General features: G+C 39.8%; 2 protein-coding genes and 1 pseudogene across 5 annotated transcripts; 1 reads left to right on the forward strand and 2 right to left on the reverse strand.

Moving 5' to 3' along the window:
• Window positions 1–707: 707 nt before the first annotated feature.
• LOC148869669 (CBL-interacting serine/threonine-protein kinase 25 pseudogene) lies at window positions 708–3,136 on the forward strand (annotated as a pseudogene). The gene has a single exon (XR_016106809.1). The product of XR_016106809.1 is annotated as a CBL-interacting serine/threonine-protein kinase 25 pseudogene (transcript).
• A 20,381-nt stretch (window positions 3,137–23,517) lies between these two features.
• Window positions 23,518–31,869, reverse strand: LOC148869670 (Glycine cleavage T-protein family). Its single transcript, XM_088968202.1, has 5 exons — window positions 30,916–31,869; window positions 25,069–25,322; window positions 24,885–24,983; window positions 24,392–24,550; window positions 23,518–24,285 (listed from the first exon to the last, which is right to left on the reverse strand). The coding sequence occupies exons 1-5, from the start codon at window positions 31,392–31,394 to the stop codon at window positions 24,041–24,043; spliced, it is 1,236 nt and encodes a 411-aa protein (XP_088824328.1). The 5' UTR covers window positions 31,395–31,869; the 3' UTR covers window positions 23,518–24,040.
• A 5,134-nt stretch (window positions 31,870–37,003) lies between these two features.
• On the reverse strand, window positions 37,004–120,142 carry CPL4 (C-terminal domain phosphatase-like 4). 3 transcript variants are annotated; one of them, XM_088968200.1, is made up of 10 exons: window positions 120,128–120,142; window positions 119,837–120,001; window positions 118,238–118,446; window positions 97,875–97,960; window positions 78,909–79,024; window positions 78,578–78,758; window positions 41,624–41,913; window positions 38,095–38,286; window positions 37,926–37,964; window positions 37,004–37,603 (listed from the first exon to the last, which is right to left on the reverse strand). In XM_088968200.1, exons 3-10 carry the CDS (start codon window positions 118,375–118,377, stop codon window positions 37,298–37,300), a joined length of 1,350 nt encoding a protein of 449 aa, XP_088824326.1. In that variant the 5' UTR covers window positions 118,378–118,446; window positions 119,837–120,001; window positions 120,128–120,142; the 3' UTR covers window positions 37,004–37,297. The 3 variants fall into 3 exon arrangements, with proteins under 3 accessions (XP_088824326.1, XP_088824325.1, XP_088824327.1); XM_088968199.1 differs by lacking the exon at window positions 120,128–120,142 and having other exon boundaries at window positions 119,837–120,088; XM_088968201.1 differs by lacking the exon at window positions 120,128–120,142 and having other exon boundaries at window positions 38,095–38,277; window positions 119,837–120,085.
• Between the last annotated feature and the right edge of the window lie 24,037 nt (window positions 120,143–144,179).

Genomic DNA, 144,179 nt, shown 5'->3' on the forward strand with positions numbered 1-144,179 from the left:
TTACCTGGGTTGGGGGATGGCCTATCCGTGGAATTAGGATTCAAAAGTTTTGTCGTAAAAAATTAAAAAAAGTTTTGTTTCAATTACTGGCTTCCCGTGGGATAAAATTGTGAGACCAAATGCATTTTACAGTTAAATTTTAGGGTTTAAGGTTAGATTTAAGGATTTAGGGTTCAGGTTTAAGATTTAAGTTAGCATAAAATACAAGATTTTTTTCTGAAATTTCTGACAATTATAAAAACTTTCCCTAGAGTTTTATTTTAATAAATGCCACCTTTTAATTTTTGAGAAATTCAACAAAAGCCTTTCTTCCGTCATTGTCCTAGATGGAAAATGTTGAACTGATGTACCAGTTTTTTTTTTTTTAAATATCCATTTTACCCATTTATAAATTATTTTATATACAAAATTTTTTAAATAACTCAGTTTTAATTTAATAAAAACCTCTTTTAACATTCATTTCAGTAATTTTACATACAAAATTACTGAAATATGTATTTTTGTTCAATTAAAATTGGATTATTTCAGTAATTTTGATGTAAAATAATCTATAAAAGGGTAGAATAGGTATTGAAAAAACTGATACATCAGTCTAATATTTTTGTCTAGGATGACGATGAAAAAAAGGTTTTTGTTGAATTTTTGAAAAATTCAGAGAAAGTATTTATTAAAATAAAATTATAGAGAAGGTTTTTATGATTGTTAGAAACTTCAGGTTTTTGTATTGAGATGGTCGGGTTATGGTAGGAGCGAAGCAAAGCCCTGTCACCAAAACCAAACGATCAAATGGGCTGGGCCCTCTTCTTCCTTAAAAATTTACACTCGAAGTGGGTCCATCAACTGAAAAAAGCAGACTGATGGTTATAACGACCGTTATAACTACAAGCCAAAACCCCAAACCCATGGTTAGCTGCCCCCACACGCCATACTCCACCCATTCATTACATTATTTACATTACACCTCTCCAAATCCAATCATCTTACTCCACCAACTCGACCTCACCTGAGCTCTCCTCTCAATCAGTCCGATTTGAATAATTGTTGGGAACCCACCACTAAACATTCCAATCAATCGGACTTTGACCCATTTTTCAAACTGATTGTAAAAAAGATACCCAGGTGTCTATCTCTCATTGGTTTACTTTCTCTTATTAGTTCCCTGAAATCCCTCATTTCTCTCCATTCTATGTGCTCGCCGGTCGCCGCTTCATCGTCATCGATATCACAGTCAGAAAACCTGGTGCTCTCTCTCTTCACTTCTTCAGTCTCCTCTCTCTCTCCCCAACTGCCGGTCCCGGACAGTCTCTAATGGCTACAGGACAATCCATGCCTCCCCCAGCTCCTTATTCCATTCCATTTATTTTTCCTCCCCCAGTTGCTTGTTAACCGCTCCGTCCTGTCCTCCACTCCTCCCTTCCACTTCCGCCTCCACCACCACCGCAGGAAATCATTTTCCGGCCACCACTTAATGGCTATATGTATATCATCGATCCTTTCCTGGATTCCATGTCGACCCGCTTAAACCCTTGAAAAACCCATCTCCATCTACCTCTTTGATAATCGATTCGAACCAGATCGACCCTTCTGATCAAATGGAGAAGAGTAATGGAACGAGGAGTCTTCTGTTCGGCAAGTATGAGATGGGGAGGTTGTTGGGGCAAGGCACCTTTGCCAAGGTCTACTACGGGAAGCATCTCCATACCGGGGAGAACGTCGCCATCAAGGTGATCAATAAGGACCAGGTCAAGAAGGAAGGACTCATGGAGCAGATCAAGCGGGAGATCTCCGTCATGCGCCTCGTTCTCCACCCCAATGTCGTCGAGCTCAAAGAAGTCATGGCCACCAAGACCAAGATCTTCTTCGCCATGGAGTACGTTAGAGGCGGTGAGCTCTTCGGAAAGGTCTACAAGGGGAAACTCCAGGAGGACGACGCCCGCAAGTATTTCCAGCAGTTGATCAGCGCAGTTGATTTCTGCCACAGTAGGGGCGTCTCTCACCGTGATCTGAAGCCTGAGAATCTCCTTCTCGATGAGAACGAGAACCTCAAGATATCCGATTTCGGTCTGTCTGCTCTTCCGGAGCAACTGCGCAAGGACGGGCTCCTTCACACGCAGTGTGGGACTCCGGCCTATGTGGCTCCCGAGGTTCTGAGGAAAAAAGGCTACGACGGTTCAAAGGCCGATCTCTGGTCTTGTGGGGTAATTCTGTATGTTCTTCTGGCTGGTTTCCTCCCTTTCCAGGACGAGAATATAATGAAAATGTACCGGAAAGTTTTCCGGGCGGAATATGAGTTCCCGCCCTGGTTTTCCCACGAGGCCAAGCAGTTGATCTCGAGTCTCCTGGTTGCCGACCCCGATAAGCGGATTACGGTTTCGGAGATAATGCAAATGCCCTGGTTCAGAAAAGGCTTCACTCGACCAATCGCGTTCTCCATAGAGGAACCATTGCCGGAGAAGACAGAGGAAGATGACCCTGTCATGAAGTCGAAATCGTCTCCGCCTTTCTTTAACGCTTTCGAGTTTATTTCCTCGATGTCATCTGGGTTCGACCTCTCGAGTCTGTTCGAGAGCAAGAGGAAAGCTAGGTCGATATTCACGTCGAAATGCTCAGCCTCGGCAATCATGGCGAGGCTCGAGCTGGTGGCGAAGGGGCTGAGTTTCGGGTTCGTGAAGGTGAAGGATTTCAAGGCGAAGATGCAGGGAAGCGTCGAAGGGCGTAAAGGGAAACTGTCGGTGACAGCGGAGGTGTTCGAGGTGGCGCCGCAGGTTGCCATCGTCGAGTTCTCAAAGTCGGCCGGAGATACGCTAGAATACGCCAAATTCTGTGAAGAGGACGTTAGGCCAGCGTTAAAAGACATCGTTTGGTCCTGGCAAGGTGACGGTAACGGTAACGGTAACGGCAACACCAACGCTAACAATCAACCACCCTAGCTCTCCCTATTACGGATTGTTTTGTTCCACTTCCATCTTTCATTCAAAGAGGTAGGGAGAGAGAGAGAGATTGTAAGTAATTTGTGTTTTATGATTCATAAACGGTTCGGGTACGGATTCGAGTGAAGGGTATTGAGTGCATTTTGTACATAAGAGAAGAAACTTTGGGATTTGGAATGAAATGGGTTGATTTCATTTGCTCTTTACTTGGGATTTTTGGAATGTGAGGTGTGGGTGTGGTTTCCTTATCTAAACTGGTGTGGTGGTGGTTTGAGTTTCTGGTGGGCCTAACTTATGGGCTGAGGTTTCACCACTTGGAGCTCAAAGCAGGTTCAATGAACCTAGGGCTCATTTGGAGTGTTTAAGTAGATGTGGCATTTAGAATACAATTGAAGGGTTTGGATTGAGAAATTTGATTGATTTCTACTTGGAATAGATTGGATAAGGGGGTGGAGGTTTATGGTTGAGCTAAAAGGATCATTTAACGGAATTTTTAGACCACTAAGTCTGCAATGTGTTGAATTGTATCATCCAAAGAAAACGACATTTGGGTTTTATGGAGATTTTGATGAAAAACTTTGGGCCTAAAATGTGTTAAAGTGAGGTGAAAGTATATTTTGTGCATTTGTTTTGTTGTGGGAGTTGGAAGTTTATGCATTTATTATTGAGGGTTGAATGGTAGAAAGGTAGGGCAATGATAATAGTATATCTGTGGAGGTTACAATGGTTTTTCTGTAAAGTGGACTGTTTTGGTTTGATAAAATGTTCCCTTCACATGGCTAGAAAGGGATGGGCCAGCCAGACCCAGACAAAATACAGAAAAAAAAGCAAAGGCAGCACTCAGAGTGACACAATTGTCTGCATTGTATAGGGATTTCTTTGGGTTATGCAAATGGGTAAAAAGATGAGTAAACTCATAAACATGGATTAAGAGAGAATTAAGTAAAAAGGGCCTTTACTCAATGAAGGTCTTAGCTCTCTAGGGCTTCATTCTTGGTCATGTGTGAACAAAGTGAGAATTTTAAGTGAGATCCATATATAATTTCCTAGTTTTTTTTTTATTTTTTTATTTGAGCAGTGTTATATTAATAGGCCTTATTATTTTATTATTTGTCTAACAAAACAACTAACATGTCTCTAGTTATATTAATAGGCCTTATTATTTTATTATTTGTCTAACAAAACAACTAACATGTCTCTAATATCGTCCCTTTCTGCCTTAAAGTGGCCTTTCCATCATCGTTTGAAGGTGAAAATGGCCATTTTCAAAATTTTGGGGGTCTAAAGTGGCTTTGTTGAAAAGTTCAATGGTTGTCAGAGTAAAAAATCCAATTATGTAATTGAGAAGTGTGTTTTGATTTATATGATTTAAATATACGAGAGAAAATGGAATATGATAGGAATTAGTGGGAGATAATATGAATTAATTAGGTAACTTAATTTATGAAAACTATACCTAAATAGGAGCAAAAGATCCACTACATTAGCTCCATATGTTGACACCATCAGTTAGTATCAACAATGGAATAGACTTTTGGGAGTTTAAATCAGTTCCCCCACGTCTTACATCACATCTCCGCCATGTATTGGGAACATCTCCCCATGATGATATAATCATTTCTGGTATTATCATCGAGAGATATTCCCAGTACATGGGGGATGTGCTGTGGGGGGCTGAGTCGATCTCGACTTTTGGCCATTACAAATGTATAGTATGCTTGTAACCTAAATTATTTTCACTTCTTTCCTTTTTTCTTTTGTGAAGATAGAAAACAGGGAGATGGGCTACCACTGTTGCATAGCTCCATAATGTTATAAAAAAAAAAAAAAACTGCATAAGTCTCAACTTGTTTGGAATGCAAACAAGATTAATTTGGTTTGCTTTTGATTTAAATTTGACTTTGTCTTATTAATTATTATTAGTAAGTATTAAAATAGGAAGTAAAGTGACGTCGTCCCAACCTTGTATGAAAAAGTTCCAATGAAAAAAAAAATGCTGATATTGGAAGCAAGATGATGTAGTCTTGGACCCACTTCATATGAAAGAGAATTGAGGTAGGAGGCAAGTGATGAAAATTTTGCATCAATATTTTAGATGCAGAATTCGCACTATTAATAAATGCAAATATCTAAATCTATATAATATATAAAATTCTGAATGTGGCGCAGAAGTTTTTTTGGACTAAAATTATCCTCTATTTCTTTGTTTGAGTAAGGGTATAAAAGTCACTTTATTATATGTTTATAGCTTCAATGTCAACTTTAATGTCTATTAAAATGCCCATTATGTATATTTAATTCATCTCTAATTGCAATGGTTGAAAATGTAACTTCAATTATTACTTTCCACCTCATTTAATCTCATCTAATTAAGTCTTATACTTAAGAAATTGAATCCCATTTTCTCTTATTAAATCCTATATTTTTAAGTTATTTTTCACTAATTAAGGCTACTAATTAAATCTATGTCAATATTTTTAATAGTATAAATCCATATATTTAAAATTGACCAAAAATAAAATCATTCTTTATCTAAGTTGTGGTTAAGCAATTCAACCATCCGAGTCAAATTGATCAATCAACGAAATCATAGTTAGATAATAAATTTTAAAATAGAAATAAATATAGAAAATTACAAATAGTGTAGAAAAATTAGTCACATTTATGTAACCAAATTAGTTTTATTGATAATGAAATTGAAATACATAATTTAGAATTGGCAAAAAAGGAAATATAAAAATTAATAATAAATAGTTCAACTTTTGGGTTAAATGTATTAAACTTTAATGTCATAAATAAATAAAAAAAATTAATAAAATATAAAAATACAAAAATAAAAAATACATATATTTTGCAAAAAAAAGGCATTCAACACATGTATAATATCATATACTTGTCATATTAAACAAAAAGTAAGTGTAAAATATCATAATTAGTTTTACACACAAAAAATATGGAAAAATAGTAAAAAGTTGAACACATCTATGATTCTATATTTACACTACTATTAAAAATTTGAATAAAATTGTAGATTTTTCTTTTGACTAAAATACTCATTTTTGAATTTAGCCCCTATTTAATTGTGAGGTTTAATTTGTAAATTGAACTAATACTTTTCACCATATTCAATTCACTCTATTTAAATCTTACTTTTTTTTTTATAAATGAACAAAAAAAAAAAGATACACAAAAAAAATTATAAAATGAAGAATCTAGCTAAGTAGTAGGGGTGCAAATGGGTCGAATCATGATCCAATCTGATCCTTTTTGGTGAATTATGGTATCCCTAGCCCAGATCTTTGGATTGGATCGGGTCAGATAATAGGATCCAATAAAAAAACTAGAATATATATGTGTTATATATTTATTTATATTGCATTTTTGTAAATTTGTTATATTATTTATTGTTTTATAAAAATTTTTATATGATGATGAAAATAGTTGAAAAGATACATGTATTTTTTGTTTTTCTTTATTTAAATTGTTATATTTTATATTTCTTTTAATATTTTATTATTTTTTGAATTAAATTGGAACATATTAGATCCAAATATTTGACTTCCTCATCGGATTCATATTCCATGTTTATGAGATGCAATAGGATCTACTGTTAATAATATTGGATCAGATTTGGATATACCCTAATTTGGATTTGATCCAATCCGTTTGCATCCCTACCAAATAGATAGACTTGTCAATGATACCTGAAACTTTACAACTCAATCCGGTTATTACATATTTGGATGATGTGATTATGTAATCAGATTTAGATTTTGCAATTACATCCGATTAATGATAAAAAAATATAAAATATATAAAAACAAAAAAAATTCATAAAAGTTTATAGAAATTTTTGGATATATTATTATTATTATCATTATCATCATCTAGAGTTGCCACGTGCATGCTTACTAGTTATTATTAAAAGTGTGAAACTTTTGTTTGATTAAAATACTCTAATTTTTGAATTCGATCTCTATCTAATTGTAAGGACATAAATGCAATTTAAACAACCACTTTTCTCCTCATTCAAATCCTTCTCATTAAGTCTTATACTTATGGTACGTATTAACTTCCATTAGCATTCATTGAATCATTTTCTTCATTGGAATCCCACTATTTTTGGATTTTTTTTGGCACTGACCACTATTTTTGAATTTGGTCATTCTCTAATTGTGAGGGCATGAAATGTAATTTAAACTACTGTGGTTTTTCTCATTCAATTCCCTTTCATTAAGTCATATTTTTATAGTATTAACTCCCATTCTTTCATTGAATCCTATATTAATTAACCATACTAAATAAAAATAAGTGTGACAAATTAATTGTTTTTGTTTTCCTATTTTGTGGTGAATCAACAATTTAACCTTTTGGGTCAAATGTGCTAACCTTTGATGTCATAGTTAAATAATAATAAAAATTATAAAAGATAAAAAACATAAAAGTATATAAAATATAAATATATATGTATATATATATATATATAGAGAGAGAGAGAGAGAGAGAAAAAACATTTGGAAACATTTTTAACATCATATATTCATCATATTAAATAAAAATAAGTGTGACAAATAAAAATTAATTTTTATAAACATAGAAATAAAAAAATGTAAAAAAAATTAAAAATATATTATTAAGTATCATGATAAATTTATTAAGAAATTGTTATGTGTAAAGCACATGTACACTTAGTAATAAGGAAAAAGGTACAAGTTCTGTATTAGGTGTGGTACTGCAAATCTTAATTACAAATAAATTTTTTAGTTATAAAATCACCCTTATATAAAAAGATGAAGAGGAAAATAACTTAGGATGGGATATAGTTCTCATAACAATAACATAAATAGTTCAACAATAAATATCCAACCACCACAACTCCAATAAAAAGTATATCAGTACTATATAGCACAAAATTTCTGAACTGAATTTTTTTTTTTTTTTTGCATTACAAATTTAAATTGCTTATAATGATTCGAAATACCTATACAATTTTGATTTGCCTTCACTGGATTAATAATTACTTTGTCATTTTATATAGTTTTTAAAATGATGCATAAACCATAACCATTTGATGAAATGAATTTAGGGTTTAAATGGTTTCATGGGCACGTTTTCTATTTTCTTCTTTTACTGCAGAGTTAAAGACTATAATAAAATTTGGGTGATCTCTGAGTTTTGCTTTATGGTTTCAAGACTATACCCTTGTAGAGACCTCAGTTGTCCCCCACCCATTACTAAAAACTCTCTGGACTCGTCATAACTGAGGTGGAGAGAATTATTGAAACTTTTACACAATATTGTAGAATGTTTTATGGACAAATCAACAAGATAATCTTGGGATTTTATGTGGTTTTGTGCAAAGTTCTTTGCACATCATAAAACGACCCAATAAAGGTTACCAAGTATGCACAGTTCAGATTAGGACCTCTTTGTCTTTACCCTCAATGAGAAGGTATTTTCAACTTAATACTACTATGAAGTTCCAAAGTTCCCATGTTTTTGGTGACAAATGAGAAGAAAATGAAAACAAACTAACCATCTTAGCATGTATTTTTGACACTTCTTGAGGACGACACCTGCTAAAGATTGTCGGCAACGTCAAAGCGATGCAAACACGTCATAGATTTTTTTTTGGTAATTTTTTTGCCCTATTTATCACCTTTTTTTGTAATAAATTGTTCATCTGCTTGTAAATGAAGACCATACCCATGAACAAGGGGCCATTGATTGGTGTAGTGGTAAAATCTCAGGTTAGCAAGCAATAAGAATGCAGGTTTGAGCGAGGGACCAGTCTCCCTTTATGCAAGAAAGTGCCAAAGGTTAGGACAGAATCCGGTCTAGCATGAATAGAGAAGGGGTAATTATCATGGTTGTGTATTTGCTTCTTCTTAATTGGATTGGATATATCATATATACAGTTGAATTTTCTTTTTCTTGGATTAGAGAGATGGAAAAGGACTACCAAACTATTCATAGCAAGTGACTCAATGTACCATGAATGGAAAAAAAGAAAGAAAGAAAGAAAGAAATTCTTTAAAACAAGTTGTTTTTTTTAAAGGAAAAACAGAAATCCATGTTTTAGAAATCATCAAAACGATGTTTTCTAAAACAATACCAAAAGTTCAAGTACAGATATTGCATGATTTATGAAAGATAATGAGATATATTGTGTGATTTAAAATAAAAGAATGCTGTTCAAACCAAAAGTTCAATAATATGTTTTTGGTTTCAGCTTTAGAAAATCATATGGTTTTAATGTGCTTTTGGAACTCGCAACAATAAAAACAATTCACATCGAAGAATTAATTATCTGAAAATGTAGGGACGTGAATTGTTTTTCTTGTTGCTAGTTCCAAAAACAAAGCAAATTTAATTAGCTGGGTTGAAAACAAATTGGTTCTTAAAACAAAAAACACAGAAAACAAATGTATGCCTTTTGTTTCCAATAATAAAACAAAAAACATGTTCTTGAATTTCTGGTTTAAAGTACGTTCCGTCAATCTTATAATTTCCACACTTTGAAATAAATCCAACTGATTTTCGGCTTTCAAAAAAGGAGTTGAAGAACATGTTATTGTTTTCTGCCAATGTAGCGGTTTCAAAAACAAATGAAAACAAAAAACACTCAAGATTTCATGTTATAGAACACCACCCTATAAGTTTGATCTCTGGTGCAAACCAAATACTTGATTTGAAGAATTTCCACTGTCTCAGAAGAAAGGAAAATTTTTTTCTCTCCACATGATGTGTTAGTTCACAAAGACTGTGTAGCAGTATCAATGTTGGATGAATTGCCGAGTAAACTAACTTTTCATGCAGGGAGAGCCCTGTTTATAGCCCAGCTTGTCAAATGTAGACAACCTAGTGAACTAACTCAAATGGGGGACGGGATCATCTGCAAGCAAAAACGCTGCACACACTCAGGGAGCAGGGACATCTAGCTGTACATTGGGAACATCTCCTCATGAATTTAACATATTATTCCCACTGTGCAGATGGATGCCGTGTAAACACATTTTTCGCTTGCAGGAGATCTGAGCTCCTCAACCAGTATCCACCCAAATTAAACTCCTATATATTGTTACAATATTAGAGAATTAATCAACCAATTAATCAAGTGATATAGAAGAGATAGAGACAGACAAAAAGGACAAAGGTTGAAGTAGTGAGAAATGATGTAAGGGCTCATAATATAGCAAATGATAATTAATGACAGTGAAAAAGCTTTGATGATAATACATGTAGTCCATCACCCCCTTGATGTGGGATCATCTCATTGGTTGTTATGAAAAAACACTGGCATGGATGATGCATGAGCCAAAGAATCAATTGGAATGAAGATCCCTCTTGTAAGGGAAAGTAAAGACATAATCTAAAGCATCCAATGAGCATCACTGTTGTGGAACTGAACTATGAGTTGCTTAGCTCAGAGAAAGAATTCACAAACTCCTTGACTGGGTATAGCATGTGTTGGCAAGCACCAGAAGAGATGATCTGGTTCTGCAACTAACTAAAAATGGAAATATCATCCAAGATAAATGGATGCTAATTTCATTGTGGAAAATCTGGTTACATACAGAGTCATTCTAACCTCATAGCCAGTGTATATAATAAAACAGTCTAGCACCAAGAAGTTGACATAAGTGTTTGTTGGAGATTTATTCTCCTTTTGGGTTGTTTAGCCTTTGTCACTGCTAATAATTCAGTTGGCATATTCTGTGAACTGAGTTTTCCCTACAAATTTTTATGAACCTAATTATCATTCATCATTTGAACATTGAACCAGCATTATTGGACATGAGGGGCCTGTTTCTTCATGAACATAAAAAGAGACCAAGTTTAACCCATAGATGACTGAAACGTGGGCTGTCATTGTTTGGTTTGAGGTTTTACTTGTACTAATTAAAGCCGAATTTCTGATTGGGTTTGGATCAGGAAGCCTGTCAACTTGACTTGAGCTGAATCCACAGTGAGTACCAACCATGGGGCCTGCTGCCAGCTTGAGCCAGGGGCCTTGAGGAGACATGAGAAGATCCAGCAGTCTCTCGGTTGCTAGTTAATGATTGCCCATGTCAAAATTTGGAGAATTAAAACAAATTTTCATCAAATTTTGAGCTGTATTAGGCTTTGGATTTACATTGGTTCTAACAAGGATAAGAGAGCACATAGAATCTACTCTTACAGCAGCCAAACAGGACTTTATTGATTGTCCCCAGTACTGCAAAAACCCCAAACTAAATCTTTTCTGATATCTCCATCTAGCGGCCGATTTGCTGAAAGGACATTCCAAGAACAAATTGCATAATCTGGCATCAATATGAACCCATCAAGCTAGCTTGCAAGAGAACATGCATGTACAAGGCATAAGGGTTAAATTGCATCATTACTCTAGAACCACAATACTTGAGTCTATCGTTCAGAGGATCTAGCTCTAGGCTGGAAAATTAAGGGCTGTTTGGACAAGTTCAAAAACATAGCCAGTGTCTTTAAAGTCAGATTAGCCTTGTCTTTAAGACACCATGAAAAAGATTCCCTCATTTTCTGGCTATGATTTTTCACGTATGCTTTGAATCTCATTCCAAAATTATTAAGTTGGTTAACCAAACTACCAAACTGTGCATTTTTATATCCTCCAATCGTCTGGACCATCAACTAGACTTGAAAGGAAGATTTTATTTTATTTTATTTTATTGGTATTCCGTTTTTCCTCTTTCTGAAGCAAACGATAGAAGAACCAATAATGCATGCATGAAGGGAAAACTAGTCCAGATCAAGGCCCTCCATAGCCAGCTATCAGGACTGTCAATCCACCTTACATACAATCAAAATGTAATGTTAGGCCGTGTTTGGATAAACTTTTATAAAATATTTTGGGAAATTGTCTAAAATTCACTGAGTTTTCAATATTTCTCTTAAACTCATCACAACTTTTCAAACTGTCTAAAATTCACCATGTCAGTATTTTTTTTTTCTAAAACTCACCTTCCGTTAGTGCGCCGTTAATGCTTCTTAACAGATGTGTCCCTGTCAGCATAAGTAACAATTTTTATGACCAAATTACCCTTGAATGGTGAGTTAGAGGAAAAATAGTCCAGATCACCCCTCCATAGCCAACTAGCAGGATTGTCAACCCACCCTACGTACAATCAAAATGTAATGCTAGGCTGTGTTTGGATAAACTTTTATAAAATATTTTGGGAAATTGTCTAAAACCCACTATGAGTTTTCAATATTTCTCTTAAACTCACCACAACTTTTCAAAATGTCTAAAATTCACCATGTCAGTAATTTTTTTCCCAAAACTCACCTTCCATCAGTACACCGTTAATGCTTCTTAACAGAGGTGTCCATGTCAGCATAAATAACAATTTTCATGACCAAATTACCCTTGAATGGTGAGTTAAGAGGAATAATAGTCTTTTTCAGTTTTCAATTTTCTTGTTTTTTTTTTGCTTTTTTAGTGTTTTGTTATAATTTCCAATGTTTTTTATAACTTCTGTTTTTTACATTTTTTTACTTTCTATAATCTATAAATTTTCCTGTATTTTTTGTTTTTTATTTGCAATTTATGTGTTTTTCTATAATTTTTGGTGTTTTTTCTAAAATTTTTATTTTCTGATTTTGTTTTTCATTTTCTATAGTTTCTATAATTTGAAAATAATTTTTTATTTTGTTTGCAATTTTTATAATTTTTTATATTTTTTGTAATTTCTATGTTTTAATGTATTTTATATTTAAAAATATTTTTTCAACTTTTTTCCTTTTTTCATGTCTAAATATTAAAATGGTAATATATTAACACCCGTTAATTTATTTTGTATATATTTTATTTTTTCTATGAAGGTTAAAATGGTAATATATTAACACCCATTATTCTATTTAACGTCAAGTTAGTGATATGATGAGATTTAGACATTTTGAAAAGTTGTGGTGAGTTTAAGAGAAATGCTGAAAACTCATGGTGAGTTTTAGACAATTTCCCAAATATTTTTGTATTGAAAGTACAAAAGTACGGAAAACGATATAGTGTTTGTTTTTGTGTCACCACCCTTTAATAAAACTCTTAACCCTATTCACTTTTGCTAGAGTCGGACTGTCTGTCACTGGTCTCAAACTATGAAACTATCAGAAATAGGCACTAAAAGTAAAAAATGGGTACTTTTTGCCAAACAAAAAATATTTGGAAAATTGTCTAAAAATCACCATGAGTTTTCAACATTTCTCTTAAACTCACCACAACTTTTCAAAATGTCTAAAACTCACCATGTCACTAACTTGATGTTAAATAGACTAACGAGTGTTAATATATTACCGTTTTAACCTTCATAGAAAAAAATATATACAAAATAAATTAACGGGTGTTAATATATTACCATTTTAATATTTAGACATGAAAAAAGGAAAAAAGGTTCAAAAAATATTTTCAAATATAAAATACATAAAAACATAGAAATTGCAAAAAATATAATAAATTATAAAAATTTCAAACAAAACAAAAAATTATTTTCATATTATAGAAACTATAGAAAATGAAAAACAAAATTAGAAAATAAAAATTGTAAAAAACACCAAAAATTATAGAAAAACACATAAATTGCAAATAAATAACAAAAAATACAGGAAAATTTATAGATTATAGAAAATAGAAAAATGTAAAGAAACAAAAATTATAAAAACATTGAAAATTATAACAAAACACTAAAAAAGCAAAAACAAAAAAAGAAAATTGAAAACTGAAAAAGACTTTTTCCTCTAATTCACCATTCAAGGGTAATTTGGTCATGAAATTTGTTATTTATGTTGACATGGACACCTCTGTTAAGAAGCATTAACGGTGCACTAACGGAAGATGAATTTTGGGAAAAAAAAACTTACTGACATGATGAATTTTAGACATTTTGAAAAGTTGTGATGAATTTAACAGAAATGTTAAAAACTCATTGTGAATTTTAGACAATTTCCCAAAATATTATCAAACGGCCTAGCGTAAAAGGTGGGATATTTGAAACTGACGCCATTGTTCAATGGGGTTGATGCATGTCAAACCTAGCAACATTTACACAAGGATCAACTTAGAAATAATATTTGGTCTACGGGCCAGCGGTTGATACAGGGAATGAGGGGAACCCATTAAATGAATTTCAAGATTGGATAGGTAGATTGTCCATAGCTGAACGGGCTTACTTGATCTAACCAAGAAATAATCAAAGAACCCATTTTATCACAATTCATAATGATCAGTTTGCTTTAGAGATCAATTTCTTCTGATCCAAAACCCATATTAATTCACACAGGTTCACCCTTATCCGTAGTACGAGTACACTGTTTGGGTCTCTATCTGACATCAAGCTAGGAAGCCCATCGAAGAAATTGGGTATCTAGTCTTCTTGATGTTAGACAATTTTGTATGCCCTTATCTTCAATCCGATTTGATGTACTTTTGTTATTTAGTGTAAATAAATAAAGTGCATGTTTGATTCATGTTGTTTGGTATAATTTTGTGTAAGACCCTAAAACTGAACACTTATAGACTCGTGTTAGTTTTAAATGTTCACAGCCGATTGGATAAGTCTGAGGAGATTTATCCTACCAAGGCTTATGTTGGTATGCCACCAAGTGTTGGGATGGTCTGTCTCGACTACCAGGGTAAGACCCAAGGCACATGTAGTATGGGATTACTCGAATCCTTGAACCGGACCAGATTTTTAATATTGCCCTGGACCTTGGAGACAGATGGGCAAAACTGAAAAGTTACACCTGACCCGTAGACTCAATTATGACACTTCACTAGGTGTCGGGTCGGGTTGTCTCTGATATGCCAATCAGTGAGATCCTTAGTGGGGATCAAAACCTAGGTATGTTGGGATAGTCTGAGAATTCATCTACGTGGGTGATCATAGTGACAAGATCAACCCCTTTGTCAGACAAAGGTAATGATCGGGAATGCACTCTCTCTGATGGAAACCAAACTGCCGGCAGTTGATTTCAATCGTTGGAATTTTCTTTTGCAAAATTTATATATGAAATATATATATATATATATATATATATATATATATATATATATATATATATATATATATATATATTTCAAAATGTTTGCAAATGGTTTTAATTTCCGGGATCCATGTGATTGGAGAGTGTGGCACTGTTCCTTGCAGCCGAGGGAGAGGTCCTCTCTTGTCGGGCAGTGCTTGATCATTAAGGGCTGAGAGGTTAAGTGTAAGACCATTTAGGATAGTACCTAATGGGCTAATCTTGCACTTGCCCACAGTCCCTAGTTTTTATAAGTGAAGGGATAGGAAATCCATCATATGGACACCCAAAAATGGGGAATAAAAAGGAGCGAATTTTAAAAATTTTTCTCTCCCTTCAACTGGGAATCAAATTCCCTATTTAGAAAATCATATTTTCAATGATCATTCTTGAACCATGAACTGAACCAGATCTGAACCAAAAAGAATAGGGAGAGATAATACCTGATACAGAGAAATAGTATCTCTCAATGGAGGTGTTCACGCCTAAGGTAGGATCCAAAATTTGCTCCCACTGAAGATGGCGCAGTGTAGGGTGGAGCAGAATCAGTAGTGTTCTTCCCAAGAACTTGATCCTTCCAAAGAATCACCTGGACGGCTTGTGAATACAACTCCTACCAATCTTTTCTCCAAAAGATTGGAATCAAGATCCAATATTGATTTCTCCTATGCAATGGAGATCGAACTGCTATAGGCAGTGGCTGCAGGAAGGAGGCGGCTAGAGAGTATTTGTAGGGTGCAGAATTCTCTCTTCTGTGATTTTAGCTCTGAAGACAAGACTGTTGCTGGTGATTGTGTTGGATGTCTAAAGGCTACCGCCCCCTCTTCCTTTTATAGACTTAAAGGGATCAGCTCCTAATCCCATTAGGAGTTGCTAACCCAAATCACATCTGGATTAGAAGTCCCTTTAAGATATGGGATAATCCTTATCTTATCTGCAGATTAGATCAGTCAGCTCCTAATCTAATTAGGAAGTTTCCAAATCTAAATCTCATTTAGATCTTGGACTCTCTGAGTGGATAGGGTGTGGGCCCAATCCTATCAGTTGATCTTATCTCAGAATTTTCCCCTTAAAGACTAATCAAATTAGCCCAGTTCGAAATGGACTTAAGGCCCATTTAGGGTTATGTATTCATTAGGCCTTCCAAACTGCTGCCCAGTTGGACTTCCTTGTATGGCGTGGGACCCAAACATTGATCTACACATCAACCACATGGGTTCAGCCCAGCCTTTGTTACAAGGCCTGGCCGAATATACTGTTATGGACAGTGCACCCCCTGAAACCCATTAGATGGGCTCTATGGGCCCAACACTTGCCCTAAGTGGTCCCTGGGCCAAGCCACCTTGTAACACCCAGGGACTGTGGGCAGATGCAAGATTAACCCATCAGGTATTATCCTCAATGGTCTTACATTTAACCTCTCAGCCCATAATGATCATACATTGCCCGACAAGAGAGGACCTCTCCCTCGGCTGCAAGGAACAATGTTGCACTCTCTCAAGTATGGATCCCGGGAATTAAAACCTTTTACAAATCATTTCGAAACCATAATGTATATACTTTTATATCTCATACAAAATATATTTTGCAAAACAAATCTCAACGATTGAAATCGGCTGTCGGCAGTCTTGGTTTCCATCAGTGAGAGTGCATCCCCGATCATTACCTTTGTCTGACAAAGGGGCTGATCCTGTCACTATGATCACCCACTCAGATGAATTCTCAGACTGTCCCAACATACCCAGGTTTTGACCCCCGCTAAGGATCTCACTGATTGGCACATCAAAGACAGCCCAATCCGACACCTAGTACAGTATCATAATCGAGTCTAGGGGTCGGGTGTAACTTTCCAGTTTTTCCCATCAATCTCCATGGTCCAAGGTAATACTGGAAATCTGGTCCAGTTCAAAGATTCAATTAATCCCACACTGTATGTGCCTAGGGTCTCACCCCGGTAGTTGAGACAAGCCACCCCAACCAACTTGGTGGCACCATAGTGTCAGCCTTGTCAGGATAGGTCTCTCCAGACCGACCCACTGGCTGTAAACATTCTAAACTAACACAAATCTCATTAAGTGTCCAGTTTAAGGGTATTACACAGAAACATACCAAGGGAACATGAATCAAATATGCACTTTTATTCATTTACAATAAATTCATAAAGTACATCATTTTGATTGAAGCTAAGGGCATACAAAACTGTCTAACAGCTCCCACTTGCACTTAGGTCCAATCAGGTACTAGCCGGAGTCCCATGCTTTCCACGTGTTTCTCAAACACTTTCTGTGATAGTGGCTTTGTCAATGGGTCTGCTACATTTTCCGCTGATGCTACCTTCTGAATCAGGACGTCCCCTCTACCAACAATCTCCCTCAATACATGGTACTTCCTCTCGATGTGCTTCGACTTCGAGTGGGCTCATGGCTCCTTAGCCTGAGCAATAGCTCCATTGTTGTCACACAACAATGGGATGGGTGATGTGCTGGACAGAACTACTCCCAACTCGTGAACGAACTTCTTCATCCACACGGCTTCTTTGGCTGCCTCACTTGCGGCAATGTACTCGGCCTCGGTCGTGGAGTCTGCAGTGGACCCCTGTTTGCTGCTTTTCCAACAAACAACACACGATTCTATCGTGAAAACATATACAGATGTAGACTTTCTATCATCTGGATCCAACTGGAAATCGGCTCTGTATACCCTTGGATCTGTAGTGAGCTACCATCGAATACTAGACAAAACTCTTTTGTCCTTCGAAGGTACTTAAGTATGTTTTTCACAGCAGTCCAGTGCTCCTGCCCTGGGTTGGCCTGAAATCTGCTTACTACACTCACTGCTTGAGCAATGTCAGGGCGAGTGCACAGCATGGTATACATGATGCTCCCTATGGCAGAGGCATAGGGAACGCCTTTCATGCCATCAATCTCCAGCCGCCGCCATTTCTTCTTACAAGATTTGATCTTTGCAGAAGAAAGAAAACAAGAAATCAAGAAATCAAGAAATCAATTCTTGACATCAGTCTTGCAGAAAAGACTATAAAAGATTTGGTGCTCAGAGTTTCCAGAGGGTTCTTGAGAATGATCCTGTGTGTAGGACGCACTCTGCTGGTTCCGTTCCACCTACAGCTGTGTCATCTTCAGCAGGAGCGGATCTTGGTGTCCTCTTTGGGCGTGAACACCAACTTTGGGAGATATTGCTTCTTCGGATCAGGTAAAATACTCCATTTTCCTTTTGGTTCAGATCTGATTCGATTATGGTTCAAGTAGGATTCTTGAATATTGTATTCTAAATTTAGGGAATACAATTCCCAGTTGGGAGAAGATAAGAAAATTTTTGAAATTCGCCCACCCATTCCGCAATATTTTTGAGATCCATAATATGGATCGTACCATTCTTTCACTTGATTCACTTTTGCATTATTGGGATTACATTTGTTGCTTACGTCAATTATTTGTAATTACTTCACACAACTCAAGCGCATATAGCGTCCACTTCACTCCATTTTTTTGTTGTTTGATCTTAGATTTCAATTTAGGGGCAGAGAGAGAGAAGACTAATTTCTTGTACTCCTTGACCAGTTCAACTACTTGTGCACGTGGTGCAGGGGCTGAGTAAAAAGTAATTAAGTCAGAGCTGTTTTGGATCATTTGTTCAAACACAATTAAGCAGATTTTGGTATCAAGTGTCAATTATGTACCAAACAGAACTTAAATATCTGTTCTTTTTCTTCTTTTTTTTTTCTTAAATTCAAACTTACCAACTTTCTAAGTAGAAGAAATTTTGAATTAATTGTGCTGGTGCTCTGAATTCTCTTTGGACTTTGGACTGTAGTCTATAGACAAATTTAACATTGACTGATACTCAAACCTTTCTAACCAGTGATTTATTCATTCTCTGTACCATGGTTGGATTTAAGTATGTCTTGATTCTGGCAACATATGATGAGAAGTAGAGCTACTCCTGCAATACTCCATATTTTCCCAACTGGAAACTGTTTTCCCAACTGGAAACTGTTCTGAAGTCAAGTCTATTATGCTTTCATTCCAAATCTCTACTTTTATGGTGCATCTGTTGAATTGAATGTGATAGTAAGTATATCTTGATAAACATGAAACTACATTTTATGAAACGAAACATAAACGAATAGGCAGATTTTAACATGAGTGATTCAAATCTGGATTTAAATGCAATTCAAGAAAAGTCTCATTTTCGAGTTCCAACAAAAACGTCAAGCCAACAAGCGAAGACAAATATAGTTGCCCAATCACTGGAGTATCTTATCCTCAATGATTGTATTTGTATACAAGGACAAAGATTCCTCTCTATCTGGAGATTTGCACCTCAAGAGAGAGGAAACCATGGTGTCTTAGAGACTTCTTAGATTCAAACAAAACACAAAACCAAAATACTCATGCGGTAGGGGTGCGAGTTTAGTAGCCTAATTTTAAGAATTTCAACTATAATATGCTCGGTTCATAGAAATTAAACAAATTCCCAACCCAACTCGATCCAAATTGCATCTCTATCACCAACCAGGTCACCAGCTCGGTAGTCCTGTTTGGTCAATTTGACAGAAGTGCTTAAAGTGGATGTCCATTGACGAATAGCAAAACCTTTGTAGTGTTTTTTTTTAGTGTTATGTGCCTTGAATTAATCTCAACTGCACAGACAACAAGGTTCAAGGTATTGATACGTATCGACCCGTATTGACCGATATGTATTGTGCTGATGGTTTCTCAATACGTCCCTCCAAGGACTGTATCGGATCAGACACTATTCAAAAGGTAATCGGACCTTAAACCAATCCCTCTGAACCGATTTTAAAAATAAATAAATAAAACCTGAAAAAAAGTACTGATACAAACGTATCAGCCTGTGTGGATACTTTAAACCCTGACAGACAGAGCAAGTTGAATATTATGGAGGGGAGGAGGGAGGAGAACAAATACAAAGAACCAAATCGTGGATAAGATTTCAAAGGAAAACCCATAAAATTATTGAAGTGTTATCACTCATCACTTATTTGTCATAACCATAGACGATAGTGGTTGGATGCAGCTGATCCAGTAATAAAGGGACACATCCAAACCAAGTACAGTCAATTATTGGAATCTTATGGGATGTTAATATCTGCACTTTTGAAGTTCATTGTTTTGCCGAAGAGGTACCTCTGGTCCAGGATAAAAGTTTTATCATTCCAATTGGCTTGCAGGAGAATAAGCCCAGAAAATTGGGTCAACCCAAGCCCGAAGTGAAAGTGAAACATGTGATCATGTTGGGTTAGGGTTAGGGTCGGAGGGTTCAACAACTCAGCCAGATTTGCACCCACCCCTTACTAGGCCCATGTGTCACAGGAGTAGTTCTACAGCGGAAGAAGCCCGTGCGGCATCTAGGTCAAGGCAGGCTAGGACAAGCCTTTGTGTGTTTAGAGGCTAGGAGTTGCCCGATGAGATGGCTCCACCAAGGTCAATAGCACTGGATCATGACCTCAAGTCGCATGGTCGGGGCACTCGGTTGGCTCTGACCGGTCCATGGGAAGCGCCACTTACATGCTAAAGGGGAATGGCCATAATGTGAGGCAACTGTGGGCCGAAGAGGTGACTTGGCACCGATGTGAAGGGTCTCCTGTATACCGATGATGATGGCCACCTGTGTGCCATGTTGATAGGCAACCGCTTGGGCCGAAACACACCCGTGCGCTAGGGGCAACGGGATAGCTCGATCAGCTTGGGCAAGGGGCTGGTGTGGTGAAGGGTCATGCTTGAGCCAAGCCCGCATGCCAAGCCTCCCTTCAGTGTCGGTCCGTGCACTGTCCCCATGAGCACATGTGCGCCCATGAGGAACCCTGGTAGCCATGCTAGCCATTAACCAGGGCCGCCCCGCAAGGGAAGTTGGTCTAGGAGTGGCAAGGTTAGGCACCCAAGGAGGTCGACCACCCCTCCTCAAAGAGTACGTTAAGCTTTTGGTGGTCTGCTTGAAGATAACATCAATTCTCCCAAAAATCTTATAGGTGAAAATGATGGTGATGTCCCTTAACGTAAGCCTGCCAAGCGTAGGCAAGGCTAAGCCTGTGTCAGACCATAACAGGCTCCCCCACTCAATCCATTGTCGTCCTCAACAATGGTCTTCTCGTGAATGGGCGTCTATGTCCCACACCATCCACTTCTCTGCCAATTCCATGTCTCGCCTGGCCAACCCGGGTCTTGCCTATGTTGGTGTTCATTTATGGGGACAGAACCATTTCACCATGCCGGTCTGCCTGGACTTCACCCTCTGTGTTGAGGTTACTCAAACCGTGCAATGGCTATGCCGTTGAACTGTGGAAGAATGACCCTCGAAGAAATTGTGTGTGGTGCTTCGCGGAGGTCCGCCCCATGTATCATCTTTACCTCAAGGCTTGACCATCTTCTTGGTAGCTTTTCAGTGGTGCTACCGAACACGCTGATAGGTCTACTCCTCATGTTGGCGATGTATGTTGGGTACCATTTCACCATGCTAGCCTACAGACTTCACATCGCCATGTGCGGGTTACTCAAACCTAGTCCATGGCTTATGCTCTCTTGGCCCTCGAAACTACACTTCACCTCGCCAATTTGGGCTACACCTTCGCTCCAAGGGGGCCCAATGTCCTGCTGCCTCAAGGAGACTTAACCGCAATGAACATGAGTGTGGCAACTTTTACCCATGATATTGTCAAACATGCACTCGCCTTGTGATGCGCTTTTGCTGCTGTAAGTGTTCTGCCTGTGAACTGAGCATGTCCTCTGATGCATTACCGGTGTAGGGTTGTCATGCTCCAACGACCAGTGTACCCACATTCCTATTAAGGCTCACACGTCTGCCCCCACATGAGTTCAACAACCAATGCGTCTGCCCCCACAAGGGAAGTTGTTTTTAGGGTCATTGGGATGGGGACATGAACAATGAATGGCCTCTTGCCAGGCCTGATGTGAATGCTTGCTTGAACCCGAGTGGAAGTGCCTAGGGGCCGCACCCCACGATGTGCTGCTTGTCGAGATGACCACTTCAACTGGCTCTGGGCTAATCTGCTTGATACCAATTGTGACAGCAATTGACTAGCTTGCTCTGATACCAATTGTCACGGGGGTAATTCTACAGCAGAAGAAACCCGTGCGACATTTAGGCTAAGGCAGGCCAAGACAAGCCTTTGTGTGCTTAGAGGCTACGAGTTGCCCGATGAGATGACTCCACCAAGGTTAGTAGCACTGGATCATGACCTCGAGTCACATGGCCGAGGCACTCGGCTGGCTCTGGCCGGTCCATGGGAGGCGCCACTTACGTGCTAAAGGGGGACGACCATAATGTGAGGTGACTGTGCGCCAAAGGGGTTACTTGGCACCGATGTGAAAGGGTCTCTTGTATGCCAATGATGATGGGCACCTGTGTGCCATGTTGATAGGCAACCGCTTGGGCCGAAACACACCCGTGCGTTAGGGGCAACCGGATAGCTCAATCAGCTTGGGCAAGGGGCTGGTGTGGTGAAGGGTCATGCTTGAGACAAGCCCGCATGCCAAGCCTCCCTTGAGTGTCAGTAGCGCAATGCTGGTCCGTGCACTATCCCCATGAGCATGTGTACGCCCATGAGAAACCCTGATAACTATGCTAGCCATTAACCAGGGCCACCCCGCAAAGAAAGTTGATTTAGAAGTGGCAAGATTAGGCATCCAAGGATATCGAGCACCCCTCCTCAAAGAGTACGTTAAGCTTTTGGTGGTCTACCTGAAAATAACATCAATTCTCCCAAAAATCTTATAAACGAAAATGACAGTGATGTCCCTTTACGAAAGCCTATCAAACATAAACAAGGCTAAACCTGTGTTAAACCATAACATATGGGCATGCGTGGCTATCGTGATGCTAGTTAGTTTCTATGAAAAAACATCATTAGCCAAGTTCAATTTGTAAACCAGATTCAACCCCCCTTTACGAGTGCTTATTTTTAATTTTAATTTTAGGCTATGACCACACCAAAATAAGCACTTACATGTGTATAGGATGGAAGCACGAATAAACACTTTTTCAGGAATTAAGGCCATTTTGAATAAGTTAAAAATTTTGGCTTTTTTTTTTTCAAGTGCTGTTTGGAAGGTCCAGAAGAAGGATATAGGAAAGGTCCCATGGGACCACAGGAGAACCTCCCCACTCTCCAGGAGAAAGTTGTCTAAAGGTCTGCCATGCCATGTAATTTTCAAAATACATATACTACCCTGTTTGGGCTTTTTCACCAAACACTTACAAGAGCTTATTAGGATAAGCACTTCCAGGCTCAGTGTCATACAACCATATCCAAATTACCATCGCCAACATACACCATGCAGTGACACTCTATGGAGTACCAGTACAACAATGCTACTCCATGTGGCTTTAGTCTTCACAGTTTTGGTTTCCTAATATTTCAAATATCAACTCAGAAAACTTCAGGAGTCACAGAAACTGCCTGCAATCCTTTTCTTTGTTTTCAAATAATCACTAGGATGAATTTTTTCTTTAAGTTTTGGTTTACAAACCAAGGAAGAAGATATCAAGGCCAGGCATAGAATTTCCGGGTTGTATTCGTTTACAATGTTTCCCAAGGGGAGTCCAAATCTTGCTGTTCACTAGCAAAAAGTGCATAGAACTATGCAACCATTACAACAATGATATTGATACTTACAAGGGACAAAGTTGATTGAGAAGAAGAAATATGTTAAACCCCAAATCAGGAACTCAACCCAACCAAAGGTTTTGCACCCTTTGAAGCTACCAACAAATTAATACCACAAACCTGAAGACCAACCAAACAAGCTTGCTCTGTTCCAGCAATCTGAGACTGTCATTCTTTTTTCCAACTGGTTCTTAACAAGGTTAATTGCAAAATGTTCTTCAGACTGTCGCTTCCAAAAGTAACTGATTGCTTCCACTCATTGAGGAACTAATTGCTTTTTATGTTGCACATGCCAGCCAGTGGGCTTCTCTATACCAGTATCCATTAAGACCACATGTGTAATAGAAATCAGGTTCAGTCCAACATGTGGATCCAATTACCATGCATGGTCTATTGGCAGCCTGTAACTCTAAGCAACTGCATGGTGTTCTTGATGCTCAGGAAACCATTCAGCAGGCCACCATTCTGGCCTAATGGCTTCAACCTTCACATCATCCTGCCCCTTGATTCTCAAGGCACCTGGAACTTTAAAGGCTTCCTCCAGCCTCAACAGGCCCATCCCACAACATCCAAGTGCTGTTGTCACTGCCCCAGCCTTCTTGTTGGATGCACTATCAATAACTTCTAACCCTGGAATGACCTTTTGCTCTACTTCTGAAAAACAAAATAAGGAAATGAAGTACACCATAGTATTGTCAGATAATATTAGTATATTACAGATCATGTAAGATAAATTGAATTTTCCTAAAACTCAAAATACCTTTGCCACTCTCATAAGCAAATTTTAGAGGAACTAAACGCTTGCGAATGATGCCACGGTGATGTGTACGGGCAACAGACTCTTGGCCCACATAACAACCCTTGTCAAAGCTGATTGCATTTAATCCAGCGAGATTGTATTCAAGTGGAATAGCATCGCCTGGAAAAAAAGCAATAGGAGCTTGAGAAGTGCTGATTTACAATAACTGACGTGGAAATAGCAACCAGGGTCCAAACCCAGACAGTTACCACTTGCTAATAGGAGAAATTGCAATGTTAAGAAAAGATAAGTATAGCTTTTGAATGTTGTTGGAGATGGTACAGCAAAAAGGACAGAGAGGGTGGAAGATATTAATGAGGTAAAAAGAAATATTTTCATTACCATATTGATGAAAGTTAACAAACTTGTGATTCCTTTTCAATATGTTATCACTTTTTGTAGAATGCACATTTGAAGAGAAAATGCAATTTAGTGGTATATAAAACCAATGCACCTTTCGGAATCTCAGTTGAGCCCTCTGCAACCCCTTTTTCCACTCTCCATAAAAGGTACTGTTGTTCATCACATTCCTTATCAGACTCGATCAGTGGTGCTGCAAAAAACAAAGTGAACCTATAAAGTCTACTCATTGGTTGTCATACATAAGAAATACGAGCACAAACAACATAGGAGCTTACGTATTGTATTTGATGGAAAGATCCCCCTAAAACCAAGACATTCTAATCTGGGATCCTTGAACCACTGCCACCCAAGATTGTCTCCCTTTGAAGCTGACACACCAGCATGATCAACATCACCACCCCAGCCAACACCTGCAGCATCTGGTTCTTCTGTAGATGAAGACCTATTGGAAATGTCTCCACCAAAACGCTGCCAACAAGAGAATTCTTTGGCCAGATTCTCAATCTCAACCTTAGATCTTAACCGGTATCTGTAGCATCAAAACACAGACAAGAAAAATGCACAATTCTCGGTTGCAATGGCAACAATAGGTCTGATACAGGTATTTAAAGAAACAGCATGCAGATTTATTCTTATGTTAATAAAACAACCCTCTAGGCTACCCTGATCCTTTAGAAAAATGCAAAAAGCACTGAATGCGAGTGTAAGTTGTAACTAACACATTTACACAAAACTTCCTGATGAGGGGTAATTTGGCTGACCAGTCACAGAGCGACATGTGGCACATCCAAACCGCCCAGAAGCATGTCAGCACCAAGTACCACATGTGTCCTGACCTGAGGAGACTGATGGGACAACAAGGCCGCACACGCTACCTTGGTAAAGAAGGCCGAAGGCCGACATACACTTCACGTCCTCTGACCCGGGCAACCAAAGAGCCGAGCAGCCAGCCAACCTCCGGGGTGCCAACCTGCATGGCAGATTAACCTTATCCTGAATAACGCGCCTATCAGTTCAGAGTCGGGCGGTAGCACAATCCCCATCTGGCACGGATGACCCCGTCCTCCGTATAACTCGGGGAGATCGGTTGACGACTACTGCCAATGTGGAAGGAACGTGCCCCAAAGATAATGGGCAGAAAGGGCCTGACGTCCCCAGATATCTCAGATGCGGAATCCGGACCCCAATGCCTATATAAAGGACTCAACTAGCTCACGTTCTCTTACTCTCTGCTCTCAACTAGCTCAGCTGACTTAAGCATCAGAGTGCTCACCCCAGGTCTAAACCCCCGAACACTCTAATCCTCTTCTACTTTTGCAGATCGGTACGCCAACCTCAGTATGCTTCGTCTGAGCTGTCCTCCAGCAGGGAAGCAAGTGAATTTGCACGTCATCACTTCCTATGATTGCAGTTGAGCATTACATACTGCTAGCTTTAACCGTGTTAGAGGGTTAAACTATTAGCTTATTAGTTGTCCAATGTTTGGTTATTAAAAAAATAATGTGTTGGAGCATATAATAATTTTCCAGCTCTAATGCCATAATTAACTCAGCTAAAACATAAAAGAAAAACCCTTGTCATCCACCTTGCAGACCAATTCAGAGATCAAGAAATGAGGGAACAAAGCCTAGAAACATTTAGCTGTGCAATCATATTATTGGGAAGATGGCTTAACAATTGATCCTGATGAATCCTATAGGATGCCTGTACATATCTTCGCTTTGGAAAATAAAGAATCGTATCTTCATTCTCTGTATTAGTGTTTATAACCCTTCCCTTTCTAGGGGCCTTATTTCCTCATAGCCCTGTAGCTATCACCTAAACTGATAGGAGGAAAAGACTCTCATATATTCTCAGTGACAAGGAAAGATAGTGACGATGAACTTAGTTGCACTTAGAGAGCTGAACGTCATTCCTTATGGGATTAAGGGTAGCTAAAGAGCACATTTTGCCCTTAAGAGATGTAGGTGATGTAGGAATTACTTTTGGGTCCACGGAGATTAGTAAATTTATCATGGGAGATGAGATCTAGCATAAAACGGCTTCAATCTCTTTCTTTCAGGTTCTGAAGGTGTACGTTTTTGTGGCCTACGGCTTGTCCATGGCCAGTATTCATAGAGAGGAATTATATGGTGGCTATTTATACATTTAAAAATGAACCAGTGAGATTTCATTCTGTTGAGCATCCATTTTGTACATCTTGCAGAATAGACAGATGCACCATTGCAACAATAAATTGTTCATCATCTAAGCTTTGTCCCAACTATAAGGGGTCAGCTAAACGAATCCTGTTTTGCCACTATGTTCTGTTAACTGCTATAGCCTTTTTTTATCAGTGTTAACTGCCATGGCCATTGTTAAATTCTGAGTGCTTAAATAATTTCTTACTAGTTCAACCAATGCCCTTTTTGGTCTGCCCCTAGAAAGGAAAGGAATGGGTATAAACACTAATACAGGTGTTGGGATTGTGCCTTATTTTACAACCGCTGGATTAATTTTAATCTAACGGTTGATGTGGTCCCTCTTTAGGTTAAAGAGGTTTTACATATAAAAGCTTTCTTTTGTATGTAGGGTTAAAGTTTTTGGGAGAAACAGTGTGAGAGAAAAATATAGAGTGCTCTTGGTGTGAGAGTGTTTTTTTTTTTTTTCTCTTGTTTTGTTCTTCAGGTTGAGAGAAAAAGGAGAATGGGTGTACAAGGGTTAAGGGTTGGTTTGGGCTGCAAGTCACAAGATACTTGTATTGTTTCTCAGTTTTCTTTGGTAGTGAAGAACAGATTTCGCCTCTCCCGTGGACGTAGGCAAAGGCCGAACCACGTAAATCTTTGTGTTCTTTGTGGCACTTGTTTTATTTGTCTTTACTGGGATTTCATCTTTTTGCTGCTATTAGATTTCTCATGGTTGTTATTTTATATACCTTGTGATTTTATATTGTGGGTGGTTGTTGTGAGGCCCCAACAAATTGGTATCAGAGCTCCCAGGTTAGTGTTTACAAGGTGCTTGTAGAATTGCTTGAGAAATAATGGCAGCAAAAGGTACAGGTTCTCAGTTCCAGATTGGGAGGTTTGATGGAAAAGGCAATTTTACCCTATGGCAAAGAAGGGTGAAGGACATCTTGGTTCAACAAGGCTTGGCTAAAGCGTTGAAGGGAAAGGATGGGAAGCCAGAAGACATGAAGGATGTTGATTGGGAGGACATCGAGTCAAGGTGTGTTAGTACGATTTGACCGCTCCTGGATGATAACGTTATGTTTAACATTATGTGGAGGAAGAGTCTGCACCGGAATTGTGGGATAAGTTAGAGAAACTTTATTTGGGAAAAAGCTATATCTGAAGCGGCAATTGTACCGGCTGAAGATGGAAGAAGGTAGGGATCTCCTGGAACACCTAAATGTGTTCAATAGTATCTTTGATCAACTAAGGAAGGTTGATGTCAAGGTAGAGGAAGAAAAAAATGCCCTCTTACTTCTTACCTCACTTCCTGATTCATATGAAAACTTGGTGGTAACTAGACCTGTTCATGGGCCAGGTAGCCCGACGACCCGACCCGGCCCAGCCCGCACCCCGGTCAGGCTTGTCATATAATTAGGCCCGCGGGCCTGACCTCGGGCTTAACACAGTAAGCCCGACTGTGTTTCAGGCTGGATTTGTCAAAAAAGCCCGACCCGAGCCCGGCCCGACTCAGTATTATATATTTTATAAAATATATAATATGTATTTTATATATTATATAAAATATATAAATAATATAATATTTATTAAAATATATATTTATAATTTAATATATATATTATTCTTTTCTTTATAATTTCAATCTCTCTCTCTCTCTATTCATCTGCTTCAACAGTAATAATAATAATAGTATAGGCTAAATTTCGGGCCCGGGCCCAGGCTCGGGCTTCAGGCTTTTTATGAGGGCTGGGCTCGGGCCCAAGTTGTAGGCCCGATGGTCGAGCTGGGCTCGGGCTCGAGCCTTAAAAAAATTTGTTAATACACAGCAAAAGCCCGGCCCGAGACTGGCCCGGCCTGGCCCATGAATAGGTCTAGTGGTAACATTGCTGTACGGGAAAGATACAGTAAAGATGATATCTTTCTATCAAATGAGGTTAGGAGGAAGCCCAAGTATGAGAGCGGGCAGGACTTTGCATTGGTTACGCTGGGAACAGACCGAAAAAGAAAATCGCTTGATAGGGGGTCTGAGAGCAACAGGTCTAGATCCAAGGCCAGGGAAAAGGGCAAGATACATTGTTATAGATGCAAAGAATTTGGTCACATGAAGAGAGATTGTCCTACACGAAAAAGGAGTGGGGATGAATCCGAAAGTGTGGCAATTGCATCCGATGATGATGGAGACGTTCTCATAGTCTTCGAGGTATGTGCAATTTTTCTCCAAATGAGTGGATTTTAGATTTTGGATGTTCTATGCATATTTGCTCCAGGAAGGAATATTTTGACACATTCCAAGAGAGGAAGAAAAGTGTTGTCTCCTTAGGTGATGGGTCTACGTGTGACATCACGGGTGTTGGGATAATAAAAATCAAAATGTTTGATGGAGTAGTTCGCACTTTGGGTGGTGTGGTGTATGTCCCAAATATGCGTAGGAATCTTATATCACTTAGCCGCTTGTACTCCAAGGGTTGCAAGGTTTTTGCTGCAGGTGGAGCCATGAAAATCACACATGACGGTATGGTCCTAATGAAGGGAGAAAAATGCAAGGGTCTGTATCATCTAGTTGAGAGTATAGTGGCTTCCAAGACCTCGATGGGATGTTGGAAACGGAATGCGCAAGGTAGTGTGTCCACACGGAGGGTCTCTTTTGTGGACAGAGTGGAAACAAACGCAAGTTTCCAAGGTATAGATGATGGTGAGAGGAAGGTTCCTGTTAGAAGAGAGGAAGGATCGAAGTCCCTCTCTGAAGTTAACTAGAATTGTTAGGTTGGGTACAGTTACACAGGTACATTGGCCATTTTGTTTGAATCAAGTGGAGTCAGGACCGAATGATTCAGGTTATGTGTAGCTGGTGGTGTTTACAAGGTTAATGGAGGTTCGTGGTATTTGCAAACAAGTGGAGGCACAAATAGTATATCTCTAAGGTGGTTGAAAAATAAGCCAAGGTGGAGATTGTTGGGATTGTCTTACTTTACAACTGCTGGATTAATTTTAATCTAACGGTTGGTGTGGTCCCTCTTTAGGTTAAAGAGGTTTTACATATAGAAGCTTTCTTTTGTATATAGGGTTAAAGTTTTTGGGAGAAAAGGTGTGAGAGAAAAATACAAAGTGCTCTTAGTGTGAGAGTGCTTTTTTTCCTCTTGTTTTGTTCTTCGGGTTGAGAGAAAAGGGAAAACAGGTGTACAAGGGTTAAGGGTTGATTTGGGTTGCAAGCCACAAGGTACTTGTATTATTTCTTAGTTTTCTTTCATAGTGAAGAACAGATTTTGTCTCTCCCGTGCATGCAGGCACTAAGGCCAAACCACGTAAATCTGTGTTCTTTGTGGCACTTGTTTTATTTGTGTTTGCGTAAATTTCATCTTTTTTTGCTGCTATTAGATTTCTCATGGTTGTTATTTAAATACCTTGTGATTTTATACTGTGGGTGATTATTGTGAGGCCCCAACAACACAGAATGATGATATGATTCCTTATTTTCCAAAGCTCAGCATATATACAGGCATCCATTCATCAAAAAAAAAAAAAAACATATGTACAGGCACCCTACAGGGTTCATCAGAAAAAAATCGTTATTTCCAATTAATAAGAGCAAACTATATGTCCCAAAAAAGTGATTGCGCCGCCAAACCTTTCTAGGCTTTGTTCTCTCACTTATTGATCTCTGAATTGGCCTGCAAGGTGGATGGCAAAGGGTTTTCTTTTATGGCCTTGTTAAGGTCTTGAACATCTTATCTGATCAGAAGAATAGTTTTTCCCCCTTCTTTTCTTTGGTTCCAATAAGAAATTAACAAATCTTAAACTATCAAACAAACACCTATTGTTTTAACACAGGCACTGCACAAATCGAAAAATACAAGATCAAATAAAGATCAGAACCCTTTGCAGACAAACTCATTTAAGCATAAAACCATAGAAATGTGGAAAAAATAAAACAGTATCATCAGAAGTAGTACTTACTTCTTGAAGCACTGCAGCAGCTCATCCAATACAGCAGCATCAACATCTGCGAACAGCTCGAATTCCTCATCAGAGTCTGAACAAGGAAGCGAGCCAGTTCTGTCGAGCTTATCACCGGACCGGGAGGGGCGATAAAGGAACAAGTCATAAAGGAATCTCCCCTGGGGAGTGAGCATTGCAGCATAGAGCCGGGAAGCAGACACAGTGGATAAATTGGGTGTAGTCAAAGCAGAAGTTTTCTCCCCCACCGGCTCAAGGAACCGCCGGACGTCGTTGGTCAAGAGGCCCTGCAGAAACTTAACAGTATCGGGGCCTCGAAATCTAATGACAGAGCGGCTCTTGAGAAGGGAAGCCATTGGACCGGCATCTTCAAGATGGGCTGCTTGATGATGAGAGAAAAGCTTCGAGGGGGAGGAATGAATGTTTCTGTAACCATTAATAGATCTGTAAATCTCTAGCGATGGCTTCAAACGATGCATTCTTCTTCGCTTCTGGTAAATTCGGTCGAACTTCGCGCCGTTCTTGCAAGATTCGCAGGTGTAATATGTTTTCGTAAGCTAAGCCTCATGGGTCGGGAGGACTGTAACGTGGGTCTTATGACGCGTTTATATTTGAGTGTTTCAGGATCAAACCACGTGGCTCCGGTGTTACTTTTCCGTCTAAAACGAGAGAAATGGCGAAGTTCCCCAAAAAAATAAATCAACTCTACCAAGTGCTCGATGAAATGCCCAAACCAAAGGCTCAATTTGATAAGATCATAACCTCGTATTTGCACTCTATATATTCGAATTTGCCTTCTTTCCAAGGAATATATGGAGTGCAAAATCTTGTATTTTGTATGTATTTATAATGTATATATTTACATTTATAACTCTTTTCAGATTGAGCCTAGAGAGTCAAATAATCCTTTTAAATATAATACATGACACACCCGGGGAAAGAACATAAGGCTCCATTTGAGAAGAATGTAATACAAATATATAAAGTGCATTCCGGTCCATGCAAATGTAAGGTTGTTTTAATTTTGATTAATAAATTTGCTTTCTTGTCAAATGATTTTTAAATGTAATAACTAAAAGGTGCAAACATAAATCTCAACTTTAGAATATATCTCTTTAACATTGTTTAACTTGGACGGCAAAAGTTTGCTTTCATTTTTTAATATAAACTTTGTTATCATTTACCTTCAATCAAGGTTCAAAGTGTCGATACATATTGTGTCGATGGTTTCCCGATATGACCCTTCAGGGATTATATCGGGTCAGACACTGGTTCAGAGGATAATTGGGCCTTAAACTGATCCTTCTGAACCGGTTTCAAAAAAAATAAATAAAACTTAAAAAAAGTACTGATACAAGTTAATATCAGCGTATCGACTTGTATTGATACTTTGAACCTTGCTTTCAATCTTTATCAAGACACAAATACATTATTACCAAACACTAGCAAAACTTAACCAAAATACATATATGCACTAAACCCGCATTTGCACTCTTCCCAATCAAAGCCTAAATAAATTATGTAAAATAACTATTTTGACAATAAAAAAATTACACAAAACCCTTAAAAATTGAATCGAGGAATATGAAATTCACTCTGTTCAATTCAGTTAGGATTTTAGTCCAATCAAGTAACTTATCAATTTTATACCCTTGCCTAACTTGGGATCATGCAATTTTTTTTTGTATTATACATTATTTAATTTAATTTTTGAATAATTAAGTTGTTATCATTAGATGTTATGGGGCCAAAGCTTGGCCCCAGCCCGGTCCATAATTCATTAAATCATCTTTCATTAAGCATGGAAAGCCTATAAGCCCAGTTGGAACCTGGGCTTGTAATCAAGGTTCAGGCCTTGGCCTAGGTTGAAGGGAGCTCGCATTCTGTGCACCCGCAAATGGCTGATTGATACATCGACCAGGCCAATGTTAGCGCGCGTTTGAGCATTAACGTGGTCTGGTCCGGTTCACGTGGAAATGAACTGGTTCATGTGAACACGAACCGGTCGAGTACCCAATCAAAAAGCTCCTTTTCCAGTTTCTTCGATTCTTCTTTCAATTCTTTCTTTTATTTCTCTCCGCTAAACCCTATCCATACAACAGAGTAACCCTTGTCCATCGGCGGCGACAGAGCTCTGGCGGTGAATCGATGGTGATAGAGCTCCGGCGGCGGCGATGTATCCTTCTTCTCTTCTTCTTTGACTCTCCATTATTCTTCTTCTCTTCTTCTTCTTCTTCAACTTCTCCGATGGTAGGTCCGGTCTGAAGGACGAACAGGTAGGATACGTCAACCATAAACATCTCACATCCCACATCCCACCATTGTTTCTGAATTTTGAATGAAAAAAACGACTGATGAAATAGGGGTTAGGGCTTGGGGAGATAGGCTTTGTTCTGATGACTGATAACTACCAATGTGAGGAGTAATGGTTCTCGAAAGAAGATGGGAAGAAGAGGAAGAAGAAGAAATAAGAGTTGTTGGGAAACTGGAGAGAACTTTTCTATATTTACCGTTGAAATTATTGCCACCGTTGGTGGACCATGTTTATGGACACCGGTGTATGTGAGTGGCTGATGGGATGATTTTCTGGGTTAGGACCGGGACTGGGAGAATCAGAGAAGTGGAGGAAGTGGGAGGGACTGAGGGAGTTCGAATGAAATCCTTTATGGGCGGTTCATTCGGAGGAGAGTCAACAATAGCTAGTTCAACCAACCAAATTATTAATAATGGAGAAAACTTCCGTTAATTCAGGGTTAACACGTGTTCACCTCTCATTCGTAGGTGCACTTGTCCAGTGCACCCATGGGTGCACAGAATGCGACCTCGGTTGAAGGCTTTATCATGGTGCTAAACCCAGCCTGTCCCATGATCACCCCTATTGAGAGGACTCCTCTCTTCTTCTTTCCTCTTTCTATTATAGATACAAAAGTATAGTTAGAAAATAGAAGCTTCAACCCAAGGTTTAAAACATCGATACAGATCGACATGCTAAGGAAAATGGGGCATATTGGTCTGTATTGATATGCACTTTATATTTTGTTTTTAGATTTTCTTTTCAAACTTGTTCAAGGGGTCAGTATAATGCATGTCTACCCCCTGAAATAGGTCAAACCCCATAACCATCCCTATAATAGCGTATCGTTGGTCATTGATATGATATGTATCAGTTGATGTAGAACGATACATTGTGAAATTTTGATCCATGCTTCAATCTAATTAGAACATGTGCAAAGGAGCTCTTGAAATAAAAGAAGTAATCTTATGATTTGGGGTGATCATTTTCAGCTTGGCCCGACCCAACCTGGATATTTTGGATTGGGTCTAGGTCTTTTGTTCAAGCCTAGATGGGGCTTAGCCTATATGTATATATAGCCTTCCCAAAACCCCACATTAGTAGAATATCATGCATTGGGCTGCCTTTTTGCCTTGTGATGTAACAATTTATACATAAAATGCATAGGTTGGAACCAAGCCTGGCCTAAACCCAAGCTATAGCCCTTATCACAAGTGCAAGACCCATGGTCACCTCTACTTATGATATTCCTAGGAGTGGCCATAATTCAAGCTTTTCACAAGTTATTCGATCTCGACTTGGTCTAAGCTGAGCTCTGAGTCGAGCTCGAGTCCAATACATAGGCTTATTTGCCAATTGAGTCAAACTCAAGCCCAATAAAGCTTGGCTCATGAGGCTTGCAAACCTAATTGAGCTTATACATATATACATACATACACACACACACACACACACACACACACACATATATATATATATAAACAATAAAATATAAAAATAAAAATATTATATATATAATATTTTTTATTGTTTATATATATAATAATAATAACACTTTTTTATAATTCTTAATTTTTATATATCAAATAAAAATAATTTTTTATAGTTTTTTTTTTTTAATTTTTATAAAATGTTTGGCTCACCGTCAAGCTCAAGCTAAGCTGAACTTGGACTTACAAGCTTTTGACTTGAGCCAAATTAGAGCTCTAGCCTCATAGTTTATTAGCGACCCATGCTCAAATAGCCAAATTTGGCTCAGCTCGAATCAACCCCTAGATGTTCCCAATTAAGCCATTATTATTTTTATCATATTAATTATTATTATCATTATTATTATTATTATATAAAATAAAATTTGATTGGTTTTATTACTTTTATTAATTCATTTTAATTATATCTCAAATCAAACAAAAAACTGCACAAATGGGGAAAAATACAAGAGGTATAAGTTTTAACATTATAGCAACTTGAATTAAATAACATTTAATTAATAAATAATGTTTGGAATCCAAAAGTTTGGAAATCCTCATACATTGATTCAACAAAACTAAATACCAACATTATAGGCAATCCACGGAGGTTTGGGTTTAAATCTGACTGGTGAGCATATCTGCAATGAAGCCATGTATATCAGTCGAAGGTAATCTGTTGTTTCGAGGCAGAGGAGTTTAATGAACGAAACTGGCTTCAGTTCTCACAAGACCATGTTCGTACCATGTTCATACTATATAAGTGCAAAGATATTCTTAGTGCATGGCTGTAAAAGACTGTACAAACGATGTGAGCATAGTCTTGTGAACACTAAAGCTTATCTCTTAATGAAGGTATTTTTACGGCTACTAAAGCTGGGTTTGTAGCAATGTAAATGCAGGATTGGTGCTATACTGCACTTTGGTCCGATTTTGTGGGCGTTCCACTTTTCTTCCATCGAAGTAAACTTGCTCACATGTCAGTATGTCACATCCTTTCTTCTCTCATATTTCTCCATCAGAGACAAGTGGCAACGGTCACTATGCATCTGCTGAACCTGTCGTTGGCGACCAAGGTAACATCAATATTCCAACGCAAAATCATTAAACATACAAGCTTCAATCTCAGATCTGAGCAAATGGTGTCCACCGATCTCAAATCTGAAAAAACCTCTTCACTGATGCCATCTCAGATCTGGCAAGAAAAAGAGCTTTTGTTTTAATCGCATCTGGTATAAACACCTAAGAGATCATTCAAATCTCTTATACAAGATTTGAAATTTCAGTCTGTATCGGCCAATATTGGAGGTTTCCCGATATACCCCTACAGGGGATGTTTCAAGGTTTAACCCAGTCCAGGGAGTAGACAGGCCTTAAATCGACCCCTCTGAACCAGATTTAAAAAAAAAAACTTAAAAAAGAAAAGGAGAAATGAGCTTCGATACAGGCCGGTACACCCCTACCAACATATCGTCCATACCAATATTTTCTGCTTTGCTTTTACATCCCCACCCCTCTCTCTCTCTCTCTCTCTCTCTCTCTCTCTCTCTCTCTCTCTCTCTCTTCTATTCTTCTTCCCTCTCTTTTCCCCTTTCCTCTCTCCAAATGCCGGCAAAAGTGCATTGACAGTTTTAGGTAGTCAATGCCAAATGAGAAGAGATGAAATCAAACATACAAAAAACGAACCCATTTGCATTTTGAGAACTAGTAGAATGTGAATTTACAGTGTAAATTTGAGGTTAAGGACGTGTAGTATCAATTCCATTTTGTTGTGCAATGGCTATGCTTTGGAATTTGGTAATTGGTAAAATTACTTTGGGTTCTGTTCATATTTTATATTGATATTTGGTGCCACTTAGGCACCATTTAATGCCACAAGCAAAAAGGTGAAAATGTCTCCATTGCAAGAAACCTCAAAATAACATTTTCCCCAGAATGTGGCTCTTACAGAACCTGAGTGACCCAGTATTGCTTGAAACAGCTTGAAAACGTTCAACCAAACAAAGAAACGGTGAGAGAAAACAAAACACTTATATGATGCTGACCTGATGGAAACACCTTGGAGAAACAACTCTGGTACCAAACACCTACTAAGTAGGGGAGTTACAATTCAGTGGTTGAAGGTGATGCAGCAAGCATAGTGAAAGCTTTGCAAGAGAATTTTGAAACTTCATGGAAGGTGCATTCTGTTATTGAAATTATAGATTTCTGCTCAGAATTCTTTTATTTTGGTAAATCATGCAACGAGGAATTGTTATAAAGTTGCTCGTGGTCTAGTCAAGACATGGTGCCTGCCTTCTAGTATCAGCGAAAGCTAGGAAACGAGTGCCCCAAACTGTATGGTTGATTTGTTAAATTCTAATTGTCACAAAGATGCATGTAACTATGCAACCCTTACAACAATGGCATTGATACTTACAAAGGACAAGGTTAGTTGAGAAAAAAGAGAACCGCAAAGTCTCCATTCAGGAACTCAACCCATCTAAAATTTTTGTACCCTTTGAAGCTACCACCAGATTAAAACCACTAACCTGAAAGACCAATAAAAGAGTTAAGGAAGGTAAGTATACAGGCTTGCTCTGTTCCACCAACCCGAGGCCAGAAATTTTCTTTTTTCAGGTCACTTGTTCTTCTTAACTGCAAAATTTTCTTCAGATTGTCGCTCCCAAAAATAATTGGTTGCTTCTATCCATTGAGGATGAACTAAATGCTTCTTATGTTGCACAGCCCAGCGGGCTTTCTCTGTACCAGTGTCAGTTGAGACCACATGGGTAACAGATGAGTCAAGTTCAGTTGAACATGTGGCTCCTAACTGCTCTGCTATCTTCCAAAGCTGATGATTCTCTGCATGGAATTTGGTAGGAAATACACGGCTGAAGACTATTTTACACCCCTTCAGAACATCTTGCCTTACTGTTTTCATCACCTACAGACACCAGCAACAGGGAAAATTTCTGGTTTAGGATATAAAATCATATGCTATCATATCATACACCTGGAATACCAAGGACAATCACAATTCATGTTTGGTCAAAATTCAAATTGTTTATCTCAGTTTAATTTTCATAGCATTGGGATGAACCATCTAACATTCTAAAATGATCTCATTGTTGCCAGATGTAGTTAGGTTAAAGCAAGTTAAAACCCAAGACCAGCTAGAAAACTTGACAAAATAATAAAGCACATTCAATTTGATTGGGGAGTTCAGAAAAAAAAATAGTTGATTAGGTCATTGCAGGAAAACTTACTTGTCTCACATCCCTTGATTCAAGATCTGCACCGAACACCTGCCACGCACAGCCCAATCAACAAATGAATATACATTAAACAAGCAAGTACATCAAATTGGACAAATAAATGGTCAGAGCAGAAAAGGCAAGAAAAGAAAAAGGAAAAAAGGTCCGACCAGAAACTAACCAACTCATTGAAGAACATCTCGTGGATGCGTTTCAGAACCTTAAGAACAGTTGCAAGTGCACCTTCAGACTCACATTCATCCCTCTTCAACTCAGAAAGGGATTTAGCACTGAAGCCAAACTGACGACAACTTGAAGAAAAGTAGTGGTATCTTTCCATCAGAATAAGGTTTTCTCTATGTTTCTGCCATACCTAAAATCATGAACCATAATGAAATACTAGTGGAAGTATTCAATTTATTAACAAAAGGATGTTATTCAAGAGTGAAAGCTTTGAACCATTAAGAGTGTTAAAGCAGTTAAATTTGGCAATACATTTTTTTGGGTAAAAGAATTTTTTTTTTTTAATTTGGTACAAGAGATTCTTTTACCCAAATTTTTTTGGGTAAAAGAAATTTGGCAATACAAAGGACATGTAAATATACTCTTCTTTTTTTTTCTGATCAATTAAAATATACTTTTCTTTCCCACATTACCTACTGCATTTTAGACAACCATCTGCAATATCATGAGAAACATTCCTCGTGTACTTTTTGTCACACACAGTAGTCAAGGCAGCTCCAAATCTGCTACAAACAAGGCATGCATAACCAGCTACATAACTCAATCACAAGTAAACATGTCACTGGCTGGTATATCCGGTAGCTGTACAGAAAACTGATGTGTTTACTGATAATTGGTTGCATAGCCTGTTGAGCACGCTTTGTTTGTAGAAGAACTAGAGTTGGTCAAGGTGACAGGTAAATATGCTTAAAAAATAGATATACTTTAAGTTTTCTTAGCTCATTTACGTAGCAGTCAAGGTGGAAAAGTAGGTTGGCACCTTGACTAGGTGAAGGCATAACCCAGGAAGCTGACTAGCACCAGTCTCAATGACTGTTTAAGATGGCATCAATATGTACATAGAAATTTTGTGTTTCCAAAGAAAGTATATGCATGCATTGCATATGCTTGAGGAACTCTCTGATCCACTGGATAGGGAACCCTCTGGGTTGATCATCTGTTAATCTTCTGGTCCATATCACCTCTATACCCCTCCTTGTATTAGTTTTTTTTTTTTTACCATAGTAATATTGACAATCAAAAGTACTTACAGAATTCAAAGCTAATTAATTAGCAAACATGAAGAAAATTAATCATCAAAGCTATTTGACAGTAAAATAATCCTCAAATCTTAAGACCCTTAATCTCACATGCATGTTTGTGAGAAACTACATAATATGCACACCTACAATACTTACATATAAAACAAAATATTCCATTAATAAATTATATAATAACATAAGGTATGGGCCAATTGGTAATGGTAATTCCTCACGGGTGGAAATGTTGGCCTTGAAGTTGATGGGGTTGCAGGGATTGAAAGATGTGGAGATGGAGGGAGATTGTCCAACAATTATATGCTGGACTTGGGAATTTAGAGCAGTGGTTACAGGTACACCAGATTGGCTCCACTTTGAACATCTCATTCAAGTAGGTTTCCAAAAGTGCTAATACACTGGCAGATTCTTTGGCAAGAGCAGAGGCAGGAGGGCATCCACTAATTGGCTTCACACAATTGACTTGTGAGTACTGCCTAGACAACACGGATCTGGAACTACCAAACAATCATCTTGACTACACATTTTCTTTATAAATAATAAATATAGAACAAAAAATAATATATGTGGAGAAAATGGTACTAGCCTCCATATTGGAGGTTTTCTTAGCCATGACCATATCCAATCCCTTTTCATCAAGATCTCAAAGTTTTTAATGATTTAACTAGCCTCAAATCTTGAATTGGCATTAATTTCTTTTCCTTTCTTTTGGAAAAAAAAAACAAAAAAGATGTAGTAATTTTTACCAATCCTATATATTTATAAAAGCACACCCCTAATTATAAGTAGTCAAAAAGCACTTGCTTTGGAAGACCAAGTATAAAAATCTGGTCCCGAGTCTTGACTCCCACCCCTTGGTCCCCTAATTGTAGGGTACAGTTGCATGTAAACCAGGGCAGACTGGTTGTTAAAATCGTATGATTTATGAAACGATTCACAATTTGAATCAATCCCAAGGACTTTGATTTGAATCTTATGTATGAATCCTTTTCTGCAAAAATCTTATGATTTTTTATTTGAATCCCACAATTTGATTCATAAATCTTATGGTTCATGCATAGGATATGTAGGTTAAAGAGTCATTGTATGTGGATTTATTTGACTTTCAAGTCAAGCTTGATTAAAGCATCTTAGGCTTCTATTGTATAAGTCATAAATTCTATTGTTTTAGGTATATATATGATAGATATGGATTGAAAATAGTGTAAAATCACTGTCCAATATATATATATACCTATATTTAATTTTTTGACTAGTTTGTAAAAAACAGAAATAATCTTCCAATATACGATAAGATTCATGATTTGTTCGACTTAACTTTCTTTATGATCTATGATATGATTACAATTTTCAAAACATTGAGAAACCAAAGACTTTGGCCCACCTCCAGCTACCAGCATTGGATCAAGAAAGCCTTACTCAAAGACACAAGATTACATGACCAGTCACAGTGTAAAGGATGTTTCCTATAACTGGAGTCAAGATTTAATTCCATAGCAGTAGATTGAACTCAATAGTATCACATCTGAAACACACTTTTTAAACTGATTTTACATCACTCATTAGACTCCACACTCTAATGACTTTGACCCAGAAAAATTCAAAATCAGCAAGGCTGAGCCAAGATTAAGGCCTAAGGGAAGACTATGGTCGACCAGATTTCAGCTGCCATTTTCAGCCTATAACCATAAGGACCTAACACCAAACAGGTTGAATCCACATAGCTTCCAAAATAATTTGGATCTAAGAAAAAGTAATTGCGCCTACAGGTATCCGCATGTTTTTTTCCTTTTTTAAGAAAGAGGTAAAGTATTGTATTAATCTTTACCATAAAGATCAGAATTACAAGTATAGAATGTACTCATGTACAACCAGCAACTATACAGCACCACCAAAAAAAACAAGGCTCTCCAACTAAAAACAGCAAAGAATCCAAAATTATAACTATTTAAAAAGGATACTATGATAAAAAACTGATGATGTGGGATTTTGCAAGGTTACTTGTTTGAATACAAACTTTCATGATTCGTCATAATGGCTTTCCTCTGTATAGGTTAAGCTTTCCCTTCAAACTATTTGCCATAACTTGGAATATATTTAAGCACAAACATAAACATAACATAAAAATAAAAAAGGCCATTACACAAAGTTGGCCCCAAATATCTAGGATCTTGGGAGGATGGACTGGATATGGACCAAACATAGAATAGATCTAGAAGTTCAAAGAATAAAAAAATGCATTGATAGCAGAAAAGAAATGGAACCTATCCTAATTTATTGACAAAAACAGTTACACATTCTCTACTAATCTGGAAAAAAACCAATTTAAATTCACAATCCATCCAAATGTATATGTCAAACAGATTAATAACCAAAGTATAATGTCATCAGAATTCAAAAATGGGTTAGCTAGATTGCAACACTACTTACAATCTCCGTATCATCAAGGATCACAACAGCACTTTCTGCCCCCAACACCACATCAAGGCCCTTCTGGTGCCTTTGAGTGCAATTATCTTGTGATATCACCCTAGAACTAAAGTACACTCCTCCAGGATCCAAGAGTTTTGCTATTTCCAAAGCATAGGAACGTTCCGCCATAGTGTATACGTACATCTCAAACATGCTACTTGCTTCTTTCAGAAAAGTGTGTACAAAGGGCCTCAACTTTGTCAACATGTGCATAGAATCTAATCTGAAAAGGCTTCCGTTTAAAACATCTGAATATTTCAAAAGGAAACAAAATTAATCCCATAGAAAAACAAGTAGATAAAACTACATTGCAATAAAAGGATGAAGATGTAATTGAGATGAAGACCAAATTATTCTCCAAATACACATCCTGTTTGGGATTTTATTTTGAATTTAGCCAACTTCCCCCTCCTCTATCTTGATTTGTTGTCTAACTTACCATTCTATTTCTAGAGATACTGGGCCAGATGGGCCATAGTTCTTTTCTTTTATTTACAGCACTGTTTATGACTTGTGTCTCCTTTAGTTGGCCTTAGTTATGGGTCTGTTTTACTTTTCTTATTATCTTTACTGAGCTAGCTGTCCTACTAGAGATATACTTGTAATTGTATTCAAACTAAGATCAGTTTCTAATAAAAGATGATTTGGGAGACTGCAGAGAGGTTCAATTGTCTCTCTTCTTTCTTCCCTTCCTTCCTTTTTCTTCTTCTCCTGAACTCTTTTTCTTCCATTTTCCTCTCCTTTTCTGTTTTATTTTCAGAATTTCTGCAGGTGTGATTTACAACTTGGTATCAGAGCAAGTTCCTACCTTCTTCATTCTTTCCTCTTAGGCCCATACACACTGTGTATGGAGAGTTGATTGGCTGATTGATCAACAGTTTATACAGCCCAGTTGGAGGATGTTTTTGGAGAAGAGTACAGTATTTGTTTGAGGCCCATGACAGGTTCTTGGAGAGTTTCCCAAAACCCTAGATAATTGGAAAGTTTTTGAATTAAGGGGTACAAAGACAGTTTGGAGCTGGTGCTTGAGGCTAGAATAGAAGTTTTTTGACTAATATTGAGATCGATCTAGGTTGGAAAGGTTTCTGGAGCTTCAGGTAGGAGCAGCTAGACTTTCTTTGTCTCCCGAGTTGCTGATAGGGGTGCTCATGGTTCGGTTGGGTCTATTTTTGAAACCAAACCGGTATTACCAGTTTTTGGGAAACCAGTAACCAAAGCCGAACCAAGCCGATTGGTTAACCATCGGTTCAGTTCGTCGGTTTTTCGGTTTTTTTATATTATAAAAAATATACAATTTATGTTTAAAAAATATAAATATACAATTTATATTATAAAAAATATAAATATACAATAAAAAACTAGAAATACACATAAAATATTATATTTTAAATAATAAATAATATATTATATATTATAAATATATATTTATATATAATGCATATTTATTAATTTATAATATATAGAAAATATAAAATATAAAAAATATATAGAAATATATGTATACCAGTCGGTTCCGTTAACCGCTAGTTTTCTATATTGGTTAACCAAAACCGAACCAACCAATTCAGTTAACCGGATTTTCGGCTCGGTTTCGGTTGGTTTTTGGTTCGGTTGGGTTTTTTTGGTTTTTCTTGCTCACCCCTAGTTGTCCTGTAGCAAAATCCTAGTTTTGGCTGATTGAAGAGTAGTGTTGGCCTTAGGGAAATGACTCTTGATTAGTAGAACCCTAATTTTATTTCTATTTGTTATATTGTCAAACATAACATTCTAGCAAAGGATGAAGTGACCTTATCTCAAGCTTATGCCTTGGTTAGTAGTGAGGACAATAGAAGACAGGTACAGGTTGGAGAAGTCCCAAATAATCACTTTGCCAATGCTGGAATGAAGCCAAGGGTTACCATTGGGGACAAAGATGTAGTGTATGATTATTGCAAGAAGCCTAAGCACACGAAAGACATCTATTGGAAGCTACATCCAAAGTTGTTTACCTCCTAGGTTCAAGAACAATAATAAAGGTAAGAAGAAGGGGAGTGGGAATGGTGACAATGCTAATACAACCACCTCTTCTAAGGCTAAGATAGGGTCCAATGATGAAAAATCAATGGAGGAATATATTGCAATCGCTAGATGAGAAGAGTATGAGAAGTATGGTCGGATCATTAGTCACTTAGAATATGCTACTACAGCTACTACTTCCTCAGGAAATTACTTGTACTAAAAAAACCTACCTCAAAAAATGGTAAACACTAACTAGCTCCTATCTGGCCAAACCAAGATTTCTCATACTGATAGCTCTCTTGCTCCCATCTCAAGCAAGGGAGACATCAAAGCTTCAAATATCCTCATCTTTAGTCCTTCATGTTCATAAGCTTAATACTAACTTGCTTTCAATTAGTAATTTGACAAAATCTTTGAATTGCAGTGCAACTTTCTTTCCTTCTTATTGTGTTTTTCACGACATGAAATCTCAGAAGGTGATTGGGAGTGGCCATGAGGTGAATGGCATATACTTGTTGGATATGTCTAAGAAAAGTCAAATATCACCTCAAAGAGAAAATTTTGGTTCAAATGTGTCTGAGTTAATTAACTGTGTTATGTTATGTCACTAGCATCTAGGTCATATTTCCTTTTCTTCATTGAGTCTTTTTGTTTCCAACCTTATTTAAGGAAACCAAGCTGTCAAGTCTACATTGTGAGTCATGTAAGTTGTCAAAGCATTGTAGAAATTCTTATCCGACAAGTAATAAAAGACCTACTATTCCTTTTCATATTGTTCACTCTGATGTGTATGGGCCATAGCATTTATGTTGCATGGGTAGTTACAAATATTTTATTCTGTTTATTGATGACTTTTCTCGCTATACCTAGCTTTATCTTATGTGTCTTGTGCTGAAGTGCCAAGACTTGTGAAACAATTTCATGAAATTATACTTACCCAATTTGATACACGTATCAAAATATTCCAATCTGAAAATGCTAAGGAATATTTCAAGAAAGAACTTACCTCATACTTAAGATTTGGGGTTGTGCATCAAAATTCTTGTGCCCATAATCCAAACAAAGAGGAAAAATCAACATGTTGTAGAAGTAGCTAGGAGTTCTTTTTTTGCCTCCCATGTTCCAATGGGGTGATGTCGTCATGACAACTACCTATCTTATTAATAGCATGCCTTCTCGAATCTTGGGGTTCAAGTCCCCTTTTGCTTTTTGTTTCTTAATGGTGATATTTTTCCTATTCTTTTGTGTGTCTTTGGTTGCACATGTTATGTCCATATTCCCAACTCTTAGAGACATGAATTTGAAACCAAGACTCAAAAGTGTATTTTCTTAGGGTATGCCTCCACATAGAAGGGTTATTGTTGTTTTAATCCTACTACTGAGACTTGTTTTCTTCCCATGAATGTCACCTTTGTTAAGTCACTTCCCTTTTATGGTCATTCTCCTAAAGGGGATCATTCTATTAAGTTGTTTGCTTCATCACTTCCTCCACCATCTCCTACTGGCTCTAGTTTTGAATCCTCTACAGATCCTATTCTTTTGGCAGAGTCTTCCTTGTCTCCTAGTTCTCCCATTCCTATTCCTCCTGCACCACCTGCTAGCATGGTTTAAAATGTCCCTAATTTCCCTAATATTTCCACAACATATTTCCATTTCCATGGGTAGTGACACGAAATTTTACTAGAATCAACATTTCCCCAATGAACACTACCGGAACTATGTGGATTACAAGAGGTAGTTTCCACAACATATTTCCATTTCCACTTTCATGGGTAGCGACATGAAATTTTACTAGAATCAACACATTCCCTAGTGAATACTATCAGTAGTATGTGGAGTACAAGAGAGTATTATAACATAAGTTGGTGACAATAATGTAGACATGTGAAGTAACAGGTTATTATCCACCTAACTTACCTGATGACAACTTCAAGCTAGCTCAATACTCATTTCAAACATGTAGTTAAATATTAGTTCTTGTTTGTGTAGTAGATTATTTGGTTGATCTATTACAACCATGTACATTTTCTATTAGTTCAAATTTTGCTTTAACTCATTCTATCATAAAGCTCTGACTGGTTTACAGGGCAACTTCAGAACATATTCTTTTGTCTATAACCTTAGTTTCTTAGCTTTGTTTAGTGATTTGAAACAAGATAATAATTTAAAAAGGTGTGCCTATGCTTCTTTTATCATTTCATAAAATATCCTTCTATATTTTGCATATTTTACAATGTTTCCACCATGTCTATAATTTTTACAATATTTCCATACGATTTTTCCGACATTTCCAACATGTTTCTTATACTTGGATGACCGACATCGACATTTTAAACCTTGCCTACTAGTCCTCCATTTTTTCACTACTCATCCTATTGTTCAAAGGCAGTACCAAAGACAAAGGATACAACATTTAACAAGTAGTTCACCCATCTAAAGTTGAGCTTTAGGCACTCCCGATTCCTAAATAGAGGACATGTTCTTTACCACCTGCTCCAATACCTTCCTTCCTAGACCTTGACCTACCTATTGCTGTGAGAAAGGGCAAGAGAATATGTACAACTCATTATATCCCAAAACACCTACTCTTTCTTACAATTTGATGTCACATTCATACTATTCTTTCCTAGCCTCTATTTCCTCTCAACCTATACCCAATTTAGTTATAGAAGTCTTGTCCAAGACAGAATGGAGGGAGGCTAATAGAATTGAAATAGAAGCAATTTGCAAAAATAATACTTGGGATATTGTAAACTTGCTTATCAGGAAGAAACTAGTGGGATGTAAGGGGGTGTTCACCTACTCTTTCTTATAGTTTGATGTCACATTCATACTATTCTTTCCTAGCCTCTATTTCCTCTCAACCTATACCCAATTTAGTTATAGAAGCCTTGTCCAAGACAGAATGGAGGGAGGCTATTAGAATTGGGATATTGTAAACTTGCTTATCAGGAAGAAACTAGTGGGATGTAAGGGGGTGTTCACCATCAAGTATCATGTTGATGGAATAATTGAGAGGTATAAGGCCTGATTGGTTGCCAAGGGTTATACAAAGTATATGGAGTTGATTATATGGAGACCTTCTCAATGTAACCTTAGTGAGAGTTTTATTATATCCTTGACAGTGAGTTATGACTAGCCTTTATATCAATTTGGTGTTAAAAATGACTTCTTATATAGGGACTTAACTAAAGAGGTTTATTTGTTACTTCCTTCGGGAATATATAGTAAGGAAATGCAGGGTAAGGTGTGTAAGTTGAAGAAATCCCTATATGGCTTCAAGCAATCCCCTCGAGCATGGCTTGACAAATTCCAAGTTGCACTTATTGAGTTTGGCTACACTTAGACACAATCTGACCATACCCTATTCAGTGGGTGGGGAGATCAGCAAATGCTTTGGCTAATGTGTTAGCCAAGCAAGGGGCAAATAGGGAAGAATTGTTTTGGGCTCAAATGTGATTCATGTACTATTTTCCTAGTTTCTTTGCATTATGTTAGGAGAGGCTACAGCTATGCCTCTCCAAGGGCTCTTGTATGAGATTGTAAACCTGGATCAGTTTCTATTTTAATAAAATTCAATTATCATCTAGAGGAAGTTCACGCACTCAAGAACTTCCTTAATTCAGAATTTGAAATTAAGGATTTAGGGGAGTTGAAATATTTATTGGGAATTGAAGCTTCTAGGTCTAAAGATGGAATCTTTTTCTCCAAGCAGAAGTGTGTGTTAGATCTTCTCACTAAGACTAGGAAACTTGGTGCCAAACCTACCTCTATGCCTATTGATTCAAACCATAAGCTTTCATCCAGTTATAGTGAGCTCTTGGAAAACAAGGGAGTGTTCCAAAAACTTCTGGGGAAGTTACTATATCTTTGTGTTATATGGCTAGATATTTCATATATTGTCAGTGTGATTAATAAGTTTATGCATGCACCTAGAGACACACACATGGCTACTATAAAAAGGGTTTTGTGTTACCTAAAAGGAACTCCAGAAAGGGCATTCTCTTCTATAAGCATAGACAAATGAAGCTAGAAGCTTATAAAGATGCTGCTTGAGCCAATAGTATTGATGATAGAAGATCTATATTTAGTTACTGCACTCTGGTAATAGGGAACATTATCTTTTGTAAGAAGCAATGTGTGGTAGTTAGATTTTCAGCTAAGGCAAAATATAGAGACATGGTTCATGGAGTTCCAGAGTTGTTATGGCTTTGGTCACATCTAGATGAGATGGGCATTGCATATGATAAGCCCTTGATGTTGTACTGTGATAATCAAGCTGCAATTAATATAGTTCACAAACCAGTCCAGCATGACAAAACAAAGCATATTGAGGTAGAAAGACACTTCTCATACAAGAGAAGATGGCATCTGGAGAAGTCTGCCTCCCTCTCATTGCCTCAGAGCAGCTGGCAGATGTTCTAACCAAAGGTGTACTTAAGCCAAAACTGCAACACTATGTAAACATGATGGGCATGATTGACATCCATGCTCAGCTTGAAGTTGAGGGGGAGGGGAAGTGTAGAGATACTAGGCCAGATGGGCCATAGTTCTTTTCTTTTATTTATAGCATTGTTTATGATTTGTATCTCCTTTCGTGGGCCTGAGTTATGGGCCTGTTTTACTTCTCTTATTATCTTTATTGAGCTAGCCACCTCCTTTAAGAGAGTAAGGGTATTCTTGTAATTGTATTCAAACTAAAATCAGTTTTTAATAAAGATCAGTTTCTTGTTCTTCTCCTGAACTCTCTTTCTTCCATTTTCCACTCCTTTTTCTGTTTTATTTTCAGAATTTCTGCAGGTGTGATTTATAACTCTGTTTAACATTAACTTAATAAACAAAAAAATTAAAAAAAAAAAAATATATATATATATATATATGTATATATATATATCAAATAAAGAGTCACTTCCATAAGACCCAAAAACAGATGCAACCTTGGCAACTAATGTTGTCCACTTGTTTATGGCATCTCCATACCAGCACATTGCTGATTGGAATAAAGAACTGAAGAACTCAACCATTTATCTTTTGCTTTATGCATTGTTTCTGTTTTATATGTTTTAAGTTTTAACCCAACCATTTTAAATCATGAATGTTTAGAACAAATAGAATCCATATAACAATGTGCAGATGATATTATTATCTTCTGCTATGAAAGGGTGAAGGAGTTAGAAATTTACACCTATTATTAAAATTCTTTGAAAGGATGTTGAACTTAAAGGTGAATATGGCAAAAGTTGCATTGTGGGGCAGAATTTGGGGGAGTAGATGTAAGGAAGATATACAGAAATGCTAGGATGTTCAGTGGTGGAATGGACCATCAAATGTTTAGGTCTTCCACTTGGAGTATGTCCTAAGGCATCTAAATTTTGGAATCTAGTCCTGGACATTTTTTTTAATATGAAACCCTGATTTTTGTAAAATCTGAAAAATCTTAATAAGATTATACAGGTCCAGTCCCTAAGAGTAGGGATTTCAACCCCCCCCCCACCAAATTATTAGCAGTTACAATTCAGCCCAGAAATATCCTCCCCTGTTTACCCCTTGTTTGGCTAAAGAGTCGGCCAAACCATTTGCTATTCTTCTAACCCATCTGATATGACCAGTAAATCAATCTCTCTTGAAAGACTTTCAATCTCCCTCATACTCTGCTTGTAAATCCATAGCCCCATGCTACCCATTTGTAACCATCCAATCACCATCTTCAAATCCCCCTCCAAGTCCTAGACAGATTTGTTAGGAAATTATATTGGAAGAAAAATAATATTTCCTTAGGTAGTCAAATTACATGGATCAAATCAACTTTTGCCAAACTCCCAATCTGCTCCTCTCTGTCTTTAGAAATCCAGCATTGGTAGCAAAGAGGATTGAAAAGATTATAAGGGATTTCCTGTGGGAACAGGACTCTAAAAAAGACCACCCAATCAATTGGGCAACTGTGTGTAAGAGCAGAAAAGGGTTGAAAGATGGGAAGGGTATGCGTGAGAAATTCCTCTGTGGTAGGAAAATGATCTTGGAGATTAGATTTCCTGGTATCCCCTTGATTGGGATGCAGTGTACATTTGAAAACAAATCCCTCATCACCTTGGAAAGGCATCTCTTCTATTCTACAAAAAAATTCTCCAATTCATTCACTTTGTTATCATCTCGGGTAACTGGGTCAAGTTTGGAAAGATCTATGGCGGGTAACATATCACTAAATGTTAAAAATCACTCTTTGTACACCCTGTCACAGGAGTATACCCATATTTCTCTATGTGCCTCTGTCTTCGTACATGGAATAGAGTGAGACTTAGGTCTTAGACAAGGGCTGAGGTCCTTGAGGAACCATCCTCTATGGGCATTGAAGAGCAAAAGCATTTGAATTTCAGAAACCTAGAAGTAAAAGGTGATTTAAGAGTTGTAACTGGTTGGCTAACCGAACATCAAGAGACCCCGTGGATAATATAAACATGTTGTCAGAGAAATTAAAAAATATATATTAGTTGATTGGGAAGCAAATGTACCATGGGTAACTCTGCCAAATGGTTTGGCAAAGCAAGGGGCTATAAGAGATTAAATGTTTTGGGGTCATGTGTTGTAAGGTGATAGATTCATTGTATCTGTGAGGGAGTTGGCCCACTTCCTGGGGTGCAAGATCGTAATATTTCTTATTACAGATTGGTCTCTCCAGGGACTCCAAAAAACTTCTTGATACAATCACCCTCTTCAGAAGTCAAGAATAAAAAAAGAAACAAACAAGTTTTTTTGTTGAAGAATCAAAAGAAAATGTATTAGAAAAAAAAATAAAGTACAGCAGGAGGTGATAAGATATCACCAGAAGCAAGATATACCCTTAGAAAACCACACCCTTCATATAAATGATCCCAAAAAACCCAAAAGATAAACCACACCTTGCAAGTTAAAGATTACCCAAACATCCGAAAAAAGATCACTGAACAGACAACAGACCCAATACAAAATCCCCAAAAGACTAGAGACACCCCCCAAATCTGTCTAAAAGCAAGAGCCTTTCCAACTGCGCACATCAGTCTTCATCTGTGAGCACATCCTCTTGATTTGAGAATTCCTCATCCCATTCCTTGCTCCTTTCCAGCTTTGCTTTGTTCTTCATTTTCTCTTCCACTTTTTTTTTTTCTTTCAAATTCTCCAAAAGCCTTCCAAGCAAATTCCTCGCCACCCCAGAATAGCAAGCCCAAGTTTTTCCCAATTTTGACCTCTTTATCCACTATTTTTTGCATATCTACCTTACCTGAAACTTCATCAACAACATCATTTCCCTGCCTTAGCCACATCAAACCAGCCTCAGGATTGACACCATTCACCTTCTTTTCCTGTTGTTCCTTAATCAAAAAGGGGGTGGGGGCTGTGACTGAACTTTTCACCAAGAACCTGAACTTGCACTTTTTTTTTTTTTTTTGGCACCTTGCTTAAAAAAACGCACACCTCGCCTTGCGCCTTGCACCTCAGGCACAAATTGACCCCTGCGCCTTGCACTTTTAAAACACTGGTTTAAACATGGGAACTAGTCTGTTTAGTTTATTATTTGTGTTCATCTCTAACTTTTAAAATGGTATTTTTCATTGGTAACAACACAATTTTATTGCTTTCATGAAAATTTTTTATTACAAACCTGTAAAAAAGGTTTTGATTATAACGCTTAAGTGCCTTGCACCCTATCTAAGTTGGCTGGCTAATCTACCCATTACACCGCTCTTTCACTTGGTATAATTCCCCAATACGTTTGATCTCTAAGTGGCCCAGACGTTGCCAAAGTATCAGATAGGTGGTCAGCTAACCTAGGAGTCTACCTGTATTGTACCCCAATCTCCTAAGACAATCTTGATTCGTTCCTTTTCATACGTCTATATTTCCATAAACCAACTTTGTTGTTCTTAGCTCAAGCCACTATAGCCTTTGAGTCTCCCTCAACTTGTAGATTGATGTTGAGCGGTTTAGCCATACTGCCATACTCAAACCATGCAACAATTCCCATAATTCTGCTCTATTATAGACCTTGCTGATGAGGAGGAATATCAGATTTTGCCTTACTCTTGCTGATGAGGAGGAAACCATTATCAACCATTTTTTTGCATAATATCTTTTTTCTATCAGCAAGAAGAAGAATTTTATTATTAATAATTGAGTGAACAGGTTACAGAATTACAGTAAAGCACAGAAGACAATCATTGCCCAACATAATATTACAATACAGCCCAAAAAGCTGCTGCCTGTAGACCCCCTGTTTGGCTAATGAGTCGGCCATCCCATTGGCAGTCTGCAGTCCTCCTAATCCATGTAAAAGATGCATTGAGCTCTCTTGCCAAGCTTTCAATCTCCCTTAGGGAGACATCTTTTGCATATTATTATCTACTGTAAATTGCTGAAAAGTGTCCAAAGATTTTACCCAATGCCGATCTTCAACAGTATATATTCTACAAGTGCGTCATTGTTTCTCCACTTGTTTATAGATATTCTTAAGTTCCTCCTAGATGCACCAAAGGATGGCTGCTCTGGCACATCTCCACATGATTGCCCTTCTTCTAGGAGGTGAGAAAAAAAGGTGTGAAAAGGCTCTGTAGGTTCAGAGGTGAGGAGTCCACCTCTAAGGCTGTAACAAAATAAAGAAAAGAAAAACACCCAAATACTAATAGCAAACTGGCAGGACATTAGTGGATAAAAAGTATTGTCATCACATAAGGGTGGCACACTGGCTGAAATCTTTGGACTTGTTCACAGACTTCACTTTGGATGATTTACTGAGAAACTAGAAAGAAATTGCAAGTTCAGCACCAATTAGGAGGGTTTCAGTTCATTTTGGACCCATCCCCCTAATGGCTTTATAAAACTAAACTTCGATGGTATTAGCATCAGGAATCTGGGGCAATCTGGTATTTGGGGAGTTTAATGAGGATGGGAATGTGTTAGCTATTTTCCCAGGCTCAATTGGAGAAGGTGACTCTCTTGGGGATGAAATCCTAGCGGCCTTGGAAGGAATTCAAAGAGCTAAAGAATTGAATATTAGTAAGTTGGTCATTGAAGGAGACTCGGAGGTGGTAGTAGGTTGGTTAAAGGAAGACAATAACAGAATGTGGAATTACAGATATGAAAAGAAGAAATTTAAATGGCTGACTAAGGACATTGAGGTAAAATGCAGTTGGGTGAAGAGAAGCGCTAACTCATTTGCTGATGGGTTAACCAAGCAAGGGGTGAATAGGGAATCCTTATTTCTGGGCTCACTTCTAATTGTATTTTTCTTTTTCCTTTTCTTTTGGTCCCCTTAGCCTCTCTTGGGGGAGTTAAGATAGTTTATCTCCCCCTTCTTGTACTTAAAGCTTTTGATTAATGAAAGTTATTTGTTATCAATAAAAAAAAGTATTATCATCACTTGCCTTGCAAAAGACGCAAACATGAGGGGATAACAGCCAAAAGGATCCTCTCTTTTGAAAAGTCTCATATGTGTTGGTTTTGTCATGAAAGATTCCCTAACGGAAAACTTTGACTTTAGAGGAGTGGGACCTTTCCAAATGAAACTGACAGGACAAGACAAAAGAGGGGAAGGGTTTAGTGTGAGCGCTTCATAGAAAGATGTTCAAGAAAAAGTCCCTTTGGGTTTAAGGTCCAAATCCACTGATTCCACTCATCAAAATCAGAAGCTTAAAGAAAGATACCTTTTAGAGATTCTAGTGAGGAGACTGCAGATAAAGCTTAATGTCCCCCAACTCTCTTTTTTTTCATAAATAGCTATTGTTGGAGTGGTCATACAAGATTGCAACTAGTCTTAGGTTTTGAACAGAAACTAAAAAGAGAAGAAAAAAAGAGGATAAGAGAGGAGAGAGAGAGCTCGAGAGAGATTTCTGAGAAAAGTGAGTGGTTGCATTAGAAACAGCTGCCCCACTCTTAAAATTATATACATAGTGTCATAATAGGACTGAATTGCTTACATGGCAAGATAAGATAAAGATGAAATACTAATCCTAATCATAACTAATAGACTAATCCTAACTAATAGATTAATCCTAATCATAACTAATTGCTGACATACAAACACAGTGGGGTCCACATTAGTGTTCTCTACACTCCCCCTCAAGTTGGGAATAGATGTTTGTCATTCCCAACTTGCATAGATCTGTCTCTAACTTCTTCCTTGAAATAGCGTTGGTGAGAAGGTCTGCAAGCTGCATGTCGGAGGTGATGTACAGAAGGCATACTTCTTGAGATGTAACCCTTTCTCTGATAAAATGTTTGTCCACTTCAATATGTTTAGTTCTGTCGTGCTGTACAGGATTATGGTCTATATTAATGGCAGCCTGATTATCACAGTACAGCATTAAGGGCTTCTCATAAACAATACCCAACTCCTCAAATAATGATCTCAGCCATAGAATCTCAGCCACACCATTTTCCATGGACCTATATTCATCTTTAGCACTAGAACGAGAAACAACATTTTGTTTCTTACTCCTCCAAGAGACAAGATTACCTCCTACAAAAGCACAATATCCAGAGGTAGATCTTCTATCATCAACACACCCACCCCAATCAACATCTATGTAAACTTCTATCTTCATGTGATCATTATTCTTGATAAAAATGCCTCTGCCTGGGCACCTCTTCAAATATGCCAATATCCTCTCAACTGCAAAGAGGTGAGTAGTTCTAGGAGAGTGCATATACTGGCATACAACACTGACTGCATAATTGATGTTGGGTTGTGTGAGACAAAGATAGAGAAATTTTCGAACTAACCATTGGAACATAGCTTTATCTTCAAGAGGCTCTCCACCCTCTGCACTGATCTTGTGGTTCTGTTCAATAGGTGTGTCAACAGGCTTAACACCCAACTTTCCAGTTTCTTCCAACAGGTCAAGAACATACTTTCTTTGAGAAACAAAAATCCCATGCTTGGACCTAACTACCTCAATGCCCAAGAAGTATCATAGTTCTCCCAGATCTTTCACCTCAAACTCTTGATGAAGGAGTTGCTTAAGGGATTCAATCTCACTATTATCACTCCTTGTTACTACAATATCATCCACATATACAGCAAGCAAGGTTAAGGAAGAATCCACTCTCTTAATAAACAAGGTGTGGTCTGACTGGGCCTGCACATATCCGAACCTTTCAAGGGCTTGTCTAAATCTATCAAACCAAGCTCTGGGGGACTGTTTTAGTCCATACAAGGCTTTGTTCAACCGACAAACCTTCTTTCCTGTCTCTATACCATAAAATCCAGCGGGCAACTGCATGTAAACTTCTTCCTACAAGTCTCCGTTGAGGAAGGCATTTTTAACATCCAAGGAGGAGGATGATAAGGGAGGAGGATGCAAGTCTCCATTGAGGAAGGCATTTCTTGCAAATCCACGATACCTGAGGGACAGAACAGAAGAAAGGGAGGAGGATGATAAGGGTTGGTTAAGGAGTAGTTCCGAAAGTGAAGATGAGGAGGAGAGTTCAGAAAAAAATTTCAAGCAAAGGGAGTTTGGAAGACAATGAACTCCAAGGAGATCAAAACAGGGAGACTCTAAATCTGATGGGTCTCTTTCCTAGAGATTGGAAGTGTGCACAAGTGGAGTCTGGGGCGGATCGGAAGGAAAAGTCAATGTTAGCCAACAACGCAGGTCAAACCGACGGGGGGCAATTCCAATGCCCACAAGGGAATAAGCCTTCACCAAGTCTTGGGGCCAGGCAAGAAACCGAGATGGTGGCAGATCGTGTTAACCCAAAACTCAACGGGGATACACCTCTGAGAGGTAAACAATCGGGTAAGAGAAGCAGCCTGTGTGTAAACCAAATGACGGGGAATGTTTCCCTCCAAAACGAGGAGACAGAAAACTCCAATTTCTCTTTACTGGGTTTGGCTTCCACCTGTCCTCCCTTGCATTCCCCTCTAAACTCTCAGTCAGTTTCAGGTAAATCTGTCAACTCTGTAAATTCATTTTTTTCTACTGATGAGGTTGTTGTGTCCCTTGTTCCAGATTCCCTCCCCGGTTCAGAGTCTGAAGCCCATAGTTAGAAGACCACAAGAAGTTTTCAGGGGATGTTGGAAGGGGAGATGAGGATGGAGGGAACTTGCAGGGATAAAAGAATTTGGGGAATCATTGACAGTATAATGGGAGCAATTGAAATCAATGAATTATGGAGGAAAGCTACAACTAGGACAGAATCGGATTATAGTGGGGAGGCTGAGGGCAGAGTTGAGGAGATGGCTAGGAGTGGAGAGCACAAAGATATTGAAAGAGGGGAGGCTAGTAAGGAGGACTCAATAGCAGAATTTGTTGGCAAGCTACGGTGTAAACTTAGGAGCCCAAATGACCTAAAATCCTTTCTACAAAAAAATGAGAGTAGATTAAAAGAAGAAAACTGAGTGAAGTTGAGAGGTTAAGGAGAGATATTGAGGGGGATAAGAAGTTTGGGGTGAGAGGGGAGAGAAGGAAAGGGATTATATAAATCTCGGGTGATTTAGGGTTAAAGCCTAAATTTGAAATTCGGATCCTAAGCTGGAATGTAAGGGGGATGGGTAGTGTGAGGAAAAGAGCAACTATCAAAGAGGCGATTAATAAGTTTGACCCGGATGTGGTGTTAATTCAAGGATCTAAGAGATCTGATTGTTAAACAGTGTATGCCCTTAGCTCCAATCAGAATGATGTACCCTATGACATTTAATGTAAATGAATAAAGTACATATTTGATTCATGTTATTATGGTGTGTTTCTGTGTAATACCCTTAAACTGGACACATATGAGACCTGTGTTAGTTTAGAGTCTTCATAGTCGTTGGATAGATCTGGGGAGATCTATCCTGCCAAGGCTGACACTGATGTGCCGCCAAGTTGGTTGGGGTAGCTTGTCTCAGCTGCCAGGGTGACACCTGAGGTACATGCAATGTGGGTTTTCTTGAAACCCTGAACCGGACCAGAATTCCAGTATTGCCCTGGACCTTGGAGATAGATGGGCAAAACTGGAATGTTACACCTGACCCCTAGACTCGATTATGATACTGCACTAGGTGTCGGATTGGGCTGTCTTTGATATGCCAATCAGTGAGATCCTTAGAGGGGGTCAAAACCTGGGTATGTTGGGACAGTCCGAGAATTCATCTAAGTGGGTGATCATAGTGACAGGATCAACCCCTTTGTCGGACAAAGTGAATGATCGGGGATGCACCTCTCTGATGGAAACCAAAATTGCCGGCAGTTGATTTCAACTGTTGAAATTTGTTTTGCAAAATATATATATATATATATATATATTATGGTTTCAAAATGTTTGCAAAAAGGTTTTAATTCCCAGGATCCATATGAGTAGAGAATGCAACACTATTCCTTGCAACCGAGGGAGAGGTCCTCTCTTGTCGGGCAGTGTTTGATCATTATGGGCTGAGAGGTTAAGTGTAAGACCATTGAGGGTAATACTTGATGGGCTAATCTTGCATCTGCCCACAGTCCTTGGGTTTTTATAAGGTGGCTTGACCCAGGGACCATTTAGTGTAAATGTTGGGCCCATTAAGAGCCCATGGTGATGGACTCAGGGGTTCATTGTCTCCTATAGTGAATTCGGCCAGGCCTTGTAACAGAGGCTGGGTTGAACCCATGTGGCTGATGTGTAGATCAATGCTTGGGTCCCACGCCATACAAGGATACTCAACTGGGCAGCAGTTTGGAGGATAAGTGAGCACATGGACTTAATGGGCCTAAAGCCAAATTCGAATTGGTTTAATATGATTAATTAAAGAGGGGCAGTTCTGGGATTTAGATCAGCAGATAGGATAAGGGATTGTCCCTATCCACTCAGAGGGTCCAGATCCAAATAGAGATTTGGATCAGGAAACTCCTAATCAGATTAGGAGGGCTGATCTTTATCTGTAGATAAAATAAGGGATTATCCTTATCTCTTAAAGAGAGTCTAGATCCAAATACAAGATTTGGATTAGGAAACTCCTAATGGGATTAGGAGAACCTCTCTTTAAGGCTATAAATAGAGGAGAAGGGTGAACCCCAGTTCATCCTTCAAGATTACTGATTCAAGAGAGAAGACAACTGTAGTTGGACTGACGCCATCTTCTGCTCTTGCCTTCTCCTATTGTTACTGCCATTGCCAGTCCGATCTCCACCTGTAGGAGCGATCGAGAAAGGTTCTTGATATCAGTTTTTGGAAGAAAAACTGATCTGAAGTCAGCCCTCCATTAGATTCTTGGTGAAGAATTAGGTTCTTGCTGAAGAACCACCCTACTAATTCTGCTCCACCCTACACTGTGTCATCTTCAGTGGGAGCAATCTTTGGTGAGCTCCTTGGGCGTGAACACCTTCATTGGGAGTTACTACTACTCTGTATCAGGTATTTCTCTCTCATACCTTTTGGTTTCAGATCTGGTCTGGTTTAGGGTTCAAGATTGATCCTTGAAAATGCATTTTTCTAAAATAGGGAATGTGATTCTCACATGGGAGAGAGAAATTTTTGAAATTTCGCCCAACCTACCTGCAGTGTTCGGCCATCCATATGATGGATCTCTCATCCCTTCACTGATTTCGACAATAGATGGGCAAGAGGTGTGTGGAGATCAAGGGGGATAAGTAGACCTATTCATGGGCCAAGTAGCCCGATGGCCCGGCCCGGCCCGACCCGCACCCCCGCCGGGCTTGGTCATATAATTAGGCCCGCGGGCCTGACCTCGGGCTTAACACAGTAAGCCCGACTGTGTTTCGGGCCGGGCTCGGGATTTGTCAAAAAAGCCCGGCCCGACCTAACTCAGTATTATATATTTTATAAAATATATAATATGTATTTTATATATTATATAAAATATATAAATAATATAATATTTATTAAAATATATATTTATAATTTAATATATATATATATATTATTCTTTTCTTTATAATTTCAATCTCTCTCTATTCAGCTGCTTCAACATTAATAATAATAATAGTATAGGCTAACTTTCAAGCCCGGGCCCAGGCTCGGGCTTCGGGCTTTTTATGAGGGTCGGGCTCGGAACCAAGTTGTGGGCCCGATGGTCGGGCCGGGCTCGGGCTCGGCCCTTAAAAAAATTTGTTAATACACAGTAAAAGCCCGGCCCGGCCCGACCCATGAACAGGTTTAGGGATAAGGTGGGCGACTACTCCATCATGAGAAGCTTCAGGTGGGATTGTAACTTTGTGAAAAGAGGATGTGGTTGTAGGGGTCGAGGAATTAATAGGAAATCACTCAGTATCTGTGAAATTCAGGTAGGTGGCAGATGGTTTTGATTGGGTCTTAACAAATGTATATGGCCCCAACGACTACAGAGAGAGAAAGAAACAGTGGGAAGAGTTGAGTGATATTAGGGGCCTCTAGGAAGGACCTGGTGCGTGGGAGGGGATTTTAATGTGGTGAGGTTCAAAGAGGAAACTAATAATCTGAGTCAAAGGGTGACTACAAGCATGAGGAATTTCAATTAGTTTGTGAACACCTTTGAGCTTAAAGAAATCCCTCTTCTAAATCACAATTCCACCCAGTCTAACCTACAATCTTGGTCATTTTGCTCCAAGCTAGATAGATTCCTGTTTTCAACATATTAGGAAGAGCATTGGAGGAATCTAACTTCTAGGGCACTCCCTAGACTTACCTCAGACCACTGACCCATGGTGATGTGTAAGGAGGAATTAAGTGGAGATGGACCTACCCCCTTTAGGTTTGAGAACATGTGGCTGGCTCATCCAGGATTCATTGAGAAAATCAAAGACTGGTGGGAGCAATGTAATCTATCAGTAGAGTGGGAGGGTATGAAATTCCACAAGAAGCTTCAATTTCTAAAATCCAAGGTAAAGGAGTGGAACCGGCTGGAGTTTGGAAGATTGGAGGAGAGAAAGCAGACTTAGCTAGAACAATTAGAGGACTTGGATTTAAAGGAAGTAAGGGGTTCCTTTGGAGAGGAAGAAAAAGACTTGAGGTGGAGTGTGAGGAGGAAGATGGAAGACCTTTTGCTCCAGAAGGAAATAAGTTGGAGACAGAAATCTAGGTGCAAATGGTTAAAAGAGGGAGACAGAAACACGAGGTTTTTCCATTCTTAGCAAATAGCAGAAGAAGGAAGAACTTCATTTCAAAATTGGAAGTCAAAGGTGAAGTAATTTCCCACCAAGCAGAAATAGAAGAGGCCTTTGTAAAAATCATTTTAAATCTATTTTTAGAAGGCTGGTAAATGGGAGGGTTTGGCTGGAAGGGCTGGATTGGCCTACTCTAAGTGTAGCGGATAAGGAGGGGTTAGAGAAGGTTTTTGATATTGAGGAGATTAAGGAGGCAGTGTTTATGATGGATAGGACAAAAGCTCCAGGCCCAGATGGATTCACAATGGCTTTTTATCAGGATTGTTGGGATATTGTGAAGTAGGATATTATGCGGGTCTTTGAGGAATTTCATAGGAGGGGAATAATCAATCGGGGCTTAAACTCCACTTTTATTGCTTTGATCCCGAATAAGAAAGAGGCTTCACACCCTAAGGATTTTAGACCTATCAATTTGGTAAATAGTTTGTATAAGATAATAGCAAAAGTGTTGTCTCTAAGAATAATGAAAGTTCTTCCTTCTATTATTGCACCCAATCAAGGAGCGTTTGTGAAGGGGAGGCAGATCACTGATCAAATCTTGATTGCAAATGAGAGTTTGGAAAGTTTCAAGAAGTCCAAGAAGAAGGGTGTGGTCTGCAAACTAGATTTAGAAAAGGCCTATAACCTATTTGATTGGTCTTTCCTGGTGGAGGTGATGAGGAGTTTTGGGTTTGGAAACAGATGATGTAAATGGATTTGGGGTTGTGTTAAGAGCTGCCACTATTCAATCTTGGTGAATGGAGCTGCAAGGGATTTCTTTCCTGCCTCGAGGGGAATAAGACAAGGAGACCCACTCTCCCCCTTCCTATTCACTCTGGTTGTAGATGTTTTGGGCAAACTGATTCATAGAGCTGATGCGAGGAACTTAGTAAAAGGGTGGAGAATAGGAAGGGAGCAAGTACCAATAACACACTTACAGTTCGCAGATGACACAATTCTTTTCTGTGAAGGTGGGGACATAAATTGGATAGGGAACCTGAAATTGGCCATACAATTATTTGAGCAGATGTCCAATCTAAAAGTGAACTTTGATAAGAGTTGTTTGGTGGGAGTGAATTTGGAGGAGAGAGAGGTAAGTGAACATGTGGGGTTATTAGGGTGTGCAATTTCGGATTGGCTATTGACTTATTTGGGTTTCCCCTTAGGAGATAATCCCATGAAAGACAACTTCTAGAACCCGATTCTAGAAAGACTTGAGAAAAGCTTGTCTCATGGAGGAAAAATTATCTTTCTCTAGGGGGGAGAATCACTTTAATTAGGTATACCCTAGCTAACCTTCCTGCTTACTTTCTGTCGGTGTTTAAGATTCTCGCAAAGGTCTCAAGTAGAGTGGAAAAGTTCACGAGGGATTTCTTGTGGGAACCAAGAAAGGAGAAGAAAGACCATAGGGTGAGTTGAGAGGTGGTAACTAGAAGCAAGCAGTTAGGAGGGCTTGGGATTGGGAATATCAAGAAAAGAAACATGGCATTGTTGGGGAAATGGTTATGGAGGTTTCCAATGGGAAGGGACAAACTATGGACGAAGATTGTGGCTAGTATACATGGGCTGGAAGACAATGACTGGGATCCAGGAATCTTGGCAAGGACTACAGCTGCTTCTTAGAAAGTCATTCATGATTTACTTCCGGTTTTCTCCCCTTGGATAAGGTATGATCTGAACTCTAGTAATCTCGTAAAATTTTGGGAGCAGCCTTGGGTTGGGGACTCATCTCTAATGGACCAATTTCCCTCCTTATATGCGTTGTCAGACCTGAAGAATGAACCCATTTCTTCTTTCTTAGTTCCTTCTGATTCTAATTCCGGTTTTGGATGGAATCTAGGGTTGAGGAGAACAATAAGGGATACGGATTTGGGCTGCTTGTCGTCTCTACTAGCCACCCTTGAAAATGTTTTCTTGGACCCTAGTAAGGATGACTCCAGAATTTGGACCCCATTATCCAATGGTCCTTCTCTCATGCGTCATTTTTTGAGAGCTTGATCCATCCTCCTGCTCCCTCTGGCCTTTCCTTCCCTGTTAATGAGATTTGGAGTAAACCATTCCTCCTCAGGGTTGGTAGTTTTTGCTGGGAAACTTTCCTGGAAGGAATAAACACAACCGACTTGCTTCAAAGAAAGAGACCTAATTCTTGCTTACTTCCCAATAGGTGTGCTCTTTGTAAAGCTAATGGGGAAACGGCTTACCACCTTATGGTTACTTGTCTGGTTACTAAGACTACTGGGGAATGGGCTTCATCCTTGTTTGGATGCACTTGGAATCACCCCGTGAGTTTGCAAAGCTTGTTCTCTCCCTCGTTCTCTAGATGGCTTAAGAAAAGAGGGAAGATCATGTGGAGAAGCATTAGAGCAGCTATGTGCTGGTCCGTATGGGAAGAGAGGAACTCTAGACTATTTCCAGACAAGGAAAGATCTATGGAGAATTTAACTGAATTGATACACTTAAGGATCAGCCATTGGCTGAAATCTTTGGAGCTTTTTTCAGAGTTCTCCATGGATGATCTTTTGAGAAAGTGGAAAGAAGTTGCTACCTTGGCTCAGTGCAAAAGGACCTCTAGACCTTCTTGGCCCCCCCCCCCCCTCCTTTAGGATTCATGAAACTGAATTTTGATGGTTGTAGTTTAAGGAATCCTGGGCCTTCTAGGATTGGGGGAGTTTTCAGAAATGAGGCTGGAATTATTTTTGCTATGTTCTCTGGCCCTATCGGTGAGGGTGACTCTCTTAGGGAAGAGATTTTAGCAGCTTTGGAAGGAATCAAAAGAGCAAGGGAATTAAACATTCGGTGCTTGATCATTGAAGGGGACTCGAATGTGGTAATTAGGTGGTTGAAGGAAGACAACAATGGTTTGTGGAGCTACAAAAATGAAAAGAAAAAATTTAAATGGCTGAGTAGGGATATTGAGGTGAAGTACAGTAGTTGGGTGAAGAGAAGTGCTAATTCCATGGCTGATGGGCCAAGGGGTGCTTAAGGATTCTTTGTTTTGGGCCACTTTTTAGCTTTACTTCTTGTTCTCTGTTGTGGGGGAGTTAAGATATTTTACCTCTCCTCTCTTGTACTCAAAGTTTCACAATTTTTATAATCTAATAAAACATTTTGTTATTGATCAAAAAATAAATAAAAAAAATGCATTTTTAACATCCATCTGATACAATGACCAAGAGTAACTGACTACAAGAGATAATAGGACTCTAATAGTGGTCATCTTTTCTACTGGTGCAAAAGTTTCCAAGTAGTCAATACCATATGTCTGAGTAAATCCCTTTGCAACTAACTACGTCTTATACCTTTCAACGGAACCATCAGCATTATGTTTCACAATGAACACCCATCTACATCCAACCGGTTTCTTCCCTTTAGGCTGATCAACTATCTCCCAAGTATTGTTTCTGATGAGGGCATCCATTTCTACTTTTATTGCATCTTTCCACTCAAGAACTGACAAGGCTTCCTATACTATTCTGGGAATAGGAATATTAGCAATGGATGCAAGAAAAGACTTGTAGGAGGGAGACAAATGATCATAGTGTTGGTTCGGCTGTCTTAATATGTTTAATTATCTCTATTGGGTCTTTAGTCTTCTGTTATTGGGCCTTAGTTATTGGGCCTAATCTTATTTAGTGTTTTTTATTTGTCTAGGTGTCCCATCACTAATCAGAGGCATTCTAGTCTATTTGTGTAACATTATGTAATACACTTATTAATAATAGAGTAGGGCCGACTGAGTGATCATTGCCACCATCTTCTTCTTCTTCTTCTTCTTCTTCTTCTTCTTCTTCTTCTTCTTCTTCGGCAGCTTCATTCCAGCAAACATGGTATTAGAGCTCTAATCTTGCGCCTGGTTACAGCCGCCGCTTCGTCTTCTACTCGTATCCAACTCTCTTTCTTCCTCTTTTCTATCTTGGTTGCTGCAAAGAAACCCTAGAGTTGGTCGTAGAACACAACAGGACCTACATCTAGGGTTTCCCTTGGTTGTAGGGCCCAAGGGGAGTAAGTCCCAGAAGCTGGTTATTTGGACGGGCAGAAGAAGGAACCTGAAGTGGGTAGTGTTGATTATGCAGTTTGGCATAAAGAGAATGTCCTGGCTACTTGCTTCAATGACTCCAAGGGTAGCTAGGACTGTTCAACATTTCTCCACTACTACCAAGATATGGGAAAAAGTGTCCAAAACTTATGGGCAGAGAAAAAATAATGCCAGAATTTATAGATTGAGTCAAGACATTGCTGCCTTGAGGCAAGGGGATATGACTGTTGCAACATATTTTGCTATCTTAGAAGGACTATGGGAAGAGCTAGATCATCACCTCATTCTTGATTGGGAGAATGCTAAAGACAAGGAAAGGCATGACAAACAAATTGACGAGGGCAGAGCATTTAAATTTTTCGCTGGCCTAGATCTAATATATGAGAGCATAAGGTCCCAAATTCTGGGAAGGATGAAATGCCAGACTTACATCATGTCTACTACCTCGTGAGGAATGAAGAGGTTAGAAGAAAAGAGATGCAAGTTGATACTCGAACTAAGCCAACTGAATAGTCTGTGGAACATTCGGCCCTAATTTCTACAAATCAAAAGGGGAATAAGTACTCGGACAAGAGACATCTGAAGTGCACCCACTATGGAGGAGAAAGGCATGTGAAAGAGACTTGTTGGGTTTTCTATTCTATCCACATTTGAAATCAGCTGCTCTGAAGAAAGATAAGAAGCATCAAAAGGGTCAAGCTACAAGTGGGAATCTAGTTGCAGTCACAGTGGTGATGGCTCAAAACACTCATCCACAGTTACATCCTCTTCCATGGGACAGATTGCTAATTCCCCCGGACACGGGTCCTTGGGTTTCACCGCCGATGAGGTAGAGGTTCTTAGCCGGGCACTAGCTCGTCTAAGGACCAATTCTCTTGCTTCCACCTCCCTTGCCAGATCAGGTACTGCCTCTGCTTTTAGTGCAACTAGTTCTATTGATCCTGCTTCTTGGATTATTGATTCCGGTGCAACTGACTACATGACACATGTCTTCTCTATTTTCTTCCTATCATTTACTGTCTGGCCAAGATAAGATGAGGGTTGTTGATGGTTCCCTCTCTACCATCTCTAGAAAAGGGGTGGTTGACCTAAGCAAGGATCTCTCACTCAAATCTGTTCTGCATGTTCCCAATCTTTCTTCAAATCTCTTATCTGTTTCAAAGCTTACCAAGAATTTTAATTGTAGCATAACTTTTTTTCCTACTCATTATGTCTTTCAGGACAGATTGACGAAGAGAACGATTGGGAGCGGTCATGAGTGTGGAGGCCTCTACTACCTTGATGCAGACATCAATTCGACCTTACAAACATCTGCTACTAGTAGTCAGTCCAATATGGAGTCAATAGCTAGGTTACATCTGTGGCATGCTAGGCTAGGTCATTTACCTTTTCCATCATTAGAAGTGTTGTTTTCGGAATTATTCAAAGGTGTTTCAAGTCAAAATTTAGTTTGTGAAGTCTGTTAGTTATCAAAACAATGTAGAATTGTTTATCCAATTTCTAGTAATGAAATTCAAGCTTCTTTTGATCAATTTTATTGATCACTACTCTCGATGCACATGGATCTACTTGTTAAAAAGACGAGATGAAGTGCCACGGGTAACCATGGCGTTTTACAAAATCATTGAAACACAATTTGGCAAGAAAATTAAACAATTCAGGTTTGATAATGCAGCTGAATACTTTGAAAGGTCCCTGAATCTGTTTATGGAGGATGTTGGAATGACCCATCAATCATCTTGTGCTAGTACCCCCCAACAGAATGGGGTTGCTGAGTGCAAGAATAGACACCTATTGAAGACTGCTCGAGCCTTACTATTTCAGCACAAAGTTCCTCATCTTCCAGACTTTTCTCTTCCACCGAGAGTCTTTGGTTGTGTATGATTTATACATGTAAAGGATCCAAAGAAGACCAAACTGGATCCTAGGGCTACGAAAGGAATCTTTTTGGAGTACTCTTCTACACAGAAGGGTTACAAGTGTTATGATCCAGTCACCAAGAAAAAATGTCACAAAGGATGTGGTTTTTTTTTAGTCTCAATCCTATTTTCATTCTTCCTAGAATACTCTTCAGGGGGAGACTAGCGGGATGGAAGAGGATTCTTCTGTTCCCTCCTTTGTGCCTCTTTCTGCCTCAGACCTTCCATCTTCTCCTCCTGATCCTCCTAGTTGTGGTATCCCAAGTGAATCTAGTGAGGCTCCCATTGCACCAGCTACTACTAGTGATGTTGCAGATGTTACTGAAGACTCCAGAAGGCAGCAGAAAGATATAAGAATCACCTACAACAGAAGGAAAAAGGGTCCTCCAATTCATGACAGCAACCAATTGGACTCAGATCAACCTGTCTCAGCAACCCTAGGTAATACTATCACACATCCCTCTGACTTGGATCTTCCTATTGCCATTCGTAAGCCCACCCGTTCTTGTACTATCCGACACCCCATTGCTGATTTTGTGTCTTACTCACATTTGTCTCCCCATTATTGTTCTTTTGTGTCTGCTCTCTCTTCTGTGCATGTTCCTACTAGATATTCAGAGGCAGTATCCAACCCAAGATGGAAAGAAGCTATGGACGAAGAAATGAAAGTCTTAATAAAAGCAAGGACTTGGGAATTAGTGGATCTACTGGAAGGGAAAAGCATTGTTGGATGCAAGTGGGTGTTCACTGTAAAGCATAGGGAGGACGGGTCCATTGAAAGGTACAAGGCCAGACTTGTAGCAAAAGGGTTAAATCAAAAGAAGGGATTGACTACAAATAAACCTTTGCGCCAGTAGAAAAACTCAACACAATCCGAGTTCTATTGTCATTAGCTGCAAATTTCTCATGGGAACTACATCAGTTGGATGTGAAGAATGCCTTCCTAAATGGCGACCTACATGAAGAGGTATTCATGGATCCTCCACTAGGTTATGGGTTTGGCAGGAAGCTGTGCAGGCTGAGAAAAGCACTATATGGTCTTAAGCAGTCTCCTCGAGCTTGGTTTGAGAAGCTTTGTGGGGCCATGAAGAAAGGTGGTTATACTCAAAGTGGGGCAGATCATACCTTGTTCATAAGGAAGAGAAATGGAAAACTTACAACACTTATTGTCTATGTGGATGATATGGTGATTACAGGGGATGATCAGGAAGAGATTAAAAGACTAAAGGAGTTCTTGGCTACTGAATTTGAGATCAAAGACCTGGGTCAACTGAGACACTTCCTTGGGATTGAAGTTGCTAGATCAAAAGAGGGCATCTACATATGTCAGAGGAAATATGTCATTGATCTTCTACAAGAGACAAGCATGATGGGGTGTAGGCCAACAGATACTCCAATAGAATAGAACCATGGCCTACAGAAATCAGTAGGAGATGACTACCTTGATAAAGAAAGATACCAAAAGCTGGTGGGGAAGTTGATCTATCTGCCCCTCACTCGCCTTGACATTGCTTATGCTGTACATGTTGTCAGTCAGTTCATGCACACTCCTAAAATCCCTCACATGAAAGCTGTGGAAAGGATTCTCAGATATTTGAAGTCTTGCCCGGGGAAAGGGATTCTGTTCAGAAAACACAATAAGATTGAAGTTGAAGCATATACTGATGCAGATTGGGCTGGCTCCGTTGGGGACAGGAAGTCCACTTCCGGGTACTGCACCTTTGTTGGAGAAAATCTAGTTACATGGAGGAGTAAGAAACAAAATGTGGTTGCTAGATCAAGTGTTGAGGCTGAATATCGAGCTATGGCTCGTGGTGTTGCTGAACTTTTGTGGCTTAAGATCCTTCTTGGTGAACTTGGAATAAAGATCGAGAGCCCTCTCAGGTTGTATTGTGACAATAAGGCTGCCATCAACATTGCAAATAACCCAGTGCAACATGATAGAACGAAACATATTGAGATAGACCGCCACTTTGTCAGAGAAAGAATAGTCTCAGGAGAACCATGCATTCCTTATACTCCCTCCGAGATGCAGATCACAGATGTTTTAACTAAAGGGCTAGCTATAGTAAAATTATTGGACTTACTTGGCAAGCTAAACATGATTGACATCCATGCTTAGCTTGAGGGGGAGTGTTGGTTCGGCTGTCTTAATATGTTTATTTATCTCTGTTGGGTCTTTAGTCTTCTGTTATTGGGCCTTAGTTATTGGGCCTAATCATATTTAGTGTTTTTTTTTCTAGGTGTCCCATCACTAATTAGGGGCATTCTAGTCTATTTGTGTAACATTATGTAATACACTTATTAATAATAGAGTAGGGCCGGCTGAGAGATTATTGCCGCCATTCTCAACCTTTCTTCTTCTTCTTCTTCTTCTTCTTCTTCTTCTTCTTCTTCTTCGGCAGCTTCATTCCAGCAAACACATAGGACAAGAACTGGGAAATGCAGTGAGTTGTGGATGTGGTGCAACGGCGTTTGCCTTTACAGACTGCTATGTAAAGGTCAAGGTCATCCAATGAAGGTGAAGGCTCAATGGTGGAAGGTATCTCATCTATAATATCTGGTGAAGAGAGTGTGGTACCTAGATCTAGACCTGTAGAAGGAACTGGGGCTGGCCTAGACTAGACTACTAATGACCAAAATCAACCTACCTCCACCGTCTGTGATAGACTCTTACATCCCTGCACCTCTGGCAACCCTCCCCATTACACCCCTCTTCACTTAATGGGGCAGGTAAAGGAACTTTTGATGAGTTAATTCCAACCTCATTACTCTCCCCCCGAGGAGAAACCCTTGGATAATAGGGTACATTCTCAAAGAAAGTGACATTCATAGAGATAAATCTCCTCCCAAAAGTGGGTTAATAGCAGCAATACCCCTTTTGAGTTTGTGCATAACCAAGGAAAATACATTTTGAGGCCTTAGGATCAAATTTAGAACAATGAGCGCCAAGAATCTGAACAAAGCAAATACAACCAAAGGTTTTAAGGGGAACGGTAAACAACTCTTTATCAGGACATAAAAGTGTAAATGGAGGTTTCATGTCAAGAACCCGTGAAGGAATCCGATTGATGAGATATACTGCTGTAAGAATAGCATTCCCCCCAGAAATGTATAGGCACATTGGAGGTAAACATAATACTTCTGGCCACCTCCAATATGTGTCTATTCTTTCTTTCAGCAACCCCATTCTACTATGGTGTATGAGGACAGGTACTCTGATGGATAATCCCATGGTCAAGCAAATAGGAGGCTAATGGGTTTGCAAAATATTCTTTCGCATTATCAGATCTAAAAATTTTGATTTTGACCCCAAATTGGGTTAAAATCATCTGATGAAAGATCCGGGTCAATGTTGGAACCTCATCTCGAGAACACATAAGGTAAACCCAAGAAAAACGAGTATAATCATCAACAAACAACAGGAAATATCTGTACCCCCCATGGTAGTGATATGATAAGGTCCCCAAACTGAGCCGAAAACAATTCTTCCCTATTTACCCCTTTCTTGGATAACACATCTGACAAAGTATTTGGTGATCTCCCCACCCACTGTACAGTGACCAACATATTCCTTGTCAACCAACTAAATTTCTTCATTTCATTCTTGTAACGCCACATACCCTCTTCAGGATTTTTCAACCAACCCACCACCACTTTGGAATCCCCCTCAATCGTTAGGTGTTGTACCCCCAGCTGGTTTGCAAATTGCATCCCTTGTACAGTAGCTAAAAGTTTTGCCTTGATGGAGTCCCCAATTCCCAAGGGACCTAAGTAGAGCAACAAAATCTCTCCCTTCTCATTTCTCAAAGCACCCCCCATTCCGGATAATCTTGGACTACCCAAGCTACTTCCATCAAAGTTCAACTTCAGTGAGCCTTCGGATGGAGGAGACCAGCTTGTAATTGATTTGTCCTTTAGGGATGAGCACCTCGCTACTACTGACCAATTTCTCCAAATGTCATTAAAGGAGAATTGATGAAAGATTTCCAAGGTCTTCAGCCAAGGTATTGCCCTATTTAACACAGTCTTTCAATTCCTGATTGCTCCTTTCCTTTTCTTGAAAAATTCTAGCATTCCTTTCTTCCCAAAGAGTCCAAATCAAGGCGGCGCGAGCACATCTCCACATAATTCTCCCTATTTTTGTAGGCCAATAAAAGGTAGAATGGTTGAAGGAGCATGTGAACTTCTACTGGTAGACTCCAACTGCTCCCAAACAACGAAAGTAGCCAAGCCCAAAGGTCTGTAGAAAAGGGACAAGATATTAATAGGTGGTAACAATCCTCATCGTGAGCTCTACAGAGGATACACCAATTAGGAGAAATACATAGGAAAGGTCTTCTCTTTTGTAGGTTATCTAGAGTGTTTACTTTCCCATGGAATACTTCCCAACAAAATGCCATAATTTTTTGGGGAACTGGCCTGCACCAAATTTCTTTTGACAGAAAGGGTTGGTGAGTAGAAAGTTAAGAGATGGACTTGAGGAAAGAAGGATAAGTGAAGGTTCCATTGGGTCTAGGAGTCCATACCCTCTTATCTAGCTTGGAGGGATCCAAACAAACCTAATTAAGACAACCAAGCAAGACAGAAAGAGATTCAATTTCATCATCCCTAAGTCCTCTATGAAACCCAAAATCCCAAGTAGGATCTAAGGGTGTTCCCAAAGGTGAGACAAATTTTGAGACCACCACTTTTTTGTACAAAGAAACAGAAAATAGCAAAGGGAACAGATCCTTTAAAGGTGTGTCTCCTACCCAAATATTGCTTCTGTTACTACTCAATGAATATGTTGTCCTATAGTGTTTTGCAAGCTCACAACTCTCACATTTCAAACTAGACATCTGGATAGATTCAAATAAACTAGGAAACAAACTCTTCAAAGCACAAAAAGATAAATGACACATCCTATTATGCCAAAGCATAACCTGATCAACAGACTGAGAAACAAAAGACCTCTTAGTTTCACTATCTTCCCAATGAGAACTCCCTCCAAGTAGATAGACTCCATATGTCTCATGGCCAGTCCCAATCACCTTCCTTGTCTCTAGATCTTGAAAAACACATCGATCAGGGTAAAAGGTTACTGAACAATTCTGGTTTTTGTAATGCTACTAACCGAAGATAAGGAAATGGCATTAGATAACTTGATGTCTCCCTTGCCAGAAATAGGAACAAGGGATCCATCAGCAATGGACACTTTGTCTCTGCCGAAAGATAAATGATAAGTAGTAAACAATGATGGCAAGCCAGTCATATGGTCAGATGCTCCTGAATCTATTATCCAATAATGTTTTGCATTACCTGTAGCTGAGGCATGGTGAGCTGAGGCCCGATTACCTAAATGAGCAAAAGTTGAGATAGGAGGTGCTGATGGTGTCTGAGGAGGTGGAGCTGAATTACCAACTTCATTTTCCAACTGAGTTAGAGCAGCTCAAATAGCAGCTAGGGTGTCTAGAGGAGTGCCTCTTGTGCTAGATGAGGTTGTACTATTAGTGTTAATAGCCATATTTGCATTCCCCTTTTTGTTTCTGAGTTTTGCTGGAACTAGATGCGGATGCAACTTCCAACAAGTGTCTTTAGTATGTTTAGTTTCTTGCAATGCTCACATACTAGGTCCTTCTTAGCTTCCTTCTTCATATCTCTTTCCTTATCACCCCTAGATTTGGGCTTAACTGCTACTAGGGCTGATTCGAAAGGCATTGTTGTAGCATAACTTTTCTCCTAGTCTCTTCACTGTGCACTAGGGAATAGGCCTAGGATAGAGTTACGCCATCTCTTGTCAACAACTACTGTCTCACAATATCATATTCAGAATTTAGACCAGCTAGGAACTCAAACACTCAATTTGTTTCAACCTACTTTCTGTAAGCCTATGCATCCTTCTGACTCTCCCATTCAATTGTTTCAAGGTGGTCAATTTCATGCCACAGGGATTTCAAGATTGAAAAATAAACAGAGACCTATTTCTCTCCTTGCTTGAGATTTTTAACCTCACATTTCAGCTCATAAGCCCTAGCAACATTAAGGGGCTAGGAGTAGGTTTCTTTCACAACAACCCATATTTCCTTAGTTGTTTTTGCCCATAAGTAGTTCCGGCTGATGTATGGCTGCATAGAGTTGCACGGCCGTGTCATCACCAAATAATTCTCCTGAATCCACTTAACATAAATGGGATCCTCCTTAGTTGATGCGTGGCTGCATAGAGTTGCACGGCCATGTCATCACCAAATAATTCTCCTGAATCCACTTAGCATAAATGGGATCCTCCTTAATTGGTTCCTTCATATCCCCAAACAAATAGTTCAGTTTTCCTCTACCCCCAATGGCCATCATGGCTGATTGGGCCCACTCTAAGTAGTTTGATCCATCAAACTTAACAGTTGTAATCTGGAAAGTGTTCTCAGTCATGTTACCTAAACCAGTCCCAAAAAACACCTTCCCCTTGGCTCTTAAACTCCATTCTTGGTTAGGGGTTAATCAAAAAAACACCTTCTAATTACTGTAACAATCGGCCTACTGGGTCTGAAACTAATAACAGTAGGTCTAGAATCAGAATTCAGATTTAGTAATTAAAAGCACTTTCCAATTCACTGTATCACTATATCAGTCAGCCTACTGATTTTGGAAATTAATAACAGTTGGCCTAGAAACAGAAACCAGATTCAGCAGTACTGGGTTTTTGAAACAGAGAGTGGAAACAAACTTAAATCACTGTATTAGTCAGCCTGCTGGTTCTAATAACAGTCAGCCTAGAGACAAAAATCAGATTCAGCAGTACTAGGTCTTTGAATACAGAGAACAGAACTCCAAAACAGAGAACAGAGAACAGAAATCTGATACCAGCCAAACTTAAATCAAAAAAGGCAAGTCTAATCTCTTATCCGGACACAGTAACAGTCTTGGATTTCAGGGTTTTCTCTTAAAATCCTAAATCAGAAAAAAGATAATTTTTTTTATAGCCGTACCTCTCAGATTAAGCTACCCTTGCTGCTGACCTCAAGAAGGAATAAAATTTTACCCAGAAATTTTTGAAAAAACTGATCTTGATCCAAAAGTCTTCCTGAAATTCTGATCGCCAGCTTCAGTCTTGCTCAAAAAACTGATCTTCATTCTGATCAACCCCAGAAAATTATGAAAACAAACTGATCTTGAGAAAATCCTCTTTGAAAACTTCAATCTTGATCAAAGAACCAAAAAAAATCTCATCGGCACCTCCAATCTTGATCAAAGACCTAACCTTGATCACTTAATTCTTCTCTGATTCTTCCTGATTACAAGGAGCACTCTCCAATCCTTGGACAGTTGCTGAAGATTTCTTGTAATGTCCAAGAATCAGCCACTCTTAAATTTAGATACATAGTGTCATAATTGTAAAAGGACTGAATTGTTTACACGGCAAGATAAGATAAAGCTGAAATACTAATCCTAATCATAACTAATTGCTGACATACGAACACAGTGGGGACCACATTAGTGTTCTCTACAGTTGGGTTATTGGGCTCTCTTATTTCTTTTGTTTCTTTAGTTAGTTAGTGGGCCCCAACCCATAATCTGTTTATTTTTTATTTCTTTTTAGAGATAGCCACCCTATTAAGGGCACTTTGGTCTTTTCCCCTTTTTCTTACTCCCACGTTGCTCCTTTTTTTATCTCTTAATCCCACCTTCCATTCCTTTCACCCCCTTTTTTCTGTTTGTTATTACCTACTTGGTGTCAGAGCCTTCTTAGGGCTTCTCGATTTGCTTTCCATGCAGTCTTGAGATTAGCCGACTGCATGGAACCTTAGAAAGGGCTGATCAATCTGCCTAGGCACACTAGGCATGCACCTTTTGAAAGGGCTGCACCTAGGACCTGGGCGAGGCACCAACCCTAAAATGCGCCTCACTGTGCGCCTAGGCGCGCCTGAGGTGTGCTTTTTAAACAATCTGGTGATGGAAGGAGACTCCAAAGTAGATAAGTAGTAGTGGGATGAAAGCATAGATCATTCAATGGTTTAGCTGATATGCTAGCAAGAAGTTGCAGAACACACCTGTAATAATTCAGAAAATAAAATAAAAATAGGAAGAGAAAGAAAGAAAGAAGAGTTTCAGCAGAAGCTTTAGGAAGAAGATGAGAGAATGAAGAGAAGAGAAGAGAAGAGAGAAGAGAGTAGTCTGATCTCTCTCCTTTGTCTCTCTCATTTGATTTATATATGCTGAAATAAAAATGTGTAAAGTTACAAGAGTGCCCTAAGTTGGGCGGCTGACTTAAGCATAAACAAAACGAAATAAAAACAGGCCCACTACAGCAAAAATGAAGTCATTTAAAACAAAGAAAACTAAGGCCCATTCAGCCCAATCTCTCTACACTCACCCTGCTGAGCATAGATGTCAATCATGCCCATCTTGCTTACATAATGTTGTAGCTTTGCTTTGGGAACTCCCTTAGTTAGAAAATCTACTAGTTGCTCTTATGAAGCAATGAAAGGAAGGCATACCTCCCCCAAACAACAGTCTCCATCAAGTCAATCTCCTACCAAAGATATTTCAGCATGGAGAAGTAAATGGCTAAGGGTTTCTCCCTCTATCTTAGGTTATTCACATCATTCATCAATTTGTAGGCCCGGGCAACATTCACTTTTTGGGAATAGTGCTGACTAATATGTGGCTGCATGGAGTTTACTAACCAGCCCACTATTGTGTAATTTTCCTACATCCACCTCTCATAGGTAGGATCATCCTCCGCAAGTTTCTTCTTGCTCCTGGTGCTCTAACCTCATTAACCTCTACTACACACATGTATCCTTATAAACTAAGACCAAGCCAAATAATTGGTTCCATCCAACTTTACAATGGTCACCACTCCTAACAAAGTCTCCACAAACCCTCCATGTCCAAACCCGAAAAATATGGGATATTTGGTTTCTCCACCAATTTGCTCCATTGACTGTATGGATGCAAACAAAAATCAAATTAGGGTGTTACTAATCTAGAATGCTAACCCAAAGAAAAAACTACTCTTCAACCACCCAAAACTAGGGTTTCACAAGACCCATCAAGATGGGAGAAGAAGAGAAAGTGCAGCCACTCCTACTAGAGGTTCCAGAACACTGTCTAGCCTAAACCAATCTTAAAGGAAATCAAAAACTTCCCTTTAATTCCCAAGTGCCAGCTTCAAAGTGTCCCTGGAACCCGTAACTAAGTTTCTCTAGTTATCTAGAGTTTTCAGGAAAAAATCTCCAAGAACCTGCCTTGGGCTTCAACTAGGGATGAAAATCCCCAAAAGCCTCTCCAAAAAACCCTCCCAACTGGGCTACATAAGCTGGCTAATTAATCAGCCAATCAGTTATTCATACACACTGTGTATGGGCCAAAAAGAGGAAGATGTTGAAGGTTAGAACTTGCTCTGATGCCAAGTTGCAGAACACGCCTGTAATAATTCAGAAAATAAAATAAAAATAGGAAGAGAAAGAAAGAAAGAAGAGTTTCAACAAAAACTTTAGGAAGATGAGAGAATGAATAGAAGAGAAGAGAGAAGAGAGTAGTTTGATCTCTCTCAATTGCTTTATATATGCTGCAATAAAAATATGTAAAGTTACAAGAGTGCCCTTAGTTGGCCAGGTGCCTTAAGCATAAACAAAAAGAAATAAAAACAGGCCCATAAAGAAGGCCCACTACAGCAGAACTAACAGCAGAAATAATGGATGGGTTAGCAGTGCTAGCCCATAACAAGGGGTGCTAGGCACATTTTTGTGCACTTGTTATTCTTTCATTCATTAAGCAATAAATTAAATAGTTACAAATCAAAAACAAAAAACCAAAAAAAAAACTAACTAGTCATTGGTTGAACTAGTAGATGCATAATCATCTCATTCAACTGCATCATAGATATTGACCCACTAGCAAGCTGAGGCATTTTCTGTATGGCTTTCACGTTTCAATGCTTTAATAACACTGTTTTTGATAACTCCCCAATTTCAGTTTCAACCATGACCTTAAAACTATGAGGTGTTAGTGATGAAAAACATTTTCATTTTATTGGAAATGGGTACTTCATTACTACAAATTAAGATACAATTGTCAAACCCTAAAATAGGTGTTGAGCCCAAGTAATCTGAATTACAAAACTGCCCAGAGCAAACTTTCCTTCACAGTCCCTTGTTTGGCTAAGGTACCAGCCAGACCATTAGCTGATCTTGTCTACTTGAAGCATGCACCAATCTCCCTTGTTATATCGAGAATTTCCTGTATGGGCTGTCTATACATCCATGCTTCCCAACTTGCCTGATTGTAGCCAATCCATCAACAATTTAGATTCCCCTTCTATCTCAACTTGGTGTAACACCAATTGTTTGGCATATCTTACACCTTGATGCAAAGCCATCACCTTGGCTCTCAAAGAGTCCCCCACCCTTATTGGCCCTGAAAACGGAGCGATAATTCTCCCATCTGCATCTCTGAATAGTCCCCCTATACCCGAAGGCCTCGGGTTACCTCGAGCTTTCATCAAAGTTCAACTTTATTCTTTATTATGCTGCTGGGGACCACAGTTCCTACACAATAGGGTTTTGTGGATGTTGTAGCTGCAACCACTCCCCAATTCCTAAATATGTCCTCAGCTGAGAAATCTTTAAACAAATCTAGAGTTTTCAACCAATGGATAGTCATAATGGTTATTCTTTCTACAGTTTCCTCCTTGGATTTCTCCACTCTTTTAAAGATCCTATTGTTTCTTTCTTCTCAGACTGACCAGAGTATAGCTGCTCTTGTGGCTCTCCACATAATTCTACCACACCTCTTTAGTTGATTGAAAAAGCTTGGTACAAAAAGGCTTACCAAATCTGCAGGGGGTGTCCACCTGCAGCCAAAGAGAGAAGAGAACCAGGACCAAATAAAGTGCACAAAAGGACAAGATATTAATAAGTGTGGTCGTCTCACCAGAACCCAAGCAGAGGCTACAAACGTGGGGTGAAAGGCAGAAAAAATAAATTTTTGGAGGTAAAGGGCTACACCAAACCTCCTTTGATGGAAAGTTCCTTGCAAGGTTATTTGACTGAAGGTCATTAACGAAAAAGGAACAAGTGAAAACACTAGACGGGGAAGGTTTCCAAATTCTACTGTTCAAACAAGATTGATCCAAAAAGGTCAACCCTAAAAGAATAACTAGTTCATCTACCATTGTCATCTCTCCCTTAGTCCTCTCCTCAATGCCAAGTCCCATGAATTATCAATAAAAATTGAAGAGCATTGTTTTAAAAGGCTTAAAGCCTTAAGGCATGAGGTGTACTCCTTGAGGCGAGGCGCACAAGCCTCAAAGTTGTGAGGTTTAAGCCTTTGTCAGAATGAGGCATAAACCTCAAGCCTCAAGGCGTAAGCCTCAGTATCAATGATTACTTAGTGATTCAATGCAAAAAAATATATATACTTTTATAATTTAAAACATATAGAGACAACACTTCAATAATTATAGGCCAAATAAAAAAGTAAAAAAGAAAAACCAATAAGGCAAATCAAATTCTATTAGTTTTTCTTAGTGTTTTAAGAGAGTTCAATGAAAAAAGGACTAATCAAGCTTTTAGTTTCTTTTGGATAAATTAAATGAGACTTTTCTTTTTCTTCTAAATGTAATGTCCCAAAGTTTTTATTGTTCTCATTTCTTCTACTAATGGATCTTTTTTCTTTTTAACAACAACAATAATAATAATAATAATGAAATTGGATCAAATTAACTAAGTTGTTTCCTTTCTTCTAAATTGGTTTTTTACATGAAATGTAAAATGTTTATAATTGTTAGTTGATTAGTTATTATTTTATTTAATGCTTAAATGCCGAAACTTATTGCTTATAAACTTCTAGTTTATGGATATATATACTTTCTATTATTTTAATTTGGCATATTGTATGTTATTTTCATCAATTTATAAACTTTAATTAATTTTTTCCTTAGAACATTGAGGCTTACGCCTCACCTTTTTGGGCCATTATGCCTCAACTACACCTATCACTAAGGGAATCTCTCCAAGCCAAGCATCTTTCCAAAACTACACTTTGTTTCCCACAGAGGCATCAAATTTAAAGTAATGAAGGATGGAAGGCAATATACCATGAATAGCTTTCTAGGGAGAACATCGAGAAGCCCTAGGGTCAACTCCCGCATCCCAACCATTGTTTTCCAATCCATGTATCCTGCCAATTACTCTATGACATAGTCTGTCCTATTCCAACTGTCACCTCCATAACCATTTCCCAATAATGTTGTGTTTCTCAGCCTGACATTTCCTATTCCTAGCCTCCATCCCTACTTCTAGAAACTATCTCCCACTTCAGTAGGTGATCCTTCTTAGTGATGAAAAACATTGCTCTCAAGCTATGATACCCAGATGCTTGAGAATGCTTAGCATACTGGTGTTGGACACTACATGTACCTGATAGGTCACCAGATATTACATGTACATTTCAAGATTACATTTTATAGCATTAGCACTTTAAAAATGTGTAGTTGTAATATAATAACACATGTATTCTGAAACACATATCATTAAGGATTTTTACTCCATGTATGTTTCCTCAGACAAGGATAAATTTTCCAACACCAGACTGTAATCTGGCAACAACATAACCAATCTTGTCTCGGTATTAGGTTTCATTTAAACTAATTTACTGGTTAAATGGTCCAACTGATGTAAGGGTCCTAATTGAATCATGAAATTGCTGGTAATTTATTGTCAAATACCACAAATACAATGTTTATTAAGTGAGAGTGAGCAACCACTGAAAAGCGAGGAAGCCACCTCGGTTTAGAATGCCAATGTTCTTTCCCGCCTAGCACCTGCACACTGCCTAGGTACCTAATGATTAAGCAACTAGCCTTGAAATACCAATCATAGTAGACAATGAACTGGAATAGAGGTCCTACCATTTAAGGAATCTGTTTGGCCCTTTAAATATTCCTCTTCTGGTGACAGATCTATAAGCCGGGTAGAATTAAGCAAAGTATGATCCAAATCCAGGACCAAGTAAAGTTTTCTACCATGCAATAATTTTTTATGATCTGCGCCACGTAGTCGAGCAATTTCCTCCATCCCAAGTTTCAAATCCTGCAAAACACAAATTATTGTCCACCAGCAATACATTGCTCAACTCTTATACTAAATCTGTAAAACATAAGCCAGGACCAAACTTATATGTCCAGATATCTGAACAAAAAACAAAGAATTAATATGGTTATATATAAATATAGAACTTACCTTGTGAATGTACCCAAATGCTACTCCAGAACCATCTTCCTGTCGTTGTCCACATCTTATACACATTTCTCTTATAAAGCCAGGATGTGGAGTGCATATGTCCTCTTTTGAAGTATCTGCATACATATATATATATATATATACTGGTTAGGACTAGATTACTATCAAACATTAAAGATTACTGTCAAACATTAAAACTGAGTTCTGAATTCTGAGGATAACCTGAGGAACACTGTTCTTCTTCCTTTCCTTCTTTCTTTATTTCTTTCTTTAGAGGGGTCAAAAGGGAATAATAGCGTAGTAATTACAATAAGTGATTGTCTATTCCCCCAGTCCAAGAGAAACAATGACCAAAACAAATGATAATAACAATAATAATGGTGATCATTATCATAACAACAATAACAATATCTGTCTATATGTGCACACCAAGAAAAAAAGAGTGGCAAAAAATGCTAATGTTGAGATGGATGAGTGGGAAAACTAAGGAATATAATCATAAATGAACTTATTTAAAGAAACCTAGGAGTAGGTCCAACAGGTGATAAAATCAGGGAAAGTAGATTAAGATGGTTTGGGCACATACAGAGATCATCTATAGCACCAATGAGAAGTTGTCTGTTACAAGTCAAAGGGGCTAGAAGAGCTACGGGCAGACCAAAAAGGACATGGGCTAAGTATTGAGAAATGATTTAAGGGCCTATGATTTAACAATGGATATAATACTGAACAGAATGATTGGTTAAGTGCCTTGCATTCGAAGAGTTCATTGTTACATACATGAAATATAGGAAAAGAATTGAGGGGCCAATTCTTTAAGATTAAAAGACAATGCAATCTTGGGATTCAAAAAAAAACGACAATGCACTCGTTGCATATTATGCTAGGAATCCAGCACAGAAGCAAGAACATAGAAAGACCAGTAATGAGAACCAACCACTGGCAAGGAGACAGGAGATTGAGCCCCCTACTAAGCCCCAAGAGCAACCAATCAGCGCTGATGGAGAAATAGACAGCATCACGATACCAGAACCCCAAGCACAAGCTTCTTCATAACAAAAAAGGTTTAGTAGGTCTAATTAACCTTCCAGAATCAAGAAATCACCACTCTAACTGCCTCTTTTCTTCTTCCACCTCTTTCTGCTTAACCTTCAATCCTTGCCTTGAGTCCACATGGTAAACTTCAAAACACAACAATTTCAGAATCTCTTCCTCCAGACCCAGCATGGAACTATTGCTGTCAGTGTTGACCATTGCCCTACATTTTTCTTCCTGTCAACTTAAACCCATCATTTTCTTGACCCTAAGTAGTTTTTTTTATATTTTTCAATATAATTATACTTGTAACTTAATAGTTATGTTAATTTAAATTTTTTTCATGGATTCAAGGTTAAGGTGATTCACTGCTTCCATGAATATTTTAACAAGAAAATGGCTGATATGGGTGCTAGTCAGGAAGAAAGCCAAGGAACTCAAGGAAATAGAAGGGATCCAGTTTGGAAATATTGTCACTTGCAAGATCCCAAGAACACCAATGCAGTGATATGTAATTTCTGTGGAAAAGTTACTAATGGAGGAATTTATAGAGCCAAGGAACACATTGTTGGTGTAGGAGAAACACAAAAGCTTGTACTAAATGTCCTAAAAATGTTAGGGAAGAGATCTTAGCTTATATGAACAAAAAAAATATATGAAATAAGCATGAGTGGAGAAGAAGAGAGTGGTCACATTGTAGATTTTGATGACTTCGAGAACATGATTGAAGACGAAGATGATTTGGGAGATGAAGTTCACATACTTGGAGTTAGTGGCCAAGGGAAATCTGGTGTGAAGCATAGTGGTAGTGTAAGTGCTGATTCAAATACTAGGACTTTGGGGTCGGGGTTTAAGGAATCGTGTTCTAAACCCAGTAGGCCACCACCCATAAAACGACAAAGGGGCCCCATGGATAGATTTATTTCTACACCTAGCCCAAAACAAGTTGTAGAATGAGAATGGAGTAGAAAAGATTGAAGCAAACAACCATTACCGATGCATATAACAAAAAAGCAAGAGAACAAGTTTCTATACGCATTGCTAGATGGTTCTATCAAGCAGGTATTCCTTTGAATACCATTCACTTAAAAAGTTTTGAGGCAATGATGGAGGCAATTGGACAATATAGGTCGGGATACAAAGTCCCAAGTTATTATGAGATGCGAGTTCCTCTTTTGAAAAAAGAAGTGGAACACACAGACATTACTACAACACCACAAGGAGGCGTGACAAAAAGTGGTGCTGTTCTTTAATGTCTGATGGGTGGACGGACAGAAAAGATGGGACCCTCATAAATTTTTTGGTCCATAGTTGTTCTGGGACCATGTTTATAGAAAGTATTGATGCTTCAAATGAAGTGAAAACAGTTGAAAGGTTGTTTTTATTACTTGCCAAGATGGTGGAGAAAATAGGGGCAAAGAATGTTCAAGTGATCACAGATAATGCTCCAAACTATGTTTTAGCTGGTATTTTTTTTTACTTTTATAATTTCTTTATTGTTATTTGTTATTATTTTCTGTAGTCTTTAACTTTTCAATCTTCACATGTTTGATTATTTTATTGTGCTATTGCCTTTTAGGGAAATTTTTATGGAAAAACATCCTCATTTAACTTGAACCCCATGTGTTTCCCACTGTTTGGATTTGATTTTAGAAGATATTGGGAAGATGCCAGTTGTAAGGAAAACAATTGAAAGGGCTATTGCACTATAGGATATATTTATAATCATCCGGGCTTGTTAAATTTAATGAGGAAGTACACAAACCAGAGAGAATTACTTCAGCCAGCAAAGACCCACTTTGCCACTTCCTTTCTCACACTGCAGAGCATTTATAAACAGAAGAAGAACTTAAGAGATCTTTTTAATTCAAAGGATTGGAATGAAAGAAAGTGGGTGAAAGAAATAAAGGGGAAAAGATAGGGGAGACGGTGATGATGCCCACTTTTTGGAACAACATCATCTTCACACTTAAGGTGTGTAGTCCACTTGTGTGGGTCTTGAGATTGGTGGACCGTGGGAATAAGCCTTCAATGGGCTACATTTATGAAGCCGTGGATAAGGCAAAGGAAGCCATTGAAGTGCATTTAGTGGAAATGAGGAAAAATATAAAAACATTTTTGAAATCATTGATAAGAGGTGGGAGTGTCAACTCCACCAACCATTGCAGCAGCAAGCTTCTATTTAAACCCAGAGTTTTACTATGATGATGCTGAAAGGATTGATTCAGATGAAGAAATCATCACTGGGCTCTATAAAGTAATTGAATTATTTGAGAATGACAAAAACAAGATCAATGCAATCACTAATGAGATAAGCAAATATAAAAATGCAAAGGGTGTTTTTGGTCTTGATATGGCTATTTGGCAGAGAAAGGTAAAAGCATCGGGTAAGTAACATTGACTTAATAATTTGTTTATTTAATTGTTTAGTATTTTTTATTTATTAAATAAAATTTTAATTAATAGTTTGTTATTATTTAATTTTTTACAGCTGATTGGCGGGTTTCATATGGTGTTTCAGTTCCAAATTTACAAAAGATTGCAATTAAAGTTCTTGAAAGTTAGAACATGTAGTGCATCTGGATGTGAGAGAAATTGGGAGCATATTTGAGCATATAATTAAAACTATACTTAAGATTTTAACATTATATTTTTATATTTTATAATTCATTATATGTTGATACTTTTAGTTTTAAACTTCTAATTTTATTAATCAATCTTATATTTTATGAATTTATGCAGATCCATACGCAAAAGTGCTTGAATGACTTAGTCTTCATTAAGTTTAACCAGTTGCTTAAAGAGAACTTTGATTCACGTAGTGTCACTAACCCTATATCTTTGAAAGATATAGATGAAAGTAACAAATGGTTATTAGGAGAGATGGCACATGAAGATGGTGGAGCTAAAAATGATTTGGAATTTGGCGATAATTCTTTAACATGGGAAGATGTGGCTCTTGATTCGGGAGTCAAAGAGACAATAAGGAGCACAAGAAATAGAGTTTCAGGTGTAGCTTCAACTTCTCATGCAAGAGCAGCAACATCAGCCAATGCAAGAAGGTCTAGAGGAGGTTCAAGTTCTTGACTTCGTTTGGAAGATGAAGAGTTTGAGGAAGAAGAACCGGAAGAGGCCTTGGGAGACTATAATGCTGATGATGACGAGGATGATGAAGTTGAACTTCCAAATGAAGAAGATGAGGAAGAAGATTATGGAAATGAAGAGTGAATGGGTGACACTTGGAGAGTAATTTATTTAGCCAGCCTTGTTTTAAAGGCTTGAAGAATGAAGATAGTAGAAGTTCAGGACTGTTATCAGTCTTGAACCCTAATGGATTTCAGGATCGAAGATAAGAAGAAAGGTAAGAGGAAAGAAGAGGAAGAGGGAGGAGAAGCAGTAGAACACAAGGGTTGAAAGGAGGAGCAGAAGCTTAATATCCTGCCGCCGCCACTTTAATAAATATTTATAGGTTATGCTCATTACATGGAAAGGACAGATCTGCCCTTAGTCTTTACATAACAAATAGAGCAAAAAATAAGACTGAAATAAATAACAACTGAAACAACTAAATGACCAATAACTAACCCTAGGCAGACTAGAACATCTTCTTCCCTACGAACACAGTGGGACCGTAGCTGTGGGGCCCACATCAGTGTTCTCTACAATCCCCCTCAAGTTGGGAATAAATGTTTATCATTCCCAACTTGGATAGATCTGCCTCTAGCTTCTTCCGTGGTACAGCTTTGGTGAGGATATCTGCCAGTTGCATATTGGAGGTGATGTATGGGAGACACACTTCTTGTGATGAGACCCTCTCTCGTACAAAGTGTCGATCAACTTCAATATGTTCAGTCCTGTCATGCTGCACTGGGTTGTGTGCTATATTAATAGCCGCTTGATTATCACAATACAGCATCAGGGGCTTCTCATACTCAATACCCAACTCCTCAAATAGTGATCTCAGCCAAAGAATTTCAGCCACTCCATTAGCCATTGACTTGTACTCAGCTTCAGCACTGGATCGGGAGACAACACTCTGTTTCTTACTCCTCCAAGAAACCAGGTTACCTCCCACAAGAGCACAATATCTAGAGGTAGACCTTCTGTCATCAACACTCCCAGCCCAATCGGCATCCGTATAGACTTCCACCTTCATGTTGTCATTGTTCTTGAACAGTATACCTCTACTCGAGCATCTCTTCAAGTATGCTAGTATTCTTTCTGCTGCTAGAAGGTGCGTGGTTCTAGGAGAATGCATGTACTGACTGATAACACTAACGACATGACTGATGTCTGGTCGGGTAAGGCATAGATATAGGAGCTTTCCCACTAACCACTGGAACATAACCTTGTCTTCAAGCAGCTCCCCACTCTCTGCACTAATCCTATGGTTCTGTTCAATGGGTGTATCTACAGGTTTGACACCTAGCTTTCCCGTTTCAGCCAAGACATCTAAAACATATTTCCTCTGAGAGACAAAGATCCCCTGTTTAGATCTAACAACCTCAATACCCAAAAAATACCGTAGTGTACCCAGATCTTTCACCTCAAACTCTTGATGAAGGAGCTGTTTGAGGGACTCAATCTCATGGTTGTCATTTCCTATCACCACAATATCATCAACATAAACTGCAAGTAGTGTCAGTGACGACTCCACCCTCTTGATGAACAGTGTATGATCTGACTGGGCTTGTACATAACCGAACTTCCCAAGGGCTAGTCTGAATCTGTCGAACCAAGCTCTAGGTGACTGCTTCAAACCATACAATGCCTTATTGAGCCGGCAGACCTTCTTACCTGCCTCTGTATCATAGAATCCAAGAGGCAACTGCATGTAAACCTCTTCCTGCAAGTCCCCATTCAGGAAGGCATTCTTAACATCCATTTGGCACAAAGGCCAAGTGTAGCTTGCTGCAAGAGACAATAAAACCCGAATGGTGGTCATCTTGGCTACCGGGGCAAATGTCTCCAAGTAATATATACCATAAGTCTGAGTGAACCCTTTTGCAACTAGCCAAGCTTTGTACCTCTCAATGGAACCATCCGCATTGTGCTTCACAGTAAATACCAACCTGCATCCAACTGGTTTCTTTCCTTTGGGCAAGTCAACTAGCTCCCAGGTATTATTTTTCAACAGGGCATCCATTTCAACTTGCATTGCACCTCTCCACTCCGGGACTGATAGGGCTTCTTGCACTGTTCTCGGAATAGGGACATCAACAACGGAGGTGAGATAGGACTTGTAGGAGGGAGATAGGCGATCATAGGACAAAAACTGGGAGATGCAGTGGGTTGTAGATGTGGTGCAATGGGAAGGTCAAGGTCATCTGTAGAGGGTGAGGTAGCAACAATGGAAGGAGTCTCTGTGGGCCCTGGGACTGTAATATCTGGACTTGGAGCCGCAGAAAAGATTGGAGCTGGCTGGGACTACTGATGACCGGGATCAACCTGCCTACATCGCCTGTGATAGACTCTCAACTCCCGATCCCTTTGACCACCCTCGCTACTACAGCCCTCATCACCAACTGGAATAGGTAAGGGAACAGCCCCAAAGGTATTAACCCTGTCCTCACTACACTCCCCCTAAAGAAAAGGACCCAAATCTCCACGCTCACTACTCTCCCCCTGAGGAGAGACCCGAGAATAGTAGGTGTCTCCTCAAAGAAAGTGACATCCATGGATACAAACTTTTTCCCTGAGACAGGATCATAACAACAATAACCCTTTTGAGTTTGTGCATAACCAAGAAATATGCATTTGGAGGCCTTGGGTTCAAACTTGAAGTGATAGGGACCGAGAAGCTGAACAAAACAGGTACAACCAAATGTCTTGAGGGGAATAGTGAACAACTCCTCATTGGGGTATAGAAGGGAAAAATGAGGTTTCATATCAAGAACCCGAAAAGGAATCCGATTAATAAGATATACTGCCGTAAGGATAGCATCACCCCATAAGCGAATAGGGACATTGGAGGTAAACATAATACTTCTAGCCACCTCCAAGATGTGCCTATTCTTCCTCTCGGCAACCCCATTCTACTGAGGTGTATGAGGGCAAGTGCTCTGGTGGATAACCCCATGATTAAGGAGGTACAATGCCAATGGCTTAGCAAAGTATTCCTTTGCATTATCAGATCTAAGCACTTTTATCCTAGCATCAAACTGGGTTAAGATCATTTGGTGGAAGTTTTGGGTCAAGGCAGGCACTTCATCTCGTGATCGCATAAGATAAACCCAAGAAAACCGGGTGTGGTCATCAACAAATAACAAAAAATACCTGTACCCACCCATAAAAGGAATGTGATATGGCCCCCAAACATCAATATGCACAATATCAAAGGAACTATTACTCCTTTTATTACTCAATGAATAAGTGTTTCTACAATGTTTAGCAAACTCACAACTTTCACACTTCAACTGAGATGACTCAACACACTCAAACAAAGTAGGAAACAGACTCTTCAAGGACCGAAAAGATAAATGACCCAATCGGTTATGCCAAAGCATAACCGGACTCACAACCTGAGAAACAAGTAACTTCTTATCCACTGACTCTTCCCGACGAGAACTCTCCCCGAGCAGATAGATCCCATTCGTCTCACAACCAGTCCTAATCACCTTTTTCATCTCCAGGTCCTGAAAAACACATCGGTCAGGAAAGAAAGTTACTGAGCAGTTCAAATGTTTGGTAATACTACTAATGGAAAGGAGGTTAGTATCAGTTTAGGAACATGCAAGACAGAGGACAGGGATATAGTATCCGACAGTTTGATGTCACCCTTGCCAGAAATAGGGACAAGAGAGCCATCAGCTATAGATACTTTATCCCTACCAGAAGATAAGTGATAAGTAGTAAACAAAGAGGGCAAGCTAGTCATATGGTCGGATGCACCTGAATCTATTACCCAACACGGTTCAGTAGTACCCGGAGCGGAGGCATGGTAGGCTAAGGCTCGAGTACCTGAGTGTGCAAAGGCCGATGTGGTCGGAGCTGATGATGACTGCGATAACTGAGCTGAACTGCCAACTTCCTTCTCCAATTGTATTAGAGCAGCCTGAACTGCAGCTAAGGTCTCTAATGGTGTGCCTCTCGTGCCAGATGAAAATGCTGAATCAGTAGTCATAGCCACATGAGCATTACCCCTTTTATTTCTCAACTTTGCCGGGACCAAATGTAGATGCAGCTTTCAACATGTTTCTTTTGTGTGTTTAGGTTTCTTGCAATGCTCACACACTACATCCCTTTTATCTTCCTTCTTTCTGTCCCTCTCTGAATCACCCTCTGTTTTGGGTTTGACAGCTACCAAGGCAGGTGTAAGCGGCTGAGGTTGCATCATGACTTTCCTCCTAGTCTCTTCACTGTGCACCAAGGAGTATGCCTGAGAGAGGGTCACACTATCTCTGGTCAAAATCTGCTGCCTCACAATATCATATTCTGAATTCAGTCCTGCCAGGAACTCAAACACTCTGTTTGTCTCGATGTGCTTTCTATGTATCTAAGCATCTTTGGCACTCTCCCACTCAAGAGTCTCTAAGTGATCAATCCCATGCCACAGGGACTTCAAGGTAGAGAAGTAGACCGACACCGGTTTCTCTCCTTGTTTAAGGGAATTCACCTCACATTTCAACTCATATGCTCTGGCAACATTAAGGGGTTGGGAGTAAGTCTCTTTCATCACATTCCATATCTCCTTGGCTGTCTTTGCCCATAAGTAATTTCGGCTTATATGGGGCTGCATAGAATTACAGAGCCATGTCATAGCCAAGTAGTTTTCTTGGACCCACTTGGTATACATAGGGTCTCCCTTGGAAGGTTCTACCACATCTCCCAAGAGATACCCTACTTTGCCCCTTCCCCAATAGCCATCATGGCTGATTGGGCCCATTCCAAATAGTTTGATCCATCAAACTTTACGGTTGTAATCTGAAAACCTGTCTCAGAACCACCACCATAACTGCTGTTCCCAAAACTACCTTCTGCTTGATTCTTAAACTCCATTTCGGTCAAGAACCAGAAGTCTCAAAATTATGGTTACTACAGTCAAAACCAGCACTAGGACTCCCAACCACAATCACAAAATCAGTATAGAACCAATCTGTACTCACGGTAGATGTGCATGAAACATGTATAAGACTGATCTGAAATCAATAACCACACACAACAGCAACAGTCCGAACTGTATTCACCCCTTTAGAAGTGTTTGAAACCCCAAAAGAAAACTGAAAAGCAGTTTGAAGAGCAATCTGATATGCTGAATCCAATTTGAGGTTTCAATCAGTCCTAAGAGCCGTACACTCCAGACAGTACCGTACGGATAAGGTTTGTATTAGGGTTAATATGAAACCCTAAAACTGATCAATGTTGAGGAGAACTATTAGGGTTTGCCACAGGGATAAGATCACAAGGTTCGGCCTAATACTAGGGTTTGTCGCAGGGATAAGACAAAACCCTAGAGAATAGAGAGATAAAACCCTAGAGTGGTTCGGCCACCCTTGCTGGATAGGTCCAACCTATCTTCTCTGATGTTACTTCTCTCAAAAAATAAAAGACTTACAATAGGATGCAGTTCGATGCCTACCAAGGTTACCCGAACCCTAGCTTTCTCTGATTCTTCCTGATCACCAACTCGCTGCAACTGTGGCACTTCTTCAAACAGCTGCTAATCCTCTGGAGATCTCCAAGAACCAGTCAACGAACTCTGCTTTCTCAACTTCTAGCCTTAGATGGTTCTCATGTGGTCGGCTGGACTAGACTCACATGAGAAGCCCTAGCTCTGATACCAAGTAGAAGTTCAGGACTGTTATCAGTCTTGAACCCTAATGGATTTCAGGATCGAAGATAAGAAGGTAAGAGGAAAGAAGAGGAAGAGGGAGGAGAAGCAGTAGAACACAAGGGTTGAAAGGAGGAGTAGAAGCTTAATATCCTGCCGCCGCCACTTTAATTAATATTTATAGGTTATGCTCATTACATGGAAAGGACAGATCTGCCCTTAGTCTTTACATAACAAATAGAGCAAAAAATAAGACTGAAATAAATAACAACTAAAACAACTAAATGACCAATAGCTAACCCTAGGCAGACTAGAACATCTTCTACCCTACGAACACAGTGGGACCGTAGCTGTGGGGCCCACATCGGTGTTCTCTACAAAGATCTACTCTTTTTTCATTTTTTTGTTTAAGACTGACTTGTTTTTTTTTTTTTGATGCCATACTTGTTTTTTGTTAATATTGACTATTGATCTTGAATCTTGATCAATCATCAATGATGTGAATGTGAATTTGTGTCACTCTCACTCGTGTGAATTTACTAATTACCATTTATTAGATATTAGATGTAGTGATTTAGTGATTGTGGTATGTGGTATTGACTATTGAGGCTTAATTGTTTAACACCATGGAGAGTGGAGACTTGGACTTGGAGAGGTATGTTTTCTTTTAATAACTTCTTTTATATTTGTATTTTTGTTCATTATTTATGATACATATTAAATACTTTGTCAATCCTCATTTGCTTGTTCATTGTAAATGATTAATTTTTATTATATGACATAACTCATATGTGTGAGCCAAGGAAGCATGGATATTGGAAACTTACAGTCCGTTTGGTTGCCGCGACGGGATGAGAAATGGGTTCACAAAAATAGGGATGCGGGGTCTCACCAAATAGGTGCGACCCCACTGAGAAACGAAAACAGTGAGAACCAAGTGGGAAAATTTTATCGACGGCGGTAGTTCCTCACCTTCTCAACCAAGCTTCAGACACCCCAACGGTCACAACTCCATCTTTGTCATCATTTCCCGGCAAAGGTAGGTCATTTGAATACTTTTTTCTTCTCCTTTCTCTTCTCTTTACGCCATTTTATTGTATTTTTTTCTCATTTTGGACTCATTTTCGTTCTTCCCCATTCAAGCTTCACACCTTCAATGGTTACAGCTCCGACCATCACATTCTTCATCACTGGCGAAGGTAATACCATTTTATGCCACCATTTTTTTTCCATCAGATGAATTTAGCGATGTAGATCTAACTGATAGGCCCCCAATTAATTTTACGTATGCCAGGAAGGGGAAAGGTCAGCTTTCGGCCAAGGGGGGAAATAATTGAACATGGGGGAACTTATGGCTGGAGGGAATAAGGAGAGTTTTGTGGCAATTATAGCTTGTCAGTTGGGAATAAGAAGAGTAGCATTTATAGCTTGCCAGTTGGGAATAAGAAGAGTGTGGGGAATTTATAAGTTGGCTAGCTGGGCATTTATTATGGAAGGCAGTTATGCTGTAAGATGTGTATAAGAAGGGGCTTTGGGGGATGGAGGAGACAGACTTTTGTTGAGTATAGAATTCTGAGAGTGCTTGGGAGAGCCGGCGGTCTCTTGAAGAACCGACCTACTATAAGTGATCTTCTTTCCTTCTGAATGAATATCAGTTCCCTGTTGATGTACTAGTGATTTGGATTCTGTTGTGAGTCTGTGAACTATGTGTCAAATTTCTGGGTCATATCAATGGTATCAGAGCACGTCTTTCCTCGACCATGGTGACAGCTAAGAAAGTGGCATCGCAAGTGGAGGGTTTCGAAGAATGTCTGTCTTCCCTGCATTATGGATTTCGTTTGGAGATGGATGGCTTACGCAATGAGTTTCAACGACTCGATCCAGACAAGGTAGCTGCTAGACTTTCGAAGATCTCGTCCCTAGAGAACTCGGTACAATCTCTGGAAGGAGGTGTTCAAGATCTAGTGAGACGATTTGATTTGTTGCTTCAGCAACAGGCCTATTCAGCTCCTTTGTCTTCAACTGACATTGCTCCTCCTTTAGTCACATCGAGTTGTGCGGCTGACAAAGGGAAGAGTGCAGCTTTCCCGACGTCTTCTTCAATGTCAGTGCCGGAACATACTTCTGATCCACTTTCTCGAAAGTTGGAGTTGCCCATTTTTTATGGGGAAAATCCAGACAGCTGGCTTTTTCGCGCAGAACGCTATTTTGAGATTAATGGCTTGCTTCCGACGGAACGTCTGCGGGCGGCAGTGGTCTATTTAGAGGGTGATGCACTGGCTAGGTATTATTGGGACGATGGTAGGCGACCTTTTCGTAGTTGGGCAGAATTCAAGGAACTCCTTCTTGAACGTTTCCGATCAACTCAGGAGGGAAACTTGCAGGAGCAGCTTCTATCATTGCTTCCATCTGTCGGAGTTCGGCCTAGATATTTGGGCGCAACCCATTCACAAAGGCTGCTTCAAGGGCTGATTAGAAAAATGGTTGCAGCCCAGAAAATTGAGGAAAAGAATCAGGCCTTATGGGCTTATCAATCAAGTTCATTTCCTCGTAGGCCCACAACGTCCCTCCCTGGAACCCACTTTAACTCACGGGTTTCGCAAGTGACTACTTCTGCTGTCACCCGACCTGCACGTGCTGCAACCCCTCCTTCATCAGCCCCTATTATTAAGGCCCCACCTCCTACTTTCAAAAAGATGACTGACAAAGAGATGCAGTAGAAACGTGCGAAGGGTCTATGCTTCCGTTGCGACGAGAAATACAGCCCGGGACATCGTTGTGCTCAGAAATCACTTAGGTTTTATGGGTTCAAGATGATGTGGAGGAAATTGCTTCTGATGCGTCTAATTGGGACTGCACTTCCGGGGACACTGAAATTGCTCTGACTCCAGAATCAGTTGCACTTTGTGTTTCGTCTCTTGTTGGGTTGTGTGCGAAAAATTCCCTTAAGGTGCGTGGACGCATTTTGTCACGTGAGGTGGTCATATTGGTAGACTTGGGTGCATCCCACAACTTTATCTCCGAAACTTTAGTGGAAGAATTGAATTACCCCGCACCCCTACACACGAATTTGGAGTTCATATGGGAAATGGTGATGAGGTGATAACTTCTGGAGTCTGCCGTCAAGTTTGCCTCAACTTACCTGAATTTGATGTCATTGCTGATTTCTTTCCCTTAAAGTTGGGTTCTACGGATGTCATTATTGGTTTTCCTTGGTTAGCATCCCTCGGGGACTCAGTGATGAATTGGGGCAACACGTCTATGAAGCTCAATTTGGGAGGTGTCCGGGTAAAGTTGCAGGGCGACCCTTCTCTTTGTTCCTCTCAAGTATCTTTGCATGCTATGATGCGTAACTTACAACACGAGGGACGAGGGATTTTGTTAGAATTAAAACAATTGCAGATAGTGGATTCTCCGTTGAACTCTGTCTTGCCTACATCCCCGCCAATCTTCGCTTTACTAGATGAGTTCAAAGATGTTTTTGACATGCCTACGGGCTTACCCCCTACACGGGCTACGGAACATGCTATTGTCTTGTAGGAGGGCACTTCTCCTATCTTTGTTCGTCCTTACAGATATCCTCAATTCCAAAAAGATGAAATTGAACGCCTTGTCTCTGAGATGCTGGCTGCGAGTATTATTCAGCCAAGTACTAGCCCCTACTCGAGCCCGGTCCTTTTAGTCAAGAAGAAAGACGAAAGTTGGCGTTTTTGTGTGGATTACAGAGCCCTTAATCGTGCTAAGGTTCTGGATAAATTCCCCATTCCGGTTATCGAAGAACTTCTCGATGAGCTCCATGGTGCTTCTATTTTCAGCAAAATTGATCTTAAATCGGCCTACCACCAGATTCGGGTCCGCAGTGAGGACATTACCAAGACTGCATTTCGCACCCACGAGGGCCATTACGAATTCCTTGTCATGCCCTTCGGTCTCACCAATGCGCCCTCGACCTTCCAGTCATTAATGAATACGGTATTCCATGATTTCCTCCATCGCTTTATGCTGGTATTTTTTATGATATTCTGGTTTGCAGTGCTTCCGAAGCTGCCCATTTGGATCACCCTCGATAGGTCTTCTCTGTATTGCGGGCCCACCGTCTCTTTGCCAACTTAAAGAAATGTATCTTTGCTCAGCCTAGCATTGAGTACCTGGGTCATATTATTAGCGCGGCTGGTGTTTCTACCGATCCTTCTAAAATCCAAGCCATGGTTGGCTGGCCTCGACCATCTTCACTTAAAGCTCTTCGCGGTTTTCTGGGACTTACAAGATATTATCGTTGTTTTGTGCGTGACTACAGTAAAATAGCATGGCCATTGATGCAGCAGCTTAAAAAGGATGCTTTCTCATGGAATGCGGAGGCTGAGAATGCATTTCAGGAGTTGAAACGGGCAATGACGACCGTACCTGTGTTGGCCCTTCCAGATTTTTCCCAGCCCTTCTTGACCGAGATGGATGCATCCGGTGTAGGTCTCAGGGAGGTATTAATGCAGAATAATCGGCCTATAGCTTTTTATAGCCACAACCTTAGCCCGTCTGCATAGTCAAAATCTGTCTATGAGCGGGAATTAATGGCCATTGTCCTTGCCATTAAAAAATGGCACTCCTATCTTCTTGGAAGACGCTTTATTGTTCGGACCGACCAGCGTAGTCTCAAGTATCTATTGGAGCAGGGATTGTCGAAGGTGAGCATCATAAGTGGCTCCTTAAGCTTATGAATTATGACTTTGAGATTCAGTACGAACCGGGTGCCGATAATACCGTGGTTGACGCTCTATCCAGAGTTCCTGCTGAAATGCACTTAAACTCTCTTACAGTCCCTATTTTCCTTGATTTTGATGACCTTAAGGAGCAAGTCGATGCTGATCCTTTCCTGGCCCCCATCAAGCATGCCATACAACATGATCCGGCGTCCTATCCCACCTATTCTTTAGTTGGAGAACACCTACGTTATCATGGTAAATTGGTTTTTCCGGCTTCTTCCCCATTTATTCCCCTCTTACTGAAGGAGTTTCATTCGGGAGTTGTGGGAGGTCACACGGGTATCCGCCGGACATACAGGCGAATAGCAGCTGAATTTTACTGGCGGGGGATCAAGCGTTCTATCCAGGAGTTTGTGCAAGCCTGCGATGTGTGTCAACGCAGTAAATATGAAGCCATGTCCCCCGCTGGCCTTTTACAACCTTTACCCGTACCTGAACAGATCTGGGAGGATATTGCTATGGACTTTATTGAGGCTCTTCCTAAGTCAAAGGGGTTTGACACAATTATGGTGGTGGTCGATCGTCTCTCCAAGTATGCCCATTTTATCCCTCTCAGTCATCCCTTCTCAGCTCTCACAGTTGCTCAGGCCTTCCTGCAGCACATAGTCCGTTTACATGGCATTCCCCGCTCAATTGTATTTGATCATGATAAAGTCTTTATGAGCTTCTTCTGGCACGAGCTTTTTACCCTGCAGGGTTCAGAATTGCATCGTAGTTCAGCTTACCATCCTCAGACAGATGGACAATCGGAGGTGGTTAATCGCTGTTTGGAGACTTATTTGAGGTGCTTTGCGGCTGATTCCCCCTCCCACCGGTCTTCTTGGATATCATGGGCAGAATACAGCTATAATACCTCTTTTCACACTGCCGCTGGCATGACACCTTTCAAGGTGGTTTATGGGCACGATCCTCCTCCATTAATCCGCTATGAGCTTGGCTCTACGGCTAATGCTGATGTTGAAGTTGTTCTCCTTCAACGAGATGCTATACTTAGGGAGTTGTGTGCTCATCTACACCGTGCACAACAAAAGATGAAAGACTCAGCTGATGTGAGCCGCCGTGATGTTAATTTTGAGGTTGGCGATTCGGTATATGTGCGAGTGCAACCTTATCGCCAGCAGTCTCTAGCTCGCCGAGCCAATGAAAAGCTTGCCCCTCGATTTTATGGACCATTTGCTATTGTGGAAAGAATTGGCGTTGTCGCTTATAAACTTCAACTTCCTCCAGAGGCAAGGATTCATCCTGTTATTCATGTCTCGCAACCCAAGAAGGCAATTGGCAATCATGTCTCTTCTCCTGTGATTCCTTCCACTTTGTCAGTTGATATGGAAATGCTGGTGGAATCTGCGGCCGTTCGAGGGGTGCGTCCATCCACTATGCCTGGAGTTACTGGCTCGGAAGTGTTTATCCATTGGCAAGACTTGCCTGATTTTGAAGATTCATGGGAGCCTTTTGACTTACTTCGCGCCCAATTTCCTCATTTCAACCTTGAGGACAAGGTTAGACTTTGGGCGGCGGGTAATGATAGGCCCCCAATTAATTTTACGCATGCCAGGAAGGGGAAAGGTCAGCTTTCGGTTAAGGGGGGAAATAATTGAACATAGGGGAACTTATGGCTGGAGGGAATAAGGAGAGTTTTGTAGCATTTATAGCTTGTTAGTTGGGAATAAGAAGAGTAGCATTTATAGCTTGTCAGTTGGGAATAAGAAGAGTGTGGGGCATTTATAAGTTGGCCAGATGGGCATTTATTATGGAAGGCAATTATGCTGTAAGATGTGTATAAGAAGGGGCTTCGGGGGATGGAGGAGACAGACTTTTGTTGAGTACAGAATTCTGAGTGTGCTTGGGAGAGCCGGCGGTCTCTCGAAGAACCGACCTACTGTAAGTGATCTTCTTTTCTTCTGAATGAATATCAGTTCCCTGTTGATGTACTAGTGGTTTGGATTCTGCTGTGAGTCTGTGAACTGCGTGTCAAATTTCTGGGTCATATCACTAACATGTTTGTATTTTTCAGATCTGACTCTCAGATCTCGTCGTAGTAGATGCAGATAAGAGAAAAATAGAAGGCATGACCACCGGAGGCAACACTCATCGTCCATTATTCCTCCTCTCTTCTTTTCCTCTCCTTCGCCATTATTGCCCAATCGTCTGATGATTGTGTGTATACGGTGTACGTCAGAATGGGAACGATCATGTTTTTCAGATCTGCAACCCCTTGTGCTAGATCTACTAAATTACAGTGGTGTTTTTTGTTTTTTAGACTCTTCAAAGCACTATCAGGTATTCCTTCCATCTTGCTTCTTATTTTTTTAGATCTGATAAACCCCTATGCAAATTTATTGATCCCATTTGTTGAATCGGTTTTCAACAAATCTGTAATTTCTGTAATTTTTCTCAGCAACCAAACACTGGGAAGCATATTTGGTAGGATAACCAGTCTCAACAACCAAACACAGGATGACAGGAATGAGAAAATAAATTTTATCTTCTCATACCATCCATTCTCATCACATCCTTTCTCAGCAACCAAACGGACCATTAGAGAGGTAAGTGTCTTTTTAACTTCTTTTATGTTTGTATTTTTGTATCTTATCTTATTCATGATATTTAAACTCTTTGTAATTTATAAACACTAAAGCACATTGGTGTCATTGCTTTAACATCTTTTATATTTGGATAATGTGATTATTTGAATCATTGATAGTTTGAATTTGATAATTGATACTATGTTATTTTAATTATTTAATTGTTTAGAACTTTAGACTTAGTTTTGACTTTAGAATAGAAATTAGAACTTTAGATGGCATTTTCATACTCATATCTTAACTCTTAACTCTTAGAAATTTAGATTGTATTGTTTTTTTTATTTTTTCTGATTTCTTTTAATTTGTATATACTTTTTTCTTTTTTCTTTTTTTTGCATTTTCTGAAAATTTTGTGCGCCTTGTGCTTTTAAAACACATTCCAACCCCATTACCTCCTCAACCTCTTCCTCTTCTTCTTCCATTCTCAAATGTATGGAAAAATGCTGTGTTTTTGTGCCCCTTTTTTAATCATAATGCCCTGGACTTCTGTCTCCACCTCACTTCCTCCCTCAAAAGTAGCCTCCCTAATTCCCTTTCCAGCCCCTCTTTTTCTCCACCTTAGCTTCTCTTATAAGGTTCTCATCTTCCTCTAATCTCTCCAATCTGGCAATCTTCTCCAACACCTCCTTTTTTCTACCTACTTCATCCCCAAACTCTTCCAATCTCCTTCCTTTCAGCTCTTCTTTGATCAACTGTAATTTTTTTCACTACCCTAGAGCCAGCTGAACCCTCCACCTGTGAATTTCTCAATTTCTCCTCCACCCAATCCACAAAATTTGGTTGAAGTAACCAAACATTTTCAAATCTGAAAGGCCTCAGACCTGAAATCTCTGCATATTTTCTTAACAGAATTGGTTTATGATCTGATAAATACATCTAATAAAGGTTCCTGCACCAGATCTCCCACATTCTCCAAGCCTCCAACCGATTGTTGGATATTGACCATTTGACAATGTGAACCTCCCACCACTCAGGGGAAGGTCAACCAGTTCATGCTCATTGATAAAATTCTCAAATCTCCTCATTCCCACACTAATTCTCCTCTCCCTCCCCCCTTTCATCTCGCTGCTTCTTCTGACAATTTTGAAATCCCCTCCCAAACACCATGGTCCCTCCCAACTCTGTTGAGCCCTACCCAACTCCTCCCAAAACTTCAATCTCTCCCCCTCCTCATTTGGCCCATACACATTCATCACACCCCAAGCCCAATCCCCATCTACCTCCTGTACACAGAGCAAAGAATCTCAAGATCATTGCCCCACATTTCCTCCATTTCAAAATTAAGAGGATCAAAGAAACTTTTTTTTTGTTTGTTTTTTTTTTCCTTTTTGGGAGGGGATTTGAGAAATACGAACAATTTATTACTAACATAAGAACTTGCCCAGCTCTGGTTCAACTGTCAAAGGCTCAGATAAGGAACCCAACGCTATATTATTGTTCTTATTTCTCAAATCCCCTCCCAAACCCAGACCAGCTCAATGCCATAACTTCCAATGAGGAAGAGGGGGAGGCAAGGCTATAACTGCCACCACAGTGCCTAAGATTTAGAGGAACTAACCTCAAGTATGATGAACCCCTACACAGGTATTAGAGACATCCAACAACACAGAACTTTCCAATGCAATAATCACCATATACATGTACATACATACGTACATATATCTTCAACCCATTGATAGCAAATACAAACCATTTCAGAAGTTCATGTTGTAGAGTTTGCTTTGCACTCTGCTAAATAATATTATCCAACTATAGTGTATTAGCAGTATCTAGAAACTTGAGGGGAATATTGTTTAACTGGGTCAGAAAGAAGTACCTAATTCTTGTTGTAAGGCTCCAACTGAAGTTGACCCCTGAAGACCCTCTACATTTTCCAATTCATCCACTTTACGCCTTTTGATCCTGAAACTCAATTCAAACCGATAGGTTAAACAACACAGATAACATTTTGATAAGTATAAATTATTTAGACAATAAGCAGGTAATATTATTTCAGGTATGCAATAATTATAAGATTTTATGGAGACATACAAATGCTGTAGTAATATAGTCTAATATGGAAAGAAAGAAATGCTAGAATCTTCAAAGGAGAAATTTGCACCAAAGATGCTTTGGTTGAGAACATTATGGTAAACAGGTAAAGGTGATGCATTGGGTTAAAACTTGAGTCTTTTTAGCCCTTTCACAGTGGATGACATCATAAAGGATTGACAAAGCATAGAATCAGCATCTTCCACAAGGAACAAAGAAATCATTTATTGGCATCCAGCACCACAAAATTTGGCAAAGTTAAACTCTGATGGATGTAGCACAAACAATCTAGGTAACTTAGGAATTGGACAAGTCTTCAAAGATGATGATTTCTTAGCAATGTTCTTGGAGCTAGTCGGCCATGGAGATTCAACTAGAGCTTAACTATTAGCTGTGCACCAAGGATTAAAGTTGGGGAAATCACTAAATTATATAGACAATGTTATGGAAGAAGACTCAAGAGTAGTAATTAGATGGTGCACAAACAACAGTCTAGGCAGATGACAATATAGACACATATTAAGGGAAGAAAGAAATCTGGCTAGGCAACTAACAAAATCCTCCAGATAGACTCAGCAGTCAGAAAATTGCACCACCTCAAGTATAACACCAAAACAAGAAAAGTAGGTCTTGATCCACCCCAACAAGACACCCAACTTGATCATAGTGGTTTCTAACCTACAGGAAGAGCAAGAAAGGCCTCAAAGTCTCTCCCTCTACATCTCAAGAACCTCATTTATACTTCAGGAAGCTTGATGCAGTCCAGTAAGCACTCATTATTTAGTATAAAACAGATAATTAATAAAATAGGGACAAGATCCCTCAAAATATTCGCAGTATGTAAAACTTCTAACTAGAACACAGGCTCTACTAATGAATCCAAGCATCGTCCATATATTATTTTACCTTGAAGTACAAAGTAAAGTATTTCATTAATCTGCAAAAAGGTTCATCCATATAATAAGTACTCCAGTAAGAATAGAAAACATGGAAAAACCCTTGAGCTCTTATAAGGTGAGGAAAACAAATAAAAGACTGAATGTCATGGTCCAGTTTCTCCACCAAGCAATAGATGTCTTTGAATAAGCTGCTGCTTTTTACTTCCATGATCAGTAACAAAGGAAACAAACATATGCAACCCCCCACCCAGCCCCAAGAACAAATGTCAAACAGAAAGAACAGGCAAAAAAGGTTACTCTTAAGGCCCCAATGCCCAGACCAACATAACTCTCTTGGAAACCCAGGGCAGCTTTTGGTGTTGGAGATGAGTACAGGAGCTATGGAGGAAAGTTATTGCAATGTTCCAGTCCATTGGTCAAGGCAACCCTGTACATGCTCAGCATTCATCCCTGCACAAGGGATTATTATTTAGTACATCACATGTATTTTCATGTAACAATTGGGTGGATGAGGAATGGAACAGAGGGCCATGGGGTTTCAGGAATTTCATCTGAGATTTTGTTTTTTGATAAATAGAGTAATTTTATTAGAAACAGAATATATAACATTACAAACAACCTGGGGAGAGGTGTGAGATTCACCTCATCCAAATCCGAAAGACAGAAAAACTAGAAAAAGTACAAGTTACATTTGAGCCCAAAATAAACGATCCCCATAAAACCCCTGTTAGCTAGAAGGTCAGTCGGTCCCTGGGCTGAAGAGAATAAAGACCTGAAAAATGAGGCACAAGTGAAGGCACCTTTCAGGTGGGGGGCCTAAACACATTTATTAGAACAGTGAAATCAAAAGAAGCTTTCTCCAAAACATCCAACAACAAAATCAATCCCCAACCTCACTATCTCTCAATCCTCTTCTAAAACCAAAGTCCCAATTGAGTTCACTAGAAGCAAGGCTGACTTAGGAACCTAAAGATAGGTTCCTTTGTAAGGAAAGAAATAGAGTACAACGAAGGGAATGATCTTTCAGAGAGGAATTACCAATCCACACATCTTCCCATTATAAAACAAAGTCCAAGAGCAGACGTCATACCTAACATGATTTAAGAAAAGAGGAAGAATGCTACTAGTAGCTTTCCATGGTGAAGCCAACGTTTCCCTAGAAAATATACAAGCATCCTGGCCATTACTTGAGACTCCATGAATGCCTGTCACCACTCTACTCCACAACTTTTCCCTCTCAAGAGGACATTTCCACAACCACTTTGCCAATAGAGCTGCTAATATTCTTCTTTGCTAACTTCCCTATTCCCAAACCACCATCCTTACTTCTAGACACAACCTCCCACTTTAAGTGGTCCTTTTTGCTCTCTTCCGGCTCCCAAAGGAAATCCCTCATCAACTTTTCCAACTTACAAACTTCCTTTTGGGGGATCTACAATTCCTCTTCTAGGTTGCTACTCCTTTGCAAACTTTTCTACAATTGGGTTCCAGAAACTTGTACCCTTTGGATTTGCACCTAGAGGGAATCCTAGGTAATTCAAACTTCAAAGGCCAAGAATTAATAGTACAACCAAGTGTATCTGCAATGGAATCCACCACCTCATCTGCTAAACTGATCCTTACCATACATCTCTTGTTCAAACTGAATTTTAAATTAGATATCTTCTCAAACAAATTGACCTGATTCCTCACCTTCCCTAAGTCTTCCCCCTCACAAAGAATGATTATGTCCATCTGCAAACTGTAAATGAGTGACCAGTGCCCTATTTCTGCCCACTCCTAAGCCACTAATTATACCTTCTCTATCAGCCCAAGAAAGAAGTCTGCTAAAAGGATCCACTAATTTACAGTTAGCAATCAAAAAAGTGAGTAAGGTCTAAGTGACATGTACCAATCTTTGATAATTGAATCAACTAAGATAAACAGCCCCTTCACAGAGCACTCATTGAGTAGTACAAAAACGTTCCAGTCAATAACCTCCCAAATGCAAATCCAAAAAGAAGGGAAAATTGAGAATTGCACTCCTCCAAAATACCCCAAAGAATTTTTCTTATGATAGATAACACAAAATTTATAAAGAAAAATAAGGGAAATGCAATACGTACACTTATCAAGCCTCCCACAATAGTAGGAGTCTTACATGAAAGAACTTGGTAATATGAATTGTTTTTATCAGCAACTGGAAATGATTTTATTAACAAAGAAAGCAAGATACAAAATAAGAACTGTCATAATAAGATATTATAAAGCAAGCATATCACATGATCTTTCATTTTTGAGAAGTGCAGGGTAGTGCCAAATTCTAGCAGGGTAAATTAGACCTTGAGGACTAGTCACTGAACAACAATGAGAGTGAGAAGAGAGGAACAAAAGAGTTTTGAATAAAACCTCCTCCATAGCTTGTTTATAGAATAGAGTTTTGACTCAATTGCTGTCTTGGATGAAGACTAACAAGGCTTTCACAGGTTTTAACCATGGGGATTTAAACAAAAACCTTCTACACATCTTCCATTCTTCTCCTATTGAGATTCAGCCTTCCTTTTCCCAAGGCCAAAGACTGCTTTCATTTTGAGGTTTGATGGTAGTTTAAGAAGAGCCTCAGACACCCTTTTGGCAGAAGGTATAGGAGAGTCTTTTATAATTCTGAAGGCTACATCTATTGGGTGTTCAGTGGCCCGGTTTTGGCTAATGATGCTGTAAAGAGACTGGACCGAATAGGTCCTAGTATCTTCTCTTGTAATATCTTTTCTTTTATTGTTGGCTAATGGGCCTCTCTTAATGGGCCTGTTATTTCTTTTTGTTTAATCTCTTTATGTTACTGCCTAGCTGACCGCCCACTTAAGGGCATACTTGTCATTACTCTAACTTTAATTCTTAATAAAAAAAGGATTAGAAGAGAAAGGGAAGATAATTCGATTCTTCTTCTTCCTTCTCTTTTCGCCGTCTTCTTCTCTTGTGTTGCTGCTCTTACTTCTCTTCTTCCTTTTTCTTCTAATCTTCAAAGTTACACCTAATATTTGAGGACTGATTTACATCTTGGCATCAGAGCAGGTCTATTTCTTCCTTTTTTTTCTTTCTTCTTCTTTTCCCATACACCCTTAGATTAAGAGAGTGTATGGAGAGATAGATTCTCTATAGTTCAGAGGATCTCTGGCCTAGTTGGTAGAGGGTTTGGAGAGTTTAAATCTAGCTGGATATTGCCAAGAAGCGGTGTTGTTCTATTGCTGCCCAAAACCCTATCCGATTAGAGATTTTCAAAGGTACAGGTAAAGGTGAAGCTTTGGGTGTGGCGCTCTGTGCTTGGTAGGTGTCTTGTGACTCCTAAAGGAGGGCAGTTCAGGTTTGGAAGAGATTGGGAAGTTCTGGTAGGAGCGGCTGCATCTTCTCTCTTCCTCCCCAATAGTTGGACGGAGTAAAACCCTAGTTTTCAAGCATCTGGGTTCTGGTTTGACTTCAAGTATGTTTATATAGACAAAATTTCTGGTTCTTTGATTTTCGTTTGATTGATGGAGCCATACGGAAATGAGTTCAAGCAAGTGTTGGTTTCAGGCCTTGGCTCGGTAGATTCCGTTTTGACTAGTGTAACTACAATCAAGCTAGATGGGACAAATTATCTTGCTTGGGCACAGTCTATAAGAATTTATGTCTGTAGCAGAGGAAAACTCGGGTATCTCACAGGTAGTAAAGTGAAACCCGAAGAGACAGACCCTGAATTTGAGAAATGGATGCAAGAGAACTATACTGTCATAGGATGGTTGGTCAATTCTATGCAACCTCATATAAGTTAGCATTATCTTTGGATGTCTTCGGCTAAGGAGATATGGGACAGTGTTACTAAGACCTATTCACAGAAGTTGAATGTAGCCAGAGTCTATAAGTTGAAAAGTGATGTGAAGAACCTAAGACAGGGGGAGAAGAGTGTAGCAATCTACTACTCTATACTGAAATCCCTATGATAAGAAATTGATGTTATGGAGACAGTTGTATGGGAGAGTAAGAATGATGCTGAAATGTATAGGAAGTTGGTGGAGAGAAATAGGGTGTTTGAATTTCTCACTATACTCAACCCTGAGTTTGACATCATTAGGCAAAATATCCTGGCTAGAGATGAGGTTACTCTTTCCCAGGCATATGCTATGATAAGCAGTGAGGAGAGTAGGTGGAAGGTTCAGTTGCAGGGTTCACCTACAGAACACTTTGCACATGTTGGAATAAAGCCAAAGGGTCTTACTGAAAAAAAGGAGCAGATATGTGAATATTGCAAGAAACCAAGGCATACAAAGGACACCTGTTGGAAGCTTCATCGTAAGCTTCTTCCTGATAGGTTTAAGAATAACAACAGCAATAAGAAGGGCAGTCAGGCAGGAAAGCCTAAGGCAGCTAATGTTGCTACAGTACCTGAAGGAGGAAATAAGGAGAGTGAAGAGAAATCAACCATTGAGCAGTTGGCAGCAATGAAGGTGGATTTTGAAAAGTATGGGAAGCTACTAAATCACTTGGAAGCTATTGTTTCTTCATCTCACTCTTCCAACAATAACACATCATCTTCATCAACATTTTCTCACTCAGGTATTCGTGCTTCTGCAAATCATGCTTCAGTTTCAGATAATCATAAAATCCCTTGGATTATTGATTCCGATGCATCAGACCATATGACCAACCTGTCTAATCTCTTCTGCTCATACCACCTTCTCTCTAAGAGAAAATATCCCTTGTTGATGGGTCTCTTGCTCTCATCTCTGGTAAAGGAGATATAAAGACCTCTGACACCCTTTATTTATCCTCTGTCCTTCATGTCCCTAAAACACAAACCTTTTATCTGTTAGCAACTTAACTAAATCCATGAATTGCAGCATAACCTTTTTTCCCACTCATTGTGTTTTTCAAGACCTGCAATCTTAGAGGATGATTGGGAGTGGCCATGAGGCGAACAAAATATACTTGCTAGACACACCGGATCGAGCTTTGGGACCACCTCATGGAGTTGCCTTAGAGTCAATTTTGTCAAAGTCTGTTAGCAAAGTCTTGTTATGTCACTTTCGGTTTGGTCATTTGTCATTTTCTGCTTTGAGTCATTTGTTTCCAGATATGTTTAAGGGAGTGTCTTTATCGAGTATTCATTGTGAGTCGTGTGAACTGGCAAAGCATTGTAGACATTCTTATTCAGTAAGCAATAAAAGATCTCTATCTCCTTTTCATATTGTTCACTCTGACGTGTGGAGGCCATATCATTTGCCAACTATGGAGGGGTTACAAGTACCTTATCCTTTTTACTGATGACTACTCTCGTTACACTTGGATTTATCTCATTAAATCCAGGGATGAAGTACCAGCTATTGTGCAAAAATTTCATAAACTCATCCTCACCCAGTTTAACACTCGTATCAAAATATTCCGTTCTGATAATGCTAAGGAGTATTTTGAGAGAACCATCTCCACCTATCTTGAAACTTTTGGGGTTATTCATCAAAGTTCTTGTTCCTACACTCCACAACAAAACGAGGTGGTGGAAAGGAAGAACAGACATGTGGTTGAAGTTGCTACATCCCTCTTGTTTGCATCCCATGTTCCTATAAAATTTTGGGGAGATGTTGTTCTTACTACTACTTTTTTTATCAACCGTATGCCCTCTAGGGTCCTTGACTTCAAAACCCCCTTTAGCCTTCTCTTGCCAGATGAGGATATTTTTTCTCTTCCTCTCCGTGTTTTTGGGTGCACTTGCTATGTGCATATTCACAGTCATCAAAGGCACAAGTTTGAACCTAAGGCTCATAAATGTGTTTTTCTGGGATATGCTTCCACACAGAAGGGATATTGTTGTTTTGATCCAATTCGTGGCACCCACTTTGTATCTCGAGATGTCACCTTTGCTGAGTTGACTCTTTTCTTTAGCATTTCTCCTGAGGGGGAGAAATCTGAAGAGCCCTTTGCTATGTCTCCAGCTATTCCTCTTCCCATTCCTCTTGAGTCCTATCATGAGGTTTCTACTTCTCCCACTGGACCTACCTCTGATATTCCTATTCCTCCTCCTCCACCTCATTCTCCTATAATTCCTCCTCCTCCTGTTCTCCAAAGGTGGTACCAAAGGCAGAGATTCAAACATGGGCAGGTTGTTTCCACTCCTACAGAAGAGCCTCTTGCTCCTCCCATCATTACTGAGGTAACAGGTCAGCCTTCTGCTGACCCATCTACAGTTTTCCCAGACCTTGACCTTCTTATTGCTCTCCGCAAAGGCCAAACGGAAGTGTACAGCCCATTGTATCTCCAAACACCTGTCTTACAGCCTTCTCTCTCCTTCCTATTACTCTTTTCTTGCATCTATTTCTTCCCATGTGATACCCAGGTCTGTACCGGAAGCCTTATCTCAACCTGAATGGAGGGATGCTATGATGGCTGAACTGGATGCTTTGCATAAGAACCATACCTGGGATATTGTTGACTTGCCTGAAGGGAAGGAACCCGTGGGTTGTAAATGGGTGTTTACCATTAAATATCACTTTGATGGCTCTATTGAAAGGTTTAAGGCAAGGTTGGTTGCTAAGGGCTACACTCAAATGTATGGCATTGATTATCTTGAGACATTTGCTCATGTCGCTAAGATGACCTCAGTCAGGGTTTTCTTATCTCTAGCCGCTACTTTTGAGGGGTGTATGGGAAGGAAATGCAAGGCAAGGTGTGTAAACTGCAGAAATCTATTTATGGTCTCAAACAATCTCCTCGGGCTTGGTTTGAGAGGTTTAGGGCTGCTCTTGTCTCCTTTGGCTACACACAAACTCAATCTGATCATACCCTGTTCTTGAAGAGAAATGGCTCTCTGGTGACCTTCTTGATAGTTTATGTTGATGATATTGTGGTCACGAGTAATGACACTCAAGAGGTCAGTAAACTAAAAAGATTTCTCAACTCTGAATTTGAGATCAAGGATTTGGGAGATCTTTGGTATTTTTTGGGCATTGAAGTTGCTAGGTCTAAGGATGGTATCTTCATTTCTCAGCGTAAATATGTCCTTGACCTCCTTGCTGAGACTGGTAAACTTGGAGTTAAACCAATCTCCACTCCTATTGATCCTAATCATAAGCTTTCTGCTACAGATGGTGAGCTTTTATCTGATAAGGGGGTGTTCCAAAGACTACTTGGGAAATTATTATATCTTTGCATGACTCAGCCAGATATTTCCTATGCAGTAAGTGTTATTAGTCAATTTATGCATTTTCCCAGAGATACTCATTAGCTGTTGCAGAAAGGGTTCTATGTTACATGAAAGGTACTCTAGGGAAAGGTATTCTATTTGCCAAACATGGGCACATGAAATTGGAAGCTTTCACTGATGTTGATTGGGCAGGATGTATTGATGATAGGAGATCCACCTCAGGTTATTGTGCTCTGGTCGCTGGAAACATTGTGTCATGGAGGAGTAAGAAACAGTTTGTAGTTGCTAGATCCTCAGCTGAAGCAGAATACAGGGAAATGGCACATGGTGTGTCAGAATTACTGTGGCTATGATCCCTTCTAGAAGAATTGGGGGTTGACTACGAGAAGCCAATGATGCTCTATTGTGACAACCAAGCAGCTATCGACATTGCACATAATCCTGTTCAACATGACAGAACTAAGCACATTGAGGTTGATAGACATTTTATAAGGGAAAGAGTTTCCTCAGGAGAAGTTTGTTTGCCATTCATCACATCAGACGAAAAATTGGTTGATATCTTGATCAAGGGAGTTCCAAGAGGGAAAATGACACACCATATAAGCAAACTGGGCATGATTGACATCTATGCTCAGCTTGAGGGGGAGTGTAAAGAGACTGGGCCGAATGGGTCCTAGTATCTTCTCCTGTAATATCTTTTCTTTTATTGTTGGCTAATGGGCCTGCTATTTCTTTTTGTTTAATCTCTTTATGTTACTGCCTAGCTGGACGCCCACTTAAGGGCATACTTGTCATTACTCTAACTTTAATTCTTAATAAAAAAAGGATTAGAGGAGAAAGGGAAGATAATTCGATTCATCTTCTTCTTCCTTCTCTTTTCGCCATCTTCTTCTCTTGTGTTGCTGCTCTTACTTCTCTTCTTCCTTTTTCTTCTAATCTTCAAATTTACACCTAATATTTGAGGACTGATTTACATCTGATGCTTCAGAGGCAGAGGTTCAGGCTTTATTGGTGGGTTTTCAGCAAGCAAAAGCTCTTCAAGTTACTTCTCCGTTGGTCAAGGGAGACTCAGAATCACAATCAATTGGGCTAAAAAAAGAAAAGTTCAGGTCTTTGGAGGATTGCCCATTGTTTGCATGAAATACTTGAAATTTTGGCCTCCTTTCATTGCTGTTTCAGATGGATTTCCTAGGAGTTTTAACTTTTTGGTTGATGCTTTAGCTAAAAGTGGGGTGGGCAAATACTTTTCCAATTTTGTAAGTGGGCTTTTTGGTTTTTAGTTTTGGAAGCCCTGTCTGTACATCTTCTCATGTACATCCTTTCATTTTTCTTCTGAAAAAAAAGCTACTTTTTCTCAAAAGAAGAAGGAAAAAAAACAATGACAAAAGAGTCAAATTCATCCAATTCCCTGCTTGTCAAAGCACAAACCAAATATGTATGAGGAAATGTTTCAAGTTTTTTTTTTTTCAGTGAGCAAACATAAATCAAAATTTGTTAATGAGAAAGCATGAGAAATACATCACCTACTCTCCAAGTGTCCTTAGAAATATAGAGGCTAGAACCAAAAGATACCCAAAACTGACATGCATTTACTAAATGAAAGTACCAGTAAAATTACATCTTCATCTCCAGGCCTAGTGTCCCCTCACCAAATCATTTTTGTTAGCCCCCTTCCTTGCTAAAGGGTCAGCCAGATTAATGGAAAATTTGGTACTCCACCTGAACAAGCAGTTCAAGTGAAACCAATGCATTGCATCCCAATCAAGAATCTTTGGTCAGTCAAACAATTGCCAAATCTTAGGATCATTCAATTCAACCTGAATGAACCTTACTTGCTTTTGATTACTCAATTGTGAAGGAAATGGAATTCAAATAGAAACCTTCAAAGAAACTTTATAGGTCCATATTTTCTGTCCTTTACTCTCCCAACATCCAAATCCCATCTACCTTCCCATAATACACATTTTTAGTTCAAAAAATGAACCTTTAAACACTCTAAATGTTTCAAGTCATATGCATCCTATAAATCATCTAACAACCATTATTTTTATTATGGGGCAACATCCACCTAAGTATTCTCATTTTAGGTAAAATGTGAGACTTTTTTCAGATCCTCTTATCTGAAGAAGGAACCATGAACAAGGAAAAACACCAAAAATTACAATGAGGTTCAATCAACTGAACCCTACAATCTTGGTCTTAAAAGACAGATAGACCTTTGCACACTAAATCCAAAAAGTGAGATGTTGAAAAAATAGTAATTGTAGATGACAACAGGCAAAAGGTTTAAAATGTCAATGTCATTGGATATATGGGTCATCCAAATATAGGAAACATGTTAGAAATATTGTAAAAATTATAGGCATGGTGTAAACATCGTAAAATATGTGAAAACATAGAATGTTATTCTCTGTATTGATAAAAAGATGCATAAGTAGACCCTTTTAAATTATTATCTTGATCCAAATCATCAAAACTAGATAATAAGTGAGTTTAAGTAAAATTAAAACTCGTAGAAAGTACAAATGATTCTAATAGATCAACCAAATTATTTATAATACAATAAAAAACTAAGATTGAACTTCATGTTTGAAAAGAATTCAAGTTGGTTCAAAGTGGTAATAATGTCTTTTTTACTGGAAACAGTAACTTTCATTAATACATTAGGTGGGCAATAACATTGCTACTCCACATAGCACCAGTAGCGAAATTAGGGAATATGTCGATTCCAGTAATATTTCGTGTTGATACCCATAGAAATGGAAATATGGCATGGAAATATTAGGAAATTTATGGACATTTTAAACCATTGTAAGAGTATCATTTTTCAGTGGCAACAAATACCACAAAAAAAGAATGGTTTAATCCTGGAACTAACAAAGAAAACACGGTTTGCTACTTTTCTATAATGAAAACATTTCCTAAGAAGCTTTTCTTCTTTAATAAAACACTCTGGTTGTGTAAACATTGAACAAAATGCTAACAAGGAACAAAACTTAAAACATACATGCATTGAGGGGGGAATCGGAGGCGAAGTGGAGAATGGAGAACTTTGTGGAGGCCAATCGATGGACAAGATTTCTAAAGGTGGAAGCAAAAAGTTTTCTGTTTGAGGAACTAAGAATCAGAGGGCAGATCAGCATGAAAATCAGGGAAGCCAAGAAGGCTACAGTGCTGTTGATAGGTTTGGATGTGGTAGAATGGCTCACAGACTTTGAAGCAGAAGCAAGCGCAAAAGGAAAGGAGAGAAACTGGAAAGAGTTCATCACAGAGGTGGGAAGAAGATATATGGTGGAATGCAGGAAAAATCACAAAGGATCTTTCGTAGCTCTTTCGGAGCTCTTTGACAAGAACAGGAAGCAGCTGATTTGCCTCCCTGAAGGAAGAAAGAGCCAAGGGTGGATTGAGATAGTGAAGACCCTGAGAGACTTTTTATCAAGAGTGAAAGCAGAAAGGGAAAAAGGTGTAGAAAAGAAGAAGGAAAAAGAGGAAATCTCAAAAATAGTAGTCGATCTTGAATCCCCTAGGCAAAATGTGTCTACCTTGGTGCAAGCTGGAAATAAAGCAGCTCTGTTGGTAACTGCAGGAAAAGGAGATTGGACAAGTAAATTGATTTTTTTTTTATCAGTGACAAGTAAATTGATTGTTGAAGTCAACAAACCAAGTAGAAGTTCAGAGGAAATTGCTGTGTTATTGACAAAACATTTGAAGATGAGAACCACATATATCCTAACACCCTTTGGCAGGTGCAAAGCTTTGCTGGATCCACTTGAAAATAAATTGGAAGTTGAGGCTGTGTGTCTGCAGGATGATCTTGGCTCGATTAATATATTCAGGTGGTCTCCTTCATCAAACTCGAAGGATTCCTCGGTTCTAGATGAGGTAGTAGAGTGTGTCGTTGGATTACCATTCCATCTTTGGAATGATGAAATGGCAGAAGCGATTGCAGTACTGTGTGGAGCAAGACTGGCTGGTGTTTTATGGGGTGACCTCAGGTCCGCAGCAATCTTATTGAATGTAATCAAGCCCAAGGAGATTCCTAGGAAATTGAACCTGGTTGGCTTCCTCCATGGAATCTAAACTGTGGAGGGAAGCTTGAAAGGAGGAAGATGCAAAGGTTGAAGGCATAATCCTGTGTGGCAGCAAAGGGTTGGAAGACCTGCAAGGAAAAGAAAGTTATACAAAAAAGGGCGAACAAGCTTTTAGAGGTCCAAAAGCCTTGCAGAAGTTGGAAAGTTCTAAACGTGATCAACAGGGCATTAGCTGGACCTCTGACAGATCTTATGCTCAAGCAGTTACAAGTGGCGCCAAATCTAATTTTTCAAATACACCTGTTCAACTGTGAGAAGGCTCTAAGGGGTCAGTAAAATCTCTCAAACCAAAGCCAAAGGAAGGTGGGGGAGTTAAACAGTTGGGCCAAATGGAAAAGGACAAGGCTGACTCTCCACTTAACCCAGACCAGACTAGTGCTGAAGGGCCCCGGAAACCAAACTACAGGCCTCCCAAGTTGGAAGTTTTTGGTGTGAGGCCATCTCAAGGAGGCCTCTCTAAAAGACCAGGGGAGCAAGTATCTAATGGGCCGATTTTTCTTGGCCTACCTAAGGTGGGTCAGGCGGAGAACACTAAAAGGTCAGGAAAGGTGAGTTCAACTGGGCCGAACATTGTTAGCCCAACTAAGGGGCCCAAGGTAAATGGTGAGAAACTAAAAAGTCACGTGACTATGTTCGTGTTATCGATAGATAGTAATTACCATCTATCTTTTTACTCTTCAAGCAGGAGCTTAGAAAGGATTTTCACTCTGAGGATGAAGACTACAGCGAATCTAATTCAGATGATACAGTGAGCCTGGGGAGCATCGATCTAAGCAACTTGAGGATCATCTCTGAGGAAGATAACTTGGGTACAGAAGCACTGTTTCAGCAGGATGAGGAAGCTGGTTCACAAAGATTTGAGGAAGATTATTTGAATGAGATGGAACGGTAGACGAAAACTACAGCTGCAACTCAGGTTTTGCCTCTACTCGCAAGGGAGGTTAGCCCCATAGCTCGGGAAGAATAGGATACTGGTTTGGAAGAGAAAGAGCCTACCAGAATGGTCTGTAACGTCTTGCCAGAAGCCGAACAGTAGTGGAAGACTAACTTTGATGCTGAAGCCGACAGGGAGTTGACCTCCACTAAAAACTCTCCATGCAGATCCAAACACAGGAAACGGGCTTAGACTTGCCTCCCTACGCTAGTCCCCCTCCCTCAGAAGAAGTCCACTTGGTCCCCAACAACGCAGGTATTCTTGTCCATTCGGTTTTGGTTACTAATGTGCTTCTTGTGCTCGAAACGGATACTCCAGCATCCCAAGTGGAAACCTTAGATGGGGAGGGGGGAAGAGAGAACATGGTATTGTTAAGGTGAGTTGAGCGAGGTAGACTTGGAACTCAAGAAAAAACAGGAGGAATTAGAAAGAATATGGGAGCAGATTTGTGCATTACTGGATATAAAGAAAAGGAGGAGGGATTAGATGATAAGGAACAAGCAGCAACTCCTCGAAGTCAGTGTTCCGGTTAAGAAGACAGAGGGGAATATGAAAAGGAAAAAGAAAAAGATATCAGAAGTGAAGAGATTAATCTCAGATATTGAGAGTGATATCGAGTTCAAAGGTAGAAGAGAAAGAAGGTTTCTTCATAAGGTGGAATCTTTTGAAAGGAATCGCACAGTGAAAATCATCAGTTGGAATGTGAGAGGCTTGGGGAGTACAAGAAAAAGAAGGGCAATCAAAGATTTACTAAGAAGAGAGAAACCTGATATAGTCATGTTACAGAAAACCAAGCTGACAGAATTGGATAGAAGATGGGTCAGAAGTGTGTGGAGATCAAGAGGAGTCTACTGGACCTCAACGGCCTCATGGGGAACCTCTAGAGGTCTAGTTACCTTTTGGAGGGAGGATGCTATAGAATCAATGAAAGAACTCATAGGGAGATTTTCTATATCTTTAAAATTCAGGAATGTGGGGGATGGATTCACTTGGGTATTAACCAATGTCTGCAGGCCAAATACTTATAGAGAAAGGAATGAGATGTTGGAGGAGTTGTATGGAATACAAGGCCTATGGGATGGCCCTTGGTGTTTGGGGGTGGGTTACAACGTAATTAGGTTTTGTAATGAATCTAACAACCCCCAAAGAACAGTTACAACCAACATGAGAAAATTCAATGTGTTAATTAACATCTATGGCCTAAAGGAAATACCCCTCCTACAAGCCAATCTTACTTGGTCTAATTTCCAAGAAAACTTCCTTTTCTCGAAACTTGATAGATTCCTTTTTAATGTAAAGTGGGAGAATCATTGGAGGAATTTTCCGGCTAGAACTCTACCTAGAGTTACTTCTAATCACTGCCCTATCCAGTTAAGCCCTAAACCTCTAGGCTCTGGCCCATGACCCTTATTTGAGAATATGTGACTAAGTCACCCGGATTTTGGGCACTTGGTTGAGGAGTGGTAGAATGAAGAATTGAGAAGGGTAAACTGGAAGGGAGTAAGATTCCACAAAAAGTTGAAGAGATTGAGATCCAAGATCAAGGAGTGGAATCAAGAGCATGTTGGAAGGATAGAGGAGCAAAATACTAATTTGATGTCTAGGATTGAGGAACTAGACTCCAAAGAATCTCAAAGGATCATGAATGAACAAGAAAGGAATCTGAGAAGAAATTTAAAGAAGGAACTGGAAGAAGTTCTTAGAAAGGAGATCTTCTAGAGGCAAAAGTCAAGACATAAATGGATCAAAGAAGGGGGCAGTAATACAAAATTCTTTCATGCTATGACTAACGGGAGGAGAAGAAAAAAATTTGTGGCTAAATTAGAAGTAAATAAAGAGGAAGTCAAAAACCAAGATGAGATAGCCAAAATGTTTATTGATCATTTCAAATCAATTGTTAGGAAGCCGTTGAATAATAGGATAAGGTTGGAAGGATTAGAATGGCCCAGGCTGTCTGAAGAGCAAGTAAACTGGTTAGAGAGAGGTTTTGAAGAAGAGGAGATTAGGCAGGTGGTATTTTCAACGGACAGATCCAAAGCACCTGAGCCAGATGGTTTCACTATAACTTTTATCAAGACTATTGGGATGTAGTAAAAGAAGATCTTATTGAGGTGTTTAAGGAATTTGCAAACAATAATAAAGTAAGCACTGGAGTTAATGCTACCTTCATAGTCCTAATCCCAAATAAGAAAGATGCAAAAAACCCTAAGGATTTTAGGTCGATTAGATTGGTGACTAGCATTAACAAAATCCTGGCTAAAGTGTTATCTTTGAATATTAGGGTAGTATTGCCCTCCATCATTAGTCAAGCTCAAGGAGCCTTCGTGTAGGGGAGACAAATAACGGATCAGATCCTAATAGCAAATGAGTGTGCCGAGGACATGAGAAAGTCAGGAAATCAAGATTTTGTTTGTAAGCTGGACTTAGAAAAGGCCTATGATTTTGTGGACTAGAGCTTTTTACTAGAGGTCCTTGGTGCGGGTTTGAAGGTAGATGGTGCAATTGGATAAAGGAATATTGCAGGTTTGAAGGTAGATGGTGCAATTTGTCTTCAAAAATTCTTCTATTCCTATCCTTCCATAAATTCCAGTATATTGCAAAAGGAATGCAGCTCCAAAACACCTTAGCCTTCTTGGATCCTCTTAACTTTGGCCAGGCAGAAAAGATTTCGGCAGCAGAATTTGGATAAAAGTCAGATATCCCAAACATTTTAGTGAATAGTTTCCATAGGAAATCAGCAAACTTGCAGCTGATAAACAGATGTCTGACATTCTCTTCTTGTTCCTCACAAAGACAACACCTATTCGCCATGCAGAAGCCTCTTGATTTTAGATGATCCACCGTTAGAATACTGTCCATCACCAGTAACCATGCAAATGCTTCTACCCTTGGGGGAACCAGATTTCCCCATACTCCTTCTGACTGGATTAGTTTTGAATTGTGTCTTCACAGTGCTAGATAACAAGACTTCACTGAAAATTTACCTTTTGAACACTCCTTCCACCAGAGTTCATCCCTCCTTTGAGGAGCAATCTTCACCTCCTCTAGCTTTCCTAACAGAATTAAACACTCCTCTACCTCTCTATCCAGCAAAGGCTGCCTGAATTTGGACTCCAAATCAGCTGATCTCCTCTTCTTACATAGTAGCTACTGATAGTAGTTTCAGCCACAGCCAGCTTATACAATCTCGGGCACAACTCCATCAACTTACCAGCCTCACTCCAATCATCCTCCCAAAACCTGATTCTTGAACCACCTCCCACTGAGAAACTTGTTAGACTTCTGAATTCCCTATTAAAACTCGTAACCCCCTTCCAAACATTCACCCCATAAGATGACCTAACATCTCTAGGTTCCCAACCAAACCTCACCACCCCCTATTTCCCCAACACCACCCTCTTCCACAAAGAATCTTCCTCTCTCCCTAACCCAAACCTCCATAACCATTTTCCCAGCAGAGCCCCATTGAACACTCTTAGCCTTCTAATTCCTAGCCCTCCTTCATTCTTTGGTCTGCAAACCTTCTCCCACCACACCAAATGGAATCCCCCCCCCCCTTCCCATCCCCTCTCATAGGAAATCTCTTTGCACTTTCTCTATTCTTTCAGCCACCTGAGATGGGATTTTCAGCAAGGACAAGTAATATGTTGGAGTAATAGAGAGGACGCTTTTAATTAAAGTTATCCCCTCACCCAATGAAAGATGCTTTGACTTCCAACCGTCCAGCCTCCTTTCAATTCTCTCCACTATTGGTCTCCATAATACACCAGAATTTGAAACCCCTCCTATTGGCATGCCCAAATAAGTGCACAGAAGCTTTCCAATTCTGCATTCAAGAGCATTATCACAGTCAAACAACACTTCCTCCTCAATTGCACCCACTCACCACACTCTTTGCTAGATTAACCATTAGACCTGATAACAGCTCAAAGTTTGCCAAAACTGCCCTTAGATTTAACACTTGATCCATCGAAGCATCCAGGAAGATCAAAGTGTCATCTGCATACTGTAAATGATAAATGCAGGGGCCATCCCTTCCTACCTTGAAACCCTCGATTAAACCCCTTTGCCCACCACTCCACAGCAGTAGGTTCAGAAATCTCCATAGCTAAAACAAAAAGCATTGGGGAAATTGGATTTCCCTGCCTCAATCCTCTTGAGGCTTGAAAGAACTCCGAGGAGATGCCATTTAGAAGTATAGAAAATCAAAATGTGGACGTGCATGCAAACATCCAAGACCTCCATCTTTCTCCAAAACCCATTAACCTTTGGAGTTTGGTTCCTCCAGAAAACCCCATTCAACATGATCGTACACTTTCTCAATGTCAATCTTACATACTAAGCCCGGTCTCCCACTTCTTAATCTTGCATCGATACATTATTCTTCAAAAAAAAATAATAATAAAAAATAATCTTGCATCAATACATTCACTTGCCATCAAAACTCCATCTAATATCTGTCTCCCTTCCACAAACGCCACTTGAGACTCCCCTACAACCTCATGTAGAACTTTTCTCAGTCTTTTTGATAAAACTTTAGCCAACAGCTTATATGGGCTGCTGATTAGACTTATTGGTCTAAAATCCTTCAGATTTACTGCTCCTTCCTTCTTTGGAATTAGAGAAATGAATGTAGCATTTGCTGATTTCTCCATAACTCTCTCTCTCTCTCTCTATGAAATTCCTACATCATCAGATTAAAGTCTCTTTCTAAGATGCTCCAGCAAGACTTTATGAAAGTAAAGTTAAAGCCATCTGGGCCCGGGGCTTTGTCCCCATTTATGTCATTTAAGGCCTTTTTGATTTCCTCCAGACTGAATTCATTTTCAATCCAGGAAGCTGAGGTTTCACTCAGCATTTTAGGAACCAGCTCCCTAACAACATCCAATTCCATACTCTTTAAGTGTACAAAGCCTCCCTAGCAAACCTATCGATTTATTACTTCTTTGTCTTTAGGATTCCTGTTAGGGAGGCTACAAAGTTGGGGAGACTAATGAGAAACTTTCTTTGGGGGCTAGAGGAGGAAAGAAAGGATCATCTAATAAATTGAGAAATAGTTTGTAGGAGTAAAGAGGAGGGTGGGCTGGGTTTAGGGAAGTTAGTTCTAAAGAATAAAGCTCTCTTAGGAAAATGGCTGTGGAGGTGGCCCATAAAAAGGGAGAGGTTGTGGCATGAGGTGATAGCTAGTATACATGACAGATTGGGAAATGGATGGGATATTGGTGTATTGCGCCGAGCTACGTCAGCAACTCCTTGGGAAGTAATTCAAAGTATCCTCCCTCGATTCCTCAATTTTGTCAGGTATGGTGTCAGCTTTAGTAACTTTGTTTTGTTTTGGAAAGAAATTTGGGTGGGCAGCTCTGCTCTTAAGGATCTTTTTCCATCTCTTTATTCCCTTTCCCTCTACAAGGAAAAAGTTGTCTCTCACTTTCTTCCAACACCTGTTTCACCTTCCTCCTTCAATTGGGACTTTGGGTTTCGTAGGGACTTGAGGGATCATGAACTCATTTGTGTTTCAGATCTTCTACCACTACTTGGAAGTGTTTTTTTGGACCCTCTCAGATTAGATGTAAGATTATGGTCCCCTCATCCAAAAGGTTACTTCACATGTGCCTCCTTTTTTAAGTCCCTTTGCTACTCCCAAAGACAGTTAGTTGGGTTTTCCGGCTAAGGAGATCTGGTCTAGACCTGTTCCACCTAAAATTATTATTTTCTGCTGGGAGGTGTTCTATAGAAAGATCAATACCTTACACTGCTTGCAGAAGAAAAGGCCTTTCATGTGCTTGTCCCCTAACTGGTGTGTACTTTGTAGGGCTAGCGGTGATGATTGCTCCCACTTACTTTTATCCTGTTCTTTTCCTACTGCTATTTGAGGTTGGATCTTTGCTTTGTTTCGATGCAAGTGGAATCTGATCGCAGTTGTAGGTCAGCTATTTGACCCTTCCTTCTTTGTGAGGCCCACAAAAAAAGGTAGAACAATGTGGAGATGTACAAGAGTTGCTACTTTGTAGACAATTTGGGAAGAAAGAAATGTGAGGTTATTCCAATAGAAGGAAAAAAAGCAATTAGGCTGTAAAGGAATGCATTTTGACTAGGGAAAACCACTGGTTGAGAACTCTGGACTCCTTTCACACCTTTTCTTTTGACGATATTTGGAGGAACTGGATAGTTGTAGCTAACAGTCATACTAGGAAGGACAGGATGCCAGCAGTGTGGGTGCCTCCTTCTGAATGTTGAGTAAAATTGAATTTTGATCATAGCAGCCAAGCCAACCCAGGTCCTTCAGGGATAAGAGGGGTGCTGAGAGATAAAGACAGCAACATTTAAGCCTTGTTCTCAGGCCCCATGGGTATAAGAGAGTCTGATAGAACTGAATTTTTAGCAGCTGTACAAGGTATTCATATTGCAGACCAACTAGGAGTACAGAATACTGTAACTGAAGGAGACTCCAAAGTTGTTGTGAGATGGCTTACAAATCCAAGCTCAATTATATGGTGCAAGAACAGCAATGGGTGGGCAGAACAGCAAATACCTTAACAGATGGGTTAGCTAAGCAAGGGGCCTCAAGGAAACAATATTTTGGCTAGCTCTGTAACCTTTTGTTCTTTTCTTTTTTTTTTTTTTTTTTTTTGATAAATGAGTCTGTAACCTTTTGTTTTAGTCTGATGTAATATTTTTTTTTGTTTTTTAGGAGAGGTAGCAACTCATGCCCCTCCATGGGTAGCTTGTAATGACTTAACCTCTTGATCTTTCTTTAATAAAATCTTATTCATTCATCAAAAAAAAAAATTGCTAACAAGGAACAAGAAATTCTTATTAAGCATGCACAAACTTCAAATATCCTTTTTAGTTGAAAGGCTGCTTCATTACAAGAAACCGTGTGCTGTCTATATTATACAGATAGGGCAAGGGCATAGCTAGATATGGTATCAGGTAGGAAATTTACACTAAAAATTGAAGTACCTGACATGATATGGCACCCCTGTACAGGTATCCATGTATTGTAATGTGTTATTAAGAAGAAAATGGGGAGAGGAAGAAGTGGAGAGAGAGAGAGAGAGAAAAAACATATACCTCTCAATGGTAAAATCCTCGTCGTCATCTTCTTGACCACCTGATGCATCTGAAGATACTGTATCCAACTCTGCATCAAGAAGTGCTGCAAAATCATCACTACTTGAGGATTGCAGTGGAGAATCTGCAGCCAAGCTCATGCCTGCCGTATTAGCAACCAGCCTGCCTAATTAACTTAACCTCATGGCTCCTTTGTGGTGCATTTGGATCTAGTAATGAAAATGCAATTGCTCACATTAATTTCCACTGAAAACTGTATTGAATTTCATAAATTTGGCAATTATGCTGTCCAAATGCAGTTCTTAGACTATTTGGAATTGGATACCCTTATTTCATTTCCACAATTTCAAATCATAGATGTGCAAATGAAACTCAACAGTACCAAGAATAATAGAATATGGAAAGCAATAAAGGAATCCACAAAACTGTTATTGCATTTTTGCATGAAATCTATTTGTTAAATTTCTCTTCAATGATCATGTTTATATCATATGATTCAGTTTTCTCTTCTTTGGTTTTGTTTATTCAAGTCATATAATCATATCATACTATTTTCTGTCAAGGCATTACAAATTTTTAAACAGGAGATGAACATAACCTAGTAATTCATTTTCTTCATCCATTGTGTCACTAAAATATGTTCGTACATCTAGTGACGCTCAACAGCATCAACATTAAGAATTTCATCAGACAGGCATGCTAGAAAATAAGACCATGACTCCTCTGAGCTCTGGGTAGATAATTTCTACCACTTCTTTTGAGCTTCTACTGAGGTCTGAATTGCTAATAATTCTGTATGGTATTATATGGGCTTGGGAGAGAAGGAAAGAATGACAATTCGTTGTACACAATACAGCTAGTTGCTCAAGTTTGCCATTTTCACTTGTTGTGTCAAGCAGAATACTCTAAATTCCATTAGGAAACCAGCAGGAAATTTTCATCATCTTTGGAATTTATTTGGTATTTCGTAATATTCTGATCAATCAATCTGAAGAATTCACTACAACTAGATTGAGCAAAACATCAAAGGCAGACCACTCTGGAGATTAATCAGATATGATCCTTCACTTATTTTTTTCATAATATTTTTGTCTCAAGACAATTTCAGTATCTCCTTAGTAGAAATACGTTTTTCTACATTTGATATGAGATTTCTTTTCCAAAATTAAGCTTAAAGGAATCAGTGCAAAAGAATGGAAGGAAAAACCAGTGGGCAGTGGGACTCGATGTGCTTGGGTGGCAAACTCTGATTCAAGCCACATAATAGAATGAGAAGTTGAGAACTATAGCTCAATCTACCTCTCCAACCTGCTACTTTTGATGCAATTTTATACACATTATAATTACTTTCATGATGAATCGACAAGCTATGTAACATCAACATCCTGCCGCATGTAAAACAGAACGCCTGTGGCTGAATGGCTCTCTTCTACTTCCATTGACGAAGGCGGAGAGAGAGAGAGAGGCAGAAAAACAATTGAGCTCCCATCCTATCTTTGTGAAGTTGGAGCGGATCTTAAGAGAAAATCTCAGATAGAGAAGCAAAAAAAAAATGGAAAACATAAAAAGGCAACGGATGGAGGGAAGGGGAGAGCTCACCGTAGCCGGAGATGAACGCCGGAATGGAGGCGGGAAGCTCAGACCCGTTGTTGCTCGGAGAGATTGGGGCACGTTTCCGTCGAGAGCCCTCACAATTTTCGTTTCTTCTCTCTCTGCGGTGATGATTTGTCTGCTGCAGATTGCGACGAGATGCTTCTTCAAACCCTACAACCGTTCGATTAGAATTTTTAGTTGGAAAGATTGATCGAACAAATCGTTGAACAGTTAGGACTATCATAATTCCAATCCAGCGATTGTTATAAGCAAACAACACTATTATAAGCAACGTACAAGCACAACGTTTCGAGTCTGCTTGGAACGTTCAATTTTGAAGAAATTATAGCAAACAACACCATGTGCAACTTCGCCAAGACAGCGCCCTACAGATAAAGTGGGACCCATTAAATACAACCCAATATTGTCATTTTAGCTGAATACTAGTGGGGTGCACGTGCGTTGCATGTATATGTTTATGTTGCCAAAATTAAGGGTGCTCAGGATCCGGTTCGGTGCGGTTTGGAAAAAATATCACATCAAACCGGTAAGAAATTTTTAAATCGAACCAAACCGTTTTATTACAGTTTGGTGTGATTTTTAATACGATTTGAGGACTTTGGACCATTCTATGTTCTTTTGGGCTTAACCTAATTAGAAAGCCCAAATAGCTCCCCTAAAATTAAAACTTAAAAATTTTTACTTATTATTTTATTATAAAATAAAGCGTTCATTATATATTTATAATTTTATGGATTCTATTTAGATCTTTATATATAATATTTATATATCATATATTCGTATTATATATAATTTTAGTTTGTGGTTTGGCTCAGTTTATAAAATTTAATAAACCAAACCAAAACTATAAATCGTAATTTAGAAAATTCTCAAACCGAACCAAATCGTTTATAGGTATAAACCAAACCAAACCGTTGGTTTAGTTTTGCAATTTGAACTGTATAATGAACGCCCCTAGCTAGTCAAAATAACATATTTGAATTGAAGTGATTAAAAAAATAATTGATTTTCAAGTACCAAAAAAATACTATAGAAAAACAACCCAACAACGATAATAATGACTAAATTCACTATGAATTTATAATCCAACTTTAGTGTTATAATCATTATTTGAACAATAATCAATCAAAGCTACTAAGCTAGCAAGTGAACATAACGAAAATGGCTCAGCAGCACCACCTTGAAAAAAATAACACAAATAAAAAATGAAAGTTCAAATATCTTCATTCATTCTCTAATTTAAACTCCTCTTCATTACCCAAAAAATTAAACTCCTATTCTTGTTTTCTTGTTTGATCTATGAATTTAATAACGGTATTCCTTCCATCCAAAAGCAGTCCTTATAGACCGGCCCAAAACAAAAATAGTAGTCTTCCCAAAGTAGTTTAAAAGTGAAGAGTATAATCACTATCTCAGTGGCAAGTTAACCAAAACAAATTAACCAAAAAAATAAGCACAAAAGGGAAACCAAAAGAGAGTACAAGTTAAATCAATTTAGAATTTTAAACAAAATAAGAAATAATAAACTAACTACTTTGTTGAGTGAACTCTTATTTTGGATTCTAAACTGATTGTGTATCCAAAGAAAATGAAATAGCATTCAAATGCTATCTTATACTACACCCCTATTTAGGTTCAAATTTGGAGGATTTTTATAAATATAATTACATTTTTATCAAAAATGGGAAGATACATCCATTCAGCTTATCAATTAAGTTTATCCTTGAAGTAGAAATTTTGAATTTGTCATGATGTTTTGATTCCATTTAATATCATGAAAACAATCCAGAGTAATGTGAGAGTTGTTCAGTCACATTCATATTTGATAAAAAATTTAACCAACATCATGACTACCTTAATAGGGTAACCATTACGTGGAGAATTTAGATGTCCACATATTCATCTTTTTAGGGCACTTGTCTCTTTTGTATATAAGGGTAAATAGAAACCTGTGAATTTGCTAGATTGACTATCAACCCATTCAAAGTTATATTATTAATAGGGGTAGATTTGTAAATAAAAATCAGGGTGTTCTACCAAGAGAATTGATCATTTTCGCATTTTTAAATTTTTATTTTAAATAATGGGGTATTTGTTAGTTTGGCTGTTTTGTATTATTAATACGAGTAAATTTGAAAATAAAAATCAGCGTGTTCAATGAAGAGTCATTGATCATTCTCATTTTTAATAATGGTAATAGGTAATAGAAATAAGCCAAGGAATGATTAATGGTCAGGCTCGGCCGGCCCGCAATTTGTGGATGATAATATATCTCTAGGTCTGGGTCAAGCATCCACCCATATAAATTAATAAAATTATATTAAAAAAAATGAATTCATATAATTTTACATTTAAAATTACAAAAATATATATAAACTTATTATACATATATAAATATATAATTATTATGCAATATTAATATAACATGTATTATTTATATTAAACTTTCAGGCCAGGCAAGACTGGGCAAAAATTATGGACCGTAAATAAACCCAAAGTTTGTCAAAATCTTGAAAATTTAGGCATTTGATAATTTATTTTGGTAATATCAACAAGTAAAATTCAAGAAATGTTTTCTCAAATATTTGAAAAATAAAATCCATTTATGACTAGGACATGAAATTTTCAAAGCATCAGTAACCGTTTAGGATGAAGCCTGTCTACTTGTGGGTCTCATTCAAACGGTCTATGAGTATTGTGAAAAATCCCGAGAGCCAAATCAATTGTCAATCAGCTAAAAGGCTATTCGCTTCAACCTCTTTGAGTGCCTATTTGAGAGGTTTGAGCTCAACATTCAGCTGCTTTTGAGCAATGTTCAGTGTCAGAAACACTAAGTATGTGTTTGGTTCCGTTTATGTTTATTGAATAAACGTTTGTACTTAATTTGCTAGTAAAACTGAGAAATGCAATAATTACAGGTTATTTATGACAACTAGGCACCATCAGGCTCCACATCAATGTAACAGTGAAAAAACGTCTGGCCATTTGTGGAAGCTTTAAAAAATAACTTCCACAAACGGCTGGCATGCACAAAAACCAAAGTTGATTTTTTTCATTTTCGATACATGCAAAAGAGCAAGAGAGAGAAAATGCTGAAGTGGCGCCTATGTGGCACCATCAATAAACATTTATTGAACAAATGTAAACAAAACCAAACACCCTCTAAGTGTATTGAAAAGGCAATTTTAAGAGACGTATTGAGATATGCCTTGGATATGCATGTGTATTGGAGAAAACTTAAGATACTCATTGATAGGCATGGAAACATTATAAGTACTTTATAAATTATAAAAATACATTAATCATACTAAATATAAGGCTTTAATGATATATTAAATTAATATATTTTAATGGTTTTATAAAGAAATACATTGTAGTCAATTATAATTTCCTTAAAAAACCCAACTATCCTATCCAACCATAAAACATGTATTGGCACAACATTTAAGTGTAAATATAATTAATACTTATTTTTATTTAAATAACTATACTTTATTTTTATTTTCAAAAATTACAAAAAATAAGAAAGCATTGTACGATATATTCAAATAAAAATATTGAAGAAGAAATTTTAATTGCTCAATGGATATGATAGATCAATAATATATTCAATGATTGTGATTAGACCATAAAATATAACTAATTATTATTTATTTTTTAACTCTAAAATATAAAAATATTAAAGTAGAATTTTCAATTGCTTTATTGATATGATAGATAATCCATAGATTTAAAACATATTAAGTCTTTATAAAAATGCATTTTCATTTTTTTTTGTTATTTTATATTTTCCCAAATCTTTTCATAAAGTTTCACATAAGAAATTGTGATTTTGAACATAAGAAATGTGTAACAACATAGATTTAAAAACTTTCAAGGATTCAAGCAAAAAAAAATCATAAGATATTATGAAAATTTGAAAAAGCTTACCTATTTTAAAAATCTTCAAAAATATTGATGATTCATACTTGTTTTTTGCATTTTTTTACATATCTAACACTCAAAAAAATTATTATTTAAAAATCTTCAAAAGAAAATCATAAGATATTATGAAAATTTGAAAAAGCTTTCAAGGAATAAGGTTTGAAGTTTTAAAGTTGTCTGGGGGTTGAAAGAATGCTTATCTTTTTTGATACGCTACAAATACAGCTCAATATGATCTGATACAAGTCCGATATCATGGAAAAAATGATATTTCCAATTTCCCCGTATCTTGTATCAAATTTTAAAAGATACAATACCATACACATCATATTGGGGGTATCATATCAAAATTTGAGTTGCTCTAAATAAGCTTATCTAAATTCTAAACTTTAAAGACTGATTGACAACCAATTTTGGGGGATCTCCAGAATTCTTTTTTTCTCTAAACATAAATTAAAAGTTGTCAGTGTAGAGCCAACCTTGGAAACCTAGAAGCCATCACACTTCAACCCTCTCAAATGCGGACCACCTTGCCAAGATTGTTTGACTTATTTGACTTCTTAAGCAACTAAACCAGTTGTCAACAAATATAGCTTATGGGTCCATTTGGTTCGTAGGAACAAAGGTTTGGAATCAAAACTGGAATGGTCCAATTGTTCCTTTGGGTAGAATGAAATCTGATTCCCATTCCTGATGGAATGATAATGGTAGTCTCCCATTTGAAGAAATGGCCATTCCCTCCCCTCTCTCGGGAATGAGAATGAATTTCAACCATTTTTTATTCTGTTTTTTGTTCCTATTTGAAATAAACAAGTGGGAATAGACCATTCCAATTACAATTCTAAAGCTGCTTTTAGTTGTGATGCAAATGCAAGTATGTACTATGCATAAATACCATGGTTTTCAAAATTGGACCGGACCAGACGGTTGGACCTGACCAGTTCCATTTTCCCCTAGAACCACATTTCCCCCAAAACTGTTGAATTTGGTCAACAAACCGTTGAACCAGCTGGTTAACCGTTCAAATCGTTCGAATGATTTTGACCGTTTTTCAAAATTTTAAAAATTTTTAATTTTTTGAACCGGTAACCAGACCCTGACCGATTTAGTTTTAAAAATCATGATAAATACCCTCTTTCTGGTTCAAGAATGCAAAGTGGGTTCACAAATGTAACCCATTTTTTGAGTTTGTTGGGGTAATGCCGCCAAAAGCGATATCTTACCCATTATATGACATTACTATGTATTCATCCCATTTGATGGGCCATTTCTAAAATTTATTGAAATATTGGAAGGTTGATCTCTTTTGTAGAAGGTGCCAATACAAAGTGGGCTGTAAGGCTGATCTGGATAGGGGGTTCTACACATGGCTGATCTAAGCCGTCCCTTTTCTAATCGACAGTTAGGATCAGCAACATGTCATGTAGTGATGGAGACCTGTTAGAAACAGGATGTGTAACGCGGGCCACATACCCAATTCAAATGCTCCACTATTGGTGAATAATATGGACTGATGTATAATCCTAGCCCACAATCACTGACCCGTTACTGGTTTGGTGGGTAACTCCTTGGGTTTGGAGGGTAATTGAAGGCCCAATAGAGTGGTACACATGAGTTAAACCAGCCCGATAGCCTTTACTCTTCTTTGTGCGACTCATTTACCTACAAGGCTACAGCTACAAGTTCACTATTGGTGAATAATATGGACTGATGTATAATCCTAGCCCACAATCACTGACCCGTTACTGGTTTGGTGGGTAACTCCTTGGGCTTGGAGGGTAATTGAAGGCCCAATAGAGTGGTACACATGAGTTAAACCAGCCCGATAGCCTTTACTCTTCTTTGTGCGACTCATTTACCTACAAGGCTACAGCTACAAGTTCACTATTGGTGAATAATATGGACTGATGTATAATCCTAGCCCACAATCACTGACCCGTTACTGGTTTGGTGGGTAACTCCTTGGGCTTGGAGGGTAATTGAAGGCCCAATAGAGTGGTACACATGAGTTAAACCAGCCCGATAGCCTTTACTCTTCTTTGTGCGACTCATTTACCTACAAGGCTACAACTACAAGTTCACTAGATTTGGGCTTGATTTTGACACTTTGTTCTATGAAAGGACTGATCCTGTCCCATCTGAAAGGGATGCCATGGATAGAGCTTGTTTTATCTATCTGACCCTGAATAACAACTGAAGTTAGCTGAACTTAAAGGCTTATTGCTTTGTCTTTTTAGTGAATAAATTGTTAAGCAGGCTGTTAGCTCCTGAATGGATGAAATTGAAGTTGAGTTGATTATTAAACCCTTAGAATATTTAGGGAACGTTGTATAATGTGACTTTTTTGTTGGTTTGAAAATAAATTGCTTTTCAAAACAAAAATATAAAAAACGTGTTGGTTGTATATGCCTTTTTTGTTTCCATAATTGAAACCAAAAACATGTTATTGAATTTATGATTCCAGAAACACGTTTTCATATGGTTATTGAATATCATTTTCCATAAATTATATGATTTTTATACAACAAAATTTGTTTTTGTTTACAAAAACGTTATTTTGATGGTTCCAAAAACATGTATTGTTTTTTTGAAATGGGGAAATCTATGATACAGAAAAGATATGGTATGGGAAGAGTTAAAACCAATTTGTTTTTCCTTTGAAAACAATATAACAGAGCTCGATAAAATATTTTTGCTTTTTGGTTTTACTATTGTCGCAATTTCAAAAGTAAATGAAAAAAAAAAACATTCATGCTATAGAAGGCCCCCTTAATTATTTTATCCATCAAAACACAATGCAATTAATCAAGTTGGGATTTTGTTAAAATTTGAATGTGCCTGACCCAAAGCCCAAGTCCAAAAAAGTATAAAATGTTAACTCAGGGCAGCCTGAGTTGCATTCCTAAACACAATAAGTCATTCAATTCAGCCACTTCAGCTGCTATCAATCCACCCCTTGCACTCAAAGTGACATTCGTTAAATTTGCAAGGCATCTATCCCATGTTAGCCATTAGTCGAAAGATCTCAGGCAGGGATGCTACCTGGGCAGGACCAACTGACTCCGGGTCTATCTTGGCCCAACCTAAGTTTTTGTATGGGACATGTCTGCTCTTGAACACCTGAGCCTGACCAAACCCGACCAACCTGTCCATGCCTGAGCCCTGCCCGCATTGTGCTAGTTTAACCCAAGCTTAACCCTATAAACGAAATCCATATACATCTATAATTCAATATAGGGTCATTTTTAAAATACGCCTTATAATTTCATAGATTTATTAAAACTTACCCTATAGTTTACATTTTACTAAACCACCCCTATAGTTTGCCACCAATTTACTTAGTTGAACTTCTGCTAATAGTTCCTTACATTTTTGTCTAAAAATGGTAAAGTAACCATATAAACAGAGTGGAAAAATGTTTATGGGCATGAAACCAAGCTTTCTAAAACTTTATATCAGGCTTCAGAAAGAAACATGGTTTGATTTTCAGATCTATCAAAAATTGTTTGGTTTCAGCAAATGAATAAGAAAGAACAATGGCATCCAAGGTTGTTTATCAACAATGGCATGTCTCCCTTCTTCAAATAAAAACAAATTTTACCAAATAGAGTTGTTACCCACATTTTTTTACTACGGTCAAGAATGACATTTCAATGTTTGCTTTTTGAAGATTAAATTTGTTTGAAGGGATGTTAATGTCAATGCTTTCATTTTTCACTTTCATCTAATGGAAGGTCAATTAAGTAAGTTAGTTGCAAACTATAGGGGATGTTTTAGTAAAACGCAAACAATAGGTAGGTTTTAGTAATCCATAAAACTATGAGAGGTGTTTCACTAAATGACCCTTTAATATAGGTAGCTTAGGTCAAGACCGCCGGCTTAGAGGCAAAAGACCACCGCCTTAGGTGATCGGTTGAAATTGCTCTAAAGTGGTGGTCACACCAAACTGCCAACTTAACATTAATCAGGCGGCGGTTTAGACCACTTAGCTTAATCAGGCGGCGATTAGACCACCACCTTACATTTCTGTCAAACTCCCTCATATTCTTAGGTGGTGGTTCGAACCGCCGGCTTATATGCTAAATGACCGCCGCCTTGTGTGTTGTTTGTGGCTAAATCGACGGTTTCATGACCACCAACTTAGATCTTTTTTTTTTCATTTTTTATTTATATTAGATTAATTATAACAAATTTTTTGGTCATATTGATAACTAAGCCAGTGGGCATGACCGCCGGCATATACCTATTTTTTTCAAAAAAAAATGCATATACCTGCTTAATTAATTCAAAGATCATATATTAAAATATCCAAAAGACATTGTTCAAATACAATATACTATTGACATATAAATAGTACAAGAACTTAAAAAATAATCGAATTCTCTAATAATGCAGCACATCTTCCAATGTCTCTGCACCTAGAAGAATTGCATCACTTCCTGCACCCATTCAAAAGTGAAATAGGTATGAATCTACAGTACCAAATAGCTCCTAGACATGTAACTTGAAAAAAATAAAAAAAGATGCATGATGGACCATGGAAAAATATGAGGATCTCCCACTTGGGATATGACTTACCATCCAATACGTCATTTGCAACATCAATAGCCTCAGCACGAGTTGGTCCCAGGTTATCAGTCATACTATCCACAACTCGGGTAACAACTGCAGGTTTTCCAGCCATGTTGCACTTGTAGACAACTGATTTTTGAAATAAGAAAACCTGATCACAATTCAGGAAGGATAAGTATCATATCCAGGTTAGTTCCAATGGTTAGCATAGCAAACAAGGGGTACATAGGACTCAGCTATGTTGACCTCAATTGTAATATTTTTGGGATGTTTTGAGGCTGCACCTCATGCCTCCTTGTGTGGGGTACTCTCAATGTATCTTTTGATTACTCATTAATTAAATCTCTATTACTCTCAATGGTCAGACGTACAAGCACCGGTCTGGTACTCTTCACGTGGCTCGGTCAGCTCAAACCGCCGAGAAGATTTATTCTACTGCGGTAGTGGGAAGGGGGTGAAAGTCTATATCCATCTCTTTCTGTTGGTTCAAACAATCCTGATTTGAACATCCAGATGAGGGGGAAGAACCCTAGAGAGAGAGATTGAATAAAGACATTTGCAAAGTGAATCATTCTAAACAATAACTCCTGAAATATTTTATTTTAAAATAGCACAAAGTTCAGAAAGCTGACCTTCTCAGGTGGGAGATCAATGCCCAGATTGCCACGAGGATAATGCCATCAGCTTCATGTAGGATCTCATCAAAACGGGTTAAGCCCTTTAAGAATCGAAGAAAGGTTTCATTACTCACATTGTCATACAAGCACTACCGTGAAAGATGGTCAACACTACATTAATTTAGAATGTACTAATAATAGTTTGGAAATTTACCTCAACATTTTCAATCTTTGCAAAAATCTGAGTCTGCTAAGGTCACCCAATTTAGAAAGGTACTCACTGGAAGTGGCTTTGCTCCTAGCTGGCGTCGGACGAGAAGCACTTGCGAGGAAGAAGATGAAGGATCCCGGGAGATTCACCCGACGGGAACACTCCGACGATCAAGTTAGTAACTTAGACTAGGAGTTGTGTGTGTGTGTGTGTGTGTGTGTGTGTGAGAGAGAGAGAGAGAGAGAGAGAGAGAGAGAGAGAGATGTAGAGAAATCAAGGAGCTAAGAGTGATGATCACGCGATCCCCTTGCCCTTGGGGGTCGGGGTCCTTATATAGTGGTCTTCTGACATATCGGGTGTAACCGCCTCCAAATCTCTACTGCGGCGATCTTCTGTCAAATAACAGCTTGGCGTGACTGGCCGTTATCTGTCAGAGTTGTGCTGGCGAGCAAAGGTAATCGCTACAGAGTACGGTCCTGCTAGACGCCGCCAGGCGAGAGGTGGGTGCAGTTTGGCAGGTACGGTTGTTAGGCAGTGAATCTCCCATGATACGCCGAGCTGCTCTGTCGCGAGTAGACCTGATCATGGGTCGGGCTGGGCCAGGCTCGGGCTGGGCTTTCACTTGTCACTAATGAAAATATACTAGGCCCAAGCCCGAGCCCGGCCCGACCAACGGGCCTATAACTTGGGCCCGAGCCCGACCCTAGTAAAAAGCTCGAAACCTGAGCCCAAAGCCCGGCCTAATTGAAAAAAAAAAACAAATTTCCCTATTCAAAATAGAATTAAAAATTCAGATAGTATTTTTTTCTATTTAAATGAACAATGGGCCTACAAGATGGTATTTTCCCCTTTCTTTTATATTTTAAAACACAATTTTACATTCTTAAATCAAAAAAATTATTCAAATGGACATAATCACATAACTAATTTTAGGTTTAATATTAGGTCAGGCCGGGTTATTTTGACAAAACCCGAGCCCGGCTCGAATTTATTGTGGGCGGGCTTTTTGGCCCGACTTTAAGCCTGCGGGCCTAAAAGCATGTTCAAGCCCGTCCGAGGGTCAGGCCGGCCCAGCCTGGCCCGTTGGGCCACCCCGCCCATGAATAGGTCTAGTCGCGAGCTACTTTACACTGAGCTACCGGTGATGCGCCGAGGTGCTTCTCCGAGGCGGGTCTCTAAGAGCCTAAGTTTAGGCGGGAGCAAACTAATCCTAGTTAGGGGGCTGATGAGTCTCACCAGAGGTGTCTTTAGCTCGGGGTGCTCCCTACTTGGGAGTTTTAGCTCAGGGTGTCGGAGTATCATCTTGCAGCGAGCTGCCACTTCGGGTGAGCTGTCAGGCTGAGTTGTACCGAGCTCGTTATGCTGAGTTGTCACTTATGTCGGGTCATGTCCACGTGTCCCCCTATTATGAGGTCGGGCCAAATCACCCTCCATCTATTGCCCCCCACTCCCCGAACCAGGGGTCCTGACCTGGTGTGGGGAGTTCATGACACAACGGGTGGGTTTGGCTCAAAGTCTAGGTCACCTAGTCAGATAATTCGTTGGTCGGACCAGTTTGCTACTCGACTCAATCAAGGATAACTTGGGTTGCGTACAGTTCACGTGTGGACGTCACGCGATCTATAGATTCCATGGAAGCCAAAAAATGCGCTAAACTGATTTCACCTCGGGGGTCGTGCAGCCGATTTTCTTGAGTCGTTGGATCACCCTGATCCTGACCTTTGATTCTCGGATATAGTGGCTATAAATAGGGGGGACCCGAGTCATTTTCTCCGCCATAAGTTCACTAGTGTTCACTCTGAGGTCGTGCCTAAACTCCTCAGCTCGGGTTCTCCAGCTTGTCAGCTTCCTAGTTCGGTCATTTTCCCTTGGTAAGTTTTCCCATCTCCTCTCTTTTTTCCAGTTCATTTCAGTTCGTAGTTATGTCAGACCATAGCTTTGATAGTCTTCTAGATGAGCCCGAGGTGGGTACCTCGACTCAAATAGGTGTCTCTGAGGCACAGTCGACCTACAAGGCATGGGAGGCCTTGGATAACCCAGCGTCCTCCTCACATCGAGTTCGAGTACTTGACAAGTTCGGTCCCTCAACTATGACCGTAGAGAGACTTAGGGCCCTGATACGTCAGTATAATCTTTCGAGGGAGTATTTTTATAATCTTCCCGCGGGTAACTTCCCTTGGGAACACGATCACGATGAGATCGTGATTTTTGGAGAACAACTCGCGGCTGGGCTCCGTCTTCCTCTGCACCCCCTGATCATAGAGGTCTTAAAGTTTTTCAACGTCACCATAGACCAACTTCACCCGAACTCCATTCGGAATGTGGTCAGGACAATCTCCCTCTGCTTCGACTATGCCCTGCCCCTTGATCTCGACATTTTCTCCTCTATCTTGTCTATAAAGAAGAATGCCTCTAGCGTTCTCCCCAAGCATAGGCAGGCCTACTACCTGTCCCCTTGCCCGGGCTATAAGTTGTTGCACAAGCTTCCTAGTAAAATCCTGGCCTGGAAACATGATTATTTCGTAGTCCGCAATTCCGTGGGGTGGCTCTTTCCTACTCATTGAAGGGCGGCTGTTCAAGACTCCAGTATTAGGTTGGACTTGAAAACAAGAGAGATGCTCCAATCTTGGGCGGAGCTCGGGTTCAACTACAAGGACTATATCACCGAGGACAAGCTCATAAAAGCCGGCTTGAGCCCTGGTAGGTTGCTTTGGTCTAGAGTTAGTATCTTATCTTAATAGTTGCCATCTCTTTTTGATAGCGTCACTAACGTTGAGCTTTGTTGTAGGCCCCATAGAACAACTCAGTGCAGATAAACTCTTCGGGAAAATGAAGGGGAAGAAGAAGCAGGCTATCAAAAGAGCTTGCGTCGAGTCTCCTCGGGCTCCTACTCCCGAGCTTGAACAACCCTCTGTTGCTCCGGTGATTGACTTAGAGGAATCGGAGAAGGCCCTACCTCAGGAGCCCGAAACAACTGCGGAGCCCGCTCCTGAGACTGCCGTTACTACTTCGAGGAGTGGGGGATCAGCCCAGAGTATTCTGAACCCACAGTACAGCCTCCGTAAGAGCAAAGGGGCTGCGTGCGCTGAGGAAGTCTCCATCTAGGCCGAACTATTGCCTGCTCAGCTCGAAGCTCGAGTAGCTACCCCTGCATGGTGGTAAGTCTTGTTTAAACTTCAATTTTTGCATTTGTAGCCTTACTGGTGCTAACTGGCACTTTTGGCAGGTGAACAACGCCATGCACGCCCTGACTCTCCAATCCGAGGTGCACCTGAAGCGGGCTCTGGCCACCGAGAGTTCATCCCGTGAGGCCCATACTGAACTGAAATTCGCTCGTGGCCAGATTCACCGGCTAGAGAGCGATGCGCTAGCTCAGAAAGAGTTAAACAAGTCACTGATGTCAGAGAAGGAAGACCTGCTGCGCAAGGTGGAAAACCTTTAGACAAATAAAGGAGCTTTGAGGCGCCAGGTAGAGAACCTCGAGGCGGATGTCAAGAAGCGGACTGAAATCTTTCTTAAGTCCATGGAGGAGGCCAAAGTCAAGGCCGTCCAAGATTATAAGAGCTCGGAGGAGTTCGAGGGAGAGCTAGTCGAGGCTGGGGCAGAGGGCTACCGCAAAGGCTTCAAGTTCAGTAGGTGGCTGATCAAGCGCGAATTCCCGCAGCTCAATGTGAGTGCCATCACTACCTTGTGAATCACAAAGGAGGTAGCCCTTGAAGCTGCTAAAGACCCAGACTCAAAAGCGGAGAGCGACGATGACGACATTGCAGAGACCAATGCTGATGACAAGGCTGGCTCCTCCACCGAGGCTTCGAGCAAGAGCAACGAGTGCCCCAAGTAGTTTTTGTATTGTGAGCCTGCGAGCTCAGCTTCTTTTTCTCCTTTCCCCCTTTTGTAATGAACTCTTTATAATGAAATACATTTTTTGTTAAGTGTTGTGCAATTGATCTTCTACCCATGGTGATTTTTTCCGAACTGTTGAACTATCGAGCTAGATGACCGAAGTAGGGGTTCCTTAGTTGTTACCCAAACTATCACTTAGTTCTTAGTGGCAACTTCACAAGGTGTACGCCGAAGTGAGCGACATTGTAGGGTGTATGCCTGACCTGTCTGCGCACTGGTTACCTCGCCTATGTCGAATTGCCTGATATGCCCGAGCTATCATTGGTGCTATACCTGAGTTGCCTATTCCTTAGGCATTTTTAGAGTACTTTGCCTATGTTGAACTGGCGACTAAGTCTTTGGTGGTGCCGAGGTCTTTTGTTAGTTCGGCATTTTAGCCCTTAGGCTGGGGGAGCGACACATAGTCCACTCTCTTATGGAGTTCGCCTAGGCCGAGGAGGCGACTGGGTCTTGTATGGTGCCGAGGTTCTTTTATTATCTCGGCACTTTGGCCCTTGGGTTCTAGGAGCGACCCGTGGTCCACTCACTTTTGGAGCTCGCCCATGCCAAGGAGGCAACTGGGTCTTATATGGTGCTGAGGTTCTTTTATTAGCTCGGCACTTTGGCCCTTAGGATGGAGGAGCGACTCGTGGTTCACTCACTTTTGGAGTTCGCCCATGCCGAAGAGGCGACTGGGTGCCGAGGTCTTTTGTTAGCTCAGCGTTTTAGCCCTTAGGCTGGGAGAGCGACTTGTAGTCCACTCTCTTCTGGAGTTCGCCCATGCCGAAGAGGCGAATGGGACTTATGTTGCCGAGGTCATTGCCAGTTCAGCACTTCTAGCCCTTAGGCCGTAGGAGCAACTCGAAGTCCACTCATCTTTTCCCATGCCGAAGAGGTGACTGGGGCTTATGGTGCCGAGGTCATTGTCAGTTTGGCACTTTTGGCCCTTAGGTCGTTGGAGTGACTCAAAGTCCACTCAACTTAGTAATTACAGGTAATATTGCCTTAAGTTGACAATATTCCATGCCCGAGGTATCTGCTTCCCTTCTAGGGTTTCGAGCTCATATGTTCCTTCCCCAAGTACTCACTTTATTCGATAAGGTCCTTCCCAATTTGGCCCGAGCTTACCAACACCGGGCTCAGGTACCATGACTTTATGAAGAACCAGGTCTTCGACGTGGAGGTTCTGCTTCTTGACCTTGGCGTTATAGTACCGAGCTACTCTCTGCTGGTAGGCCACGGTCCTAATGTATGCAAGGTCCCGTACCTCATCAAGTAGGTCTAGGTTGGTGCATAGTTCATCATTGTTTGCTTCGTCATCGTATGCTTCTAGGCGTAGTGTAGGAACCTCAATCTCGACTAAGATCACTGCCTCCATGCCATAAGTGAGGTTGAAGGGGGTTTCGCTTGTTGCAGTTTTCACCATGGTTCAATAAGCCCATAGTACGCTGGGTAGCTTGTCTACCCACAGTCCCTTAGCTCAGGCTAAATGTGCCTTCAGTCCACAAAGAATGGCTCTGTTTGTGACCTTTGCTTGATCGTTTGCTTGAGGGTGCGCCACCGAGGTGAAATTTTGTTGTATCCCCATGTCTTTACACCAGTTATGGAATTTGATATCCTCGAACTGTTTGCCGTTATTAGAGATGAGCACTCGGGATAGTCCGAAATGACAAACTATATTCTTCTAGAAGAAGTTCTACACACTTCGCGCCATGATTGTTGCGAGAGGTTCGGCCTCCACCCACTTGGTGAAATAATCAACTGCTACCACTAAGAACCTCCTCTGTCTTGTTGCTGGTGGAAACGGTCTAAGTATATCAATCCCCCACTGTGCAAAGGGCCATGGGCTAGTGAGGTACTTTAGGTCGGCAGCGAGCTACTGGTGGATGTTGGCATGCTTCTGACACTTGTCACACCTTCTGACGAACTCAATCGCATCTACCTTCTGGGTGAGGGCCCTACCCCCCATGTGTTCGCCACACAGACCCTCATGAGTGTCGCGGAGCACGAGCTCGACTTCAGAAAGTCATAAGCAGCATAGATAAGGGAGCGTGTAAGATCTTCGGTACAGTCGTCCGTCTATCATGACGTATTTGGCTACCTAGCACTCTACCCTTCTGGTAGCATTACAATCTGTAGGGAGGGTCCCATGTAGCAAGTAGCTCGCGAGTGGATCAATCCAGCTCGGCTCTACCTGTACGACAGAAGCGACCTCCTCTGACCCCCTGAGAATGCTAGGCCGAGGCAAGTTCTCTATGTACATGGTTCTCACGGTGTTGTCTGTTTGATGAAGGAGGACTAGAAGTTGAGCAGAGCCTCTCTGGCTTTGGCTAAGTAGGTGACCATGGTTGGCTTGCGAGCTTCGTATTCACTAGTGACTTGGTTGACCACGAGTTAGGAGTTGCTGCAGATAATGATATGCTTAGCTTTCACTTCGCTTGCTAAGGTCAACCCGGCTATCAGCGCCTCGTGCTCCGCTTCATTGTTGGATGCAGAGAACTCAAAACGTAGTGCAAATTCCAATTTCACACCGCTTGGCCCATACAAAATGATTCCAACCCCACTACCCTACTGATTTGATGAGCCATCCACATGGAGGATCCAGGGCTCCTCATCCCAGGTTGGTTTCGGTCTAACTAGGAGAGAAGCCGCGTTGGTTGGAGCTTCCTCGCTGTGCTCGGGCTTGACTAACTCAGGGACCTTGGTGTTGAAAGTGCATTCCGTGACAAAGTCAGCTAAGGCTTGGGCCTTAATGGTAGTTCGTGGCTTATACTGGATGTCGTACTCGCTGAGTTTGATGGCCCACTTCGTCAATCTACTAGAGACCTCGGGCTTGAGCAAGATTTGCCTCAGAGGCTTATCGGTGAGGATGACGATTGTATGAGCTTGGAAGTACGGTTGAAGTTTCCAATCTACAACAACTAGCACGTACGCCAACTTTACGATCTCAGGATACCTCATCTCTGCTTCCTGCAACACTTTGCTAGCATAGTAGATGGGTCGTTGGACCCGATCTGCTTCTTTTATCAGTACCGAGCTGACTACCTCGTCACTCGCAGAGAGGTACAACTCCAAAATATCCCCCTCCCCGGGTCGGGTTAACACTAGGATGCTAGCGAGGTATTTCTTGAGCTCATCAAAAGCGAGCTGAAACTCTTCGGTCCATTCGAAGTCTTTGCTTTTTTTAATTGCCTTGAAGAAAGGCAAGCAATGATCTGCCGATTTTGACATAAAGTGGCTTAGAGCAGCTATACGGTCATTCAATCTCTGAACCTCCTTCAATTTTTGGGGTGGTCTCATATCTAAGATGGCCTTAATTTTATCAGGGTTGGCCTCAATGCCATGTCGGTTAACGACGTAACCTAAGAATTTACCCGAGGTGACACCGAAAACGCGTTTGTTCGGGTTTAACTTCATGTTAAACTTGCGCAAAATTTCAAAAACAGAATGCAGATCTTTTATTAAGTCATTTGAAAACTGGGTTTTGACGACCATGTCGTCTACATAACATTCTACTTTTTTGTCAATCAGTGGCCCAAACAATCGGTTTACAAGTCTTTGAAAGGTAGCCCCGACATTTTTCAGCCCAAAGGGCATGACCTTGTAGTAGTACAGGCCTAGATCAGTTATGAAGGCTATTTTTTCCTCATCGGTAGGTTCCATTCTAATATGATTGTAGCCCGAGTAAGCATCCAAGAAGCTCAACAACTCATGCCCTGAGGTCGCGTCCACCAAATAGTCTATCTTGAGAAGTGGAAAGCAGTCCTTCAAGCAAGCTCGGTTCAGGTCGGTATAATCGACGCACATGTGCCATTTACTGTGGGCCTTTTTTACCAGAACGGAGTTGGCTACCCAACTCGGGTAATGGACTTCCCTGATAAAGTCAGTTGCGAGGAGCTTCCCAACCTCCTCGTCGACTGCTCTCTAACGCTCTGGGGCTAGGTTGCGTTTCTTCTATCTAACGGGCCTAACTATTAGATCAGTCTTCAGCTTGTGATTAATGACTTTGGGGTCTATGCCAGGCATCTCTGCCATAGACCATGCAAAGACATCTAAATTTTTAAGTAGAAAGCTTACCAGCTGAGATCACAGAGGCTCCTCGATTGAAGCACCGATTTGGAGAGTCCGAGCTGGATCATCTGTCGAAGTAGGTACAATGACTGTCTCCTCTATGGGCGTAGCTAGCTCTTCATGCTACTCCGTAGGTCGCTCCAACTTGAGGTTGTCGGCCACCTTGGCTTTCCCTTTCAGGGCAATGACGTAGCATTTGCGAGACTCGAGCTGATTGCCCCGCGCTACCCTTACTCCGAAGTCTGTTGGGAACTTCATGGCCAAGTAATAGGTGGACACCACTGTGCGTAAAGTGTGGGTGATCGGCCGACCTATTATGGCATTGTATGGGGAGGGGGTCGCGACCACTAGAAAAGTGTGGTCGAGTTTCACGATACTAGGCCATGTGCCGACCTCCACGGATACTGTAATTTTTCCCAGGGGCCTGACTTCCTCTTGCTGAAGCCCACCAGAGGAGTGTTTGTGGGTTTCAGATTGCTCTCCCAAAGTTGAAGTTTCTCAAACGCAGCGTTGAAGAGTATATCTGTCGAACTGTCGGAGTCGACGAGGATGTGCCTTACCTCGAAATCATTGATTCTCATCTTTACAATGAGCGTGTCATCATTGGGGTACTGGACTCTACACGCGTCATCTTCGATGAAGAAATTTGGTTCCTCTTGCCTCGGCTGCTTCGGGGGATTCTGCTATTCTCTTTCGATCTTGTGAGTCGAAGTCCTTGCCGCGGCTGAGGTGCATCCCACGACGATCGTCCCGCCGGTGATCATTTGGATTGTTCCTTGAACTGGCCTCTCTTCGGGCAACTGCCTCTGTGGCTGCTCACTTTGCCTAAGGCTGGACTTTGGAGCGTCTCTGCCTTGCTTCCCCTATCGACCTGTTTTATTATCACTTTGTACAAAATTTCTTAAGTACTTGCGATGGATGAGTTCTTCTATCTCATCATAGAGGTTTTTACAACTTTCGGTACTATGACCGTGATCTTTATGAAAATGACAATACAAATTTTTATTTCAAACATTCGGATCTCCTCTCAGTCAAGGTGGCCACTTCACGTACGACGCGTCCTTGATTGCCATGAGGATCTCAGCCCGCTTCGCGTTCATGGGCATGTAGTTCGTCCTTTCAGTTGGGGGAGCTTGGAAAGACTGGTTTGGCTTTCCTCCCCGAGCTGGTTCTTTCCTCTTCTTGTTGTCCCCGTGGGTTGACTTACCTTCTCTTTTCCTCTTCTCAGGCAAGTTCTCGCTCTTCTAGTTCATCTCCTCCTCCGTTCTAATGAACTGGTCCACGAGTTTGAGGAATTCAGTTACATCCTTAGGTCTGTTGACAACCACGTGCCACTTGAACTCCTTGTGCGTTATGCCTCTCTTGGTTGTTGTGAGCCTCACCGCGGGGTCGAGGTCAGGTATCTGCAGGCATGCATCATTGAATCGCTTGATGTAGCTGCGGATAGACTCCCCTTCCCTCTGGACTATGCCGATGAGGCTTTCTTGGGTCCTCGGGCATCTCTTGCTGGAGACAAAGTGGGAGGTGAAAACCTGCACGAATTGTGCCCAACTCTTGATCGTTCTAGGCGCGAGGTTCATGTACCACGTGCGAGCTACTCCCTTGAATGTGGTGGAGAAGGCTACACACATGTAGGACTCACTTGCCCCGGCTAAGTGCATCTGCGATTGGAAGGCATCCACGTGATCATTCGGGTTGAATGATCCATCATACTTGTCCAGGGGAGGTACCTTGAAGTCTTTGGGCATTGGGACGGCTAGGAGTTCGGGAGACAGAGGAGATGGTACATAGAGGAGCGGAGTGGCTTTCGCTGCTCCCGATCTCGCCTCTTCTTTGGGGAGTTCGGGCGGGTGTTGGGCTGTAGCTTGGCGAGCTTGACAGCATCTCCACTGCTTCTTTGCTAGCTCTACATTGGTACTGCTGGCCTCTGTGTTGTCGGGCACAGTAAGCCCAGGAAGGGGCTCGGACTACTGCCGATGGCTGTGGATCGAAGGGCCTTGTCTATAATTTGCAGCTAGGACCTCGAACAGGTTCTCGACGAGCGGGATCTCGAACTGTGAAGGCCAAGGTGATGTGGGTCTGGCTGGCTGAGAGTCCCCCGACTTGACTACATGCTGCGAGGTGGGGGAGTGGCTTGTCTTTCCCTCCTGCCGCAAGATGAGGCCTGACTCCCAAGAGGGTTCTGAGTTTGGGAGATCTCTCCCTGGCGTGGGGGGTGCTCGCCGCGACAGCGGGGCTTGGCCTGCTGCGTAGCAGGGTATTTAGGTGGAACTTGTTGCTGGTTCTGGGGCAGTAGTGGAATCTGCTGCTGGTACTGCTGTTGATGGACGTAGTGTAGTATTTGTTGTTGGTACAACTGAAATTGTTGGACTTGCTGCAATAGAGCTTGCATAGCTCGCATGCAGTGCATCAAATCATCTAGCTAGTTCTGTCCAGCCACCGGGGGAACGAACGGTTCTGCAAAGGTCGCATCTACTGTGGGGGGGAGGGAGCATTTACCGGCGCCATGATCTGGGGCACATTCATGAAAGAATGGTAGGATCCATCTAATGGACGCCAAGAAGGGTGCGGAATGGGGGGCGAATTTCAAAAAAAATTTCCTATCTTCTTCCAACTGGGAATCATATTCCCTAAATTTAGAATACATTATTCAATGATCCTACTTGAACCATAAACAAACTAGATCTGAACCAAAAGGAAACAAGAAGGATTATACTTGATCCGGAGAAATAATATCTCCCAAAGTTGGCGTTCACGCCCAAAGAAGTAACCAAGATCCGCTCATGCTGAAGATGACACAGCTGTGGAAGGAACGGAACTAGCAGGGTGCGTCCTACACACTGGATTCTTCACAAGAACCCTCTGGAAGCCTTGAACACTGAATCCTATTGTCTTTTTTGCAAGACTATTGTCAAGAACTGCTTTCTTGACTTCCTGTTGCTGCAAAGATCCAATCTTTCAACAGGTAGCGGCGGCGGCTGAAGGAGGAGAAGTCCAGGGACGAAGAGGGCAGAACTACCTCTTCTCTCTGGAGTCTGTGAGAGATCAAATCTCAGATTGCAGGATGTGTTTCTTGCTTGATCAAAACCCCTAATTCAAAATCTGATATTTCTGCTAGGGTTTTCTCCTCTTTCTTCTTGATTAAGAAACCTCCAAATATTTTGGGAGTTATCCCAATCCAAATCAGTATTTGGATAGGGGTTAATCTTAATCCTATCTGCAGATTAAGTTTGTTAACTCCTGATCTTATCAGGAGGTTACCAGATTCAAATCTAATTTGGATTTGGTCTCTTAGAGTGGATAAGGTCAAAGACTCAATCCTTTTACTAACACTAATCTTAGATTCGCCCCATGAACTGGTGATCATATCAGCCCAGTTCGAAATGGGCTTTTGGCCCATTAAGTGTTCAGTGTTTAACCAGTTTACAACCTACTACCCAGTTGGGCTTCTTTGTATGGCGTGGGACCCAAGCATTGATCTACACACTAGCCACATGGGTTCGGCCCAGCCTTTGTTACAAGGCCCAGCCGAATTCACTGAAAGACTCAGTAACCCCCTTGAGCCCATCACATAGACCCTATGGGCCCAACACTTACATTAAGTGGTCCCTAGGCCAAGCCATCTTATAAAAACCCAGGGACTGTGGGCAGGTGCAAGATTAGCCCATCAGGTATTATCCTAAATGGTCTTACACTTAACCTCTCAGCCCTTAATGATCAAGCACTGCCCGACAATAGAAGACCTCTCCCTCGGCTGCAAGGAACAGTGTCGCACTCTCCACTCACATGGATCCCGGGAATTAAAACCTTTTGCAAATCTTTTGAAACTGTACATATACATATACATATACATATATATATATATTATATTAATTTTGCAAAACAAAATTCCAACGATTGAAATCAACTGCCGGCAGTTTGATTTCCATCAAAGAGAGTGCATTACCGATCATTACCATTGTCCGACAAAGGGGCTGATTTTGTCACTATGACCACTCACTCAGATGAATTCTTAGACTGCCCCAACATGTCCAGGTTTTGACCCCCACTAAGGATCTCACTGATTGACACATCAAAGACAGCCTGATCCGACACCTAGTGATGTGTCATAATCGAGTCTAGGGGTCATGTGTAACTTTCCAGTTTTGCCCATCTGTCTCCAAAGTCTAGGGCAATATTGGAAATCTGGTCCAATTCAGGGGTTCAAGCAATCCCATACTGCATGTGCCTTGGGTTTTACCTTGATGGCCGAAACAAGCCATCCCAACACTTGGTGGCACATCAGCATTAGCCTTAGCAGGATAAATCTCCCCAGACTTATCCAACAGCTGTGAACATTTAAAACTAACACAAATTTCTATAAGTGTCCAGTTTTAGGGTCTTACACAAAATTACACCAAACAACATGAATCAAACATGCACTTTAATTTATTTCCACTAAATAATAAAAGTACATCAAATCCGATTGAAGCTAAGGGCATACAAGACTGTCTAACAATTCAGAGTGGGGGCTCCATCCGCAAAGAGGGGTACGGTGAACTGGCCGATGCATACCATTGGGGTTTGGGGTTGTCCCCCAGAGGCGTTTTGGTCAGCACTGCATCCAGCATTGCTGGAGGAAGCCATGGAAACTTGATTGAAATTGCTTGGTGAGATAGGCTTTTCGAAGCGGTTCCCACATACGTCACCAATTGATGGAGCGCGATCTGGTCACTCCTAGTTGGAAGTGGCTCTGCTCCTAGCTTGCGTCGGACAAGAGGCACCTATGAGGAAGAAGATGAAGGATCCCGGGGGATTCACCCGGCGGGAACACTCCGACGATCAAGTTAGTAACTTAGATTGGGAGCTATGAGAGAGAGAGAGAGATGCAGAGAAATCAAGGAGCTAAGAGTGATGATCATGCGATCCCCTTGCCCCTGGGGGTCAAGGTCCTTATATAATGGTTTTTTGACATATCAGGTGTAACCGTCTCCAAATCTCTGTTGCGGTGATCTTTTGTCAAATAACGACTTGGCGTGGCTGGTCGTTATCTGTTAGAGTTGTGCTGGCGGGCAAAGGTAATCGCTGCAGAGTACGGTCCTGCCAGATGCCGCCAGGCGAGAGACGTGGGTCCAGTCTGGCAGGTACGGTTGTCAGGCAATGAATCTCCCATGATACGCCAAGCTGCTCTATTGCGAGCTACTTTACACCATGATACCGGTGATGTGTCGAGGTGCTTCTCTGAGGCGGGTCTCTAAGAGCCTAAGTTTAGGCGGGAGCGAACTTATCCTAGTTAGGGGGCTGATGAGTCTCATCCGAGGTGTCTTTAGCTTGCGGTGCTCCCTACTTGGGAGTCTTAGATCGGGGTGTCAGAGTATCATCTTGCAGCGAGCTGTCAAGCTGAGTTGTATCGAGCTCGTTATGCTGAGTTGTCACTTATGTCGGGTCATGTCCACGTGTCTCCCTATTATGAGGTCGGGCCAAATCACCCTCCATCAACAGGTATATGACAAAGACAAAAAACCAATATTGTTTCTAACAACCCATGTACTTATTACTTGAAATAATCAACGAAATATCATGAAACATAATGGACAAAAAACCCATGGGCAAGCAGCAAAACACCATAACATTTAGTGTGAGAAGATTCAAATTTTAAAAGCACCTACTCGATCTGAAAATCACCGAAGATCAAGCTAAGACTAAGAGATCCATAATCACTAGATGAAAGTTGCTAAGTGATAAATCTTTCATTTTACATCCATAATCACTAGATGAAAGTTCATGAGTAATAAATCTTTATTTTTACCTTCTAAAGGTATCAAATGTTTCATCATGTTCACCCAACTCAAGAAACGCAACTTCTAATAACCATACTATTGTTTAGCATTAAATGGGGCATATTAATAGTTCTATAGTAGGAAAGATTATTGGAAAATAACTAAAACTTACTTATTTATCTTTATCAGTCAGGGTAGGCAGGTCAATACGGATTTGAGAAACGTGCAATGTGAACAATGACCCAACCAATGTAGCAGAGTTCTTTATCATGCAAACCACATCTTCCCCCTTCAGTTAAGAAACCTGTAATGAAAGACACAAGTTTACTAGTGTCATTTCCATTAGGCAAAATAATATCTTACTTGAACTTACATACTTTACTGAACTACTTGCTCCTCCACCCAGGCTAATTGCCCCAACAGGTCACACCACCCAAGTTTTTCTGTTGTCCCACTTTTCTTTATTTCTTCTTTTTAGCCGGGGGTTAGAGACAAAAGTTTTTTTTAATTGGTATATAGACTAAACTTTGAAATGCTAGGACCCTTAATTTAGGTTCATAATACTTTTTGAAGCAGGCTAGGTCTACATGAGATACATGATTCGCAACTCAGGAATTTCAACAGATCAATGGACCTTCAAATAACCCAGTTAACCAGAATTTTCTTGTAAAAGAACATTAATTAAATATTAATTAGATATATACAACATAGCAAAGTCGCTATCCTTTTCTATAGGATGGCATAAGGGTCACTTAACCCAAAGTTCTGGTTTTCTTTAAAACCCTACCCCCTAAACAATATCTGTCAATTTACCCCTTGTTCAAACAGTTGAGTTTTGGTGGCAGTAAGCAGTTCCACTGTGGTTTAGACATTTTTGTTTTGATCAGCCCACTGTGGTTTAAACATCTAAGCAACAATGCCTCAATATTGAATTGTTGTGCTTGCTTGATTAGAATGAGGAATCCATCTGATTCTTGATTGCAGAATTATTAAGTTCAACTTAGCTTTCACTGTGTCAGGCATGAGGACTTGGTTGTTGCACTTGATCTCTACGAATTTCTTTCTAGGTCCACATATACCCAGTTGGTAGCAGGGCTGAAAGTTATCTCTTAAGCCCTCAGTAAGAGTGTTATCAATGAGACCAATTAGTTTAGAATTCTTGGTGTATTTTGTTTCGGGATAGTCCTTTTTGGGTACTTTCTTGGCTATTGATATTTTAATGTTAATTTGGATGGGTAAGATGCTTTACTGGCCAGGTCATCCAAGAGATGGTAGAACAGGTAAAGGAGTTG

Source organism: Nelumbo lutea, chromosome 2, assembly GCF_056320005.1.
Source record: "Nelumbo lutea isolate HS-2025 chromosome 2, American lotus-T2T, whole genome shotgun sequence".
In the NCBI taxonomy this organism is placed as follows: Eukaryota; Viridiplantae; Streptophyta; class Magnoliopsida; order Proteales; family Nelumbonaceae; genus Nelumbo; species Nelumbo lutea.

Bases quoted from the DNA above. Each gene is read 5' to 3' on its own strand.
- LOC148869670 (XM_088968202.1), bottom strand. From the start codon at position 31,394: ATGCATCGTTTGAAGCCATCGCTAGAGATTTACAGATCTATTAATGGT. The intron at 25,323-30,915 runs GTAAGTACTACT...TTGATGCTACAG, and splicing joins CTGCTGCAGTGCTTCAAGAA to ATACCGGTTAAGATCTAAGG. The intron at 24,286-24,391 runs GTATTTTGAGTT...TTTGTTTTTCAG, and splicing joins TGCTTATGAGAGTGGCAAAG to AAGTAGAGCAAAAGGTCATT.
- CPL4 (XM_088968200.1), bottom strand. From the start codon at position 118,377: ATGAGCTTGGCTGCAGATTCTCCACTGCAATCCTCAAGTAGTGATGAT. The intron at 79,025-97,874 runs GTACTTCTTTCT...ATATGTATGCAG, and splicing joins AGCCTTACAACAAGAATTAG to ATACTTCAAAAGAGGACATA. The intron at 37,965-38,094 runs GTTAGTTTCTGG...TGTGCGTGGCAG, and splicing joins AGATGTTCTTCAATGAGTTG to GTGTTCGGTGCAGATCTTGA.